We start from the raw sequence: 144179 nt of genomic DNA on the forward strand, positions 1-144179 counted from the left end.
ACACGCCTGGCCGAAGCCAGGGCCAACAGCATGACCACTTTCCACGTGAGATATTTCAAATCCACAGTCTTAAGTGGTTCAAACCAATGTGATTACAGGAACTCCAAAACCACATTGAGATCCCAAAGTGCCACTGGGGGCACAAAAGGAGGCTGAATATGCAGAACTCCTTTGACAAAAGTCTGAACTTCAGGCAGTGAAGCCAGTTCTTTCTGGAAGAAAATCGACAGGGCCAAAATCTGGACCTTAATGGACCCCAATTTGAGGCCAAACGTCACCCCTGCTTGCAGGAAATGCAGGAATCGACCCAGTTGAAATTCCTCCGTTGGGGCCTTCCTGGCCTCACACCAAGCAACATATTTCCGCCAAATGCGGTGATAATGTTTTGCGGTGACATCCTTCCTGGCTTTGATCAGGGTAGGGATGACTTCCTCCGGAATGCCCTTTTTCTCAGTACCTTGGGAATGAGAGGCAGAGGAGGAAACACATAAACCGACTGGTACACCCACGGTGTTACTAGAGCGTCCACAGCGATCGCCTGAGGGTACCTTGACCTGGCGCAATATCTTTTTAGCTTTTTGTTGAGGCGGGACGCCATCATGTCCACCTGTGGTCTTTCCCAACGGTTTGCCAGCATTTGGAAGACTTCTGGATGAAGTCCCCATTCTCCCGGGTGGAGGACGTGCCTGCTGAGGAAGTCTGCTTCCCAGTTGTCCACTCCCGGAATGAACACTGCTGTCAGAGCTAACACATGATTTTCCGCCCATCGGAGAATCCTTGTGGCTTCTGCCATTGCCCTCCTGCTTCTTGTGCCGCCCTGTCTGTTTACATGGGCGACCGCCGTGATGTTGTCTGATTGGATCAGTACCGGTTGGTTCTGAAGCAGGGGCCTTGCTTGGCTTAGGGCATTGTAAATGGCCCTTAGCTCCAGAATATTTATGTGAAGCGAAATCTCCTGATTTGACCACAGTCCTTGGAAATTTCTTCCCTGTGTGACTGCACCCCAGCCCCGAAGGCTGGCATCCGTGGTCACCAGGACCCAGTCCTGTATTCCGAATCTGCAGCCCTCTAGTAGATGAGCCCTCTGCAGCCACCACAGCAGCGACACCCTGGTCCTTGCCGACAGGGTTATCCGCTGTTGCATCTAGAGATGGGACCCGGACCATTTGTCCAACAGGTCCCACTGAAAAGTCCTTGCGTGGAACCTTCCGAATGGAATTGCTTCGTACGAAGCTACCATTTTTCCCAGGACTCGTGTGCATTGATGTACCGACACCTGTCCCGGTTTTAGGAGGTCTCTGACTAGAGATGACAACTCCTCTGCTTTTTCCACTGGAAGAAACACTTTTTTCTGGTCTGTGTCCAGAATCATTCCCAGGAACAGAAGACGTGTCGTCGGGACCAGCTGTGACTTTGGAATATTGAGAATCCAGCCGTGCTGTTGTAGTACTTCCCGAGAAAGTGCTACCCCCACTACCAACTGTTCCTTGGACCACGCCTTTATCAGGAGATCGTCCAAGTACGGGATAATTAAAACTTCCTTCTTGCGAAGGAGTATCATCATATCGGCCATTACCTTGGTAAAGATCCTCGGTGCCGTGGATAACCCAAACGGCAGCGTCTGGAACTGATAGGGACAGTCCTGTACCACAAATCTGAGGTACTCCTGGTGAGGAGGGTAAATGGGGACATGCAGGTAGGCATCCTTGATGTCCAGAGAGACCATGTAATCCCCCTCGTCCAGGCTCGCAATAACCGCCCTGAGCGATTCCATCTTGAACTTTCTGATAAGAAAAGAAAAAAATTACGGAAAGCGCTGAATTCCAGGAAATATATGAAACGATGAGAGCCAACAATTCAGAATTAATACAAATTTATTAATAATGTGAACAAAAAATAAATAAAAATAAAAACCGCATGTAAGACCTAAAAAGAATGGATTAAAAAACACCTCTATATACTCCGTATCTGGACATCAGATGAGCATAAGTTCATATTGATAATAAATGAAGATGTCCATAATTGATATAACACCGATGAATGCTTTGCAAATAGCCGGCAATAGAAAAGTGAATGCAGTCCCGGAGTGTAGCGAGCTACATGAATAAACGTATGACAGCTGGCAATTATGAAGGACTGTAATCCCAGAGTTGTATTTATTTCAAATCACCTGGTTCAGGGTGACTGTTTTACCTCTCCTGTGGGCTGGCGATGGGCCGAGCGTCCTCGGCCTGATGTCCTGCAGTGCCCACTTGCGCTGTGCAGCGTGATGGAGATGAAGATGATCACCCGAGTATTCAGGATATTGCCAGCGTTGTGTTGTAGAGCCGCGGCCAGCGGTAGTTGGGAGCTTGGAAGCACTCGCACCGGAGCAATGCAAATGGTGTATTAGTGATAACACCGGAGTAGAGGTGAGCTGGAGGCGGAGTCCTAACGCGTTTCGTCACGCTCCACGTGACTTTGTCTGATATACGTGTTCAAGGATTTTAAATTTAAGATGGGTCTCACCGAACCGTCCGGTTTCGGAACCACAAACATTGTGGAATAGTAACCCTTTCCCTTTCCTTGCTGAAGGAGGGGTACCTTGACAATCACTTGCTGTGAATACAGTTTTTGGATAGCCACCAACACTGCCTCCCTGGCAGAGGGAGTTGCTGGTAAGGCAGATTTTAGAAAACGGCGGGGGGGGGGGGGGGAGACGTCTCGAATTCCAGCCTGTACCCCTGAGATACTACTTGAAGGATCCAGGGATCCACCTGTGAGAGAGCCCACTGTGTGCTGAAATTTCTGAGACGGGCCCCCACCGTACCCGGGTCCGCCTGTGAAGCCCCAGCGTCATGCTGTGGACTTACCGGACGCGGGGGAGGACTTTTGCTCTTGGGAACTGGCTGTATGCTGCAGCTTTTTCCCTCTACCTTTGCCTCTCGGCAGAAAGGATGCGCCTCGAGCCCTCTTGTGTTTATGGGGCCGAAAGGACTGTACTTGATAATACGGTGCTTTCTTTTGCTGTGGGGTAGCCTGTGGCAAAAATGTCGATTTCCCAGCCGTAGCTGTGGAAATGAGGTCTGAAAGACCATCCCCAAACAGTTCCACCCCTTTATAAGGCAAAACTTCCATGTGCCTTTTTGAATCGGCATCACCTGACAACTGCCGAGTCCATAACCCCCTTCTGGCGGCAATGGACATTGCGCTTATTTTTGATGCCAGCCGGCAAATATCCTTCCGTGCATCGCGCATGTATAAGACAGCGTCTTTTATATGCTCTGTCAGCAAAATATTGTCCCTATCCAGGGTATCAATATTATCCGACAGGGAATCTGACCACGCAGCAGCAGCACTGCACATCCATGCTGATGCAATCGCTGGTCGCAATATAATGCCCGTGTGTGTATATATAGCTTTTAGGGTAGTCTCCTGCTTTCTATCAGCAGGATCCTTTAGGGCGGCCGTATCCTGAGACGGTAGTGCCACCTGTTATGATAAACGTGTAAGCGCTTTATCTACCCTAGGGGATGTTTCCCAACGTGACCTATCCTCTGGCGGGAAAGGGTACGCTGCCAATAACCGTTTAGAAATTATCAATTTCTTATCGGGGGAAGTCCAGGCTTCCTCACACACCTCATTTAATTCCTCAGATGCAGGAAAAACTACTGGTAGTTTTTTCTCACCGAACATAATAATACCCTTTTTTTGTGGTACCTGGGGTACTATCAGAAATGTGTAATACATTTTTCATTGCCTCAATCATGTAACGGGTGGACCTAGTGGAGGGTACACTAGTCTCATCGTCGTCGACACTGGAGTCGGTATCCGTGTCGACATCTGTGTCTGCCATCTGAGGTAGCGGGCGTTTTAAAGCCCCTGATGACATTTGAGACGCTGGAACAGTCACAAGCTGAGTAGCCGGCTGTCCTATGTCGTCAAACCTCTTATGTAAGGAGCTGACACTGTCACGTAATTCCTTACATAAGTCCATCCACACAGGTGTCGACCCCTCAGGGGGTGACGACATATTTACAGGCATTTGCTCTGCCTCCACATCATTTTCCTCATCATACATGTCGACACAGCGGTACCGACACACAGCACACACACAGGGAATGCTCTGACAGAGGACAGGACCCCACAAAGCCCTTTGGGGAGACAGAGGGAGAGTATGCCAGCACACACCAGAGCGCTATATAACAGAGGGATATCACTATACAGAGTGTTAGCCCCTATAGCTGCTTGTATTATATATATACTGCGCCTAAATTTAGTGCCCCCCCCTCTCTTTTTTACCCTTTCTGTAGTGCAGGACTGCAGGGGAGAGCCAGGGAGCGATCCTTCCAGCGGAGCTGTGAGGGAAAATGGCGCCAGTGTGCTGAGGGAGATGGCTCCGCCCCTTTTTCGGTGGGCTTTCTCCCGCTTTTTGTGTTATTCTGGCAGGGGTAATTTACACCTATATAGCCTCTGGGGCTATATATGGTGTCAGTTTTGCCAGCCAAGGTGTTAATATTGCTGCTCAGGGCGCCCCCCCCCCAGCGCCCTGCACCCATCAGTGACCGAAGTGTGTGGTGTGCATGAGGAGCAATGGCGCACAGCTGCAGTGCTGTGCGCTACCTTGGAGAAGACAGAAGTCTTCAGCCGCCGATTTTCCGGACCTTCTTGCTTCTGGCTCTGTAAGGGGGACGGCTCCGGGAACGAACGACGAGGTCGGGTCCTGGGTGCGATCCCTCTGGAGCTAATGGTGTCCAGTAGCCTAAGAAGCCCAAGCTACCACCACTTAGGTAGGTTCGCTTCTTCTCCCCTTAGTCCCTCGCTGCAGTGAGCCTGTTGCCAGCAGGTCTCACTGTAAAATAAAAAACCTAAACTATACTTTCTTTCTAGGAGCTCAGGAGAGCCCCTAGTGTGCATCCAGCTCGGCCGGGCACAGAAATCTAACTGAGGCTTGGAGGAGGGTCATAGGGGGAGGAGCCAGTGCACACCAGATAGTCCTAAATCTTTCTTTAGATGTGCCCAGTCTCCTGCGGAGCAGTCTATTCCCCATGGTCCTTACGGAGTCCCCAGCATCCACTAGGACGTCAGAGAAATGTTGTTTGTTTGTTTTGGGTTTTTTGGGGGGGAAGGAGGGGGGGGGACGGACACCAGTAACTTACAGTTTGTAGCATTTTGGTGTGTCCCTGCTGTGGATTGAGTAACCTTCACTTAGTCTGGTGTCTGATGCAACAAGTGCAAAATCTTCTCCTGCAAGAGCCAGCACGGTACTAGGAAGGAAAGGAAAACGAGAGGATAAATGATCTCAGCTACTAAGCATACACTTTATTATTATCATTGATTTGTAAGACACCACACTATTAGCAGCGCCAGTGAATGTGAAAGCAAAATTTATACAGATGTGTTCACTTACGTCGTTGCTTGCAGCATGCCAATTTCCATGCATGTGCCCGACGCAAATACGCCACTGCACCGTTAGCACCATGGGATTTGCGGGTTTGAATTCCACACGTGCGCCCGCCGGTAGGCCACTTTTTATTACGTCATACATGCTCCAGCGCAAAAAGAAGAAGTAAAAGGACACATCTATACAAGACTGATGGAGGTGCAGATTTACAAGAACCACGACCCATAAACATTATTATAACAGAAATACAGCACTCTTCGTGGACCACTTGCTTTAGGATACTACAGTAAATTAAATCCAAAACACAACCTTGCTTAATAACAAGAAAATAAGAATTTACTCACCGGTAATTCTATTTCTCGTAGTCCGTAGTGGATGCTGGGGACTCCGTAAGGACCATGGGGAATAGACGGGCTCTGCAGGAGACTGGGCACTCAAAGAAAGATTAGGTACTATCTGGTGTGCACTGGCTCCTCCCTCTATGCCCCTCCTCCAGACCTCAGTTAGGGAAACTGTGCCCGGAAGAGCTGACACTACAAGGAAAGGATTTGGAATCCAGGGTAAGACTCATACCAGCCACACCAATCACACCGTACAACTTGTGATAACCATACCCAGTTAACAGTATGAACAACAACTGAGCCTCACTCAACGGATGGCTCATAACAATAACCATTTAGTAAGCAATAACTATATACACGTATTGCAGAAGAAGTCCGCACTTGGGACGGGCGCCCAGCATCCACTACGGACTACGAGAAATAGAATTACCGGTGAGTAAATTCTTATTTTCTCTGACGTCCTAGTGGATGCTGGGGACTCCGTAAGGACCATGGGGACTATGCCAAAGCTCCCAAACGGGCGGGAGAGTGCGGATGACTCTGCAGCACCGAATGAGCAAACTCAGGTCCTCCTCAGCCAGGGTATCAAACTTGTAGAACTTAGCAAATGTGTTTGAACCCGACCAAGTAGCTGCTCGGCAAAGCTGTAAAGCCGAGACCCCTCGGGCAGCCGCCCAAGACGAGCCCACCTTCCTTGTGGAATGGGCTTTCACTGATTTTGGATGCGGCAATCCTGCCGCAGAATGAGCCTGCTGAATCGTGTTACAGATCCAGCGAGCAATAGTTTGCTTTGAAGCAGGGGCACCCAGCTTGTTGGGTGCATACAGGATAAACAGCGAGTCAGTCTTCCTGACTCTAGCCGTTCTAGTTACATAAATCTTCAAAGCCCGGACTACGTCCAGCAACTTGGATTCCTCCAAGTCACGAGTAGCCGCAGGCACCACAATAGGTTGGTTCAAATGAAACCTTGGGGAGAAATTGGGGACGAGTCCGCAATTCTGCCCTGTCCATATGGAAGATCAGATAGGGGCTTTTACATGACAAAGACGCCAATTCTGACACCCGCCTGGCCGATGCTAAGGCCAACAGCATGACCACTTTCCACGTTAGGTATTTTAGCTCCACGGTCTTAAGTGGCTCAAACCAGTGGGATTTCAGGAAATCCAACACAACGTTAAGATCCCAAGGTGCCACTGGTGGCACAAAAGGAGGCTGAATATGCAGCACTCCCTTTACAAATGTCTGAACCTCAGGCAGTGAAGCCAGTTCTTTTTGAAAGAAAATGGATAGGGCCGAGATCTGGACCTTTATGGACCCCAATTTGAGGCCCATAGTCACACCTGACTGTAGGAAGTGCAGAAATCGACCCAACTGGAATTCCTCTGTAGGGGCCTTCCTGGCCTCACACCAAGCAACATATTTTCGCTATATGCGGTGATAATGCTTTGCTGTCACATCCTTCCTAGCTCTTATCAGCGTAGGAATTACTTCCTCCGGGATACCCTTTTCCGCTAGGATCCGGCGTTCAACGGCCATGCCGTCAAACGCAGTCGCGGTAAGTCTTGGAACAGACAGGGACCCTGTTGCAACAGGTCCTGTCTGAGAGGCAGAGGCCATGGGTCCTCTGTGATCATCTCTTGTAGCTCTGGGTACCAAGTCCGTCTTGGCCAATCCGGAACGATGAGAATTGTTCTCACTCCTCCTTTTCTTACTATTCTCAGCACCTTGGGTATGAGAGAGAGGAGGAAACACAGACCGACTGGAACACCCACGGTGTTACCAGTGCGTCCACGGCTATCGCCTGAGGGTCCCTCGACCTGGCGCAATATCTTTTTAGCTTTTTGTTTAAGCGGGACGCCATCATGTCCACATGTGGCCGTTCCCACCGATTTGCAATCTGCTCGAAGACTTCTTGATGAAGTCCCCACTCTCCCGGGTGGAGGTCGTGCCTGCTCTGGAAGTCTGCTTCCCAGTTGTCCACTCCCGGAATGAACACTGCTGACAGTGTTTGCACGTGATTCTCCGCCCAACGAAGAATCCTTGTGGCTTAAGCCATTGCCGCCCTGCTTCTTGTGCCGCCCTGGCGGTTTACATATGCGACTGCCGTGATGTTGTCTGACTGAATCAGCACTGGTTGATCTCGAAGCAGGGGCTCCGCTTGACTCAGGGCGTTGTATATGGCCCTTAATTCCAGTATGTTTATGTGCAGACAAGTCTCCTGACTTGATCACAAGCCTTGGAAGTTTCTTCCCTGAGTGAATGCCCCCCCATCGGCGGAGGCTTGCATCCGTGGTCACCAGGACCCAGTCCTGTATGCCGAACCTGTGGCCCTGAAGAAGATGAGCACCCGATGCATCTGAAGATGCGATCCGGACCACTTGTCCAACAGATCCCACTGAAAGAACCTGGCATGGAACCTGCCGAAGGGAATGGCTTCGTATGACGCCACCATCTTTCCCAGTACTCGCGTGCAGTGGTGCACCGATACCTGTTTTGGTTTCAGGAGGTCTCTGACCAGAGTCACTAACTCCTGAGCCTTTTCCTCCGGGAGAAACACCTTCTTCTGTTCTGTGTCCAGAATCATACCCACGAAGGGCAGACGCGTCGTAGGACACAGCTGCGACTTTGGAATATTCAGAATCCAGCCGTGCCGTAGCAACACTTCCTGAGAGTATGCTACGCTGATCAACAACTGCTCCCTGGACCTCGCCTTTATGAGGAGATCGTCCAAGTACGGGATAACTAACTCCTTGCTTCCGAAGGAGTACCATCATTTCCGCCATTACCTTGGTAAAAACTCTCTGTGCCGTGGACAGACCAAACGGCAACGTCTGGAATTGGAAATGACAGTCCTGTACCACAAACCTGAGGTACTCCTGGTGAGGGATAAATGGGGACATGCAAGTACGCATCCTTGATGTCCAGAGATACCATAAAATCCCCCTCTTCCAGGCTCGCAATGACCGCTCTGAGCGATTCCATTTTGAACTTGAACTTTTTCATGTAAAATGTTCAAGGATTTTAAATTTAGAATAGGTCTTACCGAACCGTCCGGTTTCGGTACCACGAACAGTGTGGAATAGTAACCCTTTCCCTGCTGAAGGGGGGGTACCAGTATTATCACTTGCTGGAGGTACAGCTTGTGAATTGCCGCCAGGACTACCTCCCTCTCCGTGGGAGAAGCTGGCAAGGCAGATTTTAGGTAACGGTGAGGGGGGGTCACCTCGAACTCCAGCTTGTATCCCTGCGATACAAATTTGTATAGCCCAAGGATCCACCTGTGAGCGAACCCACTGATTGCGGAAGTGTCGGAGACGCGCCCCCACCGCTCCTGGCTCCGCCTGTGGAGCCCCAGCGTCATGCGGTGGACTTAGTGGAAGCCGGGGAGGACCTTTGTTCCTGGGAACTGGCTGCATGGTGCAAGCTTCTTTCCTCTACCCCTGCCTCTAGCAAGAAAGGACGCACCTCTGACTTTCTTGCTTTTTTGAGAACGAAAGGACTGCATCTGGTAATACGGTGCTTTTTTAGGCTGTGAGGAAGCCTGTGGCAAGAAAGTTGACTTTCCAGCTGTTGCTGTGGAAACGAGGGCCAAGAGACCGTCCCCAAACAACTCCTCACCCTTATAAGGCAAAACCTCCATGTGTTTTTTAGAGTCGGCATCCCCTGTCCATTGCCGAGTCCATAAGACCCGCCTGGCAGAAATGGACATTGCATTTATTCTAGAGCCCAGCAGGCAAATGTCCCTCCGGGCATCCCGCATATACAAGACAACGTCTTTAATATGGCCAAGGGTTAGCAATACGGTATCCCTGTCCAGGGTATCTAACGCCTCCGACAGAGTATCTGTCCATGCTGCTACAGCACTGCACATCCAGGCTGAAGCAATAGCCGGTCTCAGTAGAGTACCAGAGTGTGTATACACTGACTTCAGGATACCTTCCTGCTTTCTATCCGCAGGCTCTTTTAAGGCGGCCGTATCCTGAGACGGCAAGGCCACCCTCTTAGATAAGCGTGTCAGGGCCTTGTCTACCCTAGGGGAGGATTCCCAACGTAACCTATCCGTTGGCAGGAAAGGGTACGCCATTAGTATTCTTTTGGGAATCACCACTTTCTTATCAGGGGAAGACCACGCTTCTTCACATAACTCATTTAATTCATGTGACGGGGGGAAAAGTCACTGGCTGCTTTTTCTCCCCAAACATATTTACCCTCTTGTCAGGGACAGGGTCAACCTCTGAAATGTGTAATACATTTTTCATTGCAATAATCATGTATCAGATGGCCTTGGTCATTTTAGGCTGTAATTGTGCCTCATCATCGTCGACACTGGAGTCGGACTCCGTGTCGGCATCCGTGTCAACCAACTGAGATAGTGGGCGTTTTTGAGACCCTGTCTGCCTCCGAGGCGCCTGGGCAGGCCCGGGTTGAGAGCCCGGCTGTCCCCCGGCAGCAACATCATCAAACCTTTTGTGTAATGAGTTTACATTGTCATTTAAGACCTTCCACATATCCATCCAATCAGGAGTCGTCGGCGGCGACACCACATTTATCTGCACTTGCTCTGCCTCCACGTAACCCTCCTCATCAAACATGCCGACACAGCCGTACCGACACACAGCACACACACAGGGAATGCTCAGACTGAGGACAGGACCCCACAAGGTCTTTGGGGAGACAGAAAGAGTATGCCAGCACACACCACAGCGCTATATAACTCAGGGATATACACCACAAGAAGTGATTTCCCAATAGCTGCTTAATAAACACCTTTTGTGCCTAAATTTATGTGCCCCCCCTCTCTTTTTACCCTTCTAGCTTCCAGGAGACTGCAGGGGAGAGCCTGGGGAGCGTCCTTCCAGCGGAGTTGTGAAGAAAAATGGCGCTGGTGTGCTGAGGAAGAAGGACCCGCCCCCTCAGCGGCGGGCTTCTCCCGCTGTCTGTGACAAGAAAATGGCGGGGGATTTTTCACATATACAGTACCAGACTGTATTATGTGTAGATTTATGCCAAAGGTACTCTAATTGCTGCCCAGGGCGCGCGCCCCCCCCCCCCCCCCCCCCCCAGCGCCCTGCACCCTACAGTGACCGGAGTGTGTGGTGTGCAGTGAGAGCAATGGCGCACAGCTGCGGTGCTGTGCGCTACCTTAAATGAAGACAGAAGTCTTCAGCCGCCGATATGACCGTCTTCCAGCTTCTGATCTTCTGGCTCTGCGAGGGGGACGGCGGCGCGGCTCCGGGAACGGACGATCGAGGACAGCTGCCTGTGTTCGAACCCTCTGGAGCTAATCGTGTCCAGTAGCCTTAGAAGCGCAACCTAGCTGTGAACGGGTACGTTTGCTTCTCTCCCCTCGGTCCCACGTAGCAGTGAGTCTGTTGCAAGCAGAAGCTCACTGAAAATAAAAAACCTAACAAATACTTTCTTTAACTAGCAGGCTCAGGAGAGCCCACTAGGAGCACCCAGCTCTGGCCGGGCACAGATTCTAACTGAGGTCTGGAGGAGGGGCATAGAGGGAGGAGCCAGTGCACACCAGATAGTACCTAATCTTTCTTTAGAGTGCCCAGTCTCCTGCGGAGCCCATCTATTCCCCATGGTCCTTACGGAGTCCCCAGCATCCACTAGGACGTCAGAGAAATATATTTTAAAAACACATATACAAAGAAAAAAATATTCTCTATAGTTTGTATAACAGTGCATTAAAGCTTGCAGGAATATCAAACTGAAAGTGAAAGAAACTTAATCATCGACAAATAACATCTCTGAATAGCTTAAAAATAAGAATTTACTTACCGATAATTCTATTTCTCGGAGTCCGTAGTGGATGCTGGGGTTCCTGAAAGGACCATGGGGAATAGCGGCTCCGCAGGAGACAGGGCACAAAAAAGTAAAGCTTTTACCAGATCAGGTGGTGTGCACTGGCTCCTCCCCCTATGACCCTCCTCCAGACTCCAGTTAGGTACTGTGCCCGGACGAGCGTACACAATAAGGGAGGCAATTTGAATCCCGGGTAAGACTCATACCAGCCACACCAATCACACCGTACAACTTGTGATCTAAACCCAGTTAACAGTATGATAACAGAAAGAGCCTCTTAAAGATGGCTCCTTAACAATATAACCCGAATTTGTTAACAAGAACTATGTACAGTATTGCAGATAATCCGCACTTGGGATGGGCGCCCAGCATCCACTACGGACTCCGAGAAATAGAATTATCGGTAAGTAAATTCTTATTTTCTCTATCGTCCTAAGTGGATGCTGGGGTTCCTGAAAGGACCATGGGGATTATACCAAAGCTCCCAAACGGGCGGGAGAGTGCGGATGACTCTGCAGCACCGAATGAGAGAATTCCAAGTCCTCTTTTGCCAGGGTATCAAATTTGTAGAATTTTACAAACGTGTTTTCCCCCGACCACGTAGCTGCTCGGCAGAATTGTAATGCCGAGACCCCTCGGGCAGCCGCCCAAGATGAGCCCACCTTCCTTGTGGAATGGGCCTTAACAGATTTAGGCTGTGGCAGGCCTGCCACAGAATGAGCAAGTTGAATTGTGTTACAAATCCAACGAGCAATCGTCTGCTTAGAAGCAGGGGCACCCAACTTGTTGGGTGCATATAGTATCAACAGCGAGTCAGATTTTCTGACTTCAGCCGTCCTTGAAATGTATATTTTTAAGGCTCTGACAACGTCCAACAACTTGGAGTCCTCCAAGTCGCCAGTGGCCGCAGGCACCACAATAGGTTGGTTCAGGTGAAACGCTGATACCACCTTAGGGAGAAAATGCGGACGAGTCCTCAGTTCTGCCCTATCCGAATGGAAGATTAGATAAGGGCTTTTATAAGATAAAGCCGCCAATTCAGATACTCTCCTGGCGGAAGCCAGGGCCAGTAACATAGTCACTTTCCATGTGAGATATTTAAAATCCACCTTTTTCAATGGTTCAAACCAATGGGATTTGAGGAAATCTAAAACTACATTTAGATCCCACGGTGCCACCGGAGGCACCACAGGAGGCTGTATATGCAGTACTCCTTTAACAAAAGTCTGTACCTCAGGAACTGAGGCCAATTCTTTTTGGAAGAATATTGACAGGGCCGAAATTTGAACCTTAATAGATCTCAATTTGAGACCCATAGACAATCCTGATTGTAGGAAATGTAGGAAACGACCCAGTTGAAATTCCTCCGTTGGAACACTCCGATCCTCGCACCACGCGACATATTTTCGCCAAATGCGGTGATAATGTTTCGCGGTGACTTCCTTCCTTGCCTTAATCAAGGTAGGAATGACTTCTTCTGGAATGCCTTTCCCTTTTAGGATCTGGCGTTCAACCGCCATGCCGTCAAACGCAGCCGCGGTAAGTCTTGAAAGAGACAGGGACCCTGTTGTAGCAGGTCCCTTCTCAGAAGTAGAGGGCACGGGTCGTCCGTGACCAACTCTTGAAGTTCCGGGTACCAAGTCCTTCTTGGCCAATCCGGAGCCACTAGTATTGTTCTTACTCCTCCTCACCGTATAATCTTCAATACCTTTGGTATGAGAGGCAGAGGAGGAAACACATATACTGATTTGTACACCCAAGGTGTTACCAGTGCGTCCACAGCTATTGCCTGTGGATCTCTTGACCTGGCGCAATACTTGTCCAGTTTCTTGTTGAGGCGAGACGCCATCATGTCTACCATTGGTCTTTCCCAACAGTTTATTAGCATGTGGAAGACTTCTGGATGAAGACCCCCCTCTCCCGGGTGAATATCGTGTCTGCTGAGGAAGTCTGCTTCCCAGTTGTCCACGCCCGGGAAGAACACTGCTGACAGTGCTATTACGTGATTCTCCGCCCAGCGAAGAATCTTGGCAGCTTCTGCCATTGCACTCCTGCTTCTTGTGCCGCCCTGTCTGTTTACATGGGCGACCGCCGTGATGTTGTCCGACTGAATCAACACCGGTTTTCCTTGCAGGAGTGGTTCCGCCTGGCTTAGAGCATTTTAGATTGCTCTTAGTACCAGAATGTTTATGTGAAGAGACTTTTCCAGGTTCGTCCATACCCCCTGGAAGTTTCTTCCTTGTGTGACTGCTCCCCAACCTCTCAGGCTGGCGTCCGTGGTCACCAGGATCAAATCCTGTATGCCGAATCTGCGGCCCTCCAATAGATGAGCCTTTTGCAACCACCACAGAAGATATACCCTTGTCCTTGGCGACAGGGTTATTCGCAGGTGCATCTGAGGATGCGACCCTGACCATTTGTCCAACAGATCCCTTTGGAAAATTCTTGCATGGAATCTGCCGAAAGGAATTGCTTCGTAAAAAGCCACCATTTTTCCCAGGACTCTTGTGCATTGATGTACAGACACCTTTCCTGGTTTTAGGAGGTTCCTGACAGGTCGGATAACTCCTTGGCTTTTTCCTCGGGAAGAAAAACCTTTTTCTGAACCGTGTCCAGAATCATCCCTAGGAACAGCAGACGTATCGTCGGAAAACAGCTGCGATTCTTGGAATATTTAGAATCCAGTCGTGCCGTCGAAGAACTACTTTAGATAGTGCTCTTCCGACCTCCAACTGTTCTCTGGAACTTGCCCTTTTTAGGTCGTGCAAGTAAGGGATAATTTAGATGCCTTTTTTCTTTGAAGAAACATCTTTTCGGCCATTACCTTGGTAAAAAGGCCCGGGGTGCCGTGGATAATTCAAACGGCATCGTCTGAAACTGATATTGACAGTTCTGTACCACGAACCAGAGGTACCCTTGATGAGAAGGACACAATTTGGACATGGAGGTAATCCTTGATGTCCAGGGACACCATATAGTCCCCTTTTTTCCGGTTCGCTATCACTGCTCTGAGTGACTTTATCTCGATTTGAACCTTTTATGTAAGTGTTCAAAACATTTTAGATTTAGACTATGTGTCACCAAGCCGTCTGGCTTCAGTACCACAATATAGTGTGGAAAAATAATACCCTTTTCCTTGTCGTAGGAGGGGTACTTTGATTATCACCTGCTGGATATACAGCTTGTGAATTGTTTCCAATGCTGCCTCCCTGTCGGAGGGAGCCGTTGGTAAAGCAGACTTCAGGAACCTGCGAGGAGAAGATGTCTCGACTCTCCAATCTTTACCCCTGGGATAATACTCGTACGATCTAGGGGTCAACTTGCGAGTGATCCCACTGCGCCCTGAGACTCTTGAGACTACCCCCCCACCTTGAGTCCGCTTGCACGGCCCCAGCGTCATGCTGAGGACTTGGCAGACGCGGTGGAGGGCTTCTTTTCCTGGGAAAGGGCTGCCTGCTGCAGTCTACTTCCCTTACCTCTATGTCTGGGCAGATATGACTGGCCTTTTGCCTGCATGCCCTCATGGGAAAGGAAAGATTGAGGCTGAAAAGACGGTGTCTTTTTTAGCTGAGATGTAACTTGGGGTAAAAAAGGTTGGATTTCCCAGCTGTTGCTGTGGTCCCCAGGTCCGATGGACCGACCCCCAAATAACTCCTTCCCTTTATACAGCAATACTTCCATCTGCCGTATGGGATCTGTATCACCTGACCACTGTCGTGTCCCTGACATCTTCTGGGAGATATGGACAACGCACTTATCTTGATGCCAGAGAGCAATATCCCTCTGTGCATCTCACATACATATATATAGAATGCATCCTATTAAATGCTCTACATGAATAAAATATTTTCAGTCAGGGAATCCGACCAAGCCAACCCAGCACTGCATCTCCAGGCTGATGGCGATCGCTGGTCGCAGTATAACCACCGTATGTGTGTATATACTTTTTAGGATATTTTTCCAGCTTCCTATCAGCTGGCTCCTTGAGGGCGGCCGTATCTGGAGACGGTAACGCCACTTGATAAGCGTGTGAGCGCCTTATCACCCTAAGGGGTGTTTCCCAACGTACCCTAATTTCTGGCGGGAAAGGGTATAACGCCAATATTTGCTATCGGGGTAACCCTACGCATCATCACACACTTCATTTTATTTTATCTGATTCAGGAAAAACTACAGGTAGTTTTTTCACTCCCACATAATACCCTTTCTTGTGGTACTTGTAGTATCAGAAACACGTAACACCTCCTTCATTGCCCTTAACGTGTGGCCCTAATGAGAAATACGTTTGTTTATTCACCGTCGACACTGTATTCAGTGTCCGTGTCTGTGTCTGTGTCGACCGACTGAGGTAAATGGGCGTTTTTAAAACCCCTGACGGTGTTTCTGAGACGCCTGGACCGGTCCTAATAGATTGTCGGCCGTCTCATGTCGTCAACCGACCTTGCAGCGTGTTGACATTCTCACGTAATTCTCTAAATAAGCCATCCATTCCGGTGTCGACTCCCTAGAGAGTGACATCACCATTACAGGCAATTTCTCCGCCTCCTCACCAACATCGTCCTCATACATGTCGACACACACGTACCGACACACAGCACACACACCGGGAATGCTCTGACAGAGGACAGGACCCACTAGCCCTTTGGGGAGACAGAGGGAGAGTCTGCCAGCACACACCAAAAACGCTATAATTATATAGGGACAACCTTATATAAGTGTTTCTCCCTTATAGCATCTTTTATATATATACAATATCGCCAAAATCAGTGCCCCCCCTCTCTGTTTTAACCCTGTTTCTGTAGTGCAGTGCAGGGGAGAGCCTGGGAGCCTTCTCTCCAGCTTTTCTGTGAGAGAAAATGGCGCTGTGTGCTGAGGAGATAGGCCCCGCCCCTTTTTCGGCGGGCTCGTCTCCCGCTATTTTTGAAGTTAGGCAGGGGTTAAATATCTCCATATAGCCTCTGTGGGCTATATGTGAGGTATTTTTTGCCTCTAATAAGGTTTTTATTTGCCTCTCAGAGCGCCCCCCCCAGCGCTCTGCACCCTCAGTGACTGTTGTGTGAAGTGTGCTGAGAGGAAAATGGCGCACAGCTGCAGTGCTGTGCGCTACCTTTATGAAGACTCAGGAGTCTTCAGCCGCCGATTTTGGACCTCTTCTCTCTTCAGCGTCTGCAAGGGGGCCGGCGGCGCGGCTCCGGTGACCATCCAGGCTGTACCTGTGATCGTCCCTCTGGAGCTAGTGTCCAGTAGCCAAGCAGCAAATCCACTCTGCACGCAGGTGAGTTCACTACTTCTCCCCTAAGTCCCTCGTTGCAGTGATCCTGTTGCCAGCAGGACTCACTGTAAAGTAAAAAACCTAAGCTAAACTTTCTCTAAGCAGCTCTTTAGGAGAGCCACCTAGATTGCACCCTTCTCGTTCGGGCACAAAATCTAACTGGAGTCTGGAGGAGGGTCATAGGGGGAGGAGCCAGTGCACACCACCTGATCTGGTAAAAGCTTTACTTTTTTGTGCCCTGTCTCCTGCGGAGCCGCTATTCCCCATGGTCCTTTCAGGAACCCCAGCATCCACTTAGGACGATAGAGAAACATTGTTAATGTTTAGTTTAAATGCACCCGGAACAATGCATGTTCTGTGGGATGGGGGTAATTAAATTAAAAGAGATAAGTGCGAGGTGCTGGTGCTTGGACCATTTCACTGGCAACTTGCACCCAGAAACATCACAGAATTTCCTTCACAGCCCATGAACGCACTTTTAATAGAATTGAACCAATTATATGTGAGGGCATCAGAAATCAGTTTATACGTACATCAGTTAAAGATTATACATACACTATATTAATAGAATTTGGAAAATAAAGGATTGAAACTTTAATATTAAACCATACATATAAAACAATGTAGCCACTCTGGTAATCAAACGTTCCTATTGTCAGTAACTCATAATCCCCACAGGTAATGGTCCTGTGTGAGGTTGTCCTGTGTGAGCTCGATAGCATGGGTATCGCTTAGCCTAGTAGCAGCATTGAGCTGATACTAGGGGATACCCCATGCTATGGAGCTTTTATAGCCAAAGATCCATCAAAATGATGCTAGGATTCATTTCTTACCCTCCATTGAAGGTGTAGGGGTTGAACCGCTGCTGCACCGGACCCGTGTAATGATAATCCATGCCCTTGTACAGCTGCTGGCCAGACTGGGAATCGGACGACAAAAACATCGCGTCACCTCTCTAAAGCACTATCACAGCCGGTAATTTCCTCCACTGCTGTCTCACTGCTACCAATATGGCGATAACACCACTTCCGGCTTCTTACCAGCCACTTCCGGTGAGGGCGGACGACTTCCACTTCCAGTATGTCGCTCATCATGGGAACGTGGCGGCCATCTTGTTGGTTATCAGTACCAGTGATACATCATTAATTTGAATAGTGTGCGTAAAGCGTCGGTATACACCAGAGGTTCTCATACACACAGTGCATGTTTTGCAGGTCTCCTCACAGAATCGCAAGTGAAATAATTAGCTCCACCTGTGGACCTTTTAAAATGTGTCAGTTAGTAATTAATACACCTGTGCACCTGCTGGGTTACCTGCAAAACATGCACTGTGTGTGCCCCCGAGGACCGAGTTTGAGAACCTCTGGTATACACTTTGATTTAAAAAAAAAAAAAAAGCAGCTGCAACAATAATTATCTCGACCATCGGTCAAAATACCAACAAGGTCAAAATACCGACATTTAAAATACCTACTAGGCCAAAATATCAGCATTTAAAATGTCGGCAGGTCAAAATTCAACATGAGTTTTTCATGATATTTTTTAATTGAAACTGACTTGTTCATACTTTACCATCCCAGTGGACCTGGAGGTGGAATATATAGTGTGCCGAGCGGACATGGTACACTTATACGGTGTCCAGGTCGACCTATGTCAATATACACACCAAAAACCCAATGAAAAACTTGTGTTGACTATTTGAGCTGTCGACATTTTATATGTCGGTATTTTGATCTTGACAGTATTTTAAATGTCGGTATTTTGATCTTGACAGTATTTTAAATGTCGGTATTTTGATCGTCGATCAATTGTTGTCGGGATTATGACCGTCGGGATTTTGATTGTAGGTATTTCATACTAAACCCCACAATAATAAGAGGTCAGTGATCTTTTCAAGAAAGGAACAGTAGTGTGGAGGTGCTAAAAAGCAAGACAGCTGCAGTCTGCTAGAAGGAATGCCAATTTACTACAATGACAACAAATTAACTTCCACTTCCAGTATGTCGCTCATCATGGGAACGTGGCGGCCATCTTGTTGGTTATCAGTACCAGTGATACATCATTAATTTGAATAGTGTGCGTAAAGCGTCGGTATACACCAGAGGTTCTCAAACTCGGTCCTCGGGGGCACACACAGTGCATGTTTTGCAGGTCTCCTCACAGAATCGCAAGTGAAATAATTAGCTCCACCTGTGGACCTTTTAAAATGTGTCAGTGAGTAATTAATACACCTGTGCACCTGCTGGGTTACCTGCAAAACATGCACTGTGTGTGCCCCCGAGGACCGAGTTTGAGAACCTCTGGTATACACTTTGATTTAAAAAAAAAAAAAAAAAAGCAGCTGCAACAATAATTATCTCGATTCTCAATTTTAGTAATTGTTTAAATGTATGGGCACTGGGCTTTTCTTGAATTGAAATTCTATAAAGTAAGCAGTGGACTTCCAGTGCTTAACGTTTTGTGCATTGTAAAATCATAATGGAGTCAATTTACCTATGGTCAAAATACTGACAACCATTGACCATCGGTCAAAATACCAACAAGGTCAAAATACCGACATTTAAAATACCTACTAGGCCAAAATATCAGCATTTAAAATGTCGGCGGGTCAAAATTCAACATGAGTTTTTCATGATATTTTTTAATTGAAACTGACTTGTTCATACTTTACCATCCCAGTGGACCTGGAGGTGGAATATATAGTGTGCCGAGCGGACATGGTACACTTATACGGTGTCCAGGTCGACCTATGTCAATATACACACCAAAAACCCAATGAAAAACTTGTGTTGACTATTTGAGCTGTCGACATTTTATATGTCGGTATTTTGATCTTGACAGTATTTTAAATGTCGGTATTTTGATCTTGACAGTATTTTAAATGTCGGTATTTTGATCGTCGATCAATTGTTGTCGGGATTATGACCGTCGGGATTTTGATTGTAGGTATTTCATACTAAACCCCACAATAATAAGAGGTCAGTGATCTTTTCAAGAAAGGAACAGTAGTGTGGAGGTGCTAAAAAGCAAGACAGCTGCAGTCTGCTAGAAGGAATGCCAATTTACTACAATGACAACAAATTAACATTTTTATGTATATATAAAAATAAAATCTTAAAGCTGTGTAATACTAGCAGTTTTGGACCCAATTTACAATGGGTCCCGCTCTGCCCACCTCAGTCCCTTGGTTGGGTTTTTCGTTTCTGCTCTGTCATACCTTAGTTGCTGGAGTGGGAGACGTATTATCTTCACCACACTTGTGACCGATTTTTTATATTTTTCATTTCTTTTTTGTATGATCTGTTTTTATTGAAAATAATACAGACATGAATTGATATATAAGCACAAGAAAAAACAGTATCGAACACATAGGACAGGCCTGGCCAACCTGTGGCTCTCCAGCTGTTGTAAAACTACAAGTCCCATCATGCTTTGCCACAGTTTTGCTATTAGGGAATGCTAAAACTGTGGCAAGACATGCTGGGACGTGTAGTTTCACAACATCTGGAGAGCCACAGGTTGGCCAGGCCTGACATAGGAAATAGCTGCACACAGCCGTGTACAGTAGTATAAGCAGGATCAAAGCAACGTGTCCAATATGGCAAAAGTCTGCATTAACATTTTTTTTTTAAAACAGGAAAATTAGAAGGAGACAGAAAAAAGGGGGAAGGAAGAAAAAGAAAGAAAGAAAATGTGACCGAGCCGAGAATGCAGAGAAAATAAGAGAAAAAAGAAGAAGAAAACAGACACATCCAAATATGTATATTAGTAGCAAATTAACCACCATATCATTTCAGGGAAGAGATATAGGTTTTGTAGGACTCAGAGGATTTATATTCTATCCAAGGCAGCCATACAGTTATAAACTCGGTCCGTCTGTCTCTAGAGCTCAGTAAAATATCTTCCATATTCATATAGTAATCTAGTCTGGAAAACCAGGTGTTCAGAGTAGGGGGATTAGAAGACCTCCACAGAGTGGGAATTACTGCACGGGCAGCATTGCCTAGGTGTCTCAACAGTGATGTCTTATAAGTGGATAGAGGAGTAGAGGAATGGTTCAATAACCAAAAGGCTGGGTCGGATGGGACAGGTGTGTGTAGGATAATACTGGAGATGGAGACTACATCATCCCAAAAGGTTTTAATAAGGGGACAAGTACACCAAATGTGTACCAGAGAACCGAAGTCTTTATGGCACCTCCAACAGGTGGGGGAGATAGACGGAAAAATAGCATGTAGAAGAGAGGGATGTCTGTACCATCTCATCAGGATCTTATATTGTGTTTCTCTTGTATACAAATGGAACTCCCATGAGCCTTAAAAAATATAGATTCCCATTCTCTACCTGAAAGTGAGAGGTTCAGATCTCTTTCCCATTTCTGGGTAAAAGGAGGAGGGGTCAAGGAGTTAGACAATTGTAGGAGCTTATACAGGGTTGATATCGTGTACATAGGGTGCAGAGGTGCAACACACATCCTTTCAAATGGAGTCATCTCCCGAGATGCTTGGCCGTAGATATTGCCCGTATAGAGGAAGTGTCGCACCTGTAAAAACTTCCAGAAATCATCCTGTGGAATATCCCATTTTGCCCGAATAACTGAAAATTGCTAAACCTCAGATGGTTGTACTAGCTGACCCACTCTAAAGAGTCCTTCCAGAACCCAGCTTTGGTTGGTAGTAAACAAAGGAGAGGCCAGGTGGGAAAGCAGGGTTACTCAAAAAAAGAAGTAAAGGGGCCAAAATCAGAGGAGAGAGATGATCGCCGTCTCATCACTTTCCAGAAGGAGAGCGTAGGAGAGATAGTCGGGTGGGGTTGTGAAAGTTTGGGTACGTTCGGGAGCCAAGGGAAAATTTCAGGGTATAGTTGAATATATAAGCCTTCTAAGACAACCCATTGTTTAACCTCCCGACTCATGGTCCAGTCCAAGACCCTGTTCATCAGGATTGCATGGTAGTAATTTTTGATGTCTGGGAGTTGAAATCCGTCTTTTTTAGGTAGGCGTGACAGGACGGATTTACTAATCCTGGGCCTCTTACGACGCCAAATAAATTGTTGGCTCAAGGATCGTATGGACTGAAACCAGGAGTCCGGGATTCGGATTGGCAATGTTTGGAGGAGATAGAGAAGTTTGGGCAAGGTGTTCATCTTCACAACATTAATTCTGCCTAGCCAGGATAGATTATTGTGTTGCCATCTACTGTAGTCGTTTCTAATGAATTGGAGTAGAGGGTAAAAGTTCAGGGACATCAGGCGCGATAAATCACTGGGAAGTTGGACCCCTAAATACGGTATATGGGAATCCCGCCATATGAATGGGAAAGTAGATTTAAAGAAGGCTAATGTCGTATGGGGGGTTGAAATATTGAGGGCATATGATTTGGATGTATTGACTTTAAAGCCGGAAAGTGAACTGAAGATGTCAAATTCACACACAAGGTGAGGAAGTGAGTGAGTGGGTTGCGTGACAACTGTCAGCAAGTCATCGGCGAATAAAGCGAGTTTGTAGTCAGTATCACCCACTCGAAACCCTTTAATGTGATCATTTCCTCTAATAGCCCTGGCCAAGGTTTAAATACAAAGGACGAATATCAGGGGGGACAAGGGGCAACCCTGTCTCGTTCCATTGCTTATAGAAAAATTGTCGGAGAGGATCCCATTAACCCAAACTCGAGCTGATGGCTGTGTATAAAGGGATAACACTCTGTGAAGTGCTTGTGGACCCAGCCCAATGTGCTCCAACACAGCCCTCATGAAGTCCCAGTTGACCCTGTCAAGGGCCTTTTTGGCGTCTGTAGATAGTAATACAGTAGGGGTCCGACTTTTAGAGGCCAAATGGATAAGTCTGAGGATCTTTGTAGTATTATCTTTAGTCTCGCGGCCTGGGACAAAGCCCACTTTATCACTGTGGATAAGGGATGGGAGGAACTTGTTCAATCTAAGAGCCATCAATTTTGCAAAAAGTTTAAGATCCACATTGAGCAAGGATATGGGTCTATAACTGGAGCACACTGAGGGGTCCTTCCCTGGTTTAGGAATCACAGTGATTTGGGCCTCCAGGGATTGATCGGAGAAATAGGTATCAGCTGAGATGGAGTTAAAGGCCTGTAATAATCTGGGAGCAAGATCTTTAAATATCTTATAGTAAATGGCAGTAAAACCGTCCGTGCCCGGACTTTTACTGGAGGGCGTAGAGGATATAACTTGTCCAACCCCTTGTAAGGTAAAAGGTTCTTCCAAGAAGTCTCGGTCAGAAAGAGACAATTTAGGGTACGCCACTTTAACCAAATATTTCCTGGATCTCAGTGTGGCATACTGGAATGTTAGTAGACAAGAGATATTGGAAAGTTCCAAAAGCCATTTAATTCTTATCAGTGAGTGGGGGAGTTTTATGGCCCCAAACCAGTTCTAGCAGACCCTGCCACATGTAGGGGGTTAGGACAGGAAGTGCAGGGGGATTTTAGCAAAACGAACAAAGCACAGGACAGTGCAGTGTGAGCTGAGGACTGAGGATGGAAGGCACAGGCTAAGTGTCCAGGAGAAACGCAGGCTGGGGACTGTGGAACAAGCATGGCACTCCACAGTCCCTGGCATGATGGAGAGAAGAGCAGCGTGTGGGTGTTGCTATGAGGAGAGGGAGAGCCTATATCTGCAGTGTGACAGGAGAGCCAGCAGCTTCAGCGAGAGATGGAGAGTGCAGTGTGAGAGCCATAGTATGCAGAGTACAGTGGAAGGAACCAGGAACAAAGGACCTTCAGGGGTACCCAAGAAGCAGGACGAGAGGTGTGAGTCTGCGGGATAGGACGAGCTGGGTGAGTGGTAGGAACCACGTTTGGCGGAAGGCCCCCAGTAACGTGTACATGAGATCCCGTTTAGAGAGAGCCCCTAGCGAATGGGGGAGAGCACACTGAAATGAATCTCAGTTTGCGGAAGCCGCACTACTGATTCCCAGAGACTGCGCTGGTATGTACTGTACTGTAATGATGTCACATCACTGTAAATGCTGTTATTGCCCGTGAAGCAAATGAAAGGAGATGTAACTTGATGTAACCCATATGAATATTGCGCTGGAGAGGAGAACAAGGAGTTAAATGTTACTGTCGTGATAACTCTGTCTGAACTGTGAATAAACTGCTTGCTTATGTGATGAAACGGCCTGGTGTGCAATGCTTTTTAAAATCACTGATGGACCTGCCGCTGCCCGGCTATCACAACTTGGCGTCAGCGAACAGGATCGGTACCGAAGATTTATTTGACAATTTGGGGAAAACTTTATTGGGAGGGGCCATGAAAGCCACCTACCTCTTTTGACCCAGTGAACTGGGAGAGACAAGGGCCAGCACGGGCAGGTTCTAAGTGTTTGGCACAATTGCCAGAAGATGTTAGAACATTCATGATCATCTGTGACCCAGGACTATAATTCACAGGAAATAGGCAGCAGTATATGTGATTTGTATTTCATGTGATGTTTTGCATGCCATGATTTTCTGCTCATGTGATTGTTATATTGTGTGTTTGCATGCCATGTTTTTCTGCTCATGTGATTGTTATACTGTGTGTGATGTATACTGCAATTATGCTTGTTTATTGTGTGTTATGTTTTGACCTTGCTGTAGAGTATAAGAGACTGTTCCTTGCTAGACTTTTTGCAAGCTCATAGGTATAGTGCGTGGGGACACGCAAGATTTTAGCAGGGGTGTATGTGGCATACTGGAATGTTAGTAGACAAGAGATATTGGAAAGTTCCAAAAGCCATTTAATTCTTATCAGTGAGTGGGGGAGTTTTATGGCCCCAAACCAGTTCTAGCAGACCCTGCCACATGTAGGGGGTTAGGACAGGAAGTGCAGGGGGATTTTAGCAAAAAGGAACAAAGCACAGGACAGTGCAGTGTGAGCTGAGGACTGAGGATGGAAGGCACAGGCTAAGTGTCCAGGAGAAACGCAGGCTGGGGACTGTGGAACAAGCATGGCACTCCACAGTCCCTGGCATGATGGAGAGAAGAGCAGCGTGTGGGTGTTGCTATGAGGAGAGGGAGAGCCTATATCTGCAGTGTGACAGGAGAGCCAGCAGCTTCAGCGAGAGATGGAGAGTGCAGTGTGAGAGCCACAGTATGCAGAGTACAGTGGAAGGAACCAGGAACAAAGGACCTTCAGGGGTACCCAAGAAGCAGGACGGGAGGTGTGAGTCTGCGGGATAGGACGAGCTGGGTGAGTGGTAGGAACCACGTTTGGCGGAAGGCCCCCAGTAACGTGTACATGAGATCCCGTTTAGAGAGAGCCCCTAGCGAATGGGGGAGAGCACACTGAAATGAATCTCAGTTTGCGGAAGCCGCACTACTGATTCCCAGAGACTGCGCTGGTATGTACTGTACTGTAATGATGTCACATCACTGTAAATGCTGTTATTGCCCGTGAAGCAAATGAAAGGAGATGTAACTTGATGTAACCCATATGAATATTGCGCTGGAGAGGAGAACAAGGAGTTAAATGTTACTGTCGTGATAACTCTGTCTGAACTGTGAATAAACTGCTTGCTTATGTGATGAAACGGCCTGGTGTGCAATGCTTTTTAAAATGACTGACGGATCTGCCGCTGCCCGGCTATCACATCAGCATATTAGAAAGGGGATCGTGGGCTGGAGAGGGATCACCTAAATTATATAAGGTATTATAATAATATTTAAAGCACGCTGCAATCTCAGGCGTTTTAAAGCAGACAGAGCCCGCACTATTTTTCATAGAGGGAACCAGGGCTGTTTCTAGCCAAATTGGCTCCCAGTGCGAGATTTAAAAATGCGCACCCCCATGACATAAAAAATGTGCCCCCCCACACACCTAGATAAAAAAAAAAAACTTTTGTGCGCACCCGCCAAGGGGGCATGGCCTCATCTAAATGGGTGTGGCCTCGTCTGAAAAGACTACCTCACAATCCAGTTTTTGACCCTGCTCCAACAGATCACGACCACCACAGAAAAAAAAATTCTACCATATTAAGCCCCACACAGTAATGCCCCCTGTACCATATTATGCCACACACCGCAATGCCCTTGATACATTAAATCCCCACACTACGGCAGGCAAGAGTCCCCATTTCACACATTACGGCAGGTGTCCCCATTTTACACATTGAGAGAGAGAGAGAGAATACTTACAGAGGCGATTACCGCTCTTCGGCCCGCCTCACCAGTCGCTCCTCGCGCTGGCCTTTCCCTCTTCCTAACTTGGATCCCCCTCTGTACTCTGCTCGGGGGGGGGGGGGGAGTTTCACGGAGTGACGGGGTTGCGTCGTGACGTAATGATGCAACAGCGTCATTCCATGAATCTCCGCCCCCCGAGCGGGTTACTCGGGGAGAAATAGGAGACGGAAGCAGGGAGCCACAGTTAGTGCCGCGGCGGGCGCCCGGTGCGGTTGCACTGCTCGCCTGCCCCAAGAAACGGCCCTGGAAGGAACAATGGAGGCTGTTCTCTGGGATCTAAGTGCCTGTACCAGCAAACGTCCTGGCTTATTGCCCTATCGATAATATTTACTGCTACATTTACGCAGAGAGAATTGGGTTTTGTTGTTGAGGATTTTATTTAGGTGTGCCCGGGCCTCAGACAGATCCACCAACTCGGAGGGAGACAGGGAGGATTTATGAAGGGCCTCTAAAGAATACATTTTATGCAATAATGTGGTGGTTAGAGCCAGTCTATCTTTCTTCACATAAGAGCCCAATTGGATCAATTTGCCCCGTATAACACATTTGTGAGCCTCCCAAATAGTTATTTTGGACACTTCCTCCGTGTCGTTAATGGAAAAATAATCAGATAACGCCCTATCCAGTTCATCTTTGCAAAATTTATCATGTAGGAGGGATTCATTAAGGCGCCAAGTCCAATGGCCAGGGGATCGGGATGGGGCTGAGAGAGACAGGAACACCGGGCAGGGCCGGTTCAAGGGCGCTCTGCGCCCCGGGCAGGAAAAGGGGTGTGGCCTAATACAGGGGGCGTGGTCAATTACGCCCCCTGTACATTGCTAGCGCCGCTTGAATGCTGAGCGGTGCGCGATGACGTCATCGCGCACCGCACAGCAAAAGGTCCTCTCCACGAAGGGAAACTAGACGCATAGTGTCTAGTTCCCTTCACAGGAGGCGGACAGGGACGGCAGCGGAGGCGGACGGGGACGGCAGCGGAAGCGGACGGGGGACACAGCGGGCAGCAGTGGCGGATCTTGCCACGGTGCGGCGCCCTCCGGATGGCGCCAGCGCCCTCCGGAAGGCGGCGCCCCGGGCAAAAGTCCTGCTTGCCCGTGGCAAGATCCGCTACTGACACCGGGGCATGGTCCGACCAAGTAATGGAGCCAATGGAGGCGTCCACTAATAAAGGGAGGTGCCTATGACTCAGGAACAGGTAATCTAAGCGTGAGTAAACCTGGTGTGGGTGAGAGAAGAATGAGAAATCCCGATCAGAAGGGTGTGTGACCCTCCAGGAATCAGCAAGTTGAAGTTCGTGAAAAACTTTCCTCTGTGTTTTTGTTCGGAAAATTTAGGGGCAGGAGGGGAAGTGTCAATGGATGGATGCATGGACCAATTTAGTCACCCCCCCCAAAATAACAATACCTGTCAAAAGGGCTTCAAGACGGGGAAGCTGGCAACGAAAGAAAAATAGTTGGCCCTGATTCAGAGCATAGAAGGCTTTGAGAGTGTATGCTTGTGAGAATATAGTGCAATTGACCACCAATAGTCCACCAGGGACCAATTTTTGAACTGAGACGTCAGTAACTTGTAAAGATTTAGAAAAAAAAGTATAGCGACCTCCTTGGATTTATTTTCAGGATTATTGGAGTAGAATGCAAGGGGAAATCTATGGTTCACCAGAGAGGGGCGGCGGGCAGAGATCTTAAAGTGTGTCTCCTGTACCAGAGCAACATCCACTCCATCCGACCACAGCGTCCTAAATAGATGAGACCTCTTCTCAGGGATGTTAAGACCTTTAGCAATGATTGAGGCAAATTTAAGTCTACCAGGGATAGACATCAAATCGTATAACAGTACAATGTAGTAGGAGACTCGAATAGGTCACTAAAGAAAAAATAGTATTTCTCTAACGTCCTAGTGGATGCTGGGGACTCCGAAAGGACCATGGGGAATAGCGGCTCCGCAGGAGACTGGGCACAAAGTAAAAGCTTTAGGACTAGCTGGTGTGCACTGGCTCCTCCCCCTATGACCCTCCTCCAAGCCTCAGTTAAGATGTTGTGCCCGAACGAGAAGGGTGCAATCTAGGTGGCTCTCCTGAGCTGCTTAGAGTAAAAGTTTAAATAGGTTTTTTTATTTTCAGTGAGACCTGCTGGCAACAGGCTCACTGCATCGAGGGACTAAGGGGAGAAGAAGCGAACTCACCTGTGTGCAGAGTGGATTGGGCTTCTTAGGCTACTGGACATTAGCTCCAGAGGGACGATCACAGGCCCAGCCATGGATGGGTCCCGGAGCCGCGCCGCCGGCCCCCTTACAGAGCCAGAAGAGTGAAGAGGTCCGGAAAATCGGCGGCAGAAGACGTCCTGTCTTCAATAAGGTAGCGCACAGCACCGCAGCTGTGCGCCATTGCTCTCAGCACACTTCACACTCCGGTCACTGAGGGTGCAGGGCGCTGGGGGGGGGGCGCCCTGGGACGCAATGAAAATACCTTAAATGGCTAAAAATACATCACATATAGCTCCTGGGCTATATGGATGTATTTAACCCCTGCCAGTTTTCCACAAAAAAGCGGGAGAAAGGCCGCCGAGAAGGGGGCGGAGCCTATCTCCTCAGCACACAAGCGCCATTTTTTCCTCACAGCTCCGTTGGAGGAAGGCTCCCTGACTCTCCCCTGCAGTCCTGCACTACAGAAACAGGGTAAAACAAGAGAGGGGGGGCACTAAATTGGCATATTAATATATACAGCAGCTATATTAGGGAAAAACACTTATATAAGGTTATCCCTGTATATATATAGCCAGTGCCGTTTCTAGCGGCGGGCGAGCCGTGCAACCGCACGGGGCGCCCGCCGCGGCACTTCGTGACTACTCCTCTCCTCCCTCTCTCTCCCCCCGAGCGCTCCTGCTCAGGGGGCGGGGCTTCGCGGAATGGCGCGTTTGCGTCGTGACGTCACGACGCAAACGCGTCATTCCGCGAAGCCCCGCCCCCCGAGCAGGAGCGCTCGGGGGGAAGAGAGAGGGAGGAGAGGACTGGAGAAGATAACCATCGACGGAGGAGGCGGCCGGCGCGCGGGACCCGTAGAGCGGCAAGTTGTAAGTATTCTCTTTCTCTCTCTCTCTCTCTCTCTCTCTCCCCACTTGACACCTGCCGCACTGTGTAAAATGGGGATACCTGCCGCACTGTGTAAAATGGGGATACCTGCCGCACTGTGTAAAATGGGGGCACCTGCCGCACTGTATAAAATGGGGATACCTGCTGCACTGTGTAAAATGGGGGCACCTGCCGCACTGTATAAAATGGGGGCACCTGCCGCACTGTGTAAAATGGGGATACCTGCCGCACTGTATAAAATGGGGGCACCTGCCGCACTGTGTAAAATGGGGGCACCTGCCGCACTGTATAAAATGGGGATACCTGCCGCACTGTGTAAAATGGGGGCACCTGCCGCACTGTATAAAATGGGGATACCTGCCGCACTGTATAAAATGGGGGCACCTGCCGCACTGTGTAAAATGGGGGCACCTGCCGCACTGTATAAAATGGGGATACCTACCTCACTGTGTAAAATGGGGATATCTACCGCACTGTGTAAAATGGGGACACATGCCTGCGTACTGTGTAAAATGGGGATACCTGCCGCACTGTGTAAAATGGGGGCTCGTGCCTGCGTACTGTGTAAAATGGGGACACCTGCCTGCGTACTGTGTAAAATGGGGATATCTGCTTACCGTACTGTGTAAAATGGGGACACCTGCCTGCCGCACTTTGTTAAATGGGGACACCTGCCTGCCGCACTTTGTAAAATGGGGACACCTGCCTGCCGCACTTTGTAAAATGGGGACACCTGCCTGCCGCGCTGTGTAATATGGGGACACTTGCCTGGTGTAATGTGTAAAAAGGGGACTTTTTTATTTTTATTTTTTCCCCCCTGTGGTGGGTGTGATATCAGATGAGGCCACGCCCACTGAAATGAGACCACGTCCATTTTAATCAGGCCACACAGCCTTGTCGGGAGCGCATGCTTTTTTTCTGGCTATATGGGGGGGGGCACGCAATTTTTTTTTTATACCAATGGGGGGGGGGCGCATTTTGAAATCTCGCACTGGGAGCCAAATTGTCTAGAAACGGCCCTGTATATAGCGCTCTGGTGTGTGCTGGCAAACTCTCCCTCTGTCTCCCTAAAGGGCTAGTGGGGTCCTGTCCTCTATCAGAGCATTCCCTGTGTGTGTGCTGTGTGTCGGTACGCTGTGTCGACATGTATGAGGAGGAAAATGGTGTGGAGGCGGAGCAATTGCCTGTGTTAGTGATGTCACCCCCTAGGGAGTCGACACCTGACTGGATGGTCTTATGGAAAGAATTACGTGATAGTGTCGGCACTTTACAAAAGACTGTTGACGACATGAGACAGCCGGCAAATCAGTTAATACCTGTACAGGCGTCTCAAACACCGTCAGGGGCTATAAAACGCCCGTTACCTCAGGTCGATACAGACACTGACACGGACACTGACTCCAGTGTCGACGGTGAGGAAACAAACGTATTTTCCAGTAGGGCCACACGTTACATGATCACGGCAATGAAGGAGGTTTTGAACATTTCTGATACTACAAGTACCACAAAAAAGGGTATTATGTGGGGTGTGAAAAAACTACCCGTAGTTTTTCCTGAATCAGATGAATTAAATGAGGTGTGTGATGAAGCGTGGGTTTCCCCCGATAAAAAACTGCTAATTTCTAAAAAATTATTGGCATTATACCCTTTCCCGCCAGAAGTTAGGGCGCGTTGGGAAACACCCCCTAGCGTAGATAAGGCGCTCACACGCTTATCAAAACAAGTGGCGTTACCGTCCCCTGATACGGCCGCCCTCAAGGAACCAGCTGATAGGAAGCTGGAAAATATCCTTAAAAGTATATACACACATACTGGTATTATACTGCGACCAGCAATCGCCTCAGCCTGGATGTGCAGTGCTGGGGTGGCTTGGTCGGATTCCCTGACTGAAAATATTGATACCCTGGACAGGGACAATATATTATTGACTATAGAGCATTTAAAGGATGCATTTCTATATATGCGAGATGCACAGAGGGATATTTGCACTCTGGCATCAAGAGTAAGTGCGATGTCCATTTCTGCCAGAAGAGGATTATGGACGCGACAGTGGTCAGGGGATGCGGATTCCAAACGGCATATGGAAGTATTGCCGTATAAAGGGGAGGAGTTATTTGGGGTCGGTCTATCGGACCTGGTGGCCACGGCAACGGCTGGAAAATCCACCTTTTTACCCCAAGTCACCTCGCAGCAGAAAAAGATACCGTCTTTTCAGGCTCAGTCCTTTCGTCCCCATAAGGGCAAGCGGGCAAAAGGCCACTCATATCTGCCCCGGGGCAGAGGAAGGGGAAAAAGACTGCAGCAGACAGCCTCTTCCCACGAACAGAAGCCCTCCCCCGCTTCTGCCAAGTCCTCAGCATGACGCTGGGGCCTTACAAGCGGACCCAGGCACGGTGGGGGCCCGTCTCAAGAATTTCAGCGCGCAGTGGGCTCACTCGCAAGTGGACCCCTGGATCCTGCAGGTAGTATCTCAGGGGTACAAATTGGAATTCGAGACGTCTCCCCCTCGCCGGTTCCTGAAGTCTGCTTTACCAACGTCTCCCCCCGACAGGGAGGCGGTATTGGAAGCCATTCACAAGCTGTATTCCCAGCAGGTGATAATCAAGGTACCCCTCCTACAACAGGGAAAGGGGTATTATTCCACGCTGTTTGTGGTACCGAAGCCGGACGGCTCGGTGAGACCCATTTTAAATCTGAAATCCTTGAACATGCTTACCTCCATGTCCCAATTTGCCCTTCTCACCAAGGGTACCTCAGGTTTGTGGTACAGAACTGTCACTATCAGTTTCAGACACTGCCGTTTGGATTGTCCACGGCACCCCGGGTCTTTACCAAGGTAATGGCCGAAATGATGATTCTTCTTCGAAGAAAAGGCGTCTTAATTATTAGAGATGAGCGGGTTCGGTTTCTTTGAATCCGAACCCGCACGAACTTCACTTTTTTTTTCACGGGTCCGAGCGACTCGGATCTTCCCGCCTTGCTCGGTTAACCCGAGCGCGCCCGAACGTCATCATGACGCTGTCGGATTCTCGCGAGACTCGGATTCTATATAAGGAGCCGCGCGTCGCCGCCATTTTCACACGTGCATTGAGATTGATAGGGAGAGGACGTGGCTGGCGTCCTCTCCATTTAGATTAGATTTAGAAGAGAGAGAGAGAGAGAGAGATTGCTGTGATACTGTAGATTAGAAGAGAGTGCAGAGTGCAGACAGAGTTTAGTGACTGACGACCACAGTGACCAGTGACCACCAGAGACAGTGCAGTTGTTTGTTTTATTTAATATATCCGTTCTCTGCCTGAAAAAAACGATACACAGTCACACAGTGACTCAGTCTGTGTGCACTGCTCAGCCCAGTGTGCTGCACATCAATGTATTGTATATAAAGCTTATAATTGTGGGGGAGACTGGGGAGCACTGCAGGTTGTTATAGCAGGAGCCAGGAGTACATGATAAATAATATTATATTAAAATTAAACAGTGCACACTTTTGCTGCAGGAGTGCCACTGCCAGTGTGACTAGTGGTGACCAGTGCCTGACCACCAGTATATTAGTAGTATTGTATACTATCTCTTTATCAACCAGTCTATATTAGCAGCAGACACAGTACAGTGCGGTAGTTCACGGCTGTGGCTACCTCTGTGTCGGCACTCGGCAGGCAGTCCGTCCATCCATAATTGTATTATATACCACCTAACCGTGGTTTTTTTTTTCTTTCTTTATACCGTCGTCATAGTCATACTAGTTGTTACGAGTATACTACTATCTCTTTATCAACCAGTGTACAGTGCGGTAGTTCACGGCTGTGGCTACCTCTGTGTCGGAACTCGGCAGGCAGTCCGTCCATCCATAATTGTATTATAATATATACCACCTAACCGTGGTTTTTTTTTCGTTCTTTATACCGTCGTCATACTAGTTGTTACGAGTATACTACTATCTCTTTATCAACCAGTGTACAGTGCGGTAGTTCACGGCTGTGGCTACCTCTGTGTCGGAACTCGGCAGGCAGTCCGTCCATCCATAATTGTATTATAATATATACCACCTAACCGTGGTTTTTTTTTTCGTTCTTTATACCGTCGTCATACTAGTTGTTACGAGTATACTACTATCTCTTTATCAACCAGTGTACAGTGCGGTAGTTCACGGCTGTGGCTACCTCTGTGTCGGCACTCGGCAGGCAGTCCGTCCAACCATAATTGTATTATATACCACCTAACCGTGGTTTTTTTTTCATTCTTTATACCGTCGTCATACTAGTTGTTACGAGTATACTACTATCTCTTTATCAACCAGTGTACAGTGCGGTAGTTCACGGCTGTGGCTACCTCTGTGTCGGCACTCGGCAGGCAGTCCGTCCAACCATAATTGTATTATATACCACCTAACCGTGGTTTTTTTTTCATTCTTTATACCGTCGTCATACTAGTTGTTACGAGTATACTACTATCTCTTTATCAACCAGTGTACAGTGCGGTAGTTCACGGCTGTGGCTACCTCTGTGTCGGCACTCGGCAGCCCGTCCATAATTGTATATACCAGTGACCTAACCGTGGTTTTTTTTTCTTTCTTTATACATACATACTAGTTACGAGTATACTATCTCTTTATCAACCAGTCTATATATTAGCAGCAGACACAGTACAGTGCGGTAGTTCACGGCTGTGGCTACCTCTGTGTCGGCACTCGGCAGCCCGTCCATAATTGTATATACCACCTAACCGTGGTTTTTTTTTCTTTCTTTATACATACATACTAGTTACGAGTATACTATCTCTTTATCAACCAGTCTATATATTAGCAGCAGACACAGTACAGTGCGGTAGTTCACGGCTGTGGCTACCTCTGTGTCGGCACTCCGCAGCCCGTCCATAATTGTATATACCAGTGACCTAACCGTGGTTTTTTTTTCTTTCTTTATACATACATACTAGTTACGAGTATACTATCTCTTTATCAACCAGTCTATATATTAGCAGCAGACACAGTACAGTGCGGTAGTTCACGGCTGTGGCTACCTCTGTGTCGGCACTCGGCAGCCCGTCCATAATTGTATATACCAGTGACCTAACCGTGGTTTTTTTTTCTTTCTTTATACATACATACTAGTTACGAGTATACTATCTCTTTATCAACCAGTCTATATATTAGCAGCAGACACAGTACAGTGCGGTAGTTCACGGCTGTGGCTACCTCTGTGTCGGCACTCGGCAGCCCGTCCATAATTGTATACTAGTATCCAATCCATCCATCTGCATTGTTTACCTGAGGTGCCTTTTAGTTGTGCCTATTAAAATATGGAGAACAAAAATGTTGAGGTTCCAAAATTAGGGAAAGATCAAGATCCACTTCCACCTCGTGCTGAAGCTGCTGCCACTAGTCATGGCCGAGACGATGAAATGCCAGCAACGTCGTCTGCCAAGGCCGATGCCCAATGGCATAGTACAGAGCATGTCAAATCCAAAACACCAAATATCAGTAAAAAGCCTCTTTTTTTCTTTGCGTCATGTGCTGTTTGGGAAGGGTTTTTTGGAAGGGCCATCCTGCGTGACACTGCAGTGCCACTCCTAGATGGGCCCGGTGTTTGTGTCGGCCACTAGGGTCGCTAATCTTACTCACACAGCTACCTCATTGCGCCTCTTTTTTTCTTTGCGTCATGTGCTGTTTGGGGAGGGTTTTTTGGAAGGGACATCCTGCGTGACACTGCAGTGCCACTCCTAGATGGGCCCGGTGTTTGTGTCGGCCACTAGGGTCGCTAATCTTACTCACACAGTCAGCTACCTCATTGCGCCTCTTTTTTTCTTTGCGTCATGTGCTGTTTGGGGAGGGTTTTTTGGAAGGGCCATCCTGCGTGACACTGCAGTGCCACTCCTAGATGGGCCCGGTGTTTGTGTCGGCCACTAGGGTCGCTAATCTTACTCACACAGTCAGCTACCTCATTGCGCCTCTTTTTTTCTTTGCGTCATGTGCTGTTTGGGGAGGGTTTTTTGGAAGGGCCATCCTGCGTGACACTGCAGTGCCACTCCTAGATGGGCCCGGTGTTTGTGTCGGCCACTAGGGTCGCTAATCTTACTCACACAGCTACCTCATTGCGCCTCTTTTTTTCTTTGCGTCATGTGCTGTTTGGGGAGGGTTTTTTGGAAGGGACATCCTGCGTGACACTGCAGTGCCACTCCTAGATGGGCCCGGTGTTTGTGTCGGCCACTAGGGTCGCTTATCTTACTCACACAGCGACCTCGGTGCAAATTTTAGGACTAAAAATAATATTGTGAGGTGTGAGGTATTCAGAATAGACTGAAAATGAGTGTAAATTATGGTTTTTGAGGTTAATAATACTTTGGGATCAAAATGACCCCCAAATTCTATGATTTAAGCTGTTTTTTAGTGTTTTTGGAAAAAAACACCCGAATCCAAAACACACCCGAATCCGACAAAAATAATTCGGTGAGGTTTTGCCAAAACGCGTTCGAACCCAAAACACGGCCGCGGAACCGAACCCAAAACCAAAACACAAAACCCGAAAAATTTCAGGCGCTCATCTCTATTAATTATCCCTTACTTGGACGATCTCCTGATAAGGGCAAGGTCCAGAGAACAGTTAGAGGTCGGAGTAGCACTATCTCAAGTAGTACTACGACAGCACGGATGGATTCTAAATATTCCAAAATCGCAGCTGATTCCGACGACACGTCTGCTGTTCCTAGGGATGATTCTGGACAGAGTACAGAAAAAGGTGTTTCTCCCGGAGGAGAAAGCCAAGGAGTTATCCGACCTAGTCAGGAACCTCCTAAGAACAGGCCAAGTGTCAGTACATCAATGCACAAGGGTCCTGGGAAAGATGGTGGCTTCTTACGAAGCGATTCCATTCGGCAGATTCCACGCAAGAACTTTTCAGTGGGATCTGCTGGACAAATGGTCCGGATCGCATCTTCAAATGCATCAGCGGATAACCCTGTCTCCAAGGACAAGGGTGTCTCTCCTGTGGTGGTTACAGAGTGCTCATCTCCTAGAGGGCCGCAGATTCGGCATTCAGGATTGGGTCCTGGTGACCACGGATGCCAGCCTGAGAGGCTGGGGAGCAGTCACACAGGGAAGAAATTTCCAGGGCTTGTGGTCAAGCATGGAAACGTCACTTCACATAAATATCCTGGAACTAAGGGCCATTTACAATGCCCTAAGTCAGGCAAGACCTCTGCTTCAGGGTCAGCCGGTGTTGATCCAGTCGGACAACATCACGGCAGTCGCCCACGTAAACAGACAGGGCGGCACAAGAAGCAGGAGGGCAATGATGGAAGTGGCAAAGATTCTACGCTGGGCGGAGAATCATGTGATAGCACTGTCAGCAGTGTTCATTCCGGGAGTGGACAACTGGGAAGCAGACTTCCTCAGCAGACACGATCTTCACCCGGGGGAGTGGGGACTTCACCCAGAAGTCTTCCACATGATTGTGAACCGTTGGGAAAAACCAAAGGTGGACATGATGGCGTCCCGCCTCAACAAAAAACTGGACAGATATTGCGCCAGGTCAAGGGACCCTCAGGCAATAGCTGTGGACGCTCTGGTAACACCGTGGGTGTACCAGTCAGTGTATGTGTTCCCTCCTCTGCCTCTCATACCCAAGGTACTGAGATTGATAAGATGGAGAGGAGTAAGCACTATATTCGTGGCTCCGGATTGGCCAAGAAGGACTTGGTAACCGGAACTTCAAGAGATGCTCACGGAAGACCCGTGGCCTCTACCTCTAAGAAAGGACCTGCTCCAGCAGGGACCATGTCTGTTCCAAGACTTACCGCGGCTGCGTTTGACGGCATGGCGGTTGAACGCCGGATCCTGAAGGAAAAAGGCATTCCGGATGAAGTCATCCCTACCCTGATCAAAGCCAGGAAGGATGTAACCGTGCAACATTATCACCGTGTTTGGCGTAAATATGTTGCGTGGTGTGAGGCCAGGAAGGCCCCTACAGAGGAATTTCAACAGGGTCGTTTCCTGCATTTCCTGCAAACAGGACTGTCTATGGGCCTCAAATTAGGGTCCATTAAGGTTCAAATTTCGGCCCTGTCAATATTCTTCCAAAAAGAACTGGCTTCTGTTCCTGAAGTTCAGACGTTTGTCAAGGGAGTACTGCATATACAGCCTCCCTTTGTGCCTCCAGTGGCACCTTGGGATCTCAATGTAGTTTTGGGATTCCTAAAATCACATTGGTTTGAACCACTCACCACTGTGGACTTAAAATATCTCACATGGCAAGTGGTAATGCTGTTAGCCCTGGCTTCAGCCAGGCGTGTCTCAGAATTGGCGGCTTTATCCTATAAAAGCCCTTACCTAATTTTTCATACGGACAGGGCAGAATTGAGGACTCGTCCTCAATTTCTCCCTAAGGTGGTTTCAGCATTTCACTTAAACCAGCCTATTGTGGTGCCTGCGGCTACTAGGGACTTGGAGGATTCCAAGTTGCTGGACGTAGTCAGGGCCCTGAAAATATATGTTTCCAGGACGGCTGGAGTCAGAAAATCTGATTCGCTGTTTATCCTGTATGCACCCAACAAGCTGGGTGCTCCTGCTTCTAAGCAGACGATTGCTCGTTGGATTTGTAGTACAATTCAGCTTGCACATTCTGTGGCAGGCCTGCCACAGCCAAAATCTGTAAAAGCCCATTCCACACGGAAAGTGGGCTCATCTTGGGCGGCTGCCCGAGGGGTCTCGGCTTTACAACTTTGCCGAGCAGCTACTTGGTCAGGGGCAAACACGTTTGCTAAATTCTACAAATTTGATACCCTGGCTGAGGAGGACCTGGAGTTCTCTCATTCGGTGCTGCAGAGTCATCCGCACTCTCCCGCCCGTTTGGGAGCTTTGGTATAATCCCCATGGTCCTTTCGGAGTCCCCAGCATCCACTAGGACGTTAGAGAAAATAAGAATTTACTTACCGATAATTCTATTTCTCATAGTCCGTAGTGGATGCTGGGCGCCCATCCCAAGTGCGGATTGTCTGCATTACTTGTACATAGTTATTGTTACAAAAATCGGGTTATTGTTGTTGTGAGCCATCTTTTCAGAGGCTCCTTCTGTTATCATGCTGTTAACTGGGTTCAGATCACAAGTTGTACGGTGTGATTGGTGTGGCTGGTATGAGTCTTACCCGGGATTCAAAATCCTTCCTTATTGTGTACGCTCGTCCGGGCACAGTATCCTAACTGAGGCTTGGAGGAGGGTCATAGGGGGAGGAGCCAGTGCACACCAGCTAGTCCTAAAGCTTTTACTTTGTGCCCAGTCTCCTGCGGAGCCGCTATTCCCCATGGTCCTTTCGGAGTCCCCAGCATCCACTACGGACTATGAGAAATAGAATTATCGGTAAGTAAATTCTTATTTTTAATACCTACCGGTAAATCCTTTTCTCTTAGTCCATAGAGGATGCTGGGGATGCTTCAAGAACCATGGGGTATAGACGGGATCCGCAGGAGACATGGGCACTTTAAGACTTTAAAAGTAGTGTGAACTGGCTCCTCCCTCTATGCCCCTCCTCCAGACTTCAGTTATAGGAACTATGCCCAGGGAGACGGACATTTCGAGGAAAATTATTTATTTAATTTTTATTAAAAAAAATTTAAACTAAGGTGAGATACATACCAGCTCACACCTCAAACATGCCGTACAACATGGCATTCAACAACAACGCATGCAACGGCATGACCAACATCAGCCACAGACTGACTGTACTTAACTCAACATGAGTGTAACCAAAACCAAACTGCAGATACAGCCCGCACTGGGACGGGCGCCCAGCATCCTCTACGGACTAAGAGAAAAGGATTTACCGGTAGGTATTAAAATCTTATTTTCTCATACGTCCTAGAGGATGCTGGGGATGCTTCAAGAACCATGGGGTTTATACCAAAGCTCTAGAACGGGCGGGAGAGTGCGGATGACTCTGCAGCACCGATTGACCAAACAAGAGGTCCTCCTCAGCCAGGGTATCAAACTTGTAAAACTTTGCAAAGGTGTTTGAACCCGACCAGGTAGCAGCTCGGCAAAGCTGTAATGCTGAGACCCCTCGGGCAGCCGCCCAGGATGAGCCCACCTTTCTGGTAGAATGGCCTTTCACCGATTTCGGTAACGTCAATCCTGCCGTAGAATGAGCCTGCTGAATCGTATTACAGATCCAGCGTGCAATAGTCTGCTTGGAAGCAGGAGCCCCAATCTTGTTGGGAGCCCACAGGACAAACAGAGCCTCTGTTTTCCTAATCTGCGCCGTTCTGGCGACATAGATCTTCAAAGCTCTGACCACATCGAAAGACTTCGACTCCACCAAGGCGTCAGTAGCCACTGGCACCACAATAGCCTGGTTTACATGAAATAATGAAACCACTTTTGGCAGAAATTGCTGACGAGTTCTCAACTCCGCTCTGTCAACATGGAAGATTAAATAGGGGCTTTTGTGAGACAAAGCCGCCAACTCAGAAACCCGCCTTGCGGATGCCAAGGCCAACAATATGACTACTTTCCAAGTAAGGAATTTTAACTCAACCTTACGTAAAAGGTCCAAACCAATGAGATTACAGGAACTGCAATACCACATTAAGATCCCACGGTGCCACAGGAGGCACAAATGGAGGTTGGATGTACAGCACACCTTTCACGAAGGTCTGAACTTCTGGAAGGGAGGCCAATTCTTTCTGAAAGAAAATTGATAAGGCCGAAATTTGTACTTTAATAGAGCCTAACTTTAGGCCCGCATCCACACCTGCAAACGCCCTAGCTGAAATTCTTCCGTAGGAGCCTTCTTGGATTCACACCAAGACACATATTTTCTCCAAATACGGTGGTAATGCTTTGCCGTTACTTCCTTCCTAGCCTGAAGAAGAGTGGGAATGACTTCACTGGGAATACCCTTTCTGGCTAGGATTTGGCGTTCAACCGCCATGCCAACAAATGCAGCCGCGGTAAGTCCTGATACACTCACGGACCTTGTTGTAGCAGGTCCTCCCGTAGAGGAAGCGGTCAGGGGTCTTCTATGAGCAACTCCTGAAGATCTGGATACCAGGCCCTCCTTGGCCAGTCTGGAACAATGAGTATCACCTGAACCTTTGTTCTTCTTATAATCTTTATCACCTTTGGAATGAGTGGAAGTGGAGGGAACACATAGACCGACGGAAACACACACGGTGTCACTAGGGTGTCCACCGCTATTGCTTGAGGGTCCCTCGACCTAGAACAATATCTCTGAAGTTTCTTGTTGAGGCGGGACGCCATCATGTCTATTTGAGGAATTCCCCAACGACTTGTCACTTCTGCAAAAACCTCTTGATGAAGACCCCACTCTCCTGGATGGAGATCGTGTCTGCTGAGGAAGTCTGCTTCCCAGTTGTCCACTCCTGGAATGAAGACTGCTGACTGAGCGCTTGCATGTCTTTCCGCCCAGCGAAGAACTTTCGTGGCCTCGGCCATCGCCGCTCTGCTCTTTGTTCCGTCCTGGCGGTTTAAGTGCGCCACTGCTGTTATGTTGTCTGACTGAATCAAGACTGGCAGACCGCGAAGAAGATGTTTCACTTGCAGAATGCCGTTGTAAATGGCCTTTAATTCCAGAATGCCCTGAAAGTTTCTCCCCTGTGTGACTGCTCCCCAGCCTCGGAGACTTGCATCTGTGGTCACCAGGATCCAATCCTGAATCCCAAACCTGCGTCCCTCCAGAAGGTGAGAACTGTGTAGCCACCACAGGAGGGAGATCCTGGTCCTGGAAGATAGGATTATTTTCCGGTGCATGTCCAGGTGAGACCCGGACCACTTGTCCAACAGGTCCCACTAAAACACCCTGGCATGGAACCTGCCATACGGAATGGCCTCGTAGGCCGCCACCATCTTCCCCAGTAACCGAGTGCATTGAAGAACTGACACTTTTGCCAGTTTCAGAATCTGTTTTACCATGTTCTGTATTTCCAAAGCCTTTTCCACTGGAAGAAAAACTCTCTGTAATTCTGTATCCAGAATCATACCCAGGAACGACAGCCATGTCGTCGGAGCCAACTGTGATTTTGGCAAGTTTAGGAGACAACCATGTTGATGCAGAATCGTCAGTGAGAGCGCAACATTTTTCAGCAATTGCTCCTTGGATCTCACCTTTATGAGGAGATCGTCCAAGTACGGGATAATTGTAATTCCCTGCTTGCGCAGGAGAACCATCATTTCCGCCATAACCTTGGTGAAAATCCTTGGTGCTGTGGACAGACCAAACGGCAACGTCTGAAATTGGTAATGACAATCCTGAACAGCAAACCTCAGGTATGCCTGATGTGGAGGATATATGGGAACGTGTAAGTAAGCATCCTTTATGACCGACACCATAAAATCCCCCTCCTCCAGACTGGAGATCACTGCTCGGAGAGATTCCATCTTGAATTTTTTCAGAAATAAATTGAGGGATTTTAGGTTCAGAATCGGTCTGACTGAGCCATCCGGCTTTGGGACCACGAACAGACTCAAATAAAACCCCTCCCCCCGTTGTGACGGGGGTACCGTGACAATGACTTGATTTTGACACAGCTTTAGTATTGCCGCGCATACCACCTCCCTTTCTAGATGAGAAGCTGGCAAGGCCGATTTAAAAAATCAGTGAGGGGGCACATCTTGAAACTCTAATTTGTACCCTTGGGTTACTATTTCCAATATCCAAGGATCCAGGTCCGAGTGTACCCAGACCTGACTGAAGAGTTTGAAACGTGCCCCCACCGGTGCGGACTCCCGCAGAGGAGCCCCAGCGTCATGCGGTGGATTTGGTAGAAGCCGGAGAGGACTTCTGCTCTTGGGAGCTTGCCACAGCCTGTGACCTCTTTCCCCTTCCTCTTCCTCTCGCAGCAAGGAAGGAGGACCCTCGTCCTTTTTTTAATTTATTGGGCCGAAAGGACTGCATCTGATAGTGGGGCGTTTTCTTCTGTTGTGCAGGAACATAAGGTAAAAATGACGACTTACCCGCGGTAGCCATAGATACCAGGTCAGTGAGGCCGTCACCAAACAAGACACTACCGTTAAACGGTAAAGACTCCATCGCCTTCTTAGAGTCAGCATCAGCATTCCATTGATGAATCCACAATGCTCTCCTAGCTGAGACTGCCATGGCATTGGCCTTGTTCCCTAAAGGCCAATATCCCTTACAGCTTCTTTTAAGTATGCTGCAGCGTCCCTGATATGACCCAGAGTCAAAAGTACGCTATCCCTGTCTAGGGAATCTATCTCAGATGACAAGTTACCTGCCCACTTTTCAATAGCGCTACTCACCCATGCCTAAGCAACGGCAGGCCTGAGTAGCGAACCCGTAGTGACATAAATGGATTTTAGTGTATTTTCCTGCTTACGATCCGCAGGATCCTTTAGGGCTGCCGTGTCAGGAGATGGAAGCGCCACCTATTTGGATAGACGCGATAGAGCTTTATCCACCATGGGGGTTGACTCCCACTTTTCCCTGTCCCCAGAAGGAAACGGATATGCCACTGGAATTCTTTTGGGAACCTGTACCTTCTTGTCAGGATTTTCCCAAGCCTTTTCAAAAAGAGCGTTCAGTTCATGAGAGGAAGAAAACGTTACCTCAGGTTTCTTTCCTTTATACATACAGACCCTTGTATCAGGAACAGGGTATCCGTTCACATGGTCGACCATGTTATGGTCGACAGTCATTAGGTCGACCACTATTGGTCGACATTGACATTGTCTACATGGCCACATGGTCGACACACGAAAGGTCGACACATGAAAAGGTCGACATGAGTTTAACTTTTTTTTCTTTTGGGGAACTTTTCCATACTTTACGATCCACGTGGACTACGATTGGAACGGTAATCTGTGCCGAGCGAAGCGAAGGCACCATGCCCGAAGCATGGCGAGCAAAGCGAGGGGACGCGGTGCACTAATTGGGGTTCCCAGTCACTTTACGCAAAAAAACGACACCCAAAAAAGTTAAAAAACTCATGTCGACCTTTTCATGTGTCGACCTTTCATGTATCGACCATTTTCATGTGTCGACCATGTGTCAATGTCGACCAATAGTGGTCGACCTAATGACTGTCGACCATAACATGGTCGACCATTCATACCGGAACCCAGGAACAGCAGGGTCCTCTGTGATGCAATACTTCTTTTATCGCCACAATCATGTACTGAATGCTCTTAACCAGTTTAGGATTCAATCTGGCGTCACTATAGTCGACACTGGAATCAGAGTCCGTGTCGGTATCCGTATCTGTTATCTGGGTAAATGCACGTTTCTGTGAACCCGAAGGGGTCTGAGCTTGTGACAATGCATCTTCCATGGATTTCCTCCAAGTCTGCCTTTTAGACTCAGATTTATCTAATCTCTTCGTCAACCGAGCCACATTAGCATTCAAAACACTCAACATATTTAACCCAATCAGCCGTCGGCGGTGCCGACACGGTCACTCCCACAGCCTTTTCTGTCCCCACTCCCAGGAAGAGCACTGAGCCTCAGACATGTCGACACACACGTACCGACACCCACAACCACACTGGGGCTATAGGAGACAGACCCACAACAAAGCCTGTTAGAGAAACACAGAGGGAGTTCTGCTAGCTCACAACCCAGTGCCTATCCCGGTTCTGAAGCGAGTAAATTACTGCCCAGACCTGTTAGCGCTTTTACTTTCAACTAATTAGCACCAAATCTCTTGTGCCCCCCTCCCTGAAAATAATAAACCTACAAAGTCTTTTTTCTGAGAAACTCTGGAGAGCTCCTCAGTGTGCATCCAGTCTCACTGGGCACAGAATCTAACTGGAGTCTGGAGGAGGGGCATAGAGGGAGGAGCCAGTTCACACTACTTTTAAAGTCTTAAAGTGCCCATGTCTTCTGCGGATCCCGTCTATACCCCATGGTTCTTGAAGCATCCCCAGCATCCTCTGTCTCTTTCTCATAAAGTGCAGAAAAGAAAGAGAGCAAGTCACAGAAAATAGGAACATCAATAACAAGGAAAAACCTGCCATGGGACAACTGGTAAATATATACACCAGAAATCCCATAGGGCACTATGGCCATGTGCGGGAACGGGGCAAGGGAGTCACCCCCATAGACACTATATCAACTAGGAACATGTAGAAAAACAGTAAATAACAGTAACAACTAACTGCATAACATCATAGTCTCAATAATAATCTCCAGATTTTTAAAATGAAACCGAGGAGAATTATGTAAAATGGGGTAGTAGTGATACAGGGTATCGTAGAATGTATCTCACCCGTTATGCCACATCTGGAAAGTTCAACACTCCTGCAAAAAAAAAGAAAAGGTCCATTTTCAAGGCAACAGAGAAAAATGCAATCAAGTGGCGGAGGAGTCCTGGCAAGCGAAGAGGGTTTAAGAGGTTTTCCTCTGGGAATTACGTACAACCTGCCATGACACTCCACTTCCAGAAGGTTGAGGCGGATGCAGAGCAGGAGAGATGAAGTCCCAATCAGGAATCTTTACGGGCGGGAGGCCGAGACCGGAGCAGAAAGCGGGAAGGTCGGAGGGAGTATGTAGGGTGTGGATCTTTCCAGAAGAGGAGACCTGAAGGTTAAAAGGGAAACCCCACTGGTATTTCAGTTGACGCTTGCGGAGTTACTCTGTGAGGGGTCGGAGGGTCTTTCTTTGTTGGAGCGTGTGCCAGGAAAGATCTTGGAAGATGGCAATTGGGTCACCATTAAAGTCCAGGCCATCTAGGTGGTGCACTTTACCCATCATTTCCTATCTCTGAGAGTAGTAGTGCAAGCGACATATGACATCCCGGGGATGGTCAGTAGGGAGCCCTCTCGGTTTAAGGGCACGGTGAACTGTGTCGAAGGTTATGGTGCCAGCCGGGTCTTTACCCAGGACTGCGTTGAATATTTTCATCAGAGCATCCACTAAGCCTGTCTGGGGGACATCCTCGGGAATAACTCTCACCCGGATATTATTTCTCCTACCTCTATTGTCCAAATCCAACACACGCGACCACAGCGACCGGATTTCATCTGATTGAGCCTTGATAACATCCGTGAGGGATCCCATAAAGACATCAGCAGAATCACGATAGTCCTCCAATGCGGTCACCCTGTCAGAAAGTTGTGAGATATCTTGTTTGATAGACGCCAACTCTCTACGCATGGTATCCTGGAGATCCTGCTTAGTGGGTAGAGTTTTCATGAACATCAAAATGTCTTGGAGAGTGGTATCGCTCTCAACGTGCGGGGTAGGTTGATCCATCACTAAGGGGGAGGCAGGAGCGGAGTAACAGGAAGAGGGGCTTGAGGGAGAGAGATCTCCAGAAGACGTAGCAGGAGTAGGTTGTAGGAATGATCTCATTCCCGGCTGGGTCACGGTCTCCCTAGATTGCGTTGTATTACCTTTCTTTTTCCCGGATCTGACCATGCTGAGAGTAGGACAGATGATTAAGCGAGGTCATGTGGCAGAGAGACGAATTGCAAGGCAACTGCTCAGTACGCCGTTAAGTGCCTTCAGTATGGTGACTCCCAGTGGAATGGCATTAGCACGCCATTAATCAATTTTCAGCCGATAGGGCAGCAAGAACAAACTGGACACCGGATTCCTCATTCCCCAGGGACGAGAGGGCGGGTGCAGGACAACAACTGTACCACAGGCACATAGCAAGCGTCCCGAGATAATTTGCAAAATCTGTCAAGTAGGTATAACAGTAAAGGAATTACAGAAATGAGTCAGTTTATCAATGAGAGCCACTGGGAGGAGCTCCAACCCAGCATATATACTGCAGAAGGAGAATCCACAATGAAATAGAGCATGAACAGTAGGAAATATTAATAGCACAGGGACACAATTAGTCTCAATGATGACAAATAGCCCTAATGGTGGGACAGAAAGAAAGGGCAGCAACAATAGGAGCAATGGAAAGGTCTCACCCAATCATATGAACGGCTCCAGGCCGCAGCAGCGTTTCCCAGCCTCAGGGGAAGATGACGCCAGGTGTGTAAGCAGGAGAGGGAGGCCGAAGCAGGCAATCTCTACTGCACCTGATAATGTCAAATATTACCTTTAAACATAAAGCTATATACTATTATGGACCACATACGCTATTTGCGCACTGAGTACCGTAGGGGTACGCACTTAGCGTATCAGACGCTAGGCCGTGGGCGCGACGCACGAGCGACACGTACGCTCACGGATTCACACTTAGTACCAAGCACGCTATTGGCGTACCGAGTACCGTACTGCTGCGCCGTGAGAAATGAAACACGAGCGGTGCAGACGCTCACAGAATGATATACAGTAAACCTTGTTAACTAAACACAGTAAGAATATGCTTATACTCTAAACCTTAATAACTAAATACTGTAACGATGTAACGCTTAAAACCTTTAACAATGTGTATGCTGTTTGAGCGATTAAGACGCTAAAAGAGAGCCCTTTGCAGGAAAGTGAAAACGCAACACCTGATTTGGATTTAAAAACCACAGCAGCTCTAACACCGCCGTGGATGGTTTAGAGAAAAAGGGAAACACAATACAAGTTATACACTACAAACTAACAGGGAATCTAAACAGAATAACAGAGAATAATCGCTACAGAGAATAATACATACGTGGGGAATCTTTTGCAAGCGCGACCTGGAGTCCAGTCCTCAGCATTCAGGGAGAAAGCCTTCAGAGAGTGATTGAACTGACCAGGCACCGGTGGTCTTTATATAGACAACATACATTCACAATACAATGGTCCCTACAATCTTATTGTTCATTGGTCACAGGAATGTGTCTCTGCATTACAGCAAAGGTCATAGGTGGATTTGAACAGGTGGGCTGTGTCTTTCCCCAACTGCTCTGGTGGGAGGTATCCTCAGGATTCCCGCCGCATGTGTAATTTACAGCAAATACAGTTAATGTTCATAAACTACTTTTGTACATAACTATATGCAGGATCGAGCGATCCTTTCCTAACTAACATCGGAATGTTACCCTTAAAATACCCTACAGCTGGATACTAGACACCACCTTTCAACCTTTGTCTGACCCTTCCTATCATGCAAAGAGGAATCTCTCTGTCCAGGAACAGTTTAAACTAAACATACTCGCTGACATAGTCTAGGGGAATATTAACTACAAAATGCACTATATGGGTTAAATATGCTACGATCGAGTCGCACGCTAGACGCTCACAAACTCCGCCGTAAATACACATCCTATGCGCACGAGACGCTGGTGCGTCGCTTACGCAATCTACGGGGATGTATACGCACGGGGGACTGAGTGTACGAGCAGCGCGCCTGTGCATGAGGGGTTAGTACAAGGCATATGTATCATGATATTTTTCGACTTTGACACACCTCTCCGTACTTCAGAGGCAGGCAGTCGAGTGGCAGGGAGGGCTCCAGAGTCGAGCGCCGGGCCCAGATGGAGGAAGCTGCAGCAGCATCACGCACGTGACGCAGGCGGAGGCCGGAGCCATGGCTGAGTGTGGGCGTGCGGACCGCTGGAGGAGATGCTGGCTGGTGGCAGGGCCGGTGCAGAGGACGGTCTCCTGACGGCAGAGGTAGCGGTAAACTGCGGGAGGGGTCCCGGGGCGGGAAAGGTACCAGGCCCCACCGAGGGTGGCACCAGCAGTGTAGAGGGGAAAATTGAGTCCCCGGCTTTAGGAAAGAAGACAGGCCGCAACCCGCAGAGAGGTAGGAGACCCCTCCCGGCTCCGCGAGCCCCACTTCAGTGACAGGGAAGGTGTCCTGGCGCCAAGGGGGTGTATGTGGATGCAGTATGGAAGGATTGAGCCAGAATAAAGGGGATTATATGGCTGTCGAAACAGGAGCTCACATAAAACCTGTCCTTTCTCAATGGCAGCCAAGCCACGCCCCTGTAATTATCATTTCTAATGACTATTGACTGCTCATTACTATGGAACGACAGCTGTTTTTATAAACCATCTCAATCCAGACATTTCAATAAAAAAAGAAATTTTCAATAAAACAGTGCATGTGTCTCATAAAAATACCACTCAGATCCCCTAATTGCACAAAATATGGGCATGATTCAGAAGTGGACACCGTGTCGATGTCGGACGCAAGCAGTCGACCCACACTGCACATGCATCCTGACGGCTACAACCAGGATCTGCAGAACTAATTTGGATGCAAATCCCTTCAAGTTCTATGGGTGTTCCTGAGAGATAACGGGGACGCTGGCACTGTCGGCCATGTTCAGACGGACATTTTACGCCTCCATGGGGCTAGTGCAATGTTTGATGGTGCGTCTTTGTGACAAATTAGCACAGCAGCTGGTGGTCATCTCAGTAGAAAGCCCATCGGCATTAGCATAAAGACGCAACCGTGCTTCAATAGCATCCAACTCTGAAACAAACACTATGGGCCTGATTCATGTTTGTAAGGAATTGTACAGCCACAAGGAAGCGGCTCTGCAATTCAGTGTCATTAAAATTCTCATGAGCGGGAGGTGTCTCTAGGACACCAGTTTGCAAGAATCTATGATCCATAATCTGAATTTGTTCTAGGGAATAGGTTTGTCCCCTAGCATCAACTGATGCGTTAGGCAGAAAGTCTGATGATTTACTGGAGGTAGTTAAAAGAAGATTTAACTCCACTGTCTGCACTGTTTGTGTCTGGCCTCAGCAGCCTACGGGCAAAGAAGTGCTTATTAAGCTATGTAAGTATTGGTTTGATTTCATGCTTTCCGGTTGCACCGTCCACCAGTGACGTACGGTGAGGTCAGTGGCTGGAGAAGCACTTGCTGCTACCCAACCGCCCCCCACCCCCCTAAAAAAAAAAAAAAAGCGTAGAGTCCCCCTTGCATCACTTAAACCAGCACCAGGTTGAACCAGCCAGGGGGATAATGCCATAGCAGTGGAGACACTCAGTATGGGTCCCCCTACCATAACATTAACACCCCCCCAAACCAGTCAGCCCAGGGTTGGCATTCCTCAGAAAGTGGGGACTCCAAAAATTTTAGAGGCGTCCCCCCCTCCTCAGCAACAACCAGTGCTATGCGCCACACCCCTGGTGGCAGTGGGCACGGCTGGCTGCAAGCCTACTAGCACCCTGAGCTAGAAAATTTCAAAGCCCCCCCCCCCCATTGGAGCGCGCTCCTGGAAAAGTGGGTGTGACCTCCTGGAAGAGTGGGCGTGGCCTCACAACATCATATTATCAAACCATAAATAAATAGGTTTTAATTACCTACCGGTAAATCCTTTTCTCGTAGTCCGTAGAGGATGCTGGGGTCCACATTAGTACCATGGGGTATAGACGTGTCCACCAGGAGCTATTGGAACTTTAAGAGTTTGAGATTGTGGGCTGGCTCCTCCCTCTATGCCCCACCTACCAGACTCAGTCTAGAAACTGTGCCCGAGGAGACGGACATCTTCGAGAGAAAGATTATACACAGATAGTGGCGAGATTCATACCAGCTCACACATACAAGGCACATCAAGCTAACGAGCTTGAAAACTTCAGCAACAGCTGAAACATTACTTACCTAGTAATAATGCAGAACAAAACTAACAACAAAGTTGTACTGAACCAGATAACAACTGCAGGAAAATGAAGCGCTGGGCGGGCTCCCAGCATCCTCTACGGACTACGAGAAAACGATTTACCAGTAGGTAATTAAAATCCTATTTTCTCTTACGCCCTAGAGGATGCTGGGGTCCACATTAGTACCATGGGGATGTACCAAAGCTCCCAGAACGGGAGGGAGAGCGCGGAGGCTCCTGCAAAACTGATTGACTGGACTTCAGATCATCAGAGGCCAAAGTATCGAACTTGTAGAACTTTTCAAACATGTTCGACCCAGACCAAGTTGCTGCTCGGCAAAGTTGTAATGCAGCCGCCCAGGAAGACCCCACCTTACGAGTAGAGTGGGCCTTAACAGACTTAGGACACGGCAATCCCGCCGTAGAATACACATGCTGGATAGTGAACCTGATCCAGTGAGAGATAGTCTTCTTAGCAGCAGGACACCCAATTTTCTTGGGATCATAAAGGACAAACAGAGAGTCCGATTTTCTGTGACGAGCAGTCCTCTTCACATAGATCTTCAGAGCCCTTACCACATCTAAGGGCTTAGATGAAATTGAGCAGTCAGTAGCAACTGGCACCACAATAGGTTGGTTGATATGAAATGCAGACACAAACTTCGGAAGAAACTGCTGACGTGTCCGGAGCTCAGCTCTATCTTCATGGAAGATCAAGTAGGGGCTCTTACAAGACAAAGCCCCCAACTCCGACACACGTCTAGCAGAAGCTAAGGCCAACAAAGTGACAGCCTTCCACATAAGAAACTTGACCTCTACCTCTTGCAGAGGCTCAAGCCAGTCAGACTGGAGAAACTGCAACACCACGTTAAGATCCCTTGGCGCTGTAGGCGGTACAAAGGGAGGCTGGATGTGCAGAACTCCCTTCAAAAAGGTCTGAACCTCAGGGAGGGCAGCCAATTGTTTCTGGAAGAAAATGGATAGGGACGAAATCTGGACCTTCACAGATCCCAACCTCAGGCCCATATCCACTCCTGCCTGCAGGAAGATGAGAAACCGTCCCAGTTGAAACTTTACCATAGGAAACCTCTTGGACTCACACCAAGACACATATTTTTTCCAAATACGATGGTAATGTTTAGATGTTATTCCTCTCCTAGCCTGTATCAGGGTAGGACTAACTTTGTTCGGAATGCCCTTCCGAGCTAGTATCAAGCGTTCAACCTTCATTCCGTCAAACGTAGCCGTGGTAAATCCTGACAGGCGAACGGCCCCTGCTGCAGCAGGTCCTCTTGAAGAGGAAGGGGCCTCGGCTCTTCTTGTAGTATCAAGCACTTCTCGGCCAGTCTGGAGCAATGAGGATCGCTTGAACCCTTGTTCTCCTTATGAGCTTTAGGATTCTTGGGATGAGTGGGAGTGATGGAAACACATACACCGACTGGAACACCCACGGAGACACCAGGGCGTCCACTGCCACTGCCTGTAGGTACCTCGACCTGGAACAATAACGCAGAAGCTTCTTGTTGAGACGAGAGGCCATCATGTCTATTTGGGGTAATCCCCAAAGGTCTGTTATGTCTTTGAACACCTCCGGCTGGAGACCCCACTCCTCCGGATGGAGATCGTGTCTGCTGAGGAAGTCTGCTTCCCAGTTGTCTACTCCTGGAATGAAGATTGCTGACAGTGCCAACGTGTGTTTTTCTGCCCAAAGGAGGATTCTTGTTACCTCCGCCATGGCTGCTTTGCTCTTTGTTCTGCCCGGTCGGTTTATGTAAGCCACTGTTGTTACGTTGTCCGACTGCACTTGAATGGCCCGATTTCTTAGAAGATGGGCCGCCTGAAGAAGACCGTTGTATACGGCTCTTAATTCCAGAATGTTAATCGGAAGGCCGACTTCCAGAATTGATCACCTTCCTTGGAAGGTCTCCCCTTGAGTGACTGCGCCCCAGCCCCGGAGGCTTGCATCCGTGGTTAGAAGGATCCAGTCCTGATCCCGAACCTACGGCCCTCCAGAAGGTGAGGTAGTTGGAGCCACCAGATGAGCGAAATCCTGGCCTTTGGCGACAGACGAATTCTCAGGTGCATGTGCAGATGAGATCCTGACCACTTGTCCAGGAGATCCAGCTGGAAGGACCAAGCTTGAAATCTTCCGTACTGGAGAGCCTCGTAAGACGCCACCATCTTTCCCAGAAGGCAAATGCATTGATGAACCTACACCCGGGCTGGCTTCAGAACATCCCGGTCCATTGTTTGTATCACCAACGCTTTTTCCAGTGGAAGAAATAACCTCTGTACTTCCATGCCGAGGATCATCCCCAGAAAGGACAACCTCCTGGTTAGTTCCAAGTGTGATTTTGGAAGGTTCAGAATTCAACCATGGACACTGAGAAGATCGGTCGTGAGAGCAATGGACCGCAATAGTTTCTCCCTGGACGATGCCTTTATCAGCAGATCGTCCAGATAGGGAATGATGTTCACCCCCTGTCTGCGAAGGAGAACCATCATCCCCTTGAGAGCCCAAAGGGCAGGGCCTGGAACTGGAAATGACAGTCCAACAAGGCAAAGCGGAGATACGCCTGATGCTGCAGCCAGATCGGAATGTGGAGGTACGCATCCTCGATATCCAGGGATACCAGGAATTACCCCTCTTCCAGACTTGATATCACCACTCTTAGAGACTCCATTTTGAACTTGAACTCCTTCAGAAAGAGGTTTAGTGACTTTAGGTTCAGAATGGGCCTAACCGAACCATCCAGTTTCGGTACCACAAAAAGGTTTGAATAGTAACCCTTGTTGTGCATATGAGGTGGTACGGGCACAATGACTTGTGACGCCACCAACTTCTGGACGGCAGCTTGTAGGACCGTCCTGTCTGCCAGCAGAGCTGGTAAACCTGATTTGAAAAATCGGTGAGGGGGGAGATTTTGAAACTCCACCCTGTACACCTGGAACACAATACCTTGCACCCAGGGATCCAGGCCGGACAACACCCAGACGTGACTGAATTGCTCGAGTCTCGTTCCCACCGGCCCCACCTTCGGGACCAGCAGTCCACCATCATGCGGAGGACTTTGGTGTACCTGAAGTAGGTTTCTGTTCCTGGGAACCTGCCGTAGTGGGTCTCTTGGACTTGGGCCTACCTCCCCGAAAGAAGGTGTTGGACTGCCTGGCCTTTCTGGGCTTCGTAGTCCGAAAGGGCTGTGATGTAGGCGAAGAAAACGGTTTCTTCGGAGCAGGAGCATCTGAGGGAAGAAAGGGAGACTTACCCGCTGTAGCCGTGGAAATCCACGCATCTAGCGCTTCCCCAAAGAGAGTCTGACCTGTATACGGGAGGGACTCCACACTTTTCCTGGATTCTGTGTCAGCAGACCATTGACGTAGCCACAGTCCTTGCAGCGCTGAGAACGACATGGAAGAAATTCCTGCAGCCATGGAACCCAGATCTTTCATGGATTCCAACAGAAATCCCGCTGAATCCTGAATGTTGCTCAAAAATAAGCCAACATCATCTTTATCCATAGTATCCAAATCTTCAAGTAAGGTGCCAGACCACTTTACTATAGCTTTGGCAATCCAAGCACTGGCAATAGTGGGACGCAGTATAGCCCCTGAAGCAGTGTACATGGATTTGAGCGTATTATCAATCTTACGATCAGCCATCTCTTTCAAGGCGGTAGATCCCGGAACAGGCAACACCACCTTTTTTGAAGGTCTGGATACTGACGCGTCAACAATAGGCGGGTTTTCCCATTTTTTTCCTATCCTCAACAGGGAAAGGAAATGCCACCTGAACCCTCTTAGGGATCTGGAATTATTTCTCAGGGTTTTCCCAATCCTTTTCAAAAATAGCATTTAATTCTTTTGACGCAGGGAAGGTTAGTAAGGCTTTCTTATTCTCAGTGAAGTAAGCCTCCTCAACCTGCTCAGGTGGTGTATCATTAATATTCAACATATCCCTAATAGCCTCTATCATCAACTGCACCCCTTTAGCAAGACATGCTGTCCCCCGTACCCCATCATCACTGTCAGAATCTGTATCGGTGTCATCCTGCATAATTTGTGCTAAAGGGGGGGACCTGAGGTACCAGAACTGGGCCAGACTGCCATATTCTGCAGCACCTGGGTAGCAGATTAATTTTGTGCAACCCTCTGTGAAATCGGAGAAATCATATTTTTGATAGAGGATAACCATTCCGGCTCCCTTGCTGGAATCTGTGCAAATCAGTGCAATCCTGATTGCATGGAATGGGATCAACTTGAGAGGACAAATCCTCTGCAGCATATGACACAGGGTCCCTGGACATTGCTATTGGTGACCACAAACACTGCACACACACACACACACACACACACACACACACACACACACACACACACACACACACGTGTGATAGAGTTTCTCCCCAAGAATGGCAAGAGAGCATAGGTGTGCGCAGGGGGGGTGCACAGGCACCCGCTAATGTCTGGCACCCCAATCTCACATGCCTAATGCAGCGATCGCCAAGCAGGCTGATTACTGTCCCCTCTGCGTTGCACCCTGTCAGGACTGCATTACTGACCGGACGCCTGGATTAATCAAGGGTGCCACTGCCACCGGCTTCCAAACTCCCGGCTACATCTCCAAGTACAAAAACTGCGTGATGTGACGTGATGACGTCAAGCTGCTCGCACGCCCACCCATCACACCCGCCACCTCTCTCCTTGTTTTCTATGCCAATGCCAGCCACTGATGAGGAGCAGCATGCAGCCAGCGTTCCTCTTAGGAAGACAAATTCAATACTGGCAGGCGGTTGGCAGCAGCATTGACACGTCACTTGTTTTTCCAGCAGCAGCAGCACTAGTCTGCGACTGTCAGTGTCATTGAGTTACAGACTTGTAAGTAAGCTGCTGGAGCTTGCAGTGGAAAGAGAGGGGGAGCCAGACCAGGCTAAGGAGGAGCAGTGTAATTGCAGTGAGTGCCATCAGGGGTGTTTGTTTGGTGAACACCACAACATCTGACAATGCATCTGCTTTATTAGGATTGGTACAAGGGTGGATATTTTATATTGCGTTGACCATCAATATGTAACCCACATATATGGACTGGACTGAATATATGTATATGCATAAAGATCAATAGTAATAATATTGTAAATATATATAAGCACTATTTGAAATGCCTGTGAATATATGTATGTATTATATCAGAATATATGGACACTAGTATAGAAGGATCTAGAAATATGCTCACGAGGGACCTAACACTAGTATAGAAGGATCTAGAAATATGCTCACGAGGGACCTAACTGCCATACCTTGGCTCACGGGAGGAGCACGAGCAGTCCAGGAGGAGGTTAGAAATAAAACTGCCGGGGCTGAGCGAGGGAAGAGGCTGTTCGGTTGGAGCTGTGGTCGGATGCCTGAGGAGAGGAGAGCGTGATTGAGGAGAGGACGGACGTCACTGTGTCTGACCGGAATTAACCCGGGAGTAAAGGAGTGGAGGCGGAGCCACAAAGCAGCGCTGTCAGCGGCGGCATAGACATATCAGTGTAAGCCGCCAGTATTAAGGGAAGAGACGCGGGGAGGAGCGAGACAGCGAGACGAGACTCCAGGGAGGAGCTATACCGTTGGGCAGCCAAGGTCTCCGTGTGATGGATGAGCGGCCGAGGTCCTCTGGAGAGGGGAGCTGGGACGTAGCAGCCTCCTGAGAAGGGAGATATCATACCGCTGCCTCCGCTGTACTTGTGAGTACTATATACGCACAGACGACCATATAATCAAAATACAGACTAACATCAGTATAGTCAGAGAGCGTGGATAGTGTATAACACTACAAACACTACCCAAAGCGCTCGCGACAGCCGGAGGGTATCTGTGCGTCAAGCATCATTTACACAGCACGCACCTAGGAGTGACAGCAGTAGGATGATAACTGCACAGCCCAGTTGAAAGATAGTAAAGCAGTATCTTTTACAATAGATACTATAGGTACTTTTGGCCACTAAGTATTTCTGCTCAGTAAGAGGCTGGGGGAGTAAGTAGTCAGCAGTTGAACTGTATAGCAGCCGTCTGACATTTCTCTACTGCATCTGATCCAACAACTAATATAACCCCAGCTGTAGTTATTATATTGAAATGGAGCAAGAGAAAATATATTTATAGAAAGAGCAAGAGTGGATACAGGATACGACCTATTGACTCAGAGTAATGGTAACAAATAGTAACAGTTACCATATAACTACATGTTTCCTGATTTAGGAATAAAAGGAATTGCTTATGCTGATTTAAATCCTAAGGGAATACAGTGAACATTGAATCTACAAGATATATATATATATACATACTATATTCTCGGACACATCTGGAATTAATTTGACTCTCTTTAGTAGTGACATAACTAAGGGCCCCAACGTATATACACTGCAGTTAGAAGAGTTGCTTGAGTTACTGGTAACTTATTCTTAGAATACCCGGGTATTCAGGTATTAGCCTCTATTACACAAGAGTTACATTTGTTGGTCTATTGATAATTTACTTTTTTTGTATTGCATGCAGATGTTTTTGTATATGGAATAGCGAAAACTGTATGTCTATCTCATTATACCTTATATAAATTATATGGATGTAAGTATTAATAAAGCCCTTATTGTGTTGAACCTATATGACAGAAACATACAATTATACTTACCGTCGAAGGGTTCAGCAGGACGTGACTGACCTGGAAAAGAAGAGGAAGGTATTTACTTTATAATTACAACTTATTATACTGCCTTAACCAACACAATATAACTCCCTGCTCACAATAGTCTCGTTCTGAAAGGATAATAAAGGCTAGGGAGGTTTGGGCTTACCTGAGCGAGCCCAAAATTATAATAGCTCAGGTGGAGGCACATCATACTAATAATACTAACCATCTGGTGTTAGCGGATACTAACACGGATAAAGAGGTGGTTACAACTGGAGGCACTGCTGAGATCCCAGGTTAGCGCCTAGTTTGGAAGGACTAGTGTATAAATAACGTGGATAGAGATATGGATTGCGTTACACGAGAGGACATGTATCTGTGGTGTCAACAGAAAGGGAAAAATCCCCAAAGGTGTTTCGGTATAAAAAAGAAGAAAAGTGGGTGGGCGCTAGTTTGATGGCTATGAGACACCTAAAATATAAATGCTGTTTTGCTGGTTGCAGCTTCCCAAAGTTGAGGTGCTGATCCTCAACCAAAAAAGTTACAGAACAAAGAAATACTCAGAGAAGCGCTACCATTAAACAGCATTAATAAAATTTATTATTAAAAGACATAAGAACTATCACAATTCAGTGAATAAACCGAATATCCTGTTGTGTGGTTAACTCATATATTATGTATCAAACATTGGTAACAAAGATGGTAACAATATATATGCACATAATAGAGACTCCCTGGGAGAAATATAACCACCTATATTCTGGTGGAGACTGCAGCATTTATAATTAACTGATAATCCTTATATTAAGCTCCATGCATGGGCTGATGAATCATATGAATTTAATTAGAATTTCCTTCAGAGTCCGTCCACTTTTTAACGATGTAGATGTGGTATAATTATAAATTGACCACCATTTAGTGGAGAGCTTAGATGCTCACAGTTAATTACTTCCAACTGAAATAAAGGCTTACTGGGTAGCTCAAATGGACATGCTTCCATACATATTGCAGTGACTTTAAGCTATAGCCGCTATTAATACAGTCCCGTGCATATAGCTTACCCAGACCTTTCCACGATGGGAAGATTAATCACTGTCTCCTTAATGTTAGTGGGCGCCGGCTGCCAACACTGTTGTACTGCTGTACGTCGATGCCAAAAAGCTGTTGCTGAGCCAGATGGAAATCAGACTTCACATGCCAGTGTCGGTATAAAAGGAAGTTTCGGTATAAAAGGAAGTTTTTGGGAATTTTCTGACAGTGATATAACATCCAAGGTCAGGACACTGTATGGAGTGTATGAACCTTGCATAGTGGATAAGTGGAGAGGAGAGCTGGGAGAAGTATGTGCTATACTTATAGAAACGGGAAAAGACCTAGATGCTAGTTTAATTCCCAGTAGAATAATAGCAGATGAAGACTCAGAAAGGAAATGGGATATTCTTTGGCCAAGTCAACGTCTGAGTGGCAGAGAAACTGAGGATGCTCCCAGTGCTAACAACCCCGAGATGTCATCAACAGATGAAGTGGGTAATTAAAAAAAATCCAAAGATGGAGAGAAAGAAGGGAGTGATTCCACCTTCAAGAATAGTGAAGACCGACTAGGGGGCCAGTTCGAGTCCATAATGGATCGTGTCGTTACTCAGCTTGAGAGGTGGCATTACGAAGTGAGCTATAGGAGATTACGCATTTTCTCTGGAATCCAGCATATACCTCAGGGTGAGGAAACATATGATTCATGGAAGGAGGCGGCTAAACAACAAACGGAGGAGTGGCAGTGTCCGGACCACATAAAAAAGCAACGAGTGGTTGAGAGTTTACGGGGACCTGCGATGGGTGTAATACAAGCTGCCCGGTGGAGTAACCCGAATGCAACCCTGGAAACATATTTTGAAGCTCTCGACTATGCTTACGGAACTCTTGAGGATGTAGGGGATTTAGTATCAAAGATGCATCACACTTTCCAGGATTCAGGAGAAAAATTAAGCAATTTTTTATACAGATTAGACAGATTGTTGTATAAAATAGTAGATAAAGGAGGAATACAGAAAACAGAGGTGGATGCTAGCAGAATGAAACAGCTATTGAGAGGTGCATTGACTGCAGACCCTGTGGCGCAGAAATTAAGGTGTTCTGAGACTCGTCTAATTCCTCCTAGTTTTAATGATCTAATGAAAGAGATAAAGCAGGAAGAGACTCTGATCGAAATGAGAGAACGAACCGTAAAAAAAGTAAAAGTGGTGGTTCCTACTATAGAATCTAAACCTAACTTATTTGAGGAAAAGATGTTAAAACTAATGGAAGAACAAAATAAAAAAATTGATCGATTCTTTACTACTCAAAGTGTTAATGTCTCCCAACGAGGCATAGGACGAGGATATAGGAACACCAGAGGATGTTTCAAGTGTGGACGATATGGCCACAGGGCGATTGAATGCTATCAGAATAGGAGTAGTAATAATGATGATAATATCAGGGATGATAATAACCCAGCAGGAACTGATCAGGGAAACGAGAGGGGGAGGTCAGTGGTCATCCCCTCACCGGCCCCCTAGAAATTGGTAGATGTGCTATGGGGAGCTCATGGTGGAACAGAGACATCCCAGAGGGTCTTTTGGGACCCGTTCCCATGAGAGTAGCTAAAATAAATGGAAAAAAATGTAAAGTTCTTTTAGACAGTGGTTCACAAGTGTCTCTAATTTTTGAGTCATGGTATCGAACAAATATACCTGATGTGAGGATACAGTCATTATCTGGACTGGTAATATGGGGACTCAGTGTAGAGAAGTACCCTTATTTGGGCTATGTCAATGTCACCCTGGAATTTGAGAAAGATGGGACTAATGAGATTAATCAGATCCCATTTGTTGCATTAATATGTCCTGAAATTCCTGAAGACAGAGAAAATCTCCCCATTATTGTAGGAACGAATACCAAATTATACCAAGCCTTGACCGACTGGTGTAGGGAGGAAGATAATAAGGGTAGTAGTAATACATTTGTTATTCAAACTCAGACTCATGAAAAAACAACGGCATGTATAAAATCAGAGAGTGCTGAAAGTGCTGAAGAGAATGTTAAAATGCTAATAAACGTTTCATCTGTTGGTGGAAAGAGATATGACTTGTGTTTTGAGGGAAGCGATATCTCTGGGCCTGAAAAGGATGCTTTAATACGGGAATTATTGAAGAGAGACCAAGCTTTCTCAGCAGAAGAATGGGATTTAGGGAAAGCTAAGGGAGTTGAGCACTACATCAAATTAACCAATGATAACCCTTTCCGTGAGCGGTCACGAAGAATCGCTCCAGCCGACTTTGATGACGTGGGGACACATTTAAAAGGGTTATTAGAAAATCAAGTCATTATCGAATCCAGAAGTCCATATGCCTCGCCTATTGTTATCGCTAGAAAAAAAAACGGGAAAATTTGTATGTGTGTGGATTACAGAACTTTGAATCAACGGACGATACCTGACCAATACACTGTTCCCAAGATTGATGAGGCTTTAGACTGCCTTCAAGGCAGTATCTGGTTTTCGGTTCTGGATTTGAGAAGTGGTTTCTACCAAATTCCCATGTGCCCTAGCGATAGGGAGAAAACAGCGTTCATCTGTCCTTTAGGGTTTTATGAATTCTTAATGATGCCGCAGGGAATTAGAGGAGCTCCAGCAACCTTTCAACGAACTATGGACAAGGTAGTCGGAGATATGAATTACCGAGAGGTAATAGTATACTTAGATGATATAATAGTCTTTGGCAGTACCTTGGAAGAACACAATGTCCGCTTGCTTAAAGTGATAGACCGGCTGATTGAGGGGGGTTTGAAATTGTCTTTGGACAAATGTCACTTGTGTCAGTCCTCCGTAAAATATCTAGGACACATTGTCAGCCGTGAGGGAGTCGCCACTGATCCAGCTAAAGTAGAAGTAGTAAATAAATGGCCCCGTCCCGCTAAATTGAAAGATCTGCGATCATTCTTAGGGTTTTGCGGGTATTACCGGAAGTTTGTCCCGGGGTATTCAAGAATTGCTAAGCCATTGACTGACCTTACGAAAAGATATCCACCAATTTGGAAAAAGAAAAACCCGTCACAAAAGAAGCCGGAATTAGCCTCTGATGGTTACTTTAGACTAAGCGAGCCATTCGGAGAAAGATGGAGTACTCAATGCGAAAGAGCTTTTGAAGAATAAAAAGAATGTTTGACAAATGCTCCTGTTTTAGCATATGCTAACCCTAAACTACCATATACGCTACATACAGATGCTTCTCAAGAAGGTATAGGGGGGGGTACTATATCAACTGCATCAAAACAAATTGAGACCAATAGCCTTTGTAAGTAGGGGGTTATCAAAAAGTGAAAAAAGATATCCGACTCATAAGTTGGAGTTTTTGGCACTGAAATGGTGCATAGCTGAGAAGTTTCATGATTATTTGTATGGCTACTGTCAAAGTCAGAAAAATATCACTATGCACACTGCCATATTTGCACCTCATGCGAGTGCCTGTTGCACGTTCATGAGCCCTGCCGTGCGTGCGCATACTCGCCGTTGCGGGCACCCGCAGGCGCACGGTGTGCGCATTTACGGTAAAGTTTATGTGCGTCTAGCGGGCGACTCGTTCATAACATATTTTAACTGTATAACGTATTTTGTAGATCATGGTCCCTTTGATAGATTCTGAAAGTTTAGTTAATATAGCATTTTCATGGACAAAGAGATCCCTCTTTGTTTGATACGAAGGGTCAGACATGGGTCATACAGTGGTGTTTAGTATCCATCGGAAGAGTATTTAATTAGCAATATTCCGGTGTTGGTTTGAAGCGGATTAATCGCTCGTGCGAATAGTTATGGACATAAGAAGTTTATGTCCATTTACTATTATTTGCACTTACTTATCCATGCGGCGGGAAACCTAGTTTCCCACCCACCTGAGCAGTTGGAAATGGTCTCAGCCCACCTGTATGAATCAACCTATGACCTTTTGTTATAATACGAAGACGAATTCCTGTGTCCAATGAACAATGAGATTGTAGGGACCATTGAATTGTATTGTGTGTGGGGCATAAATAGACAAGCCGATCATATCCAGCTCACTCTCTTCAACGGTTCTCATTGCTGATAATCGGGAGCTGGATATCGAGGCGCATGCGATCGTTCCCCTTGTGCGTAAGTTTTTCTCCGCAATCATATTGTCTTTATTGTTGTTGTGAGCCATATCTCTCTCTCTCTCTTCTCTTTCTCTCTCATTTCTCTTATATAGTTATTGTACTGATATTGTATTTCCTGTGTAGTTATCTGGTTAGTTAGTCTATGTTATATTGGTAGTGTATGACTTGTATTGTATTATTCTTTTGCAAGTATAACATTCATATAAGGCGTTAGACCCTAAGCCCGGTATTTGTGTATTTCTTGTAGTGTTAAGTATTCTCAGAGCGTCGGTGACGCTCGAACAGCTTTTAAGTTAATAAGGTTACACTGTGTTGCATCTACACCCTATCACTACACCAAGGTTTACTGCATAATACACTGTTTTATGGTATAGTTATAAAGGTTTAACATTGTGAGCGTTAGCGCCGCTGGTGATCTCGTGGTCCCGAGCGTTCGCTACGCTATAGCGAACCATTACGTTAGTCGGCAGCCAATAGCGTGCCTGTCTGTGATCTCTTGGCCGTGAGCGAACGTGACGCTTGAGCGTCTCGACTACGGCTAAGCGATCGTACGCAACGTGCGTACCCTTATGGTAATTCCATACGTCAATAGCGTACAGTGTTCTTAGACCTCTTAAAGGGTTTTAAATAAGATAAATATTTAGCTTTATCAATTGGCGGCTCGTCCGTCCTTCACATATCTCTGCTAGGTAATTTCAGCAGACATTATCCATCAGCAAAGGGCGGGAGGTCACATTCCTCGTAGTGCTGTCTGGATAAGCGTCTGCTTTGCTTAGTAAAGGGTGCTGAGGGAATCCGGAAACGGAGGTAAGAACAACACGCTAGTGTCTTTTAAAACTGTTTATTTCTGTCTTGCGTACGCACACACGCATATCTGCATTTCTTTTCATTTGTGTATTTTCATATATCACTCTCCTGTTTGCCATTTTATAATTGATAAACGTGCTAAGAGAGATTTGTCGCTATTTCATAGTTAAAGTATAAAAGTAATACATTAAGGGATAAATTGCAAAGCACGCACGCAGCTCTACCTAAAGATACAAGGAGAGATTGGTGTGGTGTTCGTTAGATGATCGAGGATCATCTACATTGATAAACGTGTGAATTGTGTTACGGTGGATATTTGCTTTGCGTACACGTGTCTCTAACAAAGGGTGAGACTCGCGTACGCAACTCAAAGGCCGACGCACGCAGCGTATATTACGCAACGGAGCGCCCGGGTACGCCCACGTAACTCAAATCACACACTAGTGTTATTGTAACAGGCGAAAAGGTGGCAACGCGATAAATAGCGAAAGTCTATTTTAGTGTCCGAAATTTAGACTAACAGATCCTTCTCCAAATTTACAACACATCTGGTCTAAAGGAAAGAAAATTTCTGCGCAGAAATAGAAATAGAAACAAAAGTGTACATGCGATGAGAGTGTTTTGTATATATAAGTTTATACAATTTTTGAGGTTGAACCACAAGAAGTTGAGTTCTCGCAGGGTACATGCATTTAAGTGACGTACATGGTGGCTAGGGAGGCATTCCTTGTTAAACATAGAATATGAGCATTAGAGTATAGCAGACCAGGAGGTCACACTGTAGCACAGACCAGGAGGTCCAGAACAGACCAGGAGGTCCAGGTACAGCAGACAAGGAAGTCCGCTATAAATAGAGAAAAGAGCACAACCCAGGGGGTTGGTGCAGAACCCATATAGGCCATTAAAGCTCATGCTGAAGGAATTCGCAGCCGAAATTTTCGATTCCACTGGTCGCTCTGCACATAAGATTAGTTGCTTATGTGCTGAACGATTGTACCGCACGTAATTGTGTGCATTAGTTAATCTGACCAGTACCATTTGTGTACGAAACGGGTCATAAATATTTGTACATTCTGACGTGATTTGTGTAATTTTTTATTTTCTAAAGGGAAGTTCGCTGGTCACTCAGGAATTATCCAACAACCAACAGTTACTGGAAAGGGTTAATGCTCTGCGGATCACACTCACATGTTCCAGTAAACAAAGGTTCATAGGGGCCCTGGGTCGAGTACGCCAGCACTAGGGCAGTGTGTAGGTCGTATTGGTCGGCGTGGGCGAGTGAGTGGGGTACTCGGTAAACCGCCACCGTCAGCCTATCGTGAACATTTTGGTTTTTGTAAGGGTTGGCTGAAGAAAGCAACGCCTACAGGTATGGGGGCCAATTGTTCAGGTAGGGGGCGATCAACCTCGGTTCGGGTTGATTCAGTAAACCGACCAATCGGGTCGGCAAGGTACGTAATGTGTGAAAAATATGGCTCACACACAGAGGTTTTATGTGATGAATGGGAGAGAATGACTGTACATGACGGGGAGAAATTCCCAAGAGTAGGTAGCTTTAGCCCAGAAGTGTTACAAAATCTAAGGAGGAGGATATGTCTCATTAAATCAACAAAGAGACGGATCAAACATTATGATTATTTGCAGTTATGGCAACAGGAGGGTGAAATACAGAGAGGATTGGCTCAGGCGGCGGGATCTAACCCTATCAAGAAACTGATGGCCACGGCCCCGCCGCCACCATACATATCAGGAGAGAAATTGGTTGCGGAGAATGACGCACTAGGGTGTAACAAACAAACACTTAGCAACTGTGTAAATGTTAATAAGTTAACCAATGCAAGTATTAACCCGTGCAAGTTGTACCCTGTTTTGAACTTTCCCCAGGAGTGTGATCAAGAGGACGAATCGGCAACAATATCGGCGCTCTCTCTAGCAGCCACCATATCAGAAACTACAGTAGGCACGGCCCAACCCTTAAGATTAGTAACAAAGGCCCCTAGCGGAGGGACAGGTGAGGTCGTATCTACGGGTAAGTACGGCACCATACACTATGCTGAAACCATTTCACCACAGGCTGTAGAATCTACACAGAATGATGTTGCTAGACTTAATCCTGTTAGGGTGATAGCTGTTCCAAATGGGAAAACAGACACCACAGGAGTCACTCCCATTAGGAACATTTCCATGTATAGCCCATTTTCCCGAATGGAATTAAGAACCATAGTGTCTGAATTCCCTGACACTAGGAAAGACTTAGTTGCTAGCCAGAAATACATCAGAGACCTAGGGAACACTTTAGAGCCCAATAACAAAGACTGGCAGGTATTGCTGAGGGCTTGTTTACCCTCCAATGTCGACTCGGCTCAATTTTTAGCTGACTGTGGATTGGATCAGGATGTACCTCTTACAGATGTGTACAACAAAGATAATGTAAAAAGGATAAGTTTACAGTTAAAGGAGTATTTCCCAGCTGTAGTTAAATGGAACAAGATATTCTCCATTAAACAAAAGGAGTCAGAAACAGCTGCAGAGTATTTTCACAGGGCATTACTAGATATGGCTAAATACACAGGCATAGAGGACATTAAAACAAACATAAACCATCGAGAAGTAGCAGTGTCTGTACTAATGGATGGTTTAAAAGAGGCATTAAAGACAAGGGTACAGACCACGCAACCATGTTGGCGAGGTCTGTTGGTGGCTACTTTGAGAGAGGCAGCTGTTGATCACGATCGGAATATCACCAGACACAGGGAATTACAAGGTGATAAGTTAATGGCCGTAAGTATACAGGCCCTGACCACAAGGCAGCCTTTGTATAAATCACCAAACCCTGTGGGTAAGTCAAATGTGGTAACCTGTTATTCTTGTCATAGAGAGGGACACTTTGCACGAGACTGTAAATCGAGAAACATACAAAAGTCTTATCAACCCCCTAGACAACGATATGACACACGACATTGGGAGCAGGGTCCACAGAAACGGAGTTATGAGCCACATGCAGGGGAAACAAAAAGATACCCCCCGAACAGAGACTGGCAAGCCTCTGGTAGTTCCCATTTAACCCCTTCACAAGTAGTTGCTGCCAGCGGGATTCAGGGAGGTCACCATACCCAATAGGGGTGTGGCCATACCTGTAATCTGCAGCCAGTAAAATTGATTGCAAGTCTTGGGAGTGAACCCGAAATTGCAATTAATGTAGCTGGTAAATCATTAAACTTTCTTGTAGATACGGGGGCGGCCAAATCAGTGATAAATTCGACAGTGGGCATGAGAACCACTGGTAAGACAATTCCAGCCATGGGAGTAACGGGAGTAGTCCAGCATTACCCTGTTAGCAAACCAGCCGAGATTACAATAGGGCCTTTACATACCAAGCATTCCTTTTTGCTGGCTGCATCGGCACCGACTAATCTCCTGGGAAGAGACTTATTGTGTAAAATGGGGTGCGTCATTTATTGTACTCCTGAAGGTGTATTCTTGGACATACCTGAGAATCACGCTCAGGAAGTGCGAGACATGTTAGACTCCCCATCAAAATTAATGACACATACCATTATGACAAATAAGATTCCATCCCAAATAGAAGAGATGACATCCCAGATACCAGAGTCACTTTGGACTAAAGATGGACAGGACACTGGATTGATGGCAAACGTAGCTCCAGTAGTTGTGCAAGTAAAAGATGGTAGGATAGCTCCAAAAATCCCACAGTACCCTCTGAAGCCAGAGGTGGAGTTAGGAGTTTACCCAGTAATAGAGCGCTTGCTACAACAGGGCATTCTGGTAAGAACATCCAGCACTGCCAATAGTCCCATCTTCCCTGTGAAAAAGAGTGGGGGGAGGGGTTACAGGCTAGTGCAGGATCTAAGGGGGATTAACAAAATAGTTGAGAGTCAGTTCCTCGTAGTGCCAAATCCAGCTGTCATCCTTATGCAAATCCCTCCCACTGCGAAATTTTTCACTGTTATTGACCTCTGCTCCGCTTTCTTTTCGGTACCTCTGCACCCTGACAGCCAATATTTGTTTGCATTTGCATACAGAGGAGTCCAATACACCTTGACTCGATTACCACAAGGTTTCATAGATAGTCCAAGTATATTTTCTCAGGCTTTGCATGATTGTTTACAGTCTTTCCAACCAGAGAGTGGATCAATATTGATACAGTACGTGGATGATTTACTACTGTGTTCAGATTCATTGGAAGCATCCCTGAAGGATACGAAACAGCTCCTGTTTCATCTTTCAGACACAGGACACAAGGTTTCCAAAGACAAGTTACAATTATGCCAAACTAAAGTAAAATATTTGGGACACTGTCTAACACAAGGACTGAGACACCTGACCGCTGATAGAATTCAAGCAATTAGAGACATGACTCTGCCTCAAACCCAGCAACAGATCAGAATGTTTTTAGGAATGTGTGGGTATTGCCGTAACTGGATCCCAGGATTTTCCATTCTGGCATTACCTTTGCAGGAGATGGTCTCCTCAAACAAACCTGATCGGATTTCGCATACAGACGAGTCCGAGATGGCATTTGAGAGACTTAAACAGTGCCTAACGCAGGCGCCAGCATTAGGTATGCCAGACTATGGGAAACCCTTTGAGCTGTACGGAACAGAAAGTGCTGGTTGCGCGGCAGGCGTCCTAACCCAAAAGCACGGTGATGCCAGCAGGCCAGTAGCATACTACAGCGCTCAGCTAGATACGGTAGCGCGATCCCTCCCCACATGCTTGCGAAGCGTTGCTGCGATAGCATTGCTAGTAACGAAAAGCGAAGATGTAGTGCTAGGTCACAACCTCACAATTCATACACCACATGCAGTGTCAGCCTTGCTAAATTCTGCCCAAACCAGGCACGTCTCATCAGCGCGGTTTACAAGATGGGAATTGGCACTAATGGCCCCCGTAAACATCACCATAAGGAGATGCAGTGCATTAAATCCTGCAACATATCTCCCAGGTGTGCCTGGACAGGCACAAAGGGTGGAGGATGAGAGTGGTGGGGAAGGAGGATTTAATACAAAGGAGGACACACATGATTGTATGGAATATTTGACCCAAAATTTCACCGCAAGGCCTGACATCAGTGACAACCCACTGGAAGATGTAGATCTTACCTTCTACACGGATGGTAGTTGCCACAGACAGTCAGACTCGGGAGACTTGTGCACTGGATACGCAGTCGTAGACGACCAAGGCACCATAGAAGCTGAACCGCTAGGCCCACCTCACTCAGCCCAGGTTGCTGAACTGGTCGCCCTAACCAGAGCATGTGAATTGGCTAAGGGCAAATCAGCCAATATCTACACCGACTCTAGATACGCATTCGGGGTAGTCCATGATTTCGGAGCCCTATGGCGCCTCAGAAATTTCATGACGGCAGCTGGTACACCGATAGCGCATGCAGCTCACACCAAAAGGCTTCTAACAGCGATACAGGAACCCGACAGAGTGGCTGTTATCAAGTGTAAAGCACACACATATAGCCAGGACCCAGTATCACTTGGTAACAGCCGAGCAGACGAAGCAGCTAAGTTAGCAGCTGGTACCCCCAGACAAACAGACACCACACAATTGATGGTATTTAATACCATCAACACACAGAAGTTGTGTGAAATGCAAAATTTGTGTTCCACACAGGAAAAGGCAGTCTGGAAGGCAAAAGGATATGGCCAGGAGTCCTCAGGACTCTGGACGGATGGACAAGGTAAACCAGTGGCCCCCAGAGCATACCTTCCATGTTTAGCTGAGGCAGCACACGGGCTGACTCATCTGGGCAAGGAGGGAATGTGCAAGTTGGTAAGAGCATATTGGTGCACCCCAGGATTTTCATCTCATGCGAGTAAGAGAGCAATGTCATGCCTTACCTGTTTGAGAAAGAATATCGGAAAGGCAATACCAACAGAACCATCTCATATCCCACCTACAGGCGGCCCTTTTCAGGTAATACAGATTGACTTTATCCAATTACCCCCTTGTCGAAATTTGAAATATGTACTTGTTTGTATAGATGTATTCTCAAATTGGGTCGAAGCATTTCCTGCGGCCACAAACACCGCTATGTTTACTGCTAAGAAAATTGTGCAGGAATTTGTATGTAGATATGGTATCCCTAGAATAATCGAAAGTGATAGGGGTACCCATTTTACAGGTGATGTCTTTCAAGGAATGTGTAAGTTGATGGGAATTGATAGCAAGCTGCACACTCCATACCGTCCACAGGCGAGTGCGAAGGTGGAAAGAGTGAACAGCACTATTAAAAATAAACTGAGCAAAGTTATGGCAGAAACAGGATTGACATGGCCAGAAGCTTTACCCATTGTACTGTACAGCATCAGAACCACTCCCAGGTCCCCTCTTAATCTGTCTCCCTTTGAAATCTTGTTTGGTCGACAACCGCATGTTATGATTAACCCTCAGGATGATTTGAAGTGTAACAATGAAGTGACTGTAAAGTACCTGGTTAACATGAGTAGACAGCTAAGGAATCAAAATGATAATTTGAAGTTAGTGATTCCTGAGTTACCAGATAGTAATTGTCATGACATTGCACCTGGGGATTATGTAATGATACGGAATTTTCTACGCTCAGGTTGCCTTATTGACAGATGGGAAGGACCATACCAAGTCTTATTGACTAGCACTACAGCATTGAAGGTTGCCGAGAGAGAGACTTGGGTTCATTCGTCCCATTGTAAGAAGGTTGCTGATCCAGAGAGGTCCCGTGATAAGGAACAGACGGTAGAGGAAGTTGTATCACTGGAGTGTCTGTTCCAGGAGGACTGAGGCGGCACCTGAGCATTGAAGATTACAAGATCAAAAGCAGTTGTCGATTTCCTGTTCCCCTTTATTGTTTTTCTCCACTTCCCATCCCCTCTCCCTCAAATTATTTTCCCCCCTTCTCATTCTTCTCCGTTTCCTCCTATAAGATGGACTTGCCCCAAGAGACTGTGATCCGGATTTTCCTGTTGACCATGATGTTGACCAGAGCAGTCTGTTCCGGCGAGAGTACCATGGAGGTCGAGAGAGGTTCTGGAATGGGTTCTGATGACAAAGATGGAGGCGTAGTTTTCCAAGAACAACTTAACCAACAAGTAAAGGCGAGTATCAGAAAACGATCCGATAGCATTGACAATAGAAGGAATTGTGAAGGATTGTTAGCTGAAGAAAACTGTATCTGTAGGCTCTGTGACAATGTAGTTGAGGATGGGTGCATCAAGAAATGTCAGTCCAGTTTTAATATCCACATGGACCGGCATCCCTTGAGTAACTATCACTCCTTAGTGGGTAGTGTGTTAAATCAAACAGATTGTTGGGTATGCTCTCAAGTACCTCAAGGTCATAGCAAATCAGGACTAGTACCATTCCCTTTAACGGTAGGAGAGGTACTTGAGCTAAAGGGTGGGAGACCGGTGGACAGGAGGTTTAATATCTCCAGTCCTCATAGTTTGAAGCTCCACCAATATCATGTGGATAGATCCCTAATATGTTTTAACATTACCAATCCCCGAAAGCCGGGAAATTGGGAAGTGTCATGGAGTAACCAAACCATGACCTTTTCATATAGAGCAGATAGAATGCCGACAGATACAGAGCTTATACGCCACATAGCAAGTAGAGAAAAATCTTTCCGACATAGGTATACCCTAGGAATTAGGATTACGAGAGTTGGAGAAGTATCACCAGGATACTGTGCACATATCGTACAAACTGATACGTGTACTAGACAGGTGGGAGAATTAGGGGTAGGAGATTTCACATGGAGGATGTGTAATATCGTTATGTCCTACTCCGTCCCATATGTTCTCCCCGATGATGCATATTTCATATGCGGGAGGAAGGCGTATAAGTGGCTTGCCCCAAACTCTGAAGGATTGTGATATATTGGAAAAGTACTGCCTGAGGTAATGACTGTATCACATGCCAAAATGAAAGATATACACCGTGTTGCCCAAGCTCCTTATACTCACACTCATTACGAGCACGTAGTTAAACGGCACCTGATAGAAAGAACAGAACATCCGGCCTCTGACATGATCCATGAATCCACCGGGATTCAGGTCCTAATCGCGTTAGATTTCACTCGCACCGCTAGAGGAGTGCTGAACTATAGATACATATCTGCGCTTGCAAATTTGTTAGACAATATCACAGAAATGTATGATGACACGTTTAGGTATACTGGAAGAGAACTTCAAGCTTATAAAACAGAACTGGTTCAGCATAGAATGGTTCTTAATTATCTCACAGCAGTGACAGGTGGATATTGTGTCACACTGGCAACGCAGTACGGCGTGAAATGCTGCACATATATTACGAATAGTACCGAGGACCCGGTCGAGGTCATAGACCAAAAGATGGATGATATTCTCCAATTAAAGTGGGAATTTCGCAGGAGACACAATCTCACCCTTGCTGCTGTGGGTAATGAGCTGACTGGTTGGGTGTCATGGTTGAACCCGCGAAATTGGTTCTCTGGTTTAGGAGAATGGGCTCAAGGAGTCATAATGGATGTAGGGAAGTTTCTCCTATGTATCTTGGGTGTCGTCATAACGATTGGCTTGATATTTAGATGCGTTCAGGCTTTAATGAAGTGCAAACGTAGTACCAGGGTAATGAGTCTAAGGAGTGAGGAAATTGTAATTCCAATGGATTTGATTTATGACCCAACTGTAGAAACAATGATGTGATGAAAATGCGATTATACGGTCCGTTTCTTTCACCTGTTTTTCCGGTTTTTCCAAGGTAAAAAGACCCACTTTTGACGAGGAATTTGATGATCCTGTATACAGACAACTGATGGATTAAAGAAGAAGTTTTGACAACCTTATACACAGATATTTGATGAACTATGCCATAGACCCCCAGTTTCCCTAGAAATTTTAAAATTACGCTAGCCCAACACTTTTGTAAGTCTATGGACATTGACAAAGCTTTTTGCCCACACCTTTTGGCAAAAGCCCAAAGAAGACTGCATTCAACAGACACCGAACAAGACTTCAACCGACAAATGTTCATTAACCTGACATAGAATACCACTGCATTTACCATAAGTGTTCTTTATCTTCATCTCTACAAACTTCAGGTAATGACACACATAGTCGATAGGGAATACAGGCACAGATATCAGCAATCACATATTCCCCCATTCATGTATCATCAACTAAAATGTGCTCCCCCATTTTGTTGCAACCAAAATCCGAAAAGAGCTCGGTAAATTTTGACAGCCCATCCACAGACCCGTACCGCGGGATAAGAAGGAATTCAAATGTATACTTCGCAATACCTCGAAGCTTGATTTAAAACACGTACGGCACGATGATACATGACCCCCCAAACATGGATTCATACACACATGCTTCTGCTATCTCAATAGGTCATACCCTTTTCCTACCTTCTCCTCTCCTCCCCTACCCAACCATGGAAATGTATTTACACCTGACATATATTTTTCTCGTTTTGAAATGTTTTAGGAAGTGGCAGTTATTGTTGACTGCCAAAGGGTGGACTGTCAAAGTCAGAAAAATATCACTATGCACACTGCCATATTTGCACCTCATGCGAGTGCCTGTTGCACGTTCATGAGCCCTGCCGTGCGTGCGCATACTCGCCGTTGCGGGCACCCGCAGGTGCACGGTGTGCGCATTTACGGTAAAGTTTATGTGCGTCTAGCGGGCGACTCGTTCATAACATATTTTAACTGTATAACGTATTTTGTAGATCATGGTCCCTTTGATAGATTCTGAAAGTTTAGTTAATATAGCATGTTCATGGACAAAGAGATCCCTCTTTGTTTGATACGAAGGGTCAGACATGGGTCATACAGTGGTGTTTAGTATCCATCGGAAGAGTATTTAATTAGCAATATTCCGGTGTTGGTTTGAAGCGGATTAATCGCTCGTGCGAATAGTTATGGACATAAGAAGTTTATGTCCATTTACTATTATTTGCACTTACTTATCCATGCGGCGGGAAACCTAGTTTCCCACCCACCTGAGCAGTTGGAAATGGTCTCAGCCCACCTGTATGAATCAACCTATGACCTTTTGTTATAATACGAAGACGAATTCCTGTGTCCAATGAACAATGAGATTGTAGGGACCATTGAATTGTATTGTGTGTGGGGCATAAATAGACAAGCCGATCATATCCAGCTCACTCTCTTCAACGGTTCTCATTGCTGATAATCGGGAGCTGGATATCGAGGCGCATGCGATCGTTCCCCTTGTGCGTAAGTTTTTCTCCGCAATCATATTGTCTTTATTGTTGTTGTGAGCCATATCTCTCTCTCTCTCTCTTCTCTTTCTCTCTCATTTCTCTTATATAGTTATTGTACTGATATTGTATTTCCTGTGTAGTTATCTGGTTAGTTAGTCTATGTTATATTGGTAGTGTATGACTTGTATTGTATTATTCTTTTGCAAGTATAACATTCATATAAGGCGTTAGACCCTAAGCCCGGTATTTGTGTATTTCTTGTAGTGTTAAGTATTCTCAGAGCGTCGGTGACGCTCGAACAGCTTTTAAGTTAATAAGGTTACACTGTGTTGCATCTACACCCTATCACTACACCAAGGTTTACTGCATAATACACTGTTTTATGGTATAGTTATAAAGGTTTAACATTGTGAGCGTTAGCGCCGCTGGTGATCTCGTGGTCCCGAGCGTTCGCTACGCTATAGCGAACCATTACGTTAGTCGGCAGCCAATAGCGTGCCTGTCTGTGATCTCTTGGCCGTGAGCGAACGTGACGCTTGAGCGTCTCGACTACGGCTAAGCGATCGTACGCAACGTGCGTACCCTTATGGTAATTCCATACGTCAATAGCGTACAGTGTTCTTAGACCTCTTAAAGGGTTTTAAATAAGATAAATATTTAGCTTTATCACTCCTATTGTGAAGTCCATACAGATAACAACCCCCTTACTTATATTCAGACTACCGCAAGGTTAGATGCCACTGGGCACCGTTGGCTGTCTGCTCTAACATTGTATGATTTCAAGATCAAATATCGACCAGGTAGTACCAACACTGATGCTGACTCCTTGTCAAGGATACCTAATCAACCAACTGATATTGAAGAAGAATGGATAGAAGTGCCGGCCGGAGAAATAAAAGGGATGTGTCACAATGTAAACAGTACAGTGAATGGTATGGACGCGCTGGAATTACTCAGCAGCCTGGGAGCTACTGGACAGGCTATACCTTTATCTTACTGCTGGATTAGTAACATTGAACTTGAAGGATTATCCAAAGTCCGTCCTAACCAATTTCAAAAAGATCAAGAGCACGACCCCTGTATAGGATATATAATATTTAAGATGAATGGGAATGTAACTGTATCCAAACCCCCGGAATGGGCTAGAGATATTCAAATGCTGGAAAGACAAATGAAGAATCTGCTATTCAATAAAGGGATTCTATACCGGAACCGAAGACATATAAATGGAAGAAGGAAACTCCAACTTGTACTCCCACAGAAGTATCAACCCCAAGTGTTGAAGGCCTTACATGATGACCATGGACATCTAGGAATTGATAAAACCACGGGGTTGATAACTGACTGGTTTTACTGGCCTAATATGAAAGTGAAGATAGAGGAATATTGCAAGACTTGTGGAAATTGCATAGTAAGAAAATCATTACCTATGAAAACCGCCCCATTAGTCACAATACAAAGTAATGGCCCCTTGGATCTCGTATGTATAGATTACCTGTCTTTAGAAGTTGAACCTGGGAAAAAGTGTAATATACTCATTGTGACTGACCACTTTACTCGCTATGCGCAAGCTTACGTGACACCTAACCAGAAAGCTTCAACAGTGGCCAATACCCTATGGGACAGGTTCTTCATTCATTATGGGTTACCCAATAGGCTACATTCTGAACAGGGGCGGGATTTTGAAAGTAGGCTTATTAAAGAATTGTGTGCCACTTGTGGAGTCGAAAAATCTAGGACAACCCCGTATCATCCGCAAGGGGATCCTCAACCAGAGAGGTTCAACCGCACATTATTAAATATGTTGGGAACCCTTAATCCTTTAGACAAAGTTAAATGGAAAAGACATATCAATAGAGTAGTACACGCCTACAATTGTACAAGAAATGAATCTACTGGAATGTCCCCTTATTTCCTCATGTTTGGAAGAGAGGCTAAGTTTCCTATTGACGTGTGTTTGGGGGTATACCCTGATGGACAAATTGTCCCCTCCCACTCCAAATATGTAGAAAAACTGAGGGAAGACCTAAAATTAGCATATGAATTAGCCAATGAATCAGCCAAAAAGCTGGGAAAGAAAAACAAAGTGTATTACGATAGAAAAGTACGAGACTAAGTTTTAGCTCCCGGAGATAGGGTACTGTTGAGGCATCTTGGGATGCCGAAAAAGTTCAAGATAGCCAATCGTTGGAAGGAGGAACCATATGTTGTGGTAGAGAAATTCCATGACTTACCTGTGTATAAAATTAAACCAGAAAATGGAGGAAACACTATACTTACTTATCATCATCAACACCTACTCCCGATTGGACGGGAAGTCAGGCTAAGAATGTATGATAGAAAGGAAGACAACCATTCTAATAAGAGCAAACAGGGGGTGATATACCCACAAATGCCAACCGAAAAAGACTGGGAAAGTTCGGAAGACGAGGATTGTGAAAACTTGGGATACTATTATAAGAGTGGGGATATTGATTTTGTGAATCCTAAAAAAGGGCCCTTTGAATCCCTAGATAAAAATAATCCTATTTCGGAGTATGATGTAAATTATACAAATGGGAATGAGCATGAGATCGTAAGTGATAAGGATTCTCAGTATATTGTAGATAACATTAATGATACCACTAATTTAGGAGAAGATTCCGAGGGCTCAGAGAGCATTTCTTCGGTAATGAATGGAGTAGGTGGTATAGGAAATATTCCTCCTGTAATGAATGAGGGAGGAAATGAGCTATTTGAAATAAAAGAGAGGCCAAGACGGATCTGCCAACCACCTTCTATACTTACATATGATGAATTAGGGGTACCAAGGGTAGTTCCAAGGGAGGTATACTCTTTAAACTCTAATCTAATATATAGTTGGCCGTATTTTGGAGATACTTATATATAGTGTATAAAGGAAGGGGATGAAGCATTTATTTGTAGATGGTGATTTTATTGCATAGCTGAATGTTAATCACCAGGGGGAGAGTGTAACCCACATATATGGACTGGACTGAATATATGTATATGCATAAAGATCAATAGTAATAATATTGTAAATATATATAGGCACTATTTGAAATGCCTGTGAATATATGTATGTATTATATCAGAATATATGGACACTAGTATAGAAGGATCTAGAAATATGCTCACGAGGGACCTAACACTAGTATAGAAGGATCTAGAAATATGCTCACGAGGGACCTAACTGCCATACCTGGGCTCACGGGAGGAGCACGAGCAGTCCAGGAGGAGGTTAGAAATAAAACTGCCGGGGCTGAGCAAGGGCAGAGTGTCACGATCCGGGTATCTGGGCACCATTTCTTACCCATCAGATGTCTCCTAAGGCTGTCTCAGCGCTCCAGGACCGGATCCCATCTGTTATCCTGATATTTACATTCCTGTATCCTCTCCCGTCACTCTGAGACGCTGTCACAGTAAACGCCATATTACACCTGGCATGGCGTCTCCCGCGGCCTCCGCCGCCGTCCCTTAGCTTCTGCATGCAGAGTGTCTGAGTGGCGATTACGTCAGCCGCGGCCTTCGCTGTGTCCGCGTGGTTGGATGTGCACCTGTCAGCTTGGCGCCTCCTGTCTCCGGTGGCCGGCGCCGCCATTACTGTTTTCATTACCACATGGATTACAAAACCAAACTTCCCTCCAAGTCTCTGCATGGGCCATCTTGGATTCTGTCAGCTGATCATTTCCACCAATCTGTTCTCAGTATTGATAATCTGCATAATTGCCTAGCCAATCCCTTCCTTGCTGCAGGTATAAATACACTGTGCCTGAGCAAGGAAGGCGTCAGTGCTTTGGTTGTCAAACCTAGTTCCTGTTTGTCTCTCTCCTGTGATTGTCTTCCAGGTTCCAGCTCCTGTCTCAAGACTTCCACCATAGAGACCCGCACCAGCATTCCACCTGCGGTGTAGCCTGACTCTCCGATCCATTGTGGATTCATCTGTTTCCAGCTACAACATTACCTGCTTCCAGCCCAGCTTCCAGCAGAGTACAGCTTCTCTTAAAGGGCCGGTGTCCTTTCTACAGTTTACCACTCTCCACCGGTATTATTATTTCTCCGCTCTCAAACTCTACATTTCATTCATATTGCATCGCTCTCAAGCTTCATTTATTATTTAACTGGTTCCAGCCAGCATCCACTCCGTGCCAACATCTGTCTGGTTCCAACCAGAACCCACAGCAGCTATTTTATTTACAGCAGTCCAGCTTTCCCTGGAACACCAGCTGGTACGATCCTGGGCTTTCTTCATTGCTACAGTCAGGCCTGGTAAGGACTTTCCAACTCGCAGATAATAAGAACTGTCTCATACTACCAGAGCTCTGTGGCCCCTGCCACCCTGTAGTACCCAGGAACTGTATTATTTCTCTGCTGATTTTATGTTTCTTTTACTGCTACTGTGATGCATGGAGTTTGTCATAAATAAACATCATTGACTTTTATTCAAGTTGTCGTGGTCACGCCTTCGGGCGGTTCTTCTTCATGTTACTTACATGTCCAGGGGTCTGATACAACCTCCCAGGTTCCGGTACATCTCAGCCCCTACAACTGAGGCTGCCTCCCGTCAGCTCAGGCCCTCAGTTGTGACAGTAAGCACTGACCTAATGAATCCAGCTGGAGACCAGGATCAAGCGGCCAGGCCGATGCAAGAACTGGCAGCCCGACTAGAACATCAGGAGGCTGCACAGGGCCACATCATCCGCTGTCTCCAGGATCTCTCTACTCGGCTGGATGGGATTCAGACAACTCTCCGTGGATCAGGCGCGTCTGGTGCGTCAACCACAGTGACTCCAGCTATAACCCCACCCACCTTACCCATTTCTGCTCCACGTCTTCATCTTCCAACGCCAGCAAAATTTGACGGATCTCCAAGATTCTGCAGGGGATTTCTCAACCAGTGTGAGATTCAGTTTGAGCTACAACCTGGCAATTTTCCCAGTGACCGTACAAAAATTGCCTACATTATTTCTCTTCTCAGTGGCTCAGCCCTTGATTGGGCATCACCGTTATGGGAGAGGTCCGACACCCTGCTATCTTCTTACACTGCATTCGTGTCAACATTCAGGCGCATCTTCGACGAGCCAGGCCGGGTAACCTCAGCTTCATCCGAGATTCTCCGTTTACGCCAGGGGTCACGTACTGTAGGACAATATCTGATACAGTTCCAGATCCTGGCATCCGAACTGGCATGGAACGACGAGGCCCTGTATGCTGCATTCTGGCATGGCTTATCTGAGCGTATTAAAGATGAGTTAGCTACCAGAGACTTACCCTCTAAGTTAGATGAGCTAATCTCACTCTGCACGAAAGTTGATTTACGTTTCAGAGAGAGAGCAACTGAGCGTGGAAGATCATCTGCTCCAAAATCTTCTGCTCCTCCTCCTCGCCAACTGTCACCAACTAAAGATGAGCCCATGCAAATTGGCCGTTCCCGTTTAACTCCTGCTGAGCGCCGAAGACGTCTCTCCGAGTCTCTCTGTCTTTATTGTGCAGCTCCGTCTCACACCATTAATGCCTGTCCCAAACGTCCGGGAAACTCCAAATCCTAGCTCGCCAAGGAGAGGGCCGGCTAGGAGTAATGATCTCCTCTCCATCTCCTCAAGATTGTAATCTCCCAGTCTCGCTTCAAGTTGCTCAACGTTATCGGAACGTCATTGCCCTCCTTGATTCCGGAGCAGCTGGGAACTTTATTACCGAAGCCTATGTTAAACGGTGGTCCCTACCCACCGAGAGACTTCCTTCGTCCATTTCTTTAACTGCCGTGGATGGCAGCAAAATTTTTGATGCAGTTATTTCTTTAAGGACTCTACCAGTTCGTCTGAGAGTGGGAGTTCTTCATTCCGAACTTATTTCTTTTTTAGTGATTCCAAGAGCCACACATCCTGTGGTCCTGGGCCTTCCATGGCTCCGTCTTCACAATCCTACAATTGATTGGACGACTACGCAAATCCTGGCATGGGGTTCCTCCTGTGCTGAGACATGTTTGTTTAAAGTATTGCCTGTCTGTTCTTCCTCCCCCAGGTCGTCTGATGTTCCACCTCCTCCATATCAAGATTTCACGGATGTGTTCAGTAAAGCTTCTGCTGATATCCTTCCTCCTCATAGAGAATGGGACTGCCCGATTGATCTCGTTCCAGGGAAGGTTCCACCTCGAGGCCGAACTTATCCGTTGTCTCTGCCTGAGACGCATTCTATGGTGGAATACATTAAAGAGAACCTAGCAAAGGGGTTCATTCGACCTTCTTCTTCCCCAGCCGGCGCAGGCTTCTTTTTTGTAAAAAAGAAAGATGGTGGTCTGCGGCCGTGCATCGACTACAGAGGTTTGAACGACATTACCATCAAGAACCGTTATCCTTTACCCCTGATTACTGAGCTCTTTGACAGAGTTAGCGGAGCTACCATCTTTACAAAGCTGGACTTGAGAGGTGCATACAATCTCATCCGGATCCGTGAGGGTGACGAGTGGAAGACCGCCTTTAACACCCGTGACGGACATTATGAGTACCTCGTCATGCCCTTCGGATTGAGCAATGCTCCAGCTGTCTTCCAGCATTTTGTCAATGAGATCTTCAGAGACATTCTATACCGTCATGTCGTGGTCTATCTAGACGATATCCTCATTTTTGCCAACGATTTAGAGGAACATCGTTTTTGGGTTAAAGAGGTTCTGTCCCGTCTCCGTGTCAATCATCTCTATTGCAAATTAGAGAAATGCGTCTTTGAAGTCAAGTCCATTCCGTTTCTAGGGTACATTGTGTCCGGTTCCGGACTAGAGATGGATCCTGAGAAACTACAAGCAATCCAAAATTGGCCGGTACCCTTAACCCTCAAAGGGGTCCAGAGGTTCTTAGGGTTCGCCAACTATTACCGAAAGTTTATACGAGACTTTTCCACCATTGTGGCGCCTATTACTGCTTTCACTAAGAAGGGTGCTAACCCGTCCAAGTGGTCTGAAGAAGCCATGCAAGCATTTCATCTTTTAAAACAAAGGTTCATCTCTGCGCCTGTTCTGAAACAGCCTGACATCGACTCTCCTTTCATCTTAGAGGTGGATGCCTCCTCCGTTGGAGTAGGAGCGGTGTTATCTCAGAGGGCTAAAGATGGCCATTTACACCCTTGCAGTTTCTTCTCCCGGAAGTTCTCCCCAGCTGAGCGCAACTATGCCATTGGCGACCAGGAGTTGCTAGCCATCAAGCTCGCTCTAGAAGAGTGGAGGTATCTGTTGGAGGGAGCTTCTCATTCAATCACCATACTTACAGACCACAAGAACCTTTTATATCTGAAAGGCGCACAATGTCTCAACCCTCGTCAGGCCAGATGGGCACTTTTCTTTTCCAGGTTCGACTTTAAACTCCAGTTCTGTCCGGGCTCTCAGAATCGCAAGGCCGATGCCCTTTCCCGCTCATGGGAGGAAGAAAATGAGTCAGAGTCTTCAGACAAGCATCCTATTATAAATCCGTTGGCATTCTCCACGGTAGGGATGGACTCTACGCCCCCATCAGGGAAAAGTTTTGTGAAACCGATGCTAAGGAAGAAGCTCATGCATTGGGCCCATGCTTCCCGTTTTGCCGGACATACAGGTATCCAAAAAACCCTGGAGTTTATCTCTAGGTCCTATTGGTGGCCAACTCTGAAAAAGGATGTCTTGGAGTTTATTGCATCTTGCCCAAAGTGTACTCAACATAAGGTATCCCGCCAGTCGCCTGCGGGGCAACTGGTTCCACTATCTGTTCCCCGTCGACCTTGGACCCATTTGTCGATGGATTTTATTACAGATTTACCCATGTGCAACAAGTTCAATACCATCTGGGTGGTAGTTGACCGGTTCACCAAGATGGCACACTTCATTCCTCTCACCGGTCTTCCGTCAGCTTCCAAGTTGGCTCAAGTATTCATACAAGAGATCTTCCGACTCCACGGTCTTCCTGAAGAAATTATCTCAGATCGAGGAGTTCAATTCACAGCCAAATTCTGGCGAAGTTTATGTCAAGTCCTCCAAGTCAAGCTAAAGTTTTCCACGGCTTACCATCCTCAGACCAATGGTCAAACCGAGAGGGTGAATCAGGACTTGGAGGCCTTCCTCCGCATCTATGTGTCCTCCTCTCAAGATGACTGGGTTCAATTACTTCCCTGGGCCGAGTTCTGTCATAACAACCAGTATCATTCTTCATCTGCTTCAACACCATTCTTCACTAACTTTGGATTCCACCCTAAAGTCCCTGAGTTCCAACCGCTTCCAGCAACTTCTGTTCCCGCAGTGGATATCACCTTGCATCAGTTTGCCAATATCTGGAAGAGCGTACGATCAGCTCTGCTCAAGGCATCGTTCAGGTACAAGAAGTTTGCGGATAAGAAGCGTCGAGCAGTTCCTGCTCTCAAGGTGGGTGATCGGGTATGGTTATCCACGAAGAATTTGAGGTTAAGAGTTCCCAGTATGAAGTTTGCACCTCGCTATATCGGTCCTTTCAAGATTGAACAAGTCATCAATCCTGTTGCTTACAGACTTCAGTTGCCTCCCTTCTTAAAAATACCCAGGACATTCCATGTTTCCCTGTTGAAACCGCTGATCTTGAATCGGTTTCATTCCTCACTTCCTCCAACTCCGAAAGTCCAAACTCAACGAGGCGTTGAGTATGAAGTAGCCAAGATCCTGGACTCACGTCACCGTTACGGTCAACTACAATATCTTATTGACTGGAAGGGTTATGGCCCTGAGGAACGTTCATGGACCAATGCTTCTGATGTCCATGCTCCTGCCTTGGTCCGGAGATTCCATTCCAAGTTTCCTCAAAAGCCAAAGAAGTGTCCTGGGGCCACTCCTAAAGGGGGGGGTGCTGTCACGATCCGGGTATCTGGACGTCATTTCTTACCCATCAGATGTCTCCTAAGGCTGGCTCAGCGCTCCAAGACCGGATCCCATCCGTTATCCTGATATTTACATTCCTGTATCCTCTCCTGTCACTCTGAGACGCTGTCACAGTAAACGCCATATTACACCTGGCATGGCGTCTCCCGCGGCCTCCGCCGCCGTCCCTGAGCTTCTGCATGCAGAGTGTCTGAGTGGCGATTACGTCAGCCGCGGCCTCCGCTGTGTCCGCGTGGTTGGATGTGCACCTGTCAGCTTGGCGCCTCCTGTCTCCGGTGGCCGGCGCCGCCATTACTGTTTTCATTACCACATGGATTACAAACCAAACTTCCCTCCAAGTCTCTGCATGGGCGCAGCCATCTTGGATTCTGTCAGCTGATCATTTCCACCAATCTGTTCTCAGTATTGATAATCTGCATAATTGCCTAGCCAATCCCTTCCTTGCTGCAGGTATAAATACACTGTGCCTGAGCAAGGAAGGCGTCAGTGCTTTGGTTGTCAAACCTAGTTCCTGTTTGTCTCTCTCCTGTGATTGTCTTCCAGGTTCCAGCTCCTGTCTCAAGACTTCCACCATAGAGACCCGCACCAGCATTCCACCTGCGGTGTAGCCTGACTCTCCGATCCATTGTGGATTCATCTGTTTCCAGCTACAACATTACCTGCTTCCAGCCCAGCTTCCAGCAGAGTACAGCTTCTCTTAAAGGGCCGGTTTCCTTTCTACAGTTTACCACTCTCCACCGGTATTATTATTTCTCCGCTCTCAAACTCTACATTTCATTCATATTGCATCGCTCTCAAGCTTCATTTATTATTTAACTGGTTCCAGCCAGCATCCACTCCGTGCCAACATCTGTCTGGTTCCAACCAGAACCCACAGCAGCTATTTTATTTACAGCAGTCCAGCTTTCCCTGGAACACCAGCTGGTACGATCCTGGGCTTTCTTCATTGCTACAGTCAGGCCTGGTAAGGACTTTCCAACTCGCAGATAATAAGAACTGTCTCATACTACCAGAGCTCTGTGGCCCCTGCCACCCTGTAGTACCCAGGAACTGTATTATTTCTCTGCTGATTTTATGTTTCTTTTACTGCTACTGTGATGCATGGAGTTTGTCATAAATAAACATCATTGACTTTTATTCAAGTTGTCGTGGTCACGCCTTCGGGCGGTTCTTCTTCATGTTACTTACATGTCCAGGGGTCTGATACAACCTCCCAGGTTCCGGTACATCTCAGCCCCTACAACTGAGGCTGCCTCCCGTCAGCTCAGGCCCTCAGTTGTGACACAGAGGCTGTTCGTTGGAGCTGTGGTCGGATGCCTGAGGAGAGGAGAGCGTGATTGAGGAGAGGACGGACGTCACTGTGTCTGACCGGAATTAACCCGGGAGCAAAGGAGTGGAGGTGGAGCCGCAAAGCAGCGCTGTCAGCGGCGGCATAGACATATCAGTGTAAGCCGCCAGTATTAAGGGAAGAGACGCGGGGAGGAGCGAGACAGCGAGACGAGACTCCAGGGAGGAGCTATACCGTTGGGCAGCCAAGGTCTCCGTGTGATGGATGAGCGGCCGAGGTCCTCTGGAGAGGGGAGCTGGGACGTAGCAGCCTCCTGAGAAGGGAGATATCATACCGCTGCCTCCGCTGTACTTGTGAGTACTATATACGCACAGACGACCATATAATCAAAATACAGACTAACATCAGTATAGTCAGAGAGCGTGGATAGTGTATAACACTACAAACACTACCCAAAGCGCTCACGACAGCTGGAGGGTATCTGTGCGTCAAGCATCATTTACACAGCACGCGCCTAGGAGTGACAGCAGTAGGATGATAACTGCACAGCCCAGTTGAAAGATAGTAAAGCAGTATCTTTTACAATAGATACTATAGGTACTTTTGGCCACTAAGTCTTTCTGCTCAGTAAGAGGCTGGGGGAGTAAGTTGTCAGCAGTTGAACTGTATAGCAGCCGTCTGACATTTCTCTACTGCATCTGATCCAACAACTAATATAACCCCAGCTGTAGTTATTATATTGAAATAGATCAAGAGAAAATATATTTATAGAAAGAGCAAGAGTGGATACCGGATACGACCTATTGACTCAGAGTAATGGTACAAATAGTAACAGTTACCATATAACTACATGTTTCCTGATTTAGGAATAAAAGGAATTGCTTATGCTGATTTAAATCCTAAGGGAATACAGTGAACATTGAATCTACAAGATATATATATATACATACTATATTCTCGGACACATCTGGAATTAATTTGACTCTCTTTAGTAGTGACATAACTAAGGGCCCCAACGTATATACACTGCAGTTAGAAGAGTTGCTTGAGTTACTGGTAACTTATTCTTAGAATACCCAGGTATTCAGGTATTAGCCTCTATTACACAAGAGTTACATTTGTTGGTCTATTGATAATTTACTTTTTTTGTATTGCATGCAGATGTTTTTGTATATGGAATAGCGAAAACTGTATGTCTATCTCATTATACCTTATATAAATTATATGGATGTAAGTATTAATAAAGCCCTTATTGTGTTGAACCTATATGACAGAAACATACAATTATACTTACCGTCGAAGGGTTCAGCAGGACGTGACTGACCTGGAAAAGAAGAGGAAGGTATTTACTTTATAATTATACCTTATTATACTGCCTTAACCAACACAATATAACTCCCTGCTCACAATAGTCTCATTCTGAAAGGATAATAAAGGCTAGGGAGGTTTGGGCTTACCTGAGCGAGCCCAAAATTATAATAGCTCAGGTGGAGGCACATCATACTAATAATACTAACCATCTGGTGTTAGCGGATACTAACACGGATAAAGGGGTGGTTACAAATAGATGGTGCTAGACATGCCCAAAATGTGGTGCTAGACACACCCCTCCAACGGTGCACCCCCTAATAAAATGTGCTGCGCACACAAATGCAAGAGAGACACAGAGATTGGAGCCAACCCACACACAGCGCTTTTATACATATAAGGGAGACCCTTATGAGCGCTGACTGTATACCTTAAAAGTTACACAGCCGTTTTGCAGCCTGTCCCCCCGTCTACAACCCCTTGGTACCATGAGATAGCTGGAGATTGCTGTGGAGGGACTTGCTTCTTTCCTGGACAGCGCTGTGCAGGCAGGAAAATGGCGCTGAACGCTGCTGAGTCCGCTCTGAGAAGTTCCGCCCCCAAAATGCCGCTGTCTTCCTGCTCTTCATAGGATTATACTGGCCTGAGGATTGATGCTGGCTGAGATCCGGGGACCCCGACAGGCTGAGTGACCTCACAGCGCCACACAATGTACCGCTGAGCCTCCCGGAGCGCAGTTAATACTGCGCTCCTACCTTGATGCCGCCATCTTCACACCGGCCCCCCGCTTGCTAGGGGGGTCGGTGTCTCACTCGCCACAATCTTCAGCTCTGCAAGGGGGTGGCGGCATGCTGCTGGAGTGAGCGATCCCCTGTGGCGGGGAACGATCTATCTCCTCTGGAGCTCAGTGTCCAGTCAGCGGAGACAGTGGCTCAGACCCCCCCTAAGTCCCTCGCTGCAGGGAGGCTGTTGCCAGCAGCCTCCCTGTAAAACAATAAACTCTAAAAAATAACTTTTACTAAGGAAACTCTGGAGAGCTCCCCTAGCTGTGACCGGCTCCTCTGGGCACATTTTCTAAACTGAGTCTGGTAGGAGGAGCATAGAGGGAGGAGCCAGCCCACCCTCTCAAACTCTTAAAGTGCCAATGGCTCCTGGTGGACCCGTCTATACCCCATGGTACTAATGTGGACACCAGCATCCTCTAGGACGTAAGAGAAAATATATTTTCACACCCCCTCTACGTACACAATTAGCAGCCTTACACATAACAGCCACAGTAGTGTTCCTTAAACACAATGGGGGTAATTCCAAGTTGATCGCAGCAGGAAATTTTTTAGCAGTTGGGCAAAACCAGGGCCCTCATTCCGAGTCGTTCGCTCGGTAAATTTCATCGCATCGCAGTGAAATTCCGCTTAGTACGCATGCGCAATATTCGCACTGCGACTGCGCCAAGTAATTTAACAATGAAGATAGTATTTTTACTCACGGCTTTTTCTTCGCTCCGGCGATCGTAATGTGATTGACAGGAAATGGGTGTTACTGGGCGGAAACACGGCGTTTCAGGGGCGTGTGGTTAAAAACGCTACAGTTTCCGTAAAAAACGCAGGAGTGGCCGGAGAAACGGAGGAGTGTCTGGGCGAACGCTGGGTGTGTTTATGACGTCAAACCAGGAACGACAAGCACTGAACTGATCGCAGATGCCGAGTAAGTCTGAAGCTACTCTGAAACTGCTAAGTAGTTTGTAATCGCAATATTGCGAATACATCGGTCGCAATTTTAAGAAGCTAAGATTCACTCCCAGTAGGCGGCGGCTTAGCGTGTGTAACTCTGCTAAAATCGCCTTGCGAGCGATCAACTCGGAATGAGGGCCCATGTGCACTGCAGGAGGGGCAGATATAACATTTGCAGAGAGAGTTAGATTTGGGTGGGTTATTTTGTTTCTGTGCAGGGTAAATACTGGCTGCTTTGTTTTTACACTGCAATTTAGATTGCAGATTGAACACACCACACCCAAATCTAACTCTCTCTGCACATGTTATATCTGCCTCCCCTGCAGTGCACATGGTTTTGCCCAACTGCTAAAAAATTTCCTGCTGCGATCAACTTGGAATTACCCCCTATGTCTCCAGTTTAGCGCCAGATACACATAATGTCTACAGTAGTGCAGTGCAGTGCCAGATAGCCATATGCCCCCAGAAGTGCCAGATAGACATGACATGCCCAGCAGCAGTGCCAGCTACACATGACATACCCCGCAGCAGTGCCAGCTACACATGACATGACCCCGCAGCAGTGCCAGCTACACATGACATGACCCCGCAGCAGTGCCAGCTACACATGACATGACCCCGCAGCAGTGCCAGCTACACATGACATGACCCCCAGCAGTGCCAGCTACACATGACATGACCCCAGTAGTGCCAGCTTCACATGATATGCCCCCCCAGCAGTGCCAGATAGACATGACATGCCCCCCAGCAGTGTCAGATAGACATATGCCCCCCAGCAGTGCCAGCTACACAACATGCCCCCCAGCAGTGCCAGCTATACATGACATGCCCCCCAGCAGTGGCAGCTACACATGATATGCCCCCCAGCAGTGGCAGCTACACATGACATGCCCCCCAGCAGTGCCAGATACACGACATGCCCTCCAGCAGTGCCAGATACACATGACATGCCCCCCAGCAGTGCCAGATACATAAATGCCCCCACAGTGCTTGATATGCCCCCACAGTGCCAGATACATAAATGCCCCCACAGTGCCAGATATGCCCCCAGTGCCAGAAACATAAATGCCCCCACAGTGACAGATACATAAATGCCCCCACAGTGCCAGATATGCCCCCATAGTGCCAGATACATAAATGCCCCCACAGTTCCAGATACACAAAATGTCCCCACAGTGCCAGATATGCCCCCACAGTGACAGATACATAAATGCCCCCACTATACCAGATAAGCCACACAGTGCCAGATACATAAATGCCCCCAGCAGTGCCAGATACATAAATGCCCCCACAGTGCTTGATATGCCCCCACAGTGCCAGATACATAAATGCCCCCACAGTGCCAGATATGACCCCACAGTGCTGGAAACATCAATGTCCCACAGTGCCCTGCCCGATACATAAATGCCCCCCCACAGTACCTGGCACCTGCTGTGCTGGGAGGGGGAGTGCTGAGGGCCGCGGGCAGACTTTTGCTAAACTACAATGCGCGCTATGCGCGCTGTGCGGCACCGGCGTCTGACGTCAGACGCCGCACAGCGTGCACAGAACAGTTTAGTCAGGGCAGCAGTCTGGCTCCAGGCACGAATATGGCGCCCCGCCTGGCCGCACTATTCGAACATGCCTGGAGCCGGCCCTGGCGGTGGGTGCGGGGTTTATGCTATAATATTGTTCTTTACAGGCGGCCTACAGGTCCCAGCAAGGCTGCCCCAGCATTCCAGCACTTGGAGAACCACAAGTGCCAGCATGCCCGGACATTAAGGGGCCCGCTGGCACCTGTAGTCCACCTCTAAAGAAAATATTAAAATAAATACAAGACACAGTTTTAAAATAAAATTTATTATTCAGGGTCTTCACCTGGGAGGCGGCGGCCTTTAAGCTCTTTTGCATAGCCGCCGCCTGCCAAGGGCTTTCGACGTCTTCCTCCGGCGTCTTCACCTGGGAGGCGGCGGCCTATAAGGTCTTTTGCATAGCCGCCGCCTGCCCAGGGCTTCCGGCGTCTTCACCTGGTGGGCGGCGGCCTTTAAGCTCTTTTGCATAGCCGCCCATCCAGGACTTCCACGGCATCTTCTATCTTCAGGAGCTCTTCACTGCTCCTCCTCCGCCGTCGGACTGACAGCCGCTGCCTCGCGCTGACTTATATAAGTTAGCCTGAGGGGGCGGGGTGATGATACGGCGAGCTGTGATTGGCTCGCGGTGGCCATCTTTAATTTAAAAAATGACGCTGTGGTGCCATTTTTGAAATGGGTACCGCTCCGCTGACAAACTCTGCAGAATGGCAGGCAGGGATCTCAGACGCCCGCACCGCCACCGCATCACGCCGTATCTGCCCGCATTCAGTGAGTGATGGCAGCGGATCCAATGACTGATCCGCTGGCTAATCATCACATCTGGTATCACTGACAGGGGCGTGCTTTCATGGGTTGAAAGCACCTCCCTGTATGAAAGGGGCACTTTAGTAGGTGCCGCTTTTCCATTATATATTCAATGTGCTTTTTCTACCCAAGGCTTGGCCCGCCCCCGCCCCTGCCCGCTCCCATTAACAACGGGAGGCACCACTGTCGGTGCCTCCCAAACCCATTCTAGGAGTAAAAATGATTCAATTAATATAAAGGAGATACTTATGACACAGAATACGTGTCATAATTATCTTCTTGTATTATTTTAATCATTAATGAAAGGGGAGGCACTGCCTCTCCTGACTGCACGTCCCTGCCGTCCACTGTAGTTTATGTTTGTGCTTCAGCCATCATCAGTAAGGATGGTATTGGGATCCTGGTGGGTAGAATACAGAGAGCGGCATCCTAGCGCACAGGCTCCCGACAACTGGATGGCAAGTATGCTAACCCTGCTCTTCTACTCCCCTAACCCTCCCTTCCTGCAGCATAACCGTAACCCCCCCTCCCTGCAGCCTAAACCTACCCCCCGCAGCCACAACCTACTCTAGCCCCTGCAGCCTATCCCTAACCTTCCCCCCCCAGCCCAAACCTAATCTCCCCCCATACCCCACGCGGCCTGACCCTAAGGAGCCCCGCCATACTTACGTTCAGGATGCCGCAATCAGGATTCTGTCACCAGCATTTTTATCTACGTTGGGATCCTGGCATCAGCATTCCGACCAGTGTTGGGATTCTAACTGCCTACCTCCTGACCGGATCCCCATCAGTAGTAGATTGCACCACCTTCAAACTGGGTGCACTAGACCCATCTGAAGCCAAGCATCCGAACTGCATCCAAACACCTAAATCAAGCATTAGACACACTCTCCAAGCATCTTAGTACTTAATGTCCAGGAAGGCCTACTTGGCATTAGTATCCTTTGTGCTCGAGTTCCGACCAGGGGCGTATCTAGAAAGGAGGAGGCCCGTGTGCAGGCTCCGACTGGGCCCCCTCCTCTCTAGCCGGCAGCACTGTAGAGCCGTCCTAGGGGTAAATTTACTAAGCTCCCGATTTTGACCGAGATGCCGTTTTTTCATCAAAGTGTCATCTCGGTAATTTACTAAGCAATAATCACGGCAGTGATGAGGGCATTCGTAATATTTTGAAGTCCTAGGAAAAAAATCACGAATGAATACACCATCGGTCAAAACGCGGCTGTTTAAGTATGAATCTCGGTCATTTACTAAGAAGTGCAAAGCAAAAAAAAACAAACACTGCCGTGAAAAATTACAACTCGTAAAAAAGTGCTAAAAAAAACAGACCTTTTTTTTTTATTCGTGATTGGATAGGCATGCACGGATCCATGAGATCCGTGCATGTATATCAGTGGGAAGGGGTGGGAAAGTGCTTATTTTTTCAAAAAAAATTGCGTGGGGTCCCCCCTCCTAAGCATAACCAGCCTCGGGCTCTTTGAGCCGATCCTGGTTGCAGAAATATGGTGAAAAAATTGACAGGGGTTCCCCCATATTTAAGCAACCAGCATCGGGCTCTGCGCCTGGTCCTGGTTCCAAAAATATGGGGGACAAAAAGAGTAGGGGTCCCCCGTATTTTTAAAACCAGCACCGGGCTCCACTAGCTGGACAGATAATGCCACAGCCGGGGGTCACTTTTATATAGTGCCCTGCGGCCGTGGCATCAAAAATCCAACTAGTCACCCCTGGCCGGGGTACCCTGGGGGAGTGGGGACCCCTTCAATCAAGGGGTCCCCCCCCCCAGCCACCCAAGGGCCAGGGGTGAAGCCCGAGGCTGTCCCCCCCCATCCAATGGGCTGCGGATGGGGGGGCTGATAGCCTTTGTTGTAAAAGAAAAGATATTGTTTTTAGTAGCAGTACTACAAGTCCCAGCAAGCCTCCCCCGCATGCTGGTACTTGGAGAACCACAAGTACCAGCATGCGGCGGAAAAACGGGCCCGCTGGTACCTGTAGTACTACTACTAAAAAAATACCCAAAAAAACACAAGACACACACACCGTGAAAGTATAATTTTATTACATACATACACACATACTTACCTTATGTTCCCACGCAGGTCGGTCCTCTTCTCCAGTAGAATCCAAGGGGTACCTGTTGAAGAAATTATACTCACGATATCCAGGGGTCCAGGGTCCTCGGGGAATCCAGGTGTAATCCACGTACTTGAAAAAAATAACAAAACGGACACCCGAGCCACGCACTAAAAGGGGACCCATGTTTGCACATGGATCCCCTTTTCCCGACTGCCAGAAACCCACTCTGACTGATGTCTAAGTGGGTTTCTTCAGCCAATCAGGGAGTGCCACGTTGTAGCACTTTCCTGATTGGCTGTGTGCTCCTGTATTGAGTGACAGGCGGCACACGGCAGTGTTACAATGTAGCGCCTATGCGCTCCATTGTAACCAATGCTGGGAACTTTCTGCCCTGCGGTTGACCTAAAGTGACGTCACCGCTGAGCAGAAAGTTCCCAGCATTGGTTACAATGGAGCGCATAGGCGCAACATTGTAACACTGCCGTGTGCCGCCTGTCACTCAGTACAGGAGCACACAGCCGATCAGGAGAGTGCTACAACGTGGCACTCCCTGATTGGCTGAAGAAACCCACTTAGACATCAGTCAGAGTGGGTTTCTGGCAGTCGGGAAAAGGGGATCCATGTGCAAACATGGGTCCCCTTTTAGTGCGTGGCTCGGGTGTCCGTTTTGTTATTTTTTTCAAGTACGTGGATTACACCTGGATTCCCCGAGGACCCTGGACCCCTGGATCTCGTGAGTATAATTTCTTCAACAGGTACCCCTTGGATTCTACTGGAGAAGAGGACCGACCTGCGTGGGAACATAAGGTAAGTATGTATGTATGTGTGTATGTATGTAATAAAATTATACTTTCACGGTGTGTGTGTCTTGTGTTTTTTTGGGTATTTTTTTAGTAGTAGTACTACAGGTACCAGCGGGCCCGTTTTTCCGCCGCATGCTGGTACTTGTGGTTCTCCAAGTACCAGCATGCGGGGGAGGCTTGCTGGGACTTGTAGTACTGCTACTAAAAACAATATCTTTTATTTTACAACAAAGGCTATCAGCCCCCCCATCCGCAGCCCATTGGATGGGGGGGGACAGCCTCGGGCTTCACCCCTGGCCCTTGGGTGGCTGGGGGGGGGACCCCTTGATTGAAGGGGTCCCCACTCCCCCAGGGTACCCCGGCCAGGGGTGACTAGTTGGATTTTTGATGCCACGGCCGCAGGGCACTATATAAAAGTGACCCCCGGCTGTGGCATTATCTGTCCAGCTAGTGGAGCCCGGTGCTGGTTTTAAAAATACGGGGGACCCCTACTCTTTTTGTCCCCCGTATTTTTGGAACCAGGACCAGGCGCAGAGCCCGATGCTGGTTGCTTAAATATGGGGGAACCCCTGTCATTTTTTTTCCCATATTTCGGCAACCAGGATCGGCTCAAAGAGCCCGAGGCTGGTTATGCTTAGGAGGGGGGACCCCACGCAATTTTTTTTTAAATATTTGACAGTGTTTAATTTAAAAAAAACAAAAAAAATGAACCCCAGCACGGATCACACAGATCCGGCCGAGATTCATTGTAAAAAAGTCGGCAGTGTTTTGCTAATCACTGCCGTAAAAATAGAAAAAAAAAAACACGAATGACATCGACATCGGAACAAAAGAAAAACCCGAATACGACAGCTTAGTAAATTAGTCGTAATCAATTCAAAAAGTTGCAGTTTTACACTTTCGATGTCATTCGTGATTGAACTTTGACCTGAAACGGGAAAATACGAATCTTAGTAAATTTACCCCCTAGAGTCTTGAACGCATGCGCAAATCTCCAGGAAAATGGCATGGCAGCCATTTTCCCTGAGATTTTCCTACTGCACACCGGGAAAATTACGCTATACCATTTTCCCAGTGATATCTGCAGCACTGCTGCTGCGCTGCGGCATTCTGGAGAGTAAATATTAAAAATAATGGGTGCAGGGGACCAGTGTGCACTGCACACACTGCACCCATTATAAATATGCCAGTGGTTCCGACACAGTGGTAACTATTTGCTACTTGGGATGATTCATGGTGAACATGTGTACACCATATGTTCAGGTCCAAATGTATTTGCAGTCACCAAGAAATCATAAAATGCCTTCATTTCTTAAGGTGCATTTCACTCAGAATCAGGCCCAGAGTGTCATACAGAGGCACAACTGTAGGAGGCAATGGAGTCTGCCTTTGCCAGGCTCCTGCTCCGTAGGGGTGGGGGTGGGGGTGGGGGTGGGCACTCCTCCAGTTCCACGTGTTCAGCGACAACATTCAGTTAAGTTAATCGATAGCCACTGCTATCTCTTCCTCCCTGCCCCTTACAAGTCACTCCCTATTTATTATAGATACACATTTTACAAGTGTCACATGCAGGATTGGAACCCACAACCTATTACACTGGAAGCAAACACCTCACTGATGAAGCTATTTGCTCCTGTACAGGAAGCATGAGAATTATAACTATATGAAGTTACTTCTCTGACATCCATCAGTAAGGTATCTGGTTCCGGTGTAACAGGTTGTGGGTTTTAATCCTGGTTATGACACGTGTAAAATAATTGTCAGAGAAATAATCAGCATTGGGAGTGACTGAGCAGATCTACATACCTCCCAACTGTCCCGATTTTCGCGGGACAGTCCCGTTTTTTGGGGACTGTCCCGCTGTCCCACCCGCGGGCCACAGTGTCCCGCGGTGGGGGGGGGGTCAGTTGGGAGGCTCTGTCAATCGCTGCTCTGCTTAGCAGAGCAGCGGTGAATAGACGCTGTGCGCATGCGCACAGCGTCTATTCAGTGGAGTCAGAGGGAGAGGAGCATGCCAGCGGCTCACAGAGCGCTGAGCATGCCCCCTCAGTGACGAAAACGGGGCGTGGCTCGCGATCGCCCCCACCGCGCGAAGCCACGCCCCCTTTCATAGGTCACGCCCCTTTTCGGGAGCGCCCGCTTCACAAAGAAACAAAGTTGGGAGGTATGGATCTATGTAGTGTGTGGCTGCACACTACATAGATCTGCCTAGTTGCAGTGATTTTGAACTGACATTTCTAAATAGCTACATATAGGGGGTCATTCCGAATTGATCACTAGCTGCCGTTGTTCGCTGCGTAGCAATCAGTGTAAAAAATGGCTAATCTGCACATGCGTAGGCACCGCAATACGCACGTGCATTGTACGGGTACAAAGTCCATTGTGGTTTTGCACTGGTTCTAGCGACGATTCCAAACACACAGCTGATCGCAAGGAGATTGACATGAAGTGGGTGTTTCTGGGTGGCAACTGGCCGTTTTCAGGGAGTGTTTGGTAAAATGCAGACGTGGCAGAAAAAACGCAGGCGTGGCTGGGCGGGTGTGTGACATCAAAAGTTGTTAGAATCAACGCACATGAAGAGTAACTACAGGGCTGGTCTTGTTAAGCACAAAAATATTTTGCAGGTGCTCTGCTGCACAAGCGTTCACACTTCTGCAAAGTGAAAATACACTCCCCAGTGGGCGGCAACAATGTGTTTGCACGGCTGCTAAAAACTGCTAGCGAGCGATCAACTCAGAATGAGGGCCATAGTGAGAATGGGAAGGATAAAATACCTCTGCAGTAAGTTGCCTGCCTTTAATGTAACAGGTCATGGGTTCTAATCCTGGGAATGACTGTTAAGAAATGTGTCATATGAAATAACATTATATATATATATATATATATACACACACACACACACACACACACACACACACACACACACACACACACACTTTTTCTTTTTTTAGAACACTCCATATACACATATATTTTCTTCTCTCTCTTATATATATATATATATATATATATATATGTGCACCAATATTTATCTTGCCTCCGGACAACTGGGAAAAACTTACGCCACTGGTGTCATATGCACACCCATGATCACACTACCAGACATGCATGCAGAGGTGTAGCTAGTCACCATGGTGCCTGGAGCAGGGGTATGTTTTGATGCCTCCTTTCCCCTGTACTGAATTGGGGGCCTAGCCAACATGTGGTGGCATGTTACATTTGAAAAGAAACAATATTTCAAAATCCTAAATTGGTGACAGGGCCAGCATACCTCCCAACATGACCCTCTCCAGGAGGGACACAATGCTCTGCTTCTGGACTTTTAATCTATGATTGCCGGCACCTGTGTTGAACAGGTTAATGGATAAGAAAGGTGTTTCAGCACAGGTGATGGCAATCATACATTAAGAGGGAAGTCCAGGAGCAGAGCATTCTGTCCCTCCTGGAAAGGGTCATATTGGGAGGTATGGGCCAGTTCTAGACCTTGTGGAGCCCGTCCAAAATATAGGGGCGTGTCTTCATGGGGAAGGGGTGTGGCCACAAAATAATACCAATTCATATTATGGTGCACAGTAGTCTCCATTATTCAAATTTCGCCGCACAGTAATGCCACTACACCAGGTAGAGCCCCTTTTACACATTACGGCAGAGTCTACCTTTTTACACATTACGGCAGACAGCATCCCTTTTTACACATTATGGCAGACAGCATCTCCTTTTTACACATTATGGCAGACAGCATCTCCTTTTTACACATTATGGCAGACAGGGTCCACCTTTTACACATTACGGCGGTCAGCGTCCCCTTTTTACACGTTACGGCAGACAGCGTCCATATTTTACACATTACGGTAGAGTCCCCATTCAAATGGATGTATTTTTTCTCTTTACAAAACGTAATTTCGTAATTTACTAACCAGAACGAGGAAAATGAGGATCTCCTCCTCCTTCAACGGTCAGCTCCTCGCTCGCTGTGCAGTGGTAGGGCAGGGTGCAGGGCAGTGTGGGAGAGTCTCTGTGTAAGCCGGGAGAGACATCTGACGTCATCACATCTCTACTGAATTGCAGGGGGGCCAAGCCGGCAATCAGGGCTTGGCCAATTAGCAGAGGCAGACAGTGATCCTGTGCCAGGCCAGCTCTCGGGTCCTTTACAGCAGCAGCGGCAGCATGGGTGATGGGAGACAGGCAGCGCCGTCGTCAGCGGGACACAGGCGGAGCCGTCAGCGGGACACAGGCGGAGCCATCAGCGGGACACAGGCGGAGCCGTCAGCGGGACACAGGCGGCACCGGCAGTGAGTGTGTGCACTACACGGGTGTCTGGAGATAGCGGCCGTGCAGGTGTGCTGCCAGATGGTGCGCCCTCAGTGCATTTGTGGGCAACCATAGTTACGGCCCTGCTCTCACAATACAAAAATATACTGGTAGGTTAATTGGCTCCCAACAAAAATTAACCCTGTTGTGTGTGTGTGTGTGTGTGTGTGTGTGTGTGTGTGTGTGTGTGTGTGTGTGTGTTTAAGAATATAGATTGTAACTTCCCATGGGGAAATATTATCTGTAAAGCACTGCACTGGTAATAATAAATAAATAATGGCTTCATTGGAAAGGTGTATGGCCACAGAATAGTACCAATTCATATTACACTGCATAGTAGTACCCCTTATACACGTTATGCCACACAGTAGAACCCCTTATAAACGTTACACTATGGTTGAGCCACTTAAACACATTACACACCATGGTAAAGCTGCTATGGAAGAAGCTGTATTTATTTACTTGTTTAATTCAATTCAATTCTAAACACCATATATGCCCCGACTGACCTGACCTAACAACCCCCCAATTCCTCAATGAAAATAACTTGCCCAATCTCCAAATGAAAATAATACCCCAAAACTGACCCCCCCAGATGTGATAATTTCCCAATGACTCAATTAAAATAATACCCCAAATGTGACCTGTCCACAGACCTGAAACTCCCCAAACTCTCAATGAAAATAGTGCACTAAAATTGCCCCCCCCCATTTGATAATCCCCCAATGCCTCAATAAATATAATACCCTAGAACTGCCATCCTAGACCTGATAATCCCACTATGCTTCAATGAAAATAATGTCCCAGAACTGCCTGAGGGGCAGAGAGAGCTGTGCCGCAGCAGCCTGAGGGGGAGAGATGCTGCAGCAGCCTGGGTGGCAGAAAGTGGTGCTGCAGAAGCCTGAGAGACAGAGTGAGGAGCTGCAGCTTCTAATGCAGAGAGGTGCTGCAGCAGCAGTTGGGGCAGGGAGAGGTGCTGTAGCATCAATGTAGAGAGAAGTGCTGCAGCAGTCAGGGCAGAGAGAGGTTCTGCAGAAGCCAGGGCAGAAAGAGGTGCTCCAGCAGCTAGGGAAAAGAGAGCTGCTGCAGCATCTGAGGAAGAGACATGTGCCGCAGCTTCCAGGAAAAAGAGGTGCTGCAGCAGCGTAGGCAGAGAGCGGTGCTGCAGATCAGAAGTAACCCTGCTGTACAGCTACAAGCAGACAGACATATAGAGGGCGGGCAGAGCTCCGGCATGTGCCGGCTGTCAGTGTCTCCCGCTGTCACCCCTGGCCTGCCCTGTTCCCTACCTAGTCTCCGAGTCTGAGTCAGAGTGCACCCCCTCTGCTTTACTTCCTCCTGCTCTACTGCTGCCAGTACAGTGGCCTGCGGGAAGCGGATGGGTGGCGAGCAGCAGCGCAACCTCTAACTTTTTTGGCGCCCGGAGCTCGCGTTCCACTGGAGCCACCCTCTAACCCCCGATGCCGATACTCTACTTTCAACTCCCTCCTCTGCCCACCCCCGCCTTGTCTCCCCTCCTCACTCTCTGTCCTAGACTTTGCCACCTACTTCACATCTAAAATTTACTCCATACATCAGTACATCACATTTCCTTCTCTTATTTATTTTTTAAATTGCGTATTTTTTATTGAAAGTTTTAAATTAACATCCCAAAAAGAATAATATGAAATAAAAAAAAAAAACAACAAAAAGTATACATATAAAACAAACAATACCGGCAGGTATAGTAAAGTATGCAGGATGCAATCAGAAGTACGTTCAGACAGGAGACACAGAATACAATTGCAGTACACGTCTAATAGTACAGGATATACAATACACCCTACATTATAGCAATAAGCAGTAAGAGTAAGAGCCCACAGGCGCCATGTGAGCTCACACATTGAGGATAAAATGATAAAATAAAATAAGACTGACCCATGAGGCGTAGAAAAATAAGAATTTACTCACCGGTAATTCTATTTCTCGTAGTCCGTAGTGGATGCTGGGAACTCCGTAAGGACCATGGGGAATAGACGGGCTCCGCAGGAGACTGGGCACTCTAAAAGAAAGATTAGGTACTATCTGGTGTGCACTGGCTCCTCCCTCTATGCCCCTCCTCCAGACCTCAGTTAGGGAAACTGTGCCCGGAAGAGCTGACATTACAAGGAAAGGATTTGGAATCCAGGGTAAGACTCATACCAGCCACACCAATCACACCGTACAACTTGTGATAACTATACCCAGTTAACAGTATGAACAATAACTGAGCCTCATTCAATGGATGGCTCATAACAAAAACCCTTAAGTTAAGCAATAACTATATACATGTATTGCAGAGAGTCCGCACTAGGGACGGGCGCCCAGCATCCACTACGGACTACGAGAAATAGAATTACCGGTGAGTAAATTCTTATTTTCTCTGACGTCCTAGTGGATGCTGGGAACTCCGTAAGGACCATGGGGATTATACCAAAGCCTCCAAACGGGCGGGAGAGTGCGGATGACTCTGCAGCACCGAATGGGCAAACACAAGGTCCTCCTTAGCCAGGGTATCAAACTTGTAGAATTTTGCAAACGTGTTTGAACCCGACCAAGTAGCAGCTCGGCAAAGCTGCAAAGCCGAGACCCCTCGGGCAGCCGCCCAAGAAGAACCCACCTTCCTTGTGGAGTGGGCTTTCACCGATTTCGGATGCGGCAATCCTGCCGCAGAATGAGCTTGCTGAATCGTGTCACAGATCCAGCGCGCAATAGTTTGCCTTGAAGCAGGAGCACCCAGCTTGTTGGCACCATGCAGGACAAACAGCGAGTCTGTTTTCCTGACTCCAGCCATCCTGGCTACATAGATCTTCAAAGCCCTGACTACATCAAGTAACTTGGAGTCCTCCAAATCCCGAGTAGCCGCAGGCACCACAATAGGCTGGTTCAAATGAAACGCTGATACCACCTTTGGGAGAAATTGTGGACGAGTCCTCAATTCTGCCCTGTCCATATGGAAGATCAGATAAGGGCTTTTACATGACAAAGCCGCCAATTCTGACACACGCCTAGCCGAAGCTAAGGCCAATAGCATGACCACTTTCCACGTGAGATATTTTAGCTCCACGATCTTAAGTTGCTCAAACCAGTGGGATTTCAGGAAATCCAACACAACGTTAAGATCCCAAGGTGCCACTGGGGGCACAAAAGGGGGCTGAATATGCAGCACTCCCTTAACAAACGTCTGAACTTCAGGCAGTGAAGCCAGTTCTTTTTGAAAGAAAATAGATAGGGCCGAAATCTGGACCTTTATGGACCCCAATTTTAGGCCCATAGTCACCCCTGACTGTAGGAAGTGCAGAAATCGACCCCGCTGGAATTCCTCTGTTGGGGCCTTCCTGGCCTCACACCAAGCAACATATTTCCGCCATATGCGGTGATAATGCTTTGCTGTCACCTCCTTCCAAGCTTTTATCAGCATAGGAATCACTTCATCTGGAATGCCCTTTTCCGTTAGGATCCGGCGTTCAACCGCCATGCCGTCAAACGCAGCTGCAGTAAGTCTTGGAACAGACAGGGCCCCTGCTGTAACAGGTCCTGTCTGAGAGGCAGAGGCCATGGGTCTTCCGAGATCATTTCTTGTAGTTCTGGGTACCAAGTTTTCTTGGCCAATCCGGAACGATGAGTATTGTTCTTACTCCTCTCTTTCTTACTATCCTCAGTACCTTGGGTATGAGAGGAAGAGGAGGGAACACATAAACCGACTGGTACACCCACGGTGTCACAAGTGTGTCCACAGCTATCGCCTAAGGGTCCCTTGACCTGGCGCAATATTTTTTTAGCTTTTTGTTGAGGCGGGACGCCATCATGTCCACCTGTGGCAGTTCCCAACGATTTACAATCTGTGTGAAGACTTCTGGATGAAGTCCCCACTCTCCCGGGTGGAGGTCGTGCCTGCTGAGAAAATCTGCTTCCCAATTGTTCACTCCCGGAATGAACACTGCTGATAGTGCTAGCACGTGATTCTCCGCCCATCGAAGAATCCTTGTGGCTTCTGCCATCGCCATCCTGCTTCTTGTGCCGCCCTGGCGGTTTACATGGGCGACCGCCGTGATGTTGTCTGACTGAATCAGCACTGGTTGGTTTTGAAGCAGGGGCTCTGCTTGACTCAGGGCGTTGTAAATGGCCCTTAGTTCCAGTATATTTATGTGTAGTGAAGTCTCCTGACTTGACCACTGTCCTTGGAAGTTTCTTCCCTGAGTGACTGCCTCCCATCCTCGGAGGCTTGCATCCGTGGTCACCAGGACCCAGTCCTGTATGCCGAATCTGCGGCCCTCGAGAAGATGAGCACTCTGCAGCCACCACAGCAGAGACACCCTGGCCCTCGGGGACAGGGTGATCAACCGATGCATCTGAAGATGCGATCCGGACCATTTGTCTAACAGATCCCACTGAAAGATCCTTGCATGGAACCTGCCGAAGGGAATTGCTTCGTAAGAAGCCACCATCTTTCCCAGGAGTCGCGTGCAGTGATGCACCGACACCTGTTTTGGTTTCAGGAGGTCCCTGACCAGAGATGACAATTCCTGGGCCTTCTCCACCGGGAGAAACACCTTCTTCTGTTCTGTGTCCAGAATCATGCCCAGGGAAAGCAGACGCATCGCAGGAATCAGCTGCGACTTTGGGATATTCAGAATCCAGCCGTGCTGTTGCAACATCTCCTGAGAGAGTGCTACGCTGACCAACAACTGCTCTCTGGACCTCGCCTTTATAAGGAGATCATCCAAGTACGGGATAATTATAACTCCCTTCTTCCGAAGGAGTATCATCATTTCGGCCATTACCTTGGTAAATACTCTCGGTGCCGTGGACAGACCAAACGGCAACGTCTGGAATTGGTAATGACAGTCCTGTACAACAAACCTGAGGTACTCCTGGTGAGGTGGGTAAATGGGGACATGCAAGTAAGCATCCTTGATGTCCAGCGACACCATAAAATCCCCCTCTTCCAGGCTTGCAATAACCGCCCTGAGCGATTCCATTTTGAACTTGAACTTCTTTATATAAGTGTTCAAGGATTTTAAATTCAGAATGGGTCTCACCGAACCGTCTGGTTTCGGTACCACAAACATTGTGGAATAGTAACCCCGTCCCTGTTAAAGGAGGGGAACCTTGATTATCACCTGCTGGAGGTACAGCTTGTGAATAGCCGCCAGTACTACCTCCCTTTCCCTGGGAGCAGCTGGCAAGGCTGATTTGAGGTAACGGCGAGGGGGAGTCGCCTCGAACTCCAGCTTGTATCCCTGAGATACAATTTGTACAGCCCAGAGATCCACCTGTGAGCGAACCCACTGGTTGCTGAAGTTTCGGAGACGCGCCCCCACCGCACCTGGCTCCGCCTGTGGAGCCCCAGCGTCATGCGGTGGACTTAGTGGAAGCGGGGGAGGATTTTTGTTCCTGGGAACTGGCTGCCTGGTGCAGCTTCTTTCCTCTACCCCTGCCTCTGGCCAGAAAGGATGCGCCTCTGACCCGCTTGCCTTTCTGAGGCCGAAAGGACTGCATTTGATAATACGGTGCTTTCTTAGGCTGTGAGGGAACCTGAGGAGGCAAAACCTCCATGTGTTTTTTAGAATCAGCATCACCTGTCCACTGCCGAGTCCATAATACTCTCCTGGCAGAAATGGACATTGCATTAATTCTAGATGCCAGCAGGCAAATGTCCCTCTGTGCATCCCGCATATATAAGACGACGTCTTTTATATGTTCTATGGTTAGCAAAATAGTATCCCTGTCGAGGGAATCAATGTTGTCTGACAGGGTATCAGTCCATGCTGCTGCAGCACTACACATCCATGCTGAAGCAATAGCAGGTCTCAATATAGTACCCGAGTGTGTATACACAGACTTCAGGATAGCTTCCTGCTTTCTATCCGCAGGCTCCTTTAGGGCGGCCGTATCCTGAGACGGCAGTGCCACCTTTTTTGATAAGCGTGTGAGCGCCTTGTCCACCCTAGGGGATGTTTCCCAACGTAACCTGTCCGTTAGCGGGAAAGGGTACGCCATCAGTAACCTCTTAGAAATCACTATTTTTTTATCAGGGGAACTCCACGCTTCTTCACACAATTCATTTAATTCATCAGATGGGGGAAAAGTCACTGGCTGCTTTTTCTCCCCAAACATAATACCCTTCTTGGTAGTAACCGGGTTAACGTCAGAAATGTGCAATACATCTTTCAATGCAGTAATCATGCATTGGATGGCCTTTGTAGACTGTACATTTGTCTCATCCTCATCTACACTGGAGTCAGACTCCGTGTCGACATCTGTGTCTACCATCTGAGCTAGCGGGCGTTTATGAGCCCCTGATGGCCTCTGAGTCGCCTGGGCAGGCGCGGGCTGAGATCCCGGCTGTCCCAAGGCTGCTGCGTCATCGAACCTTTTATGTAAGGAGTTGACACTGTCGGTTAAGACCTTCCACATATCCATCCAATCCGGTGTCGGCCCCATCGGGGGAGACACCACACTTATCTGCCCCTGCTCCGCCTCCACGTAACCCTCCTCATCAAACATGTCGACACAGCCGTACCGACACACCGCACACACACAGGGTATGCTCTGACTGAGGACAGGACCCCACAAAGTCCTTTGGGGAGACAGAGAGAGAGTATGCCAGCACACACCACAGCGCTATATAACACAGGGATTTACACTATAATGAGTGATTTTTCCCAATAGCTGCCTTATATGTCTTATTTGCGCCTAAATTTATGTGCCTCCCCTCTCTTTTTTACCCTTCTTGTATCAGGATACTGCAGGGGAGAGCCTGGGGAGCTGCTTCCAGCGGAGCTGTGAAGGGAAAATGGCGCTGGTGTGCTGAGGAAGAAGGCCCCGCCCCCTCAGCGGCAGGCTTCTGTCCCGCGTTTTATATAGCTTAATGGCGGGGGTTTTTACACATATACAGTTTTCAGACTGTATTATGTGTATTTAGTGCCAAAAGGTATTCTTATTGCTGCCCAGGGCGCCCCCCCCCAGCGCCCTGCACCCTACAGTGACCGGAGTGTGTGGTGTGCTGTGGGAGCAATGGCGCACAGCTGCGGTGCTGTGCGCTACCTTAATGAAGACAGGAGTCTTCAGTCGCCGTTTTCGTCGTTCTCTTCTGTCTTCTGGCTCTGCAAGGGGGACGGCGGCGCGACGGCGGGAACGGACGATCGAGGACGGGCCCTGTGTTCGAACCCTCTGGAGCTAATGGTGTCCAGTAGCCTAAGAAGCACAAGCTAGCTGCAAGCAGGTAGGTTTGCTTCTCTCCCCTCAGTCCCACGTAGCAGTGAGTCTGTTGCCAGCAGATCTTACTGAAAATAAAAAACCTAACAAATACTTTCTTTTCTAGCAAGCTCAGGAGAGCCCACTAGGAGCACCCAGCTCTGGCCGGGCACAGATTCTAACTGAGGTCTGGAGGAGGGGCATAGAGGGAGGAGCCAGTGCACACCAGATAGTACCTAATCTTTCTTTTAGAGTGCCCAGTCTCCTGCGGAGCCCGTCTATTCCCCATGGTCCTTACGGAGTTCCCAGCATCCACTAGGACGTCAGAGAAAATACAAAAGTATTGGTACTGCAAACTATAGATAAAACACCAGCCTGAGTATACAGAAAAAAAAAAAAAAAGAAGATAAGAAATAATTAAAATCCTAAGACCTCTGCCTCTCCTAGAGATAAAACAAAAACCCCCAAAACAACCCACCTCAAAACCCCCCACCCTGTATAGCCTATCCCCAACCTAGGTATACCTGGATCCCCCCTCCCCCCCCATTAAACTACGTGACCTAACTGTCTAACACCCCCCTCCCTCCCTTCCCTAATACCAGGATAAATGGCAAAAATAAGTGACTGGGGCAAATAAAATAAAAAGAAGAAATATGGCCGAACAGTAAATAGAGTAGATCTCCCTCATATGACAATAAAATATAAAAATAATAAATGAATATGCAAATATGGAGATATGATAAGCAACCCGGAAATATAAGGAATAGTGCTGGTAGCACCCTACAGATACAACAGTATATAGGGATATGTAACCCTTAAATAAGCGATGGTCAAATAAAACATATCTTAGAACCATCAAATAACGAAATTATATCAATGGTAAGACATACAAACAACAGAATAGAACATAGTATTTAAGAAAGTATCAACAATAAAATAGAACACAGCCAAGGACCCGGTAACCAGTGAGGTATCATACAGACTTGGAAAGAAAGAAAATCAGTCCGGAGGATAAGCCCACTCTGGAATCAAGTCATTTAGCGGTACACGAGCATTATTCAGGGAGGTAGTGGAGCCAGCAACCATCCCGCACAGCATAAGCCAGATAGATAAGAGGATAGGCCACAGTTCCACGGTAAATGTAGAATGGAGAACCATCCCTCACCCAAACATCACAATTAACTGCAAAGTGATACAATACCGTTCTCCCCCATTATCAAGAAAGTCACACTGCTGACCCTCAAAGAAAATTGCAATGGAGGTCCATACAGTCACCAATGATGAGATGGAGGCAGTCACCGACATCTCACGCGCCATCACACACTGCAAATAACGGTGAATATGCGCAGGAAGAATCCGCAACTCCCCCATTTTGTTCACAATGCGTTCGTCGGAGGAACCTCCAGCATTAAGCATCGACTGTAGCAGAGCGGCAGGCCCCACGGATACAAGCTCCCCCAAAGGTTCCGAGGGTAACAGCACCGGCGGGTAGGTGGACCCCACAGGAGAACCAGTTCCTGCAACAGTCTCTACTCCAAACATATTAAGAACCCTTTGCTCGGATTCCGCAATAGCCTTCAGGATGATTGAGACCGAATGTCCAGAAGTATGAACAGGATTAAACATGGCTGCAGGGGGAAGAAGCAATATACTGTAGGAGCAAGAGGAAGATCCACTGGTAGAAAGGGAGCAGAGCTATACACACAGGAGCTCGGCTCATGCAAAGAACGCAGGCGTGTGAGTCCAGCAAATGTGTTCTAGAGGTGAGAGGGAGCCAGGCATACAGTGCTCTTCCCTGCACTACGGTTATAGTTAAAGCGCTGTCCCAAATTCACAGGGAGTGTTGTCTCTGTAATACTATGTGCTCAGTAATATCCGCACCAGGGGAGAAGGGGACAGGCAGTGGAATGTGTGCTGTGTATAATACAAGCTCACCAGCCCTGAGCACACTGGCCCCAGCAGCTGAGTGAGGGCAGAGCTGCAGCAGGAGCAACAGCCACACTGAGAGCAGAGTCTGCCTCAGGATCCAGTCACAGACTTCACCAGCCAGTAAGTTAGGACTCTTGGCACAGAGGATCCCCAAATTCACACTGCAGGAGCAGAGGGGGGTACTGCACTCTTGCAGAAATTTTCAGCCACATAACACCAGGGAAACAGGAGATAAATCAGGATGTTAGCAGGAGCTCTGGCAGGAAGCTGCCTACACCATGCATACCTCCCAACTTTGATAGTTTGTGGAGCGGGACACTCGCACGGTGGAGCCGCGCGTGTTTCCGAAAGGGGCGTGGCCTACAAAAGGGGCGTGGCTTCGCGGGAGGACCCGCGATCGCGAGCCACGCCCCGTTTTAGTCACTGAGGGGGCATGTCCAGTGCTCTGTGAGCCGCTGGCACGTCCCCTCTCCCTCTGACTCCACTGAATAGACGCTGCGTCTATTCACCGCTGCTCTGCTAAGCAGAGCAGCGAGTGCAGGAACCTCCTAACTGCCCCCCTCACCGCGGGACACTGTGGCCCGCGGGTGGGACAGTCCCCAAAAAACGGGACTGTCCCGCGAAAATCGGGACAGTTGGGAGGTATGCACCATGCTGTGTCAAGCCACGCCACATTTCCTTCTCTTATTTAAACCACCTTCTACTCCATACTCCCCTTGGTGGCACCAAAGCCCTCGTTTTTTTTTGCCACCCACTCATTTCAGCATACCTCCCAACTCTCGACTCTGAGCCAGGATCTGCTGCGCCAGAGATCATACCCTCCAACATGACCTATTCCATTAGGTACAAAAATAAGAATTTACTTACCGATAATTCTATTTCTCGGAGTCCGTAGTGGATGCTGGGGTTCCTGAAAGGACCATGGGGAATAGCGGCTCCGCAGGAGACAGGGCACAAAAAGTAAAGCTTTCCGATCAGGTGGTGTGCACTGGCTCCTCCCCCTATGACCCTCCTCCAGACTCCAGTTAGGTACTGTGCCCGGACGAGCGTACACAATAAGGGAGGAATTTTGAATCCCGGGTAAGACTCATACCAGCCACACCAATCACACTGTACAACCTGTGATCTGAACCCAGTTAACAGTATGATAACAGCGGAGCCTCTGAAAAGATGGCTCACAACAACAATAACCCGATTTAGTTAGCAATAACTATGTACAAGTATTGCAGATAATCCGCACTTGGGATGGGCGCCCAGCATCCACTACGGACTCCGAGAAATAGAATTATCGGTAAGTAAATTCTTATTTTCTCTATCGTCCTTGTGGATGCTGGGGTTCCTGAAAGGACCATGGGGATTATACCAAAGCTCCCAAACGGGCGGGAGAGTGCGGATGACTCTGCAGCACCGAATGAGAGAACTCCAGGTCCTCTTTTGCCAGGGTATCAAATTTGTAGAATTTTACAAACGTGTTCTCCCCCGACCACGTAGCTGCTCGGCAAAGTTGTAATGCCGAGACCCCTCGGGCAGCCGCCCAAGATGAGCCCACCTTCCTTGTGGAATGGGCCTTAACAGATTTAGACTGTGGCAGGCCTGCCACAGAATGTGCAAGTTGAATTGTGCTACCAATCCCACGAGCAATCGACTGCTTAGAAGCAGAAGCACCCAGCATTGTTGGGTGCATACAGGATAAACAGCAAGTCAGATTTCCTGACTCCAGCCAACCTGGAAACTATATTTTCAGGGCCCTGATAACATCCAGCAACTTGGAGTCCTCCAAGTCCCTAGTAGCCGCAGGTACCACAATAAGCTGGTTCAGGTGAAACGCTGACACCACCTTAAGGAGAAACTGGGGACGAGTCCGCAGCTTTGCTCTGTCCGAATGGACAATCAGATATGGCTTTGTGAGATAAAGCCGCCAATTCTGACACTCGCCTGGCCGAGGCCAGGACCAACAGCATGGTCATTTTCCATGTGAGATATATCAAATCCACAGATTTGAGTTGTTTAAACCAATGTGATTTTTTAGGAATCCCAAAACTACGTTGAGATCGCCCAGTGCCACTGGAGACATCAAAGGGGCTGTATATGCAGTACTCCCTTAACAACTTCTGGACTTCAGGAACTGAAGCCAATTTCTTTCTGGAAGAAAATCAACAGGCCGAAATTTGAACCTTAATGGACCCAATTTGAGACCCATAGACACTCCTGTTTGCAGGAAATGTAGAAATTAACCTAGTTGAAATTCTTCCGTGGAGCCTTCCTGGACTCACACCCTGGCACATATTTTCACCTAAGTGGTGATAATGTTGTGCGGTCACCTCCTTCCTGGCTCTGACCAGGGTAGGGATGACCTCTTCCGGAATGCCTCTTTCCCTTAGGATCCGGCGTTCACCCGCCTTGGCGTCAACGCAGCTGCGGTAAGTCCCGGAACAGACACGGTTCTTGCCGAATCAAGACCCTTCTTAGTATCTCTTGAAGTTCCGGGAACCAAGTCCTTCTTGGCCAAACCGGAGCCACGAGTATAGTTCTTACTCCTCTCCTTCCTATCATTTTCAATACATTGGGTATGAAAAGCAGAGGATGGAACACATACACCGACTGGTACACCGACGGTGTTACCAGAGCGTCCCAGCTATTGCCTGAGTGTCTCTTGACCTGGCGCTTCAGGTGGGACGCCATCATAACCACCTTTGGTCTTTCCCAACGGTTTACAATCATGTGGAAACTTCCAGATTAAGTTTCCACTTTTCCGGGTGGAATTCATTTATGCTGAGGAAATCTTCCCAGTTGCCCACTCCCGGAATGAACACTGCTGACAGTGTTATCACATGATTTTCCGCCCAGCGAAGAATCCTTGCTGTCATTGCCCTCCTGCTTCTTGTGTCGCCCCGTCTGATAACGTGGGCGACCGCCATGATGATGTCCTACTGGATCAGCACCGGTTGACTTTGAAGCAGGAGTCTTCCTAGGCTCAGAGCATTGTAAATTGCCCTTAGCTCCAGTATATTCATGTGGAGAGAAGTCTCCAGACTTAACCACACTTCCTTGGAAATTTTTTTTTTTTTTTCCTGTGTGACTACTCCCCAGCCTCTCAGGCTGGTATCCGTGGTCCCCAGAACACAGTCCTGAATGCTGAGTGTGCTGCCCTCTAAAAGATGAGCACTCTGCAGCCCCCACAGAAGAGACACCCTTGTCCTTGGAGACAGGATTATCCGCTGATGCATCTGAAAATGCGATCCGGACCATTCGTCCAGCAAATCCCCTGAGATCTGCCGAATGGAATCGCTTCGTAAGAAGCCACCATTTTTCCCAGGACTCCTGTGCATTGATGCACTGATACTTGGCCTGGTTTTAGGAGGTTTCTGACTAGGTCGAATAACTCCTTGGCTTTTTCCTCCCGGAGGAACACCTTTTTCTGGACTATGCCCAGAATCATTCCTAGGAACAGCAGACGTATCGTCGGAAAACAGCTGCGATTCTTGGAATATTTAGAATCCAGTCGTGCTGTCGTAGAACTACTTTAGATAGTGCTCTTCCGACCTCCAACTGTTCTCTGGAACTTGCCCTTTTCAGGATATCGTCCAAGTAAGGGATAATTTAGATGCCTTTTTTCTTTGAAGAAACATCTTTTCGGCCATTACCTTGGTAAAAGGCCCGGGGTGCCGTGGATAATTCAAACGGCATCGTCTGAAACTGATATTGACAGTTCTGTACCACGAACCAGAGGTACCCTTGTTGAGAAGGGCAAATTTGGACATGGAGGTAATCCTTGATGTCCAGGGACACCATATAGTCCCCTTTTTTCCGGTTCGCTATCACTGCTCTGAGTGACTCCATCTCGATTTGAACCTTTTATGTAAGTGTTCAAAGATTTCAGTTTAGACTATGTCTCACCAAGCCGTCTGGCGTCAGTACCACAATATAGTGTGGAAAAATAATACCCTTTTCCTTGTTGTAGGAGGGGTACTTTGATTTATCACCTGCTGGATATACAGCTTGTGAATTGTTTCCAATGCTGCCTCCCTGTCGGAGGGAGCCGTTGGTAAAGCAGACTTCAGAAACCTGCGAGGAGAAGATGTCTCGACTCTCCAATCTGTACCCCTGGGATAATACTTGTACTATCTAGGGGTCAACCTGCGAGTGATCCCACTGCGCGCTGAGACTCTTGAGACTACCCCCCCACCTTGAGTCCGCTTGCATGGCCCCAGCGTCATGCTGAGGACTTGGCAGACGCGGTGGAGGGCTTCTTTTCCTGGGAAGGGGCTGCCTGCTGCAGTCTACTTCCCTTACCTCTATGTCTGGGCAGATATGACTGGCCCTCTGCCTGCATGCCCTCATGGGAAAGGAAGGATTGAGGCTGAAAAAACGGTGTCTTTTTCAGCTGAGATGTAACTTGGGGTAAAAAGGTTGGATTTCCCAGCTGTTGCCGTGGTCCCCAGGTCCGATGGACCGACCCCAACTAACTCCTTCCCTTTATACGGCAATACTTCCATGTGCCGTATGGGATCTGTATCACCTGACCACTGTCGTGTCCATGACATCTTCTGGGTGATATGGACAACGTACTTATCTTGATGCCAGAGAGCAAATATCCCTCTGTGCATCTCACGTACATATATATAGAATGCATCCTATTAAATGCTCTATATGAATAAAATATTTTCAGTCAGGGAATCCGACCAAGCCAACCCAGCACTGCATCTCCAGGCTGATGGCGATCGCTGGTCGCAGTATAACCACCGTATGTGTGTATATACTTTTTAGGATATCTTTCCAGCTTCCTATCAGCTGGCTCCTTGAGGGCGGCCGTATCTGGAGACGGTAACGCCACTTGATAAGCGTGTGAGCGCCTTATCACCCTAAGGGGTGTTTCCCAATGCGCCCTAATTTCTGGCGGGAAAGGGTATAACGCCAATATTTGCTATCGGGGTAACCCCACGCATCATCACACACTTCATTTTATTTTATCTGATTCAGGAAAAACTACAGGTAGTTTTTTCACTCCCACATAATACCCTTTTTTGTGGTACTTGTAGTATCAGAAATATGCAACACCTCCTTCATTGCCCTTAACGTGTGGCCCTAATGAGAAATACGTTTGTTTATTCACCGTCGACACTGGATTCAGTGTCCGTGTCTGTGTCTGTGTCGACCGACTGAGGTAAATGGGCGTTTTTAACGCCCCTGACGGTGTTTCTGAGACGCCTGGACCGGTACTAATAGTTTGTCGGCCGTCTCACGTCGTCAACCGACCTTGCAGCGTGTTGACATTCTCACGTAATTCCCTAAATAAGCCATCCATTCCGGTGTCGACTCCCTAGAGAGTGACATCACCATTACAGGCAATTTCTCCGCCTCCTCACCAACATCGTCCTCATACATGTCGACACACACGTACCGACACACAGCACACACACCGGGAATGCTCTGACAGAGGACAGGACCCACACTAGCCCTTTGGGGAGACAGAGGGAGAGTTTGCCAGCACACACCAAAACGCTATAATTATATAGGGACAACCTTATATAAGTGTTTTCCCTTATAGCATCTTTATATATATCTCAATATCGCCAAAAACAGTGCCCCCCCTCTCTGTTTTAACCCTGTTTCTGTAGTGCAGTGCAGGGGAGAGCCTGGGAGCCTTCTCTCCAGGCTTTCTGTGAGAGAAAATGGCGCTGTGTGCTGAGGAGATAGGCCCCGCCCCTTTTTCGGCGGGCTCGTCTCCCGCTATTTAGTGAATCTTGGCAGGGGTTAAATATCTCCATATAGCCTCCGGAGGCTATATGTGAGGTATTTTTCGCCAAAAAAGGTTTTCATTTGCCTCCCAGGGCGCCCCCCTCCCAGCGCCCTGCACCCTCAGTGACTGCCGTGTGAAGTGTGCTGAGAGGAAAATGGCGCACAGCTGCAGTGCTGTGCGCTACCTTTAGAAGACTGCAGGAGTCTTCAGCCGCCGATTCTGGACCTCTTCTTACTTCAGCATCTGCAAGGGGGCCGGCGGCGCGGCTCCGGTGACCATCCAGGCTGTACCTGTGATCGTCCCTCTGGAGCTGATGTCCAGTAGCCAAGAAGCCAATCCATCCTGCACGCAGGTGAGTTCACTCCTTCTCCCCTAAGTCCCTCGTTGCAGTGATCCTGTTGCCAGCAGGACTCACTGTAAAATAAAAAACCTAAGCTAAACTTTCTCTAAGCAGCTCTTTAGGAGAGCCACCTAGATTGCACCCTTCTCGGCCGGGCACAAAAATCTAACTGGAGTCTGGAGGAGGGTCATAGGGGGAGGAGCCAGTGCACACCACCTGATCGGAAAGCTTTACTTTTTGTGCCCTGTCTCCTGCGGAGCCGCTATTCCCCATGGTCCTTTCAGGAACCCCAGCATCCACAAGGACGATAGAGAAATGCTCTGTTCCTGGACTTTTTTCCAGTGGTGGCTCCAGAGATGAGGCTGCAGCACAGTCCAAAATTCAAATAGGGGAGCCACACCAACTGCTGCCCCAAACATCACTGGCCAGGGTTCACTGACAGTTGGTGTGGCTCCCCTGTTTGAATTTTGGAATGTGCTGCAACCCCACCTCTGTAACTGCCACTGGCAAGAAAAACCAGGAACAGAGCATTTTGTACCTAGTGGAATGGGTCATGTTGGAGGGTATGCAGAGGGGCGACCATGACTGAAAAGAGGCAGGGCCTCAGGAGGGGTTGCCAGGGCCTAGCAATGTGACACCACACCCTCACCTCCTGAGCAGCCCCCAGCTAACCCTCCCTTCACATGCACGGCATCTATTCAGTGACTACCGGCTGCTTTGCAGAGCAGCAGTGATCACTGGCTCTCCCAATCTCTCCCCCCACCACCCCCAGGTGAGACAGGGTTCAATTAGCAGGACTGTCCAGCTGTATTCGGCACAGTTGTTGAGAGGTATGATGTCAGTGTCGCCTGCTGATGCAGCTATATGTTTATATACCCTGAGTCCTATATCGTCTTGAACTGTAAGTCACTGCTTTCTTGTTTTGCTTTATGTACTGTGTAATGGACGCTGCAAATCTTTTGTGGCACCATATAAATAAAGGATAATAAGTTTGCTGATTTAGCTCTGACCCTGCAATAAAGTGACAAGTATGAAAACTTTTAAAGAAAAGTGATTTTGCCTGCAGCAACAAATCAGCGCTCTACCTATCCTACAGCAACCAATCAGATATCCACCTTACTAACAGGAGTACTATCAGTCTTCTAGAGCACAGGTTCTCAAACTCGGTCCTCAGGACCCCACACAGTGCATGTTTTGCTGGTCTCCTCACAGAATCGCAAGTGAAATAATTAGCTCCACCTGTGGACCTTTTAAAACGTGTCAGTGAGTAATTAATACACCTGTGCACCTGCTGGGTTACCTGCAAAACATGCACTGTGTGGGGTCCCGAGGACCGAGTTTGAGAACCACTGTTCTAGAGCACAGGTTCTCAAACTCGGTCCTCAGGACCCCACACAGTGCATGTTTTCCAGGTCTCCTCACAGAATCGCAAGTGAAATAATTAACTCCACCTGCGGACCTTTTAAAATGTGTCAGTGAGTAATTAGTACACCTGTGCACCTGCTAGGTTACCTGCAAAACATGCACTGTGTGGGGTCCTGAGGAACGAGTTTGAGAACCTATGTTCTAAAGCACAGGTTCTCAAACTCGGTCCTAAGGACCCCACACAGTGCATGTTTTGCAGGTAACCCAGCAAGTGCACAGGTGTATTAATTACTCACTGACACATTTTAATAGGTCCGCAGGTGGAGTTAATTATTTCACTTGCGATTTTGTGAGACCTGCAAAACATGCACCGCGTGGGGTCCTAAGGACCGAGTTTGAGAACCTGTGCAGTGGCAAACGCAGGATTTGCATGGGGGGGTTTCCAGAACTGGGCGGAGCCAATCACGCGGGTGGGGACTTAGGTGATCCAGTATATGCTGGGTCCGTAAAACTAGCGTGTTTGTGTGTGTGTGTGTGTGTGTGTGTGTGTGTGTGTGTGTGTGTGTGTACATATATATATATATATATATATATATATATATATATATATCTATCTATCTACACATATATATATATATATATATATACATATATCTACACACACACATATATATATATATACATACACACACACATACATATACACGGGTGGTCTTCAGTATGCCGGCGGTCGGGCTCCCGGCGACCAGCATACCGGCGCCGGGAGCCTGACCGCCGGCATACCGACACTTATTCTCCCTCGTGGGGGTCCACGACCCCCTGGAGGGAGAATAGAATAGTGTGGCGCGCGTAGCGAGCCCGCAAGGGGCTCATTTGCGCTCGCCACACTGTTGGTAAGCCGGCGGCCGGCCTCCCGGCGCCGGTATGCTGGTCGCCGGGAGGCCAGCCGCCGGGAGATCGTAGTGAACCCATATACACATATACATAGCATATTAAACATGCATACATATATATATATATATATATATATATGGAAAACAAAAGGTGAGAATAGGCGCCTCCTAGTGTAATATTATATATATAGTGTGACCATCACCCTTGATATCACCCTGTAGAGTGGAACTGTACCGTGTATGGTGGAATTCCAACCACCTTCAGAATAGCATGAAGTCACAATTTGAACGGCGTCACCAGTGATCTCAATGATCTCCTGTTAATCTTCCTTTATCCATGATTTCGCCTCTGCTGAGCCCTGTCCTCTGCCCCCTGCTCTGCTCTGTGTGAGAGTTGGAATTCCACCATACACGGTACAGTTCCACTCTACAGGGTGATATCAAGGGTGATGGTCACACTATATATATAATATTACACTAGGAGGCGCCTATTCTCACCTTTTGTTTTCCAGATCTACCACTGGTGGGCTTGAACAGCTAACCACTGGAGAAAAGGGCTGCCACCCCACGAAATATAATAGTGGGGGAGTGTATTTTTTAGACATAAGAAATTGACCATAGACAAAAGGATTAGTCATCCTAAGAAGGGTCTAGCGCCATTTACCACCACCAACTTTCCGCATATATATACACACACATACAGTACACATATATATACACATGTATATATATATATATATCATAAGTGTGTGTGTGTTTATATGTATGTATGTATGTATATATATACACATGTGTATATATGTAGGCACATGGATATATATGTACTATAATTAAAATAAAGTAAACTTTTATTGCACTTGCAAGTGCCACCAGGAAGACAGCAGGCTGCAGAGGACGCTAGACAGTCATTAATAATACTCATGCAGCTAAAAAAAAAAAAAATATTTTTTTTTTTAGTGGGGGGGGGGGGGGGTTTCTGGGTACTCGGAAACCCCCCCTGGGTGCGCCACTGCTGTGTTCTAGAGAATCTCCCAGCGTTACCTCACCACCATTACAAACAGTAATTGCTGCTATGAAATTTATCTATGGCAGGCAGTATGGCAGAACAAACCAGGCCACCCACTTTGTACATACTTGCCTACCTGACCCTGTCCATGAGGGAGAAAATGATCTGTTCCTGGACTTTCCTGGTAATGTATGATTGCCATCACCTGTGGTGAGCTAGTTAATTGATAAGAAAGGTGTTTCACCACAGGTGATGGCAATCATACATTACCAGGAAAGTTCAGGAACAGAGCATTTTCTCCCTCATGGAGAGGGTCAGGTAGGCATGTATGACTTTGTATATAAAATAAATAACCGCACCCAGCCTGCAATCTCCATACACATAAGACTTTTTTTATAGGGATCCTATTACAAATAGTTGGTGACATGGACTCAGGGACTATGAGAAAGGTCCTCTCCATGAAGGGAAACTAGTCATCTCCACGAAGGTGGTAACTATACGCTACCGACCAGGACAGGGAAGGGACTGGTTCCCCTTCTGTAGATGTGAGCCGGTGACGTCACAGGCCATGTGACCAGACCATGTGACCAGACCATGTGACTCACACACTGCAGCGTTTCTTGGCGCGCACTTCAAATTGAGTTCGCTGTTATGACAGGTAACAAATTCTCTTCTATAGAGCTGTGGAACAAATTAGGCACATGGAGGGAGCAGACTGCAGCGGAGGAGGGCACGGACCACCTGGGGAGCAGGGGAGGGGAGCACTAGGGGACCAGGCTGCAGGGGGGCATGGAGCACCTGGGGAGCTGGCTGCAGGGGGGGCACGGAGCACTAGGGGACAAGGCTGCAGGGGGCACGGAGCACTTGGGGAACAGCGGAGGAGGGCACGGACCACCTGGGGAGCAGGGGAGGGGAGCACTAGGGGCCAGGCTGCAGGGGGGGAGGAGCACCTGGGGTGCAGCAGTGGGAGGCACGGACCACCTGGGGAGCAGGGGAGGGGAGCACTAGGGGCCAGGCTGCAGGGGGGGAAGGAGCACCTGGGGTGCAGCAGTGGGAGGCACGGAGCACTTGGGGAGCAGGGGAGTGGGGCACTGAGCACTTGGGGAGCAGGGGGCACGGAGCACTTGTGAGGGGGCACGGAGCACTTGGGGAGCAGGCTGCAGGGGGGCACGGAGCACTTGGGGAGCAGGCTGCAGGGGGGCACGGAGCACTTGGGGAGCAGGCTGCAGGGGGGCACGAAGCACTTGGGGAGCAGGCTGCAGGGGGGCACGGAGCTCTTGGGGAGCAGGCTGCAGGGGGGCACGGAGCACTTGGGGAGCAGGCTGCAGGGGGGCACGGAGCACTTGGGGAGCAGGCTGCAGGGGGGCACGGAGCACTTGTGGAGCAGGCTGCAGGGGGGCACGGAGCACTTGGGGAGCAGGCTGCAGGGGGGCACGGAGCACTTGGGGAGCAGGCTGCAGGAGGGCACGGAGCACTTGGGGAGCAGGCTGCAGGGGGGCACAGAGCACTTGGGGAGCAGGCTGCAGGGGGGCACGGAGCACTTGGGGAGCAGGCTGCAGGGGGGCACGGAGCACTTGGGGAGCAGGCTGCAGGGGGCACGGAGCACTTGGGGAGCAGGCTGCAGGGGGGCACGGAGCACTAGGGGAGCAGGCTGCAGGAGGGCACGGAGCTCTTGGGGAGCAGGGGAGGGGGGCACGGAGCTCTTGGGGAGCAGGGGAGGGGGCACGGAGCACTTGGGGAGCAGGGGAGGGGGGCATGGAGCATTAGGGGAGGGGGGCATGGAGCATTAGGGGACCAGGCTGCAGGGGGGCAATGAGCACCTGGGGAGCAGGGGAGGGGGGCACGGAGCTCTTGGGGAGCAGATTGCAGGGGGGCACAGAGCACTTGGGGAGCAGGCTGCAGGGGGGCACGGAGCTCTTGGGGAGCAGGCTGCAGGGGGGCACGGAGCACTTGGGGAGCAGGCTGCAGGGGGCACGGAGCACTTGGGGAGCAGGCTGCAGGGGGGCACGGAGCACCTGGGGAGCAGGGGAGGGGGGCACGGAGCTCTTGGGGAGCAGGGAAGGGGGGCACGGAGCTCTTGGGGAGCAGGGGAGGGGGGCACGGAGCTCTTGGGGAGCAGGGGAAGGGGGCACGGAGCACTTGGGGAGCAGGGGAGGGGGGCATAGAGCATTAGGGGAGGGGGGCATGGAGCATTAGGGGACCAGGCTGCAGGGGGGCACGGAGCACCTGGGGAGCAGGGGAGGGGGGCACGGAGCTCTTGGGGAGCAGACTGCAGGGGGGCACGGAGCTCTTGGGGAGCAGGCTGCAGGGGGGCACGGAGCACTTGGGGAGCAGGCTGCAGGGGGGCACGGAGCACTTGGGGAGCAGGCTGCAGGGGGGCACGGAGCACTTGGGGAGCAGGCTGCAGGGGGGCACGGAGCACTTGGGGAGCAGGCTGCAGGGTGGCACGGAGCTCTTGGGGAGCAGGCTGCAGGGGGGCACGGAGCACTTGGGGAGCAGGCTGCAGGGGGCACGGAGCACCTGGGGAGCAGGGGAGGGGGGCACGGAGCTCTTGGGGAGCAGTGGAGGGGGGCACGGAGCACTTGGGGAGCAGGGGAGGGGGCACGGAGCTCTTGGGGAGCAGGCTGCAGGGGCCACGGAGCACTTGGGGAGCAGGCTGCAGGGGGGCACGGAGCACTTGTGGAGCAGGCTACAGGGGGGCACGGAGCACTTGGGGAGCAGGCTGCAGGGGGGCACGGAGCTCTTGGGGAGCAGGCTGCAGGGGGGCATGGAGCTCTTGGGGAGCAGGCTGCAGGGGGGCACGGAGCTCTTGGAGAGCAGGCTGCAGGGGGGCACGGAGCACTTGGGGAGCAGGCTGCAGGAGGGCACGGAGCACTTGGGGAGCAGGCTGCAGGGGGGCACGGAGCACTTGGGGAGCAGGCTGCAGGGGGGCACGGAGCTCTTGGGGAGCAGGCTGCAGGGGGGCATGGAGCACTTGGGGAGCAGGCAGCAGGGGGGCACGGAGCACTTGGGGAGCAGGCTGCAGGGGGGCACGGAGCACTTGGGGAGCAGGCTGCAGGGGGGCACGGAGCACTTGGGGAGCAGGCTGCAGGGGGCACGGAGCACTTGGGGAGCAGGCTGCAGGGGGGCACGGAGCACTTGGGGAGCAGGCTGCAGGGGGGCACGGAGCACTTGGGGAGCAGGCTGCAGGGGGGCACGGAGCACTTGGGGAGCAGGCTGCAGGGGGGCACGGAGCACTTGGGGAGCAGGCTGCAGGAGGGCACGGAGCACTTGGGGAGCAGGGGAGGGGGGCATGGAGCATTAGGGGAGGGGGGCATGGAGCATTAGGGGACCAGGCTGCAGGGGGGCACGGAGCACTTGGGGAGCAGGCTGCAGGGGGCACGGAGCACTTGGCGAGCAGGCTGCAGGGGGGCATGGAGAACTTTGGGAGCAGGCTGCAGGGGGGCACAGAGCACTTGGGGAGCAGGCTGTAGGGGGCTCAGATCAGCTGTATTTTCTTAATTTTCCCCTTTGACAACGGTGGATGGACCAGTATTATTCCGCTGTCATCTACAGATGTCTCCTCTTACATTATTGCTGCAGTCGCGCTAAACAGCCCTTCAAGTCGCGCATGCTGTGGCGGGACTCTGTAGCGTCAAGCGTCATCTTTTGAGATTATTGCCGCAAATATGTGTGTTAGACGCAATGTAATTCAACATGTCACACAAGCAGATCCTGAAATGCACGTTACAGTACTTTCCAAGAAAAATCGGTAACATAGAATTTCAGATGCAGATAAATCCGCAAATATACACAGAACATAGAAATGCTGCATATCAAATTAAATAGCAGAATCTGCGTGTGCGACCTATTACCTCGTGTCTAAGACTCTTATTTGCAACAATAATTACAAAGCCAGTCGCTCATCGCTACCGAGCTATATGGCACTCACACGTTATATATAATGTGACTTCTAGTGCACATAGCAACGATGTAAGAGGACACATCTGTATGTTCACATTTATCCTTTAACCTTGATCTTCCATCAGAACTGATGATGCCATCTGAAAGCGGCCAGCCTTACATTTTTGTAACGAAAATAGTAACATTGCCCGCTACCCATGCTTTGGGCACACTGGCTTGCTTTGCTTGCAACAGGTTCTATTCCCCCTATATGTCTATGTTGATATTAAGAAATTATGTTTTCTCTTACGTCCTAGAGGATGCTGGGGACTCAGTAAGGACCATTGGGTATAGACGGGCTCCGCAGGAGACTTGGGCACTACAAAGAACTTTAGAATGGGTGTGCACTGGCTCCTCCCTCTATGCCCCTCCTCCAGACCTCCGTTAGATCCTGTGCCCAGAGGAGACTGGGTGCATTACAGGGGAGCTCTTCTGAGTTTGTCTGAAAAATAATTTTGTTAGGTTTTTTATTTTCAGGGAGCACTGCTGGCAACAGGCTCCCTGCATGGTGGGACTGAGTAGAGAGAAGCAGACCTACTTAAGTGATAGGCTCTGCTTCTTAGGCTACTGGACACCATTAGCTCCAGAGGGAGTCGGAACGCAGGTCTCCCCCCGCCGTTCGTCCCAGAGCCGCGCCGCCGTCCTCCTCAAAGAGCCGGAAGATAGAAGCCGGGTGAGTATAAGAAGAAAGAAGACTTCAAAGGCGGCAGAAGACTTCAGATCTTCTCTGAGGTAACGCTGCGCGCCATTGCTCCCACACACAACACACACGGCAGGCACTGATGGGTGCAGGGCGCAGGGGGGGCGCCCTGGGCAGCAATAATAAACCTCTAGGACTGGCTACCAGGCATATATAGGCTGCGGAGGCAGTATATATTATAATCCCCCGCCAGTATTACAAAATTGAGCGGGACCGAAGCCCGCCGCTGGGGGGCGGGGCGGAGCTTGATCCCTCAGCACTAACCAGCGCCATTTTCTCCACAGAACGCTGCAGAGAAGCTGGCTCCCCGGACTCTCCCCTGCTGAACACGGTGACACAGGGCAGAAAGGAGGGGGGGGCACTTGTATGGCGCAGTGAGTGTATTATATACAGATAATTATATAAAAGCACTTTTTATCTGGGAATTTTTTTCCAGTGTCAGTTGGCGCTGGGTGTGTGCTGGCATACCCTCTCTCTGTCTCTCCAAAGTGCCTTATTGGGGAACTGTCTCCATATAAATATATCCCTGTGTGTGTGGGGGTGTCGGTACGAGTGTGTGGGCATGTCTGAAGCGGAAGGCTCATCTAAGGAGGAGGTGGAGCAGATGATTGTGGTGTCTCAGTCAGCAACGCCGACACCTGATTGGTTGGCCATTTGGAATGTTTTAAATGCAAATGTGACCTTATTACATAAAAGGATGGACAAAGCAGAGTCCAGGGAAAAAGCAGGGAGTCAATCCATGGCTTTGACTGTGTCACAGAGCCCTTCAGGGTCTCAAAAACGTCCCCTATCCCAAATAGCAGACACTGATACCGACAGGGATTCTGACTCCAGTGTCGACTACTATGATGCAAGGTTACACCCAAGGGTGGCAAAAAGTATTCATTATATGATTATTGCAATAAAAGATGTTTTGCATATCACTGAGGACCCCTCTGTCCCTGACACGAGGGTACACATGTTTAAGGAAAAGAAACCTGAGGTAACCTTTCCCCCATCTCATGAGCTGAATGCGTTATTTGAAAAGGCTTGGGAAACTCCGGACAATAAGCTGCAGATTCCCAAGAGGATTCTTATGGCGTATCCTTTCCCTGCACAGGACAGGGTACGGTGGGAATCCTCGCCCTGGGTGGACAAGGCTTTATCGCGCTTGTCCAAGAAGGTGGCGCTACCGTCTCCAGACACGGCAGCCCTCAAGGATCCTGCTGATCGCAGACAGGAAAATACCTTAAAATCTATTTATACACATACGGGTGCTTTACTCAGACCGGCAATAGCATCGGCTTGGGTTTGTAGCGCTGTAGCAGCTTGGACAGATACCTTGTCAGCTGATATTGATACCCTAGATAGGGATACCATTTTATTGACCTTAGGTCACATTAAAGACGCAGTCTTATATATGAGAGACGCTCAGAAAGACGTTGGGCTGCTAGGTTCGAGAGCCAACGCCATGGCGATTGCTGCTAGGCGAGCCCTGTTGACCCGCCAATGGACGGGTGATGCCGACTCAAAGAGGCATATGGAGGTTTTACCTTACAAGGGTGAGGTTTTATTTGGAGAAGGTATCGCGGACCTGGTTTCCACAGCTACAGCGGGTAAATCTACTTTTTTGCCTTATGTTCCCCCACAGCAAAAGAAAACTCCACAATATCATATGCAGTCCTTTCGGTCGCATAAGTCCAGAAGAGGTCGGGGCTCTTCCTTCCTCGCCAGAGGTAAGGGTAGAGGGAAAAGGATGCCTGCTACGGCTAGTTCCCGGGAGCAGAAGTCCTCCCAGGCTTCTACTAAATCCACCGCATGACGCTGGGGCTCCACTGAGGGAGTCCGCACCGGTGGGGGCACGTCTTCGACTCTTCAGCCAGGTCTTGGTTCTGTCAGACGTGGATCCTTGGGCGATGGAAATCGTATCCCAAGGCTACAAACTGGAATTAGAAGAGGTGCCTCCTCGACGATTTTTCAAGTCGGCTTTGCCAGCTTCTCCCCCAGAAAGGGAAATAGTGTTAGCTGCAATTCAAAAGCTGTGTCAACAGCAAGTGATTATCAAGGCTCCCCTAGTCCAACAGGGGAAAGGGTACTAATCAACCCTGTTTGTGGTCACGAAACCGGATGGCTCGGTAAGACCCATTCTGAATCTAAAATCCCTAAACCTGTACTTGAAAAAGTTCAAATTGAAGATGGAATCGCTCCGGGCAGTGATCTCCAGCCTGGAAGGGAGGGATTTTATAGTGTCACTCATCAGGCGTACCTGAGATTCGCTGTACAGGACTGTCATTACCATTTTCAGACGTTGCCGTTTGGGCTTTCCACGGGCCCGAGGATTTTCACCACGGTAATGGCGGAAATGATGGTGCTCCTGCGCAGGCAGGGAGTCACAATTATCCCATACTTGGACGATCTCCTGATAAAAGCAAGATCGAGAGATCAATTGCTGAAAAACGTGTCGCTCTCCCTGAGAGTGCTGCAGCAGCACGGTTGGATTTTAAATCTACCAAAGTCACAATTGATTCCAACGACTCGGCTATCATTCCTATGCATGATTCTGGACACGGAACAGAAGAGGGTTTTTCTCCCAATGGAAAAAGCCCAGGAACTCCAGAACATGGTCAGAGACCTGCTAAAACCAAAAAGAGTGTCAGTTCATCAATGCACTCGAGTTCTGGGAAAAATGGTGGTGGCCTACAAGGCATCCCCTTCGGCAGGTTCCATGCAAGGACATTTCAGTGGGACCTTCTGGACAAGTGGTCGGGGTCCAATCTACAAATACATCCGAAAATAAGCCTGTCCCCCAGGGCCAGGGTGTCTCTCCTGTGGTGGCTGCAGAGTGCTCACCTTCTATAGGGTCGCAGGTTCGGCATTCAAGACTGGGTTCTGGTGACCACGGACGCGAGCCTCCGAGGATGGGGAGCAGTCACAGTAGTCAGAAATTTTCAGGGACTGTGGTCAAGCCAGGAGGCTTGTCTACACATTAACGTACTGGAATTGAGGGCCATATACAACAGCCTACGACAAGCGGAGAATCTTCTTCGCGACCTACCGGTTCTGATTCAATCAGACAACGTCACAGCCGTGACTCATGTAAACCGCCAAGGCGGGACAAGGAGCAGAGTGGCAATGGCGGAAGCCACCAGGATTCTTCGCTGTGCGGAAAATCACGTAAGCGCTCTGGCAGCGTTCTTCATTACGGGAGTGGACAACTGGGAAGCAGACTTCCTCAGCAGACACGATCTCCATCCAGGAGAGTGGGGACTTCATCAAGAAGTTTTTGCAGAGATAACAAGTCTTTGGGGACTTCCTCAAATAGACATGATGGCGTCACGCCTCAACAAGAAGCTTCGGAGGTATTGTGCCAGGTCAAGGGACCCTCAGGCAGTAGCGGTGGACGCCCTGGTGACACCATGGGTGTATCAGTCGGTCTATGTGTTCCCTCCTCTTCCGCTCATCTCAAAAATATTGAGAATCATAAGATTAAAAAGTGTGCAGACAATACTCATTGTTCCAGATTGGCCTCGAAGGGCCTGGTATTCAGATCTTCAGGAGATGCTCACAGAAGATCCATGGCCTCTTCCTCTCATGGAGAACCTGTTGCAGCAGGGGCCCTGCGTGTTCCAAGACTTACTGCGGTTACGTTTGACGGCATGGCGGTTGAACACCGAATCCTAGCTGGGAAAGGTATTCCGGAGGAAGTCATCCCTACTCTGATAAAGGCTAGGAAGTAGGTGAGGCGAAACATTATCACCGTATCTGGAGGAAGTATGTATCTTGGTGTGAAGCCAAGAATGCTCCTATGGAGGATTTCCATCTGGGCCGTTTTCTCCATTTTCTACAGACAGAAGTGGATATGGGCCTAAAGTTAGGCTCCATTAAGGTACAGATTTCGGCCCTCTCTATATTCTTCTAGAAGGAATTGGCTTCTCTCCCAGAAGTCCAGACTTTTGTAAAGGGAGTGCTACACATCCAGCCTCCTTTTGTGCCCCCAGTGGCACCATGGGACCTTAACGTGGTGTTACAGTTCCTAAAATCACACTTGTTTGAACCTCTTGAAAAGGTTGAATTAAAATTTCTCTATTGGAAGGTGGTCATGTTGTTGGCCTTGGCATTTGCAAGGCGGGTGTCCGAATTGGCGGCCTTGTCTCACAAGAGCCCCTATTTGATTTTCCATGTGCATAGAGCAGAGTTGAGGACTCGTCCTCAATTTTTGCCTAAGGTGGTTTCTTCATTTCATATGAACCAACCTATTGTGGTGCCTGTGGCTACGGGTGACTTGGAGGATTCCAAGTCCCTGGATGTAGTCAGGGCCTTAAAGATTTATGTAGCCAGGACGGCTAGCGTTAGGAAAACAGAGGCACTGTTTGTCCTGTATGCAGCCAATAAGGTTGGCGCTCCTGCTTCTAAGCAGACTATTGTTCGCTGGATCTGTAACACGATTCAGCAGGCTCATTCTACGGCTGGATTGCCGTTACCAAATTCGGTAAAGGCCCATTCCACTAGGAATGTGTGCTCTTCTTGGGCGGCTGCCCGAGGCGTCTCGGCTTTACAGCTTTGCCGAGCGGCTACTTGGTCGGGTTCAAACACTTTTTCAAAATTCTATAAGTTTGATACCCTGGCTGATGAGGACCTCTTGTTTGCTCAATCGGTGCTGCAAAGTCATCCGCACTCTCCCGCCCGTTTTGGAGCTTTGGTATAATCCCCATGGTCCTTACGGAGTCCCCAGCATCCTCTAGGACGTAAGAGAAAATAAGATCTTAAACCTACCTTTAAATCTTTTTCTCCTAGTCTGTAGAGGATGCTGGTCGCCCGTCCCAGTGCGGACATATTTCTTCATGACTTTTATATAGTTGTTGCTTACATAAGGGTTATGTTACAGTTAAGATCAGTCGTTGGCTGATACTGTTTTGTTCATAATGTTAACTGGTTGCGTAACTGGTTGGTTAACTGTGTCCTTCTGACGACGGATGCCAGTCTGAGAGGTTGGGGCGCGATGTTGGAACAACACTCTCTTCAGGGTCGGTGGATCAAGGAGGAGTCTCTGCTCCCAATCAATATTCTGGAACTGCGGGCAGTGTTAAACGCGTTGACAATGGCCCAGCATCTAATTCAGAACAGACCTGTTCAAGTACAGTCGGACAACGCCACCATGGTGGTGTACATAAATCATCAAGGCGGCACTCGAAGGCGCATGGCAATGAGGCAAGTATCAAGGATTCTTCAGTGGGCAGAACGCCATCTGCCTCCCATATCAGCAGTGTTCATTCCGGGCGTTCTGAACTGGGAGGCGGACTATCTCAGTCGTCAGGACGTGCACACCGGAGAATGGAGCCTACATCCAGAGGTGTTTCAAATTCTCGTGGACAAGTGGGGCCTCCCAGATGTGGACCTGATTGCGTCTCACAAGGTTCTGGTCTTTGGAGCAAGGACAAGGGATCCTCAAGCTGCGTTCGTGGATGCTCTGTCAATCCCATGGAACTTTCGCCTGCCGTACGTGTTCCCTCCAGTGTCACTCCTGCCCAGAGTAATACGGAAGTTCAAGCAAGAAGGAGGAAAACTACTTCTGCTAGCTCCAGCGTGGCCCAGACGGTACTGTTTCTCCGATCTGCAGGGCTTCTCGCTAGATTGTCCCCTTCTACTTCCACAACGACCAGACCTCCTCGTTCAGGGCCCTTTTGTTTACCAGGACTTGGCCCGTCTGGCTTTGACGGCATGGCTCTTGAAGCTTCCGTCCTTAGGGCCAATGGTTTTTATGATGCGGTCACTCAAACTATGTTGAAGGCCCGTAAGCCGGCTTCTGCTCGGATTTACCATCGGGTCTGGAATGCTTACTTTACTTGGTGTGTGTCTCACAATCATGACGTATTTAAGTTTAGCACGGCCAAACTGTTTGCCTTCCTACAACAGGGCCTGTACTTAGGCCTTCCTCGAGGTTCACATTTCTGCCTTGTCAGTTTGGTTTCAGAGAAAGATTGCCACCCTTCCTGATGTCCATTGTAAATGCCTATTATATATCCTATATTAAACACTCTAAAAGGTTAATGAACACAGTACGCAATTGGCGTATGGAATACCGTAAGAGTACGCACGTAGCGTACAAACGCGTAGCCGTGGACGAGACGCACGAGCGGCACGTTCGCTCACGGCTTAAAGCGTAAAGGCAAGCACGCTATAGGCTGCCGACTAACGTAATGATACGCTAGCAGCGTAGTGGACGCTCGAGACCACGAGGAGATCACGAGCGGCGCAGATGCTCACAGAGTTAAACCTTTGTGCAGTGATATGGTGTAAATGCAACACAGTGTAACCTTGTTAGTTTAAAAGCTGTATGAGCGATTCTTACGCTCTGAGAACCCTTTAGCAATATAATAAACACTCAAATACCGGTCTAAGGGTCTAACGCCTTTTAAGGAAATGAATGAACGTTCAATCGCAAAAGAATACACAATACAAGTTATACACTACCAAACTAACATAAAATACCTAACCGAGTTACTACACGTTAAAATACAACAAAGACACAATTACATTTACGGGGGGGAAGGAGAGAGAGAATGGCTTACAACAAAATAGGAGATAAATATGGTTGCAGAGAACTTACGCACAAGAAGAACAATCGCATGCGCCTTCCTGGATATCCAGCTCCCGATTATCAGTGATGAGAACCGTTGAGAAGAGTAGAGAGCTGGTCCAGGTCGGCTTGTCTTTATATACACTTACACATAGTACAATACAATGGTCCCTACATTCTTATTGTTCATTGGACACAGGAATCCGTCTCTGTATTATAACAAAAGGTCATAGGTTGGTTCATACAGGTGGGTTGTGACTATTTCAAACTGCTCAGGTGGGAGGGAAACTGGGTTTCCCGCCGCATGGATAATAAAGTGCAAATATAGTAAATGTCCATAAACTTCTTATGTCCATAACTATACGCACGAGCGAGTAATCTGCTTCAAACCAACACCGGAATATTGCTAATTATATTCTCTTCCGATGGATACTAAACACCACTGTGTAACCCCTGTCTGACCCTTCGTATCAAACAAAGAGGAATCTCTTTCAGATTCTATCAAAGGGACCATAATCTACAAAATACATTATATGACTAAAATATGTTACGATTGAGTCGCCCGCTAGACGAACACAAACTCTACCGTAAATGCGCAAACCGCGCGTCCGCGAGTGCACGCGACCGCGAGTATACGCACGCACGGGGGGCTCATGCACGTGCAGCGGGCACACGCACAAGGTGCATATATGGCAATGTGCAGCGTGATATTTTTCTGACTTTGACAGTCCACCCTTTGGCAGTCACCAATAACTGCCACTTCCTAAAACAGTTCAAAAAGAGAAAAATATATGTCATGTATAATACATTTCTATGATTGGGTAGGGGAGGAGAGGAGAAGGTAGGAAAAGGGTATGACCTAGTGAGATAGCAGAAGCATGTGTGTATGAATCCATGTTTGGGGGGTCATGTATCATCGTGCCGTACGTGTTTTAAATCAAGCTTCGAGGTATTGCGAAGTATACATTTGAATTCCTTCTTATCCCGTGGTACGGGTCTGTGGATGGGCTGTCAAACTTTACCGAGCTCTTTTCGGCTTTTGGTTGCAACAAAATGGGGGAGCACATTTTAGTTGATGATACATGAATAGGGGGATATGTGAGTGCTGATATCTGTGCCTATATTCCCTATCGACTATGTGTGTTATTACCTGAAGGTTGTAGAGATGAAGATAAAGAGCAATTATGGTAAATGCAGTCATAAACTATGTGAGTTTAATGTACATTTGCCGATTGAGGTCTTGTCTTGTGTCTTGTCTTGTCTTGACTGTAGTCTCGATGTACATGTTGACTGTAGTCTCCCGATGCTTTTGCTATAAACGGTGTGCAAAAAGCTTTTTCAATGTCCATAGACTTACAAAAAGTGTTGGGCTAGCGTAAAATTAAAGGTACTAGGTATATGGGGGTCTATGGCATAGTCCATCAGTTGTCTGTGTAAAAGGTTGTCAAATTCTTCTTCCAAGCGGATGTCTTTTTACCTTGGAGGAAAACAAAGGAGAAATGGGTGAAAGAAACGGACCGTGGAATCACATTTTCATCACAACATTGTCTCTATCGTTGGGTCATAAACCAAATCAGTCGTTGTTATTACAGTATCTTCACTTCTTAAACTCATCACTTGGGCGCTACGTTTACACTTTGTTAAAACCCGAACGCATCTAAATATCAGACCGGCCAATATGATGACACCCAGAATACACAAAAGAAATTTCCCTACATCCATGATAATTCCTTGAGTCCATTCTCCTAAACCAGAGAACCAATTTCGTGGGTTCAACCATGACACCCAACCGGTCAGCTCATTACCCACAGCAGCTAGGGTGAGATTGTGTCTCCTGCGGAATTCCCACTTTAATTGGAGAATGTCGTCCATCTTTTGGTATATGACCTCGACCGGGTCCTCGGTGCTATTCGTAATATACGTGCAGCATTTTACGCCGTACTGCGTTGCCAGTGTGACACAATATCACAGCTGTGAGATAATTGAGAATCATCCTATGCTGAACCAGTTCTGTTTTATTAGCTTGGAGCTCCCTTCCGGTATACCTGAATGTGTCATCATACATTTCAGTGATATTGTCTAATAAATTTGCAAGCACAGATATATATTTATAATTTATCACTCCTCTGGCGGTACGAGTGATATCTAACGCGATTAGGAATTGAATCCCGGTGGATTCATGGATCAGGTCAGAGGCCGGATGCTCTTTTCTTTCTATTAGGTGCCGTTTAACGATGTGTTCGTAATGAGTGTGAGTATAAGGAGCTTGGGCACTGCGGTGAATATCCTTCATTTTAGTGTGGGATACGGTCATTACCTCAGGCAGTACTTTTCCAATATAACATAACCCTTCTGAGTTTGGGGCAAGCCACTTATACGCCTTCCTCCCGCATATGAAGTATGCATCATCGGGGAGAACATATGGGACGGAGTAGGACATTACCATATTACACATTTTCCATATGAAATCTCCTAACCCTAATTCTCCCATCTGTTTAGTACATGTATCAGTTTGTACGATATGTGCACAGTATCCTGGTGATACTTCTCCAACTCTCATGATCCTACTTCCTAGGGTATACCTATATCGGAAATATTTTCCACTACCGGCTATGTGGCGTATAAGTTCTGTATCTGTAGGCATTCTATCGGCTCTGTATGAAAAGGTCATGGTTTGGTTATTCCATGACACTTCCCAATTTCCCGGCTTTCGGGAATTGGAAATGTTAAAACATACTAGGGATCTATCCACATGATATTGGTGGAGCTCCAAACTAGGAGGACTGGAGATATTAAACCTCCTGTCCACCGGCCTCCCACCACTTAGCTCAAGTACCTCCCCTATAGTTAGAGGGAATGGTACTAACCCTGATTTGCTATGGCCTTGAGGTACTTGAGAGCATACCCAACAATCTGTCTGATTTAACACTTTACCCACTAAGGAGTGATAGTCACTCAATGGATGCCGGTCCATGTGGATATTAAAACTGGATTGGCATTTCTTGATACACCCATCCTCAACTACACTGTCACAGAGTCTACAGATACAGTTTTCTTCAGCTAACAATCCTTCACAATTCCTTCTATTGTCAATGCTACCAGATCGTTTTCTGATACTCGCCTTTACTCGGTGATTATGTTGTTCTTGGAAATCTACGCCTCCATCTCTGTCATCAGAACCCATTCCAGAACCTCTCTCGACCTCCATGGTACTCTCGCCGGAACAGACTGCTCTGGTCAACATCATGGTCAACAGGAAAATCCGGATCACAGTCTCTTGGGGCAAGTCCATCTTATAGGAGGAAATGGAGAAGAATGAGAATGGGGAAAGAAACAATTGAGGGAGATGGGATGGGAAGTGGAGAAAAACAATAAAAGGGAACAGGGAATCGACAACTGCCTCCGATCTTATTATTCTCAATGCTCAGGTGCCGTCTCAGTCCTCCTGAAACAGACACTCCAGTGATACAACTTCCTCTACCGTCTGTTCTTTATCACGGGACCTCTCTGGATCAGCAACCTTCTTACAATGGGACGAATGAACCCAAGTCTCTCTCTCGGCAACCTTCAATGCTGTCGTGCTAATCAATAAGACTTGGTATGGTCCTTCCCATCTGTCAATAAGGCAACCTGAGCGTAGAAAATTCCGTATCATTACATAATCCCCAGGTTCAATGTCATGACAATTACTATCTGGCAGATCAGGAATCACCAACTTCAAATTGTCATTCTGATTTCTTAGCTGTTTACTCATCTTAACCAAATACTTTACAGTCACTTCATTGTTACACTTCAAATCATCCTGAGGGTTAATCATGACATGCGGTTGTCGACCAAACAGAATTTCAAAAGGGGACAGATTAAGAGGGGACCTGGGAGTGGTTCTGATGCTGTATAATACAAGGGGCAAAGCTTCTGGCCATGTCAATCCTGTTTCCGCCATAACTTTGCTCAATTTATTTTTAATAGTGCTGTTCACTCTTTCTACTTTTGCACTTGCCTGGGGGCGGTACGGAGTGTGCAGCTTACTATCAATTCCCATCAATTTACACATTCCTTGAAAGACATCACCTGTAAAATGGGTACCCCTATCACTTTCAATTATTCTAGGGATACCGTATCTACACACAAATTCCTGTACAATTTTTTTAGCAGTAAACATTGCAGTATTTGTGGCCGCAGGAAATGCTTCGACCCAATTTGAAAACACATCTATACAAACTAGTACATACTTCAAATTTCGACAAGGGGGTAATTGTATGAAATTAATCTGTATTACCTGAAAAGGGCCGCCTGTAGGTGGGATATGAGATGGTTCTGTTGGTATTGCCTTTCCGATATTCTTCCTCAAGCAGGTGAGGCAAGTCATTGCCCTCTTTCCCGCATGGGAAGAAAATCCTGGGGCGCACCAATATGCTCTTACCAACTTGCACATCCCTTCCTTGCCTAGATGAGTCAGCCCATGTGCTGCTTCTGCTAAACTTGGAAGGTATGCTCTGGGTGCCACTGGTTTACCCTGTCCATCTGTCCAGAGTCCTGAGGACTCCTGGCCATATCCTTTTGCCCTCCAAACTGCCTTTTCCTGTGTGGAACACAAATTTTGCATTTCACACAATTTCTGTGTGTTGACGGTATTAAATACCATCAGTTGTGTGGTGTCTGTCTGTCTGGGGGTTACCAAGCGATACCGGGTCTTGGCTATATGTATGTGCTTTACACTTGATAACAGCCACTCTGTCAGGTTCCTGTATCGCTGTTAGAAGCCTTTTGATGTGGGCTGCATGCGCTACCGGTGTACCAGCTGCCGTCATGAAATTTCTGAGGCGCCATAGGGCTCCGAAATCATGGACTACCCCGAAGGCGTATCTAGAGTCGGTATAGATATTGGCTGTTTTGCCCTTAGCCAATTCACATGCTCTGGTTAGGGCAACCAGTTCAGCAACCTGGGCTGAGTGAGGTGGGCCTAGCGGTTCTGCTTCTATGGTGCCTTGGTCATCTACGACTGCGTATCCAGTACACAAGTCTCCCGAGTCCGTCTGTCTGTGACAACTACCGTCAGTGTAGAAAGTAAGATCTACATCTTCCAGTGGGTTGTCACTGATGTCAGGCCTTGCCGTGAAATTTTGGGTCAAATATTCCATACAATCATGTGAGTCAGTGTCTGTACTAAATCCTCCTCCATCACTCTCATCCCCACCCTTTGTGCCTGTCCAGGCACACCTGGGAGATACGTTGCTGGATTTAGTGCACTGCATCTCTTTATGGTGATGTTTACAGGGGCCATTAGTGCTAATTCCCACCATGTAAACCGTGCGGATGAGACATGTCTGGTTTGGGCAGAATTTAGTAAGGCTGACACTGCATGAGGTGTATGGATTGTGAGGTTGTGTCCTAGCACTACATCTTCGCTTTTCGTTACTAGCAATGCTATTGCAGCGACACTTCGCAAGCATGTGGGGAGGGATCGCGCTACCGTATCTAGCTGAGCGCTGTAGTATGTTACCGGCCTGCTGGCATCACCGTGCTTTTGGGTTAGGACGCCTGCCGCGCAACCAGCACTTTCTGTTCCGTACAGCTCAAAGGGTTTCCCATAGTCTGGCATACCTAATGCTGGTGCCTGCGTTAGGCACTGTTTAAGTCTCTCAAATGCCATCTCGGATTCGTCTGTATGCGAAATCCGATCAGGTTTGTTTGATGAGACCATCTCCTGCAAAGATAATGCTAGAATGGAAAAACCTGGGATCCAGTTACGGCAATACCCACACATTTCTAGAAACGTTCTGATCTGTTGCTGGGTTTGTGGCAGAGTCATGTCTCGAATTGCTTGAATTCTATCAGCGGTCAGGTGTCTCAGTCCTTGTGTTAGACAGTGTCCCAGATATTTTACTTTAGTCTGGCATAATTGCAACTTGTCTTTGGAAACCTTGTGTCCGGTGTCTGAAAGATGAAACAGGAGCTGTTTCGTATCTTTCAGGGACGCTTCCAGTGAATCTGAACATAGTAGTAAATCATCCACATATTGGATCAATACTGATCCACTTTCTGGTTGGAAAGACTGTAAACAATCATGCAAAGCCTGTGAAAATATACTTGGACTGTCTATGAAACCTTGTGGTAATCGAGTCCATTTGTATTGGACTCCTCTGTATGTGAATGCAAACAAATATTGGCTGTCAGGGTGCAGAGGTACCGAGAAGAAGGCGGAGCAGAGGTCAATCACAGTGAAAAATTTTGCAGTGGGAGGGATTTGCATAAGGATGACAGCTGGATTTGGCACTACGGGGAACTGACTCTCAACTATTTTGTTAATCCACCTTAGATCCTGCACTAGCCTGTAACCCCTCCGCCCACTTTTTTTCACAGGGAAGATGGGACTATTGGCAGTGCTGGATGTTCTTACCAGAATGCCCTGTTGTAGCAAGCGCTCTATTACGGGGTATACTCCTAACTCCACCTCTGGCTTCAGAGGGTATTGTGGGATTTTTGGAGCTATCCTACCATCTTTTACTTGCACAACTACTGGATCTACGTTTGCCATTAATCCAGTGTCTTGTCCATCTTTAGTCCAAAGTGACTCTGGTATGTGGGATGTCATTTCTTCTACCTGGGATGAACTCCTATTTATCATAACGGTATGTGACATTAATTTTGATGGGGAGTCTAGCATGTCTCGTACTTCCTGAGCGTGATTCTCAGGTATGTCTAAGAATACACCTTCAGGAGTACAATAAATGACACACCCCATTTTACACAATAAATCTCTTCCCAGGAGATTAGTCGGTGCTGATGCAGCCAGCAAAAAGGAATGCTTGGTATGCAGAGGCCCTATTGTAATCTCTGCTGGTTTGCTAACAGGGTAGTGCTGTACTACTCCCGTTACTCCCATGGCTGGAATTGTTTTACCAGTGGTTCTCATGCCCACTGTCGAATTTATCACTGATTTGGCCGCCCCCGTATCTACAAGGAAATTTAATGATTTACCAGCTACATCAATTGTGATCTCGGGTTCACTTCCAAGACTTGCAATCAATTTCACTGGCTGCAGATTACAGGTGTGGCCACACCCCTATTGGGTATGGTGACCTCCCTGAATCGCGCTGGCAGCAATTACTTGTGGTGGGGGTAGATGGGAACTATCAGAGATTTGCCAGTCTCTTCTTGGGGGATACCTTTTTGTTTCCCCTGCGTGTGGCTCATAGCTCCGCCCTTTCGGTCCTTGATCCCAATGTCTCGTATCAGGTCATTCTCTAGGGGATTGGTATGAACTTTGTATTTGTCTTGCTTTACAATCACGTGACATGTGTCCCTCTCTGTGACAACTATAACATTTTATACCTCTTGACTTACCCACAGGGGTCACAGTTCTGGGCTGAGGTGGCCGGGTAGTGAGGGCCTGTATGCTTACAGCCATTAACTTATCACTCTGTGACTCCCTGTGTCTGATGATATTTCGATCATGCCCAGCAGCAGCCTCTCCCAATGCATCCACCGACATACCTCTCCAATCAGGCCTAGTGGTTTGTATTCTATTCCTTAAAACCTCATTTAGACCGTCCATTAATACTGAAACAGCTACTTCCCTGTGGTGTACATTTGTTTTAATGTCATCTATACCAGTGTACCTAGCCATATCCTGCAGAGCCCGGTGAAAATACTCTGGTGTGGATTCACCTTCTTTTTGTTTTATTGTAAAGATGTTATTCCACTTTACTACTGCAGGAAAATATACCCCTAACTGTAAGTTGATTCTCTTTACATTATCCTGATTATACTCATCCGTTAGTGGTACCTCCTCATCTAACTTGCAATCAGCGATAAATTTTAACGGATCAACACTGGGGGGTAAACATGCCCTCAAAACTGTCCTCCAATCTTTGTTATTTGGCTCTGCAGAATTTCCTAGCTCCCTAATATACTTTTGACATGCAACAAAGTCTTTCCTAGGATCAGGGAATTCAGACATCATTGATCTTAATTCTGCTCGGGAAAAGGGGCAGTGCATGGCGATGTTCCTGACAGGAGTTGCCCCTGAAGTGTCAGTTTTCCCATTTGGCACTGCTATTACCCTAACAGGATTAAGTCCAACAACATCATTCTGAGTAGATTCTACAACATGTGGTGAAATGGTTTCAGCATAGTGTATGGTGCCGTACTTACCAGTCGATACGACCTCACCTGTCCCTCCGCTAGGGGCCTTTGCTACTAATCTTACGGGTTGAGTCGTGCCTACTGCTGTTTCTGCTATGGTGGCTGCTAGGGAGAGTGCTGATATTGTTGTGGGCTCATCCTCTTGGTCACAATCCTGGGGAAAGTTCAAAACAGGGTACAACTTGCACGGATTAGTGTTTGCATTAATTACTTTGGTTACATTATCCTTAACTTCTACACATTTAACATGACCCTGAGTGCAATTCTCTGCAACCAATTTCTCTCCAGGTATGTATGGTGGTGGGGGTGCAGTGGCTATCAGTTTCCTGATAGGGTTAGATCCAGTGGCTTGCGCCAACCCCCTTTGTATTTCACCTTCCTGTTGCCACAATGTTAAATAATCATAATGTCTAATACGCCTTTTGAAGATTTAATCAGGCACACTCTTCTCCTTAAATTCTGTAACACTTCTGGGTTAAAACTACCTACCCGGGGAAACTTTTCCCCGTCATGCACAGTCATCCTTTCCCATTCATTGCACAACATTTCTGTGTGATGACCATATTTCTCACACATGATATACCTTGCCGACCCGATTGGTCGGTTTACCAAATCAACCTGAACCTGGGTTGATCGCCCCTTACCTGAACAACTGGCCCCCATCTCTGCAGGTGCTGCTTTCACTACCTCTGACTTCAAATCAGGGTCTTCGGCAACCCTTACAAAAACCAAGATGCTCGGGGTAAAGCTGTGGTGGGGGTTTTGCAACGAGGTCCGCCCACTTAACTCCGCCCACGCTGGCCAATACGGCGACCAAAGTTCCCAGAGGTTCCGTACCCAACCTAGGGCACCTAAGTACGTCTACTTGCTCGGGCGTGTGGGAGTGTCTTACCCTCCCCAGCAAGTATCAGTCGCTGGAATGTCCCTGAGTGATCAGGCTACTTCCCTTAAAATAAAAAAAAATTACACAAATCACGTTAACAATGTGCAAGCAGCGTTCTTCTGAATTCAAGACACGCTGATGCACACAATCACATGCGGTACAATCGTATCTGCACACAAGCAACTAATCTTATGTGCGGAACGATCAGTGGAATCGAAAATTTCGGCTGCGAATTCCTTCAGCAATGAGCTTCTTTGGCCTATATGGGTCTAGCACCAACCCTCTTCGGTTGTGCTTCTCTACTTCTAGTCTGCTGTACCTGAACCTCCTGGTCCTGTGACCTCCTGGTCTTTGACCTCCTGGTCTGTGACCTCCTGGTCTGTTATGTACAGCAGACTCTACTGCTCATAAATGTGTCGAGACTAACAAGGGACGCCTCCCAAGCCACCCCACGATATCACTCTCGCTGGTGTACCTCTTTCTACTGGCCTATGGTTCCCACTTCCGTAATAAAAGAGAAATCTTATATATATATACACTCTTACATTCAAACACTTTTAATTCTGTACAGAATTCCTTTCATTCAGTAATAGTCTAACCCAGAAGAATTACAACAGAGAAAGTCTTTTTCTTTTAACTTTAAACTTTTTTTTTTTGATTTGAGATAGATTTGTGTTATTTTCGCGTTACTTCCTTATCGCCTATTAAAACAATACTATCGTGCGGTTTGTATTATGTGGGCGTATCCGTACGCTCCGTTGCGTGATATACGCTCCGTGCGTCGACCCTTGCGTTGCGTACGCCCTGCCCTTGTAAGGACACGTGTACGCAGACCAAGTACGTCCACAGTTACACACTACACTTTTATCAATGTGAATGATCTTTAACAGTAATCCTTCACTGACCACCACTCAAATCTCCCTTGTATTCTAGGCGCTATTGTGTGCGTGCCTTTTACAATTATTCCCTTAAATATTACTTTTAACTATTAATAACAACAAATGTCTCAACACGTTATCACTAGTGTGTGGCAATCAGGAGAATGAGGTACGAACAAATAATACTAAACAAGGAATACAGGTGTGTGTGCTTATGCGTACGTTCGCAAAACAGAAACTAAACAGGTTTTAAAAGACAATAACGTACTGTTCCTACCTTTTGGTTCCGGATTTCTTCAGCACTCCTTACTAAGCGAAGCAGACGCTTATCTGGTCAGCACTACGAGGAATATTACCTCCCGCCTTTTGCTGACCGATAATGTCTGCTGAAATTACCTAGTGCAGATATGTGAAGAGCGGGCGAGTCCCCAATTGTAAATGCCTATTATATATCCTATATTAAACACTCTAAAATGTTAATGAACACAGTACGCAATTGGCGTATGGAATACCGTAAGAGTATGCACGTAGCGTACAAACGCGTAGCCGTGGACGAGACGCACGAGCGGCACGTTCGCTCACGGCTTAAAGCGTAAAGGCAAGCACGCTATAGGCTGCCGACTAACGTAATGATACGCTAGCAGCGTAGCGGACGCTCGAGACCACGAGGAGATCACGAGCGGCGCAGACGCTCACAGAGTTAAACCTTTGTGCAGTGATATGGTGTAAATGCAACACAGTGTAACCTTGTTAGTTTAAAAGCTGTATGAGCGATTCTTACGCTCTGAGAACCCTTTAGCAATATAATAAACACTCAAATACCGGTCTAAGGGTCTAACGCCTTTTAAGGAAATGAATGAACGTTCAATCGCAAAAGAATACACAATACAAGTTATACACTACCAAACTAACATAAAATACCTAACCGAGTTACTACACGTTAAAATACAACAAAGACACAATTACATTTAAGGGGGGGAAGGAGAGAGAGAATGGCTTACAACAAAATAGGAGATAAATATGGTTGCAGAGAACTTACACACAAGGGGAACAATCGCATGCGCCTTCCTGGATATCCAGCTCCCGATTATCAGTGATGAGAACCGTTGAGAAGAGTAGAGAGCTGGTCCAGGTCGGCTTGTCTTTATATACACTTACACATAGTACAATACAATGGTCCCTACATTCTTATTGTTCATTGGACACAGGAATCCGTCTCTGTATTATAACAAAAGGTCATAGGTTGGTTCATACAGGTGGGTTGTGACTATTTCAAACTGCTCAGGTGGGAGGGAAACTGGGTTTCCCGCCGCATGGATAATAAAGTGCAAATATAGTAAATGTCCATAAACTTCTTATATCCATAACTATACGCACAAGCGAGTAATCTGCTTCAAACCAACACCGGAATATTGCTACTTATATTCTCTTCCGATGGATACTAAACACCACTGTGTAACCCCTGTCTGACCCTTCATATCAAACAAAGAGGAATCTCTCTGTCCCCGAACATGCTATATTAACTAAACTTTCAGATTCTATCAAAGGGACCATAATCTACAAAATACATTATATGACTAAAATATGTTACGATTGAGTCGCCCGCTAGACGAACACAAACTCTACCGTAAATGCGCATACCGTGCGTCCGCGAGTGCACGCGACCGCGAGTATATGCACGCACGGGGGGGCTCATGCACGTGCAGCGGGCACACGCACGAGGTGCATATATGGCAATGTGCAGCGTGATATTTTTCTGACTTTGACACCATACATTCACTCAGGGTGTGTTGCGGATTCAGCCTCCTTATGTGCCACCTGTGGCCCCTTGGTACTTGTCATTGGTTTTGGAGGCCTTGCAAGTGTCTCCGTTTGAGCCTCTTGCCTCTGCTGACCTTAAGTGGCTTTCCCTTAAGGTCCTTTTCTTGCTGGCTATTCCTTCAGCTTGAAGGCTTTCGGACTTGGGTGCCTTGTCCTGCAAGTCTCCCTATTTGATTTTTCACCGTGACCGGGCTGTTCTTAGAACGCGGCCAGGTTATTTGTCTTAGGTCGTGTCTTCTTTCCACCTTAACCAGTAGATTGTTGTTTTGGCCTTTAATTCTCCTGATTTGTCTCGCAAAGAGCGGTCTTTGGATGTGGTACGGGCTCTCCGTATATATGTGAAGAGAACTTCCTCTGTAAGGAAATCTGATTCTCTTTTTTTTTTTTTTTTTTGGTTTTCACAAACATGGCTGGCCTGCTTCCAAGCAGACTCTTGCCAGATGGATTAGAATGGTGATTGCACATGCTTATGTACAGGCTGGTCGTCCTGCTCCTGCTACCATCAAAGCCCATTCTACTCGGTCTGTTGGACCTTCCTGGGTGGCCCAACGTGTTGCGACCCTTGAACTATTGTTCAAGGCGGCTACGTGGTCCTGAGGGAACACGTTTATTAGGTTCTATGCCTTCGATACCGCCGCTTCCCAGGATGCTTCCTTTGGACGCCGAGTTCTTGTGCCCGCTACAGTGTGTCCCCTCCCGTGAGGAACTGCTTTTGGACATCCCCGATGTTATTCCCTGTGGAGCCCAGTGTACCCTGCAGCAGAAAACGAGATTTATGGTAAGAACTTACCATTGTTAAATCTCTTTCTGCGAGGTACACTGGGCTCTACAAGGCGCCCACCGTGACGCACTTAGCTTTTTTGGGTTGGTATTGGCATAGCCGCTGACACCCTCTCCTGCGGTGAGTGTGTGGTGTATTTGGCTATAATCGGTTGTCGTGTCTGGTACCTGCTACTGCATTGGGCTGGCTAACAAAACTGAGCTCCCTGGCCTGGAGGCGGGGTTATAGATGAGGCGGCGCTGTGCATCTTGGGAATAGTCAAAAGCTTTGAGCCTGTTGGTGCCTCGGATCAATATCCTACTCTACACCCCCAATGTAATTCCTTGTGGAGCCCAGTGTACCTCGCAGAAAGAGATTTAACAACGGTAAGTTCTTACCATAAATCTCGTTTTTTCTGATCACAATGTTAAAACAGAAGTATTGCAGTATATTTAATTCCAGGTACTCTCCTAGCACATCCAGCTCAATATCATGTTGGCAGTGTAGTCAGACATCTCATGCTGATACTAATGTGGGAAAGAATACAGAGCCCTCCTGGTTGGTGTCTATAAAAACTATGATGTCTGATATGTCATCTCAGCTCACTGCAAATCCAAATAAGACTCAAGTTCTTACCATAAAGTATATTTCTCCGGCAGGGTCCACAGGATAGCAATGGGATTTCCCAAATCAATATTAGTGGTGGGGACGCTCCTGATTGGACAGGAGAACATTTCGCCCGAATTCATCGTGATGAGAGGCAAAAGTATGTAATATTGTCTAATGAATGTGTTAATGGAAGACCATGTAGCTGCCTTACATATCTGTTCTGCTGAAGCACCATTTTGTGCTGCCCATGAAGGACCTACCTTACGAGTAGAGTGAGCAGATACATTATACGGAACAGGGAGAACAGCTCGAGAATATGCTTCTGAAATCGTCATTCGAAGCCATCTTGCCAGCGTCTGTTTAGTAGCAGGTCATCCTCTCTTATGAAATCCGTAGATAATGAATAGAGAATCTGTTTTTCTGGTGGCACTGGTACGATCCACGTAGATCCTTAATGGCCAGACTACGTCCAGCGACGCATCTCCCGCAGAAAGTCCCGATAGCTGACAAGCCGGGACTACAATTTCTTCATTGAGGTGGAATTTAGATACCACCTTCGGAAGATACCCAGACCTAGGGGGTCATTCCGAGTTGATCGCTCGCTAAAACTTTTTAGCAGCCGTGCAAACGCTATGCCGCCGCCCGCTGGGAATGTATTTTAGATTAGCAGAAGTGCTAAAAGTTGTATCGCAGAGCGGCTACAAAAAAATTTGGTGTAGTTTCACAGTAGCTCAAAACCTACTCAGTGCTTGAGATAACTTCAAACTATTCAGTTCCGGCTTTGATGTCACACACCCGCACAGCGTTCGCCCAGCCACGCCTGCATTTTCCCTGTCACGAATGCATTTTTCCAAAACACTCACTGAAAACGGTAAGTTGCCACCCAGAAACGACCACTTCATGTCAATCATTCTACGGCAACCAGTGCGACTGAAATGCATCGCTAGACCCTGTGCAAAACTACATCGTTCGTTGTGCCCGTACGTCGTGCGTGCGTATTGCGCCACATACTCATGTGCAGAATTGCAGATTTTTTGCATGATCGCTACGCTGCGAACAAATGCAGCTAGCGATCAACTCTGAATGAACCCCCCCTAGTTCTGAGAACTGCTTTATCTGGATAAAAATTCAGAAAAGGAGAACGACAAGACAGCGCTCTTTAATCTGACACTCTTCTTGCTGATGCCATAGTCAGTAGAAAGAGAACTATAGCTGTCAACCATTTAAGATCAACTTTATTAAGTGGTTCAAATGGAGCAACTTGAAGGGCTTTCAGGACTAAATTTAAGTCCCAAGGCACTGTAGGAGGAACAATGTGAGGTTGAATGCGCAGGCATTCCCTTACAAAAAGTACGCACATCCTGCAATTTTCTCTTGGAACCATACAGACAATGCTTGTACTTGTACTCTCAAGGAAGCCACCTTCAAACCTTTATCCATTCCCGCCTGAAGGAAATCTAAGACCCTAGAAATTTGGAAAGATTTCGGGTCCACAGTTTTCACTGCATCAATGAATATAGGCCTGCCATATTCGGTGATAAATACGAGCTGAGGAGGGTTTTCTTGCTCTGAGCAATGTTTGAATTACCTGTTGTGAAAATCCTCTTGAATTCAGAATAGAGGTTTCAGATGGCTGTGGTAACAAGGACCCTGCATTGGTAGATCTGGACGTTGAGGGAGCAGAAGTGGATCATCCATCGACATTCTCTGCAGATCTGTGTACCAATGCCTTCTGGGCCAAGCCGGAGCTATTAGAATCATGGCACCCTTTGCTTCATTTATCTTCCTCACTACCCTGGGTAGCAGGATGATTGGAGGAAACAGATAAGCCAGATGAAAATCCCATTTCACTGACATAGCGTCCACAAAGATCGCCCCGGTATCCTTTTTTCTTGACCCGTATATGGGCACTCTGTTGTTCAGATGGGGCGCCATTAGATCTATCTTTGGCAAACCCCACTTGTCTACTAGAGTCTGAAAGACTTCCGGATGTAGAGCCCATGCGCTTGTTTGAATGGCGTGTCGACTGAGAGAGTCTGCTTCCCAGTTTAGGACTCTTGGAACGAATACTGCGGATGGAGTTCTGCCCGTTTTAGTATGTGACTTACCTCCTTCATTGCTGTCTGACTGCGCGTTCCTCCCTGATGGTTGAGGTACGCTACCGCTGTTACATTGTCCAAGTGGATCTGGACTGGTCTTCCTTGAAGAGTGTCCTTTGCCTGAATCAGTGCCATGTATATGGCCCGAAGTTCTAACAGATTTATTGGCAGGCAACTTTCTTCTGTGGTCCATTGTCCCTGGAACCACAATTTCTTGACACTGCTCTCCAGCCCTGGAGACTGGCATTTGTTGTCCGGATCTCCCAATCTGATATCCAAAATGGTATCCCCTTGTCTAGATGGGATGTTTGTATCCACCAGGCTAATGACTTTTTTACCTTGTGTGAGAGTACCATAGTCTTTTTTTTTTTTTTTGTCTGATGTATTCCATTCCATCTGGCCAGAATCAGACACTGCAGAGGTCTTGAGTGGAATTTAATATTTTATACAGTTCTAATTTTCTAAATAGTCAATATTGATTAGATTTTTATTTGTGACATAAAATTTTGTCAAAGTCGGAAAAATATCATGCTACACGTTGCCATATATTCACCTCATGCGCTTGCCCGCTGCACGTGCACATTCTCTCCCGTGCGTGCGGATACTCGCAGCTGCGTGATGGCGCCTCCACGGCCGTGCGCTCGAGCGCGTGGTATGTGCATTTACGGTAGGGTTTGTGTGCGTCTAGCGGGCGACTCAATCGTTAAATAATAAAACCAAATAGTATGTTTTATAGATAATGTTCCCCTTAATAATGACTGTAAGTTTGTTTAATGTAACTGGTCGCTGGACAGAGGAATTCCTCTTTGCATTGTACGAAGGGTCAGACAGGGTTTGAGCAGTGGTGTTTGGTACCTAACTAAAGAACATTTTATTAGAAACAATCCGGTGCTGGTTAGGTAAAGATTAATCGCTCCTGCGTATAGTTATGTCTATTAGTATTTTCTGGACATTTACTATATTTGCGGTTCATTATCCATGCGGCGGGAATTCTCAGATTCCCTCCCACCTGAGCAGTTTGATATAGTCACAGCCCACCTGTTCAAACTAACCTATGACCTTTTGTTATGATGCGAGGAGACATTCCTGTGTCCAATGAACAATGAGATTGTAGGTCCCTTTGTAGTATACTGTACGCAGTGTATATAAGGACAGCCAGCCTGGCCAGCTCAGTCTTCTCTCCACAAACGGTTTTCATCTTGACTAACTCGGAGCTGGTACCAGGACTGCGCAGCGATCATTCCCCAGTGTGTGTAAGTTATTCTCTGTGACCATTCTAAATCTCTGACTGTATTTGCCATATTCTCTCTCTCTGTTATTGTATAAGATTGTGACGCTATTGTATATTTATGTGTAGTTAGTCTGCTTAGATATTGATGTTAGCCTGTAGTGTATGAACTGTTAACTGTTTATTTCTTTTTTACATAGCTAGATATTGTTAGTAAAGGTGTTGGAACCTTAGCAAGGTATTGTGTGTTTATTACATTGCTGAGAGTATTCAAAATGTCTCAATCGCTCAAGAGGCTTCCATACAATAGAGGTTAATTAGCATTGCATTGTGCTCACATTACAAAACCAAGGTTTACAGTACAAACTGAATCTTTCACTGTGTTGCATTCAAGGTTTACTGAGTGTCATCCCGTGAGCGTCTGCGCCGCTCGTGTTCTCCTCGTGGTCACGAGCGTACGCTACGCTAGTAGCGTAGCATTACGGTAGTCGGCCGTCTATAGCGTGCTCGACACCACGCGTTAAGTTGTGAGCGAGCGTGTCGCATGTGCATCTCGACCACGGCTAAGCGTCTGCTGCGCTAAGTGCGTACCCTTACGGTACCCCATACGCCAATTGCGTACTGAGTCTCTTACCCATTTATAGTGAATGTAATAAGATAAATAGTTAGCTTTATCAATTGGCTGCTCGTCCGTCCTCCACATATCCGCACCAGCGAACACAGACTTTATCTGTCAGCAAGGGCGGGAAGGCAGTATCCCTTCATATCGGGATACAGTAGTGCTGGCTAGATAAGCGTCTGTTTCGCTACGCTGTAGGAGTGCTGGTGGAATCCGGAACCGGAAGGTAAGAACAGTACGCTATTGTCTTTTAAAACGGTTTATTTCTGTTTTGCGTATGCACACATGCACGCACGCACACACCTGTATTTCTTTTTCCATTTGTGTATTTTCACACCTCACTTCCCTGTTTGCCATTTCACAATTGATAACGTGCTGTGAAAGATTTGCTGCTATTGGTAGTTAAAAGTAATATTAATACGTTAAGGAGTAATTTGTAAAACACGCGCACGTCTTGCCTAAGATACAAGGAAGTTCTGTGTGGTGCTCGGTAGATGATTACAGTTAAAGATCATCTACATTGATATAAACGTGTTAATTGTATTTCTGTGGATATACCTGGCTTGCGTACATGTGTCTCTAACAAAGGGTGGGACTAGCGTACGCGACGCAAGGGCCGACACACGGAGCGTATATTACGCAACGGAGCGTCTGGGTACGCCCACATAATACAAATAACACGATAGTATTGTTTTAGTTAGGCGATAAGGAGGCAACGCGATAATAGCGCAAATCAATCTCAGTGTCCAAAATTTTAAGCTAATAGATCCTTCTCTAGTTACAACTCCTCGGGATTAGCCTGCAATACTGAATGAAAGGGATTTCTGCGCAGAAACGAAAGTAAAGTGTATATGAGGTGAAAGAGTGTGTATACATATATATAAGTTTCTAATTTTTGGGGTTGAACCACAGGAAATCATCAAGTTCTCGTGAGGTACATAGGTGTAAGGTGGCTTGGGAGGCATCCCTTGTTAAACATTTAAAATAAGAGCATTAGAGTATAGCAGACCAGGAGGTCTACTGTAGCACAGACCAGGAGGTCCAGACAGACCAGGAGGTCTAGGTACAGCAGACTAGGAGGTCCGCTATAGATAAAGAGTAAAGAAGCACAACACCAGGAAGGGTTGGTGCGGTACCCATATAGGCCATTAAGCTCTGGCTGAAGGAATTCGCAGCCACAATTTTTGATTCCACTGGTCGCTCCGCACATAAGATTAGTTGCTTATGTGCAGAACGATTGTACCGCACGTAATTGTGTGCATTAGTTAGTAACTTGACCCAGTACCATTTGCGTACGCTAGAGGGGTCATAAACGCTATTTGTACATTCTAACGTGATTTGTGTAATTTTTTTTATTTTAAGGGAGGTTCGCTGGTCACTCGGGAATTCTCTAACAACCAATAGTTACTGGGAAGGGTTAAGTGCTCTTCGGATCACACCCACATGTTCCAGTAAATAGAGGTTCAGGTCGCAGGGGCCCTAGGTCGAGTACGCCAGCGCTAGGGCAGTGTGTGGGCGTATTGGTCGACGTGGGCGAGTGAGTGGAGGTACTCGGTAAACTACCCTGGACATCTTGGTTTTTGTAAGGGTTCGCTGAAGACCCTGATTTGAAGGTCAGAGGTAGTGAAAGCAACACCTGCAAAGATGGGGGCCAGTTGTTCAGGTAGGGGGCGATCAACCTCGGTTCGGGTTGACTTAGTAAACCGACCAATCGGGTCGGCAAGGTATGTCATGTGTGAAAAATACGGTTCACACACAGAGGTTTTGTGCGATGAATGGGAAAGAATGACTGTGCATGATGGGGAAAAGTTCCCACGGGTAGGCAGTTTTAGTCCCGAGGTGTTACAAAATCTTAGGAGAAGGATATGTCTCATTAAATCTGCAAAGAGACGGATCAAACATTATGATTATTTACAGTTATGGCAACAGGAAGGTGAAATACAAAGAGGATTGGCTCAAGCGGCTGGATCTAACCCTATCAGGAAACTGATAGCCACCGCTCCACCACCACCATACATAACGGGAGAGAAGGTGGTTACAGAGAATGGCACACTGGTGAATGATAAACATGCACTTAGTAACTGTATAAATGTTAAGAATAATGTAACCAAGATTGTTGATGCTAATATTAACCCGTGCAAGCTGTACCCTGTTTTAAACTTTCCCCAGGATTGTGACCAAGAGGATGAGCCAACAACAATATCGGCACTCTCTCTAGCAGCCACCATAGCAGAAACAACAGTGGGCACGTCCCAACCAGTAAGAGCAGTATCAAAGGCCCCTAGTGGAGG

The 144179-nt window shown here is 47.7% G+C and overlaps 1 protein-coding gene and 1 long non-coding RNA gene across 2 annotated transcripts in view; both read right to left on the reverse strand.

The window, feature by feature from the left end:
- The window catches only part of PSMB1 (proteasome 20S subunit beta 1), a 76431-nt gene extending 58584 nt beyond the window's left edge, over nucleotides 1-17847 (reverse strand). Inside the window, exons 1-2 of the mRNA XM_063917698.1 lie at nucleotides 17641-17847; nucleotides 5139-5246 (exon numbers count right to left, since the gene is read on the reverse strand). Of these exons, the coding sequence (XP_063773768.1) occupies nucleotides 5139-5246; nucleotides 17641-17750 (218 nt within the window). The 5' untranslated portion in view covers nucleotides 17751-17847. The remainder of the gene's footprint in view (nucleotides 1-5138; nucleotides 5247-17640) is intronic.
- A 38363-nt stretch (nucleotides 17848-56210) lies between these two features.
- LOC134911654 (uncharacterized) lies at nucleotides 56211-111584 on the reverse strand. Its single transcript, XR_010176743.1, has 3 exons — nucleotides 111497-111584; nucleotides 83852-83881; nucleotides 56211-56242 (listed from the first exon to the last, which is right to left on the reverse strand). It is a non-coding gene; the product is annotated as an uncharacterized LOC134911654 (long non-coding RNA).
- Between the last annotated feature and the right edge of the window lie 32595 nt (nucleotides 111585-144179).

This window comes from Pseudophryne corroboree, chromosome 4 (assembly GCF_028390025.1).
Source record: "Pseudophryne corroboree isolate aPseCor3 chromosome 4, aPseCor3.hap2, whole genome shotgun sequence".
NCBI classification, from domain to species: domain Eukaryota; kingdom Metazoa; phylum Chordata; class Amphibia; order Anura; family Myobatrachidae; genus Pseudophryne; species Pseudophryne corroboree.